This window comes from Neovison vison, chromosome 13, assembly GCF_020171115.1.
Source record: "Neovison vison isolate M4711 chromosome 13, ASM_NN_V1, whole genome shotgun sequence".
Classification (NCBI taxonomy): Eukaryota; Metazoa; Chordata; class Mammalia; order Carnivora; family Mustelidae; genus Neogale; species Neogale vison.
In genome coordinates this window covers 77,268,954-77,413,132 of record NC_058103.1, presented here as the reverse complement: position 1 = coordinate 77,413,132, position 144,179 = coordinate 77,268,954, and the positions used below count along the sequence as shown (strand labels likewise).

At 39.1% G+C, this 144,179-nt stretch overlaps 1 protein-coding gene, 1 non-coding gene and 1 pseudogene across 3 annotated transcripts; 1 reads left to right on the top strand and 2 right to left on the bottom strand.

Annotated features, from left to right (window-relative positions):
* Positions 1 to 11,577: 11,577 nt before the first annotated feature.
* LOC122894807 lies at positions 11,578 to 11,712 on the bottom strand. The gene has a single exon (XR_006381852.1). It is a non-coding gene; the product is annotated as a U4 spliceosomal RNA (small nuclear RNA).
* Positions 11,713 to 50,987: 39,275 nt separating this feature from the next.
* On the bottom strand, positions 50,988 to 52,677 carry LOC122894570 (annotated as a pseudogene).
* An 8,419-nt stretch (positions 52,678 to 61,096) lies between these two features.
* On the top strand, positions 61,097 to 121,302 carry AP4E1 (adaptor related protein complex 4 subunit epsilon 1). Of its 2 annotated transcripts, XM_044229680.1 has the most exons (21): positions 61,100 to 61,306; positions 63,537 to 63,608; positions 66,256 to 66,379; positions 70,199 to 70,272; positions 71,151 to 71,272; positions 74,556 to 74,715; positions 76,358 to 76,524; positions 79,459 to 79,532; positions 86,597 to 86,719; positions 87,233 to 87,342; positions 90,252 to 90,391; positions 91,316 to 91,428; positions 91,540 to 91,658; positions 96,205 to 96,507; positions 98,620 to 98,734; positions 102,347 to 102,470; positions 106,930 to 107,188; positions 111,298 to 111,855; positions 114,933 to 115,123; positions 117,059 to 117,216; positions 118,238 to 121,302. In XM_044229680.1, exons 1-21 carry the CDS (start codon positions 61,157 to 61,159, stop codon positions 118,396 to 118,398), a joined length of 3,417 nt encoding a protein of 1,138 aa, XP_044085615.1. In that variant the 5' UTR covers positions 61,100 to 61,156; the 3' UTR covers positions 118,399 to 121,302. The 2 variants fall into 2 exon arrangements, with proteins under 2 accessions (XP_044085616.1, XP_044085615.1); XM_044229681.1 differs by lacking the exon at positions 96,205 to 96,507 and having other exon boundaries at positions 61,097 to 61,306.
* Positions 121,303 to 144,179: the final 22,877 nt, after the last annotated feature.

Genomic DNA, 144,179 nt, shown 5'->3' with positions numbered 1-144,179 from the left:
AAAACAACTAAGGGGGCACCTGGGTGGCTCAGTGGGTTAAAGCCTCTCCCTTCACTCAGGTCATGGTCTCAGGGTCCTGGAATCGAGCCCCACATCGGGCTCTCTTCTCAGCAGGGAGCCTGCTTCCTCCTCTCTCCCTGCCTGCCTCTCTGACTACTTGTGGTCTCTGTCTATCAAATTAAAAAGAAAAAAATCTAAAACCAACTAAGAGTATCTAGAACATTATGTCCAACATATTACAATGCAAGCCATAGATGCCAGCCACTTAGATAACTTCAAATTTTCTTTTTTTTTTTTTAAGATTTTTTTTATTTATTTGACAGAGATCACAAGTAGGCAGAGAGGCAGGCAGAGAGAGAGAGGAGGAAGGAGGCTCCCTCCTGAGCAGAGATCCCAATGTGGGGCTCGATCCCAGGACCCCAGGATCATGACCAGGGCCGAAGGCAGAGGCTTTAACCCACTGAGCCACCCAGGCGCCCCAACTTTAAATTTTCTAATAGCCATGTTATAAAAAGTAAAAATAAACATAAAATTAATTTAACACAATATATCTAAAATATTACAACTTTAACACACAATCAATATAAAAATTAGTAATGAGATAATTTACATTGTTTTTGTATTGACTCTTGGAAATTTGGTGTGTATTTTACACTTACAGTACATGTCAATTTGGACTAGCCATACTTCATGTACCCAATAGCTCATGTCTGAATAGTTAATGGTCAATGGCTAGTAGCTACTATTTTGAAATACACAGCCCTGGAACATAAACATTACCAATGGAAATCAACAAATACAAACAAACTTAGAAAAAAATAAGGAAAGGATACAATCAAGCAGTTTACTAAAGGAGAAACTTGAAATCTTAAGAGATATTCAAACTCATTAGGAAAAAAAATTAACTTTGATCAACAAGTTACAACTTTATAGACACCAAAAAATTAGATATTACTATTTGCAGAAATGTGTAGAAATGGGAGCTCCCATAATCTGCTGATAGAAATGTGAGCTTTACAGCTATTTCTAAGAGCAATTTGGCTTTCCTGTCCCTAGAGCAACATGACATGGTGAGTGAAGAAATAACACAATGAGTTCTTCAGCAAAGCCACTTACTTACATTCAAACACACAGATGTCACAAACACACAAATGCACACAAAGCATATATTACAGGAATATATGCATGCATACGGACATATAATTAGACTGTTTGGGGTCGAGGAAGAAAATGGAATAAGGAATAAAAATGGAAAAATGTAATACTGCTCATGGTAAAAAGTTAAAGTTCTCATTCTAAATTCCCAGAACCTTTTCTACGGATTCCTTTTTTTTGGGGTGGGGGGTAGGTTCACTGTTTCTTTCTTTCTTTTTTTTTTTTTTTCACATTTTAGAGGGAGGATTGTCACTTTCTGTTCACCATTTTACATATTTTTAAGATAGCTTCATTTGACTTAAATTATCTTCTTATGCCAAATCGTCCTACAACTGTATCTCCAAACAAGTCCTCTTGGATACCCTGTTTTCTTACTTCCTACTGCACATTTTCACCATCAGCAAAACTCAACACCATGAGCATTATCTTCACCCCCACCCTAGTTACTGCTGTCTTTCCAGGTTTCCTTACATCTACCACCATCATTCCTCCAGTCTCAAGCCTCATCATTCCTCCAGTCCTCCATTCCTCTTATTTTCAACACGTACCTTTCCTGTCCTGAACATCTAGGTAGCTATTAAAACTTACTGTTTTTACTTTTAACATCATTGTTATCTTATTCTCATCGCCAGCCTCTAACCCTAGAGAACTCACTATCTGCCTTCACTTTCTTTTTTTTTTTTTTAATAAAAAGACTATTTATTAACAGCAGTTTCAGGGTCACAGCAAAATTGAGAGGAATGTATTGAGACTTCTTGTATACTCCCTGCCTCCACTCATACATAGCCTCCGACATTATCAACATCCCCAACCAGGGTCATACATTTGTTAAAACTGATGAACCTACACCAACACATCATAACCCCTCAAGGTTCATAGTTCACATTAGAGTTCACTCTTGATGGTGTGTATTCCAGAGGTTTGGATGAACGTACAATGACATGTATTCATCATTATAGTATCATGTGGAGCAGTTTCACTGCTTTAAAAATCCTCTGTGTTCCACCTATTTAGCCTCCACCCCCCATTTTTTGGTTTCCATTCCTCTAGTCCATTTGCAAATTGCCAAATCTCCCGATAGCACTATTTTCAACGCATTCCTACTTTGCTCAAAGCTGCCAATGGTGCCAGTAGTGAGATTTTATTGTCTTTATTGTCTTAATTCAGTACTCACCTTCCTCAGCAATGAGAAGTGCATGTAACCCAAGCTAAGACTTTGAAACTCTCTATCCATCTATTTGGTTTCTTTTTTTAAAGCTTTTTGTTTATTTATTAGAGAGAGACCAAGCAGGAAGGGCAGAGGGAGAGGAAGAAGCAGGCTCCCTGCCAAGCCAGGAGCCTGATGCAGGGTTCGAACCCAGGACCCTGGGATCATAACCTGAGCCAAAGGCAGCCACTTAACTGACTGAGCCACCCAGGAGCCCTCCATCCATCTATTTGAATCTTTAATAGTGTGATAAAGAGATCAAACATTATTACATATTCATTTTCTTTAACATGGCCTGCCTCGAGGCCACTCCTCTGGTTCCTGCTTTTTAGCCCTCGGAGGTTACTTTGCTTTCTAATGTTTCCAAACCTTCCCATTGATTCTGTGAGCTCTTGATATTTTTCCAGTAAACTCCTCTTTGAAGTTTGTCTGATTTGGTTTCTGATGCTTGAAAGCAGAGCCTGACTGATCCCTTCTCCATTGTACAAAGAATGAACTTCTTTCCTGGTTTCAGACCTTCTCTATCTAGTCCCAGCCTTATTTTCTCTTATTCGCCAAAGCCACAGCCAGGTCAGCCATTTCACAATTCTGGAAAATGCCACGTTAGTCTTGCTTCTATGCTTTATGACATCCTGGAATGACATACCCTGTTCCATGTATCAATACCCATTTACTGATTCCTCAGGGTTCCATTCAAGATTTATTTTGTCTATGAAAACAAACATTATGTCCTATATTGTCTTTCATTATCTTTGCAGTCTGTTGGTACTTAGTGTCTGTTATTAATTTTCTAGTTGGAATCACACAATTTTGCATTTGCAGAACATTTGATAGGCCCATCTCCCTCACCCTCCTGATTTTTTTTTAACTGAAAACCTATGCCTAATCCATTGTTGGACAATTGTAGTTAAGAAGTCTTACTTACATGGAATGGAAATTTCTCATCCTATAACCCATTAGTTTCTTCATTGGTTTCAGCTTGACATTCAAACAAACTAAGAATATCTTGAATATAGGTTTAACTAGTGAACTAGTTCTCCCATTTTTGTGTCATCAATGTCTATTTTGTTGATAAAAATGCAAAAGAAAATGGGACCAAAGACCAGCACCCTCTTGGATACATATGCCCCAATATATGGATATGATATTTAACTAGCTATGAATTACTTAATAATTTGCATTTCACATATTTTCCAAAATGATATAAGATATTTTGTGAAAAGCTTTGCTGAAATCAAGATATACTAAGTCTGCGATATTCCCCTGAGCTACTATGATAATCTAGTTAATCTACCAAAAAGAAATGCGTTATTTTGTCTTGGTTTGTTCCTAGTGAATCCATGTCAGCTGATGATCACCATATGCCCTTTTAAATGTTCACCAATTGTTTAATAATCCATTCTAGATTCTTCCTGATCAGTCTCAAGTTTTGTAGTTTGTGATTTCCAGAATGTATACTTTCCTCCTTCTTGAAAAGCAGAACTCTTGACCATTTTCAGCCTCTGCCACCACTTATCTTCTCTGCGATTCTTAAAGTTGTTGATTAAAAGGACTGTGAGAATTGGACAATTTTGGAACATGCTTTGTCTGGATACAAGCATGAGCACAACTTTAAGGCAATTACATTTTCTCTGACTCTTTACTAACCTTAGGCTGTAAAACCCCCACCACCTCTCTTTCCCCTTGATTTGCATTTCAGTATGTATTTGAAGATTATGAAAATGAAATACACTCATCACCAAACTCTTCAAATATAACAGAAATAAACAAAGAAAAAAATAAAAGTCTCCCTCTCAAAAGATCCTGTTGTTGACAGATTGGAATGTATACTTCTAGACATGGTTCATGCACTAACAAACTTATTCTTATATAAATTTTGCATACCCTACGTACTGTATTGCAACTTAGTTTTTTTACCTAACAATGTATCATTAACATCACTCTGTGTGTGTCATAAAGAACAATCTCATTTTCTCAATGGGTACATGGTACTCTTTCCTAAACTATGCAAAAATGCCTTTTTATACATGTGGCCCTCTTTCTCCACCTCTTTTTCTACATGCTCTCCCTTAAGAGTAAAGGCGACACTGCATTGTGAACTACCTAGAGAAAATAAGGGCAGACGGAACTCTGCTTTGTCCCAGGGGATCTTAAGCATAGTCATGTTGTTATTGTGACATGGCAATTTATCGTTTATGATTGTTTTCACATTTTATTTGATATTCATGAAAGTCTGTGAAATAGACCAGACAGTGAAGTCATCCCATTTTTTAAGCTCTCAGAGATATTAAAATGATCTGCCTTGTGCCTTACAACAAGTTAGGGGAAGAATGAGATTAGAATCCAAGTCTTCTGTGTCCTACCTAGTCTGCTGCTTATTGCAATGGAGACAGCTACTTCCTACTCCCATGTGGGAGGAGAATAGGGCTAACTAAAAAAACCTGTGTAGTGATTCACAGGGACCTCGGGGGTAATGGTTGTCAGGAATGTGCTGCATCAGCCAGTGGTGTCGTGCTGAGCAGTGTTGGTTTGGGTAGTTTTTTTATATGGTGAGAAACAAAGAGAATGAAAATCTCTCCATGTGCTTCTTAGGCTGATCAATGATTTCTATTTAGGCAATAGACACAGTCATAGCATGCATATGAACTTATATTCTTAAATGTAAGGCTGGGATTCTTAACTCTGTCTGCACACTGGAATCACTTGGAGAGCTTTAATAAAATAACCATCCTGGGGACTTCAAACTCCAAAGAGTCTGACTCAACTGTCTGGAAGTGGGAAGCTTCTCAGATGATTCTAATATGCAATCAGGGTTAAGAACCATGGAGTGGGAGGACAACCTGAACTGTGACATTGTAATTAAGCTTTGCTAGGTTTCTGGGAAGAACCATTTCCCCCTTTCCCTGCAAGTTTGCCACCCCCATCAGAAGGGTTTCCAACTCCTTGAATTCTTGGCATTCCTCCCAGCATAGGACCACATACATAGATGTTTGTTGATCAGCTAGCCTGACAGGTGAGAAGGTTTAGCAGGCAACAAAAGAGATAGGAAACAACAACAACAAAAAGCCTCTATTTTGGAGATGGAGGGAAAAAATAAAAAGGAAGTATCACATAGTGTAAAATCAATATTTTCTTCCTAAGGGAAATTCTATTTGATTTGATCTTTTGAGTAGACAATAGCCATTAGTGTCAGGAAGACTCAGGGAGGTTGCTGTGCAATCTTTCTAGAGAAGGGGGCACGTGTCATTTCCAGAGCCTCCACGAGTCCTATTTTACTCCATGTTCACCTTCAGGGTTAATACAGTAACTCATTCCAGTTCGGTTCCTGCTTATAGTTCTGAGGTTTTAGACTTTGGGCTCAAATCCATACTATGAATTTCAGAATAGCCCTTAGCAAGCATGGTCTCCATTTAGAGGATATTTTTTAACTAGGAGCCAACACCTTGGAGGGTGTTGAGTGGGTTGAAGTCAGTCTATATTTAGAGTAACCCTTCAAGCAAGTTTGTTATCTCATTATCAACACCAAAAAGAATTGAGAAACTTTCAGACCTTTGATTACCCTGGATGAATGGTCACTCACAGATACCAAGGACAAGAAAATACCCTGGATTTTACTTCCATAAACATTATAGATTTAAAGGAACATCTTAAAATATTACTATCTCCAGATAGGTACTGTGTATGACTTCTTCCCACACTGGAAAGAAAATACCTCTGAAGCATATAGGCACAAAATAGCAAGAAACTAAGGCAATGAATACAAATAGAAAAAAAAAAAAAACCTGACAGAAACCAATAGCCCCCGAGATAAAATCAAGATAGGGAGAAAAAAGAAAAATTAAACAGGTAGCTTAATAAAGGAGAAATAATTACTGTATTCAGGAATTTTTACAAACTAGCATGTGAATAAATAACACTTTGACTCCAAACCCATGTGTTTTGTGGGACCTCAGTTAAGGGTGCAGTGGCATGTCTCACTTCACAGGCAGACCAGCACACACTTTGTTAAAAAGTGCCCTACTCCTGCTAGGGACAAAACATTCCCCACAACAAGCAAAGAGAACCCTTGCAAACAACTGGAAAGGAGGAAAATGATGCTAAGACTTAAAAGCAGAGTATGTACAACACACACATAGGAGATATTCTCTGAAGCACCAGGCCCAGGAAAACAGGTGCCACTGCACTGCAAGGCACTATAGGACCTATCTTCATAAGCACGTTACTCTCAAGAGCAAGAGATGTAACTGACCTTCTAACACACAAAAATAGACACAGAGGGTTAGAAAAAATGAGGAGACAGATAAATATGTCCCAAATGAAAGGTCAGGACCAAACCACAACAAAAGACTTAAGCAAAAACGAATATAATGTGCCTGACAGAGAATTTAAAGTAAGGATCATGAAGGGACACCTGGGTGGCTCAGTCAGTTAACCATCCTACTCTTGGTTTTGGTACAGGTTATGATCTCGGGGTTGTGAAGTTGAGCCCCCGTGTTGAGTTCGTGCTCAGCACAAAGTCTGCTTGAGATTCCTTCTCTCCCTCTGCTCCTCCTCTCTCTCTCTCAAATAAATAAATAAAATCTTTAAAAAAAATCTTTAAAGTAATGATCATAAAGATACTCACTGGACATGAGAAATGAGTGGAGAACATCTATGAGACTTAACAAAAAGAGAAGAAAGAACCAATCAGACATCAAGAACAAAATAAATAAAATTGAAAGTACATTTGATGGAATAAAATAACAGGCTAGAGGAAGCAGAGGAATGAATTAATGACCTGGAGACAGAGTAATGGAAAGAACCAAACTGCAAATGAAAGGGAAAAAAAATTATGGAATTGAAAATAGTCTTTTCAGTGATTCCATCAAGTGGAATGCTATTCACATTATAGTGATCCCAAAAGGAGAGAGAGAAAGGGGGACAGAAAGTTTATTTGAAGAAATAATAGCTGAAAACTTCCTAATTTGGGGAAGGAAACAGATAACAAGATCCAGAAGGCACAGAGATTCCTCCCCCCAAATTCACCCCTAGAACGTCCACACCAAGACACATAAAGTATTTAAAATGGCAAAAAGTAGTAATAAAGAAAAAAATTTTAAAGCAGCAAGAGAAGACAGTTATATACAAAGGAAATCCCATAAGGACATAAGCAGATTTTTGCATCAGAAGCTTTGTAGGCCCGGCAGGAGTGGCATGTGCTGAAAGGAAAAATCTGCAGCCAAGAATACCCAGCAAGGTTATCATTCAGAATAGGAGTGTCTCATACCAACAAAAATTAAAGGAGTTCATGAGCACTAACCTAACCCTACAAGAAATATTAAAAGGGATTCTTTCCCCAGTGTTCATAGTAGAAATGTCCACAATAGCCAAACTGTGGAAAGAGCCCAACTGTCCATTGAATGTTAAAATATAACACCATATACCTAAAACATGGTGGAAGGGGAGAGGAGTAAATAACAGGGGAGGCTCAGTCAGTTAAGCATCTGCCTTTGGTTCATGCTGTGATCTCAGGGTCCGGGGATCCAGCCCCACACTGGGTTCCCTGCTCTGGAAGGAGTCTGCTTCTCCCTCTCCCCCTGCCTGCTGCTCTCCCTGCTTGTGCTCTCTCTGTCAAATAAATAAATAAAATCTTAAAAACAACATCAACCACACAATATGAAGTGGTTGTATTTCATACTGTTTCACAGTAATGAAATGACAATGAACACATTATCTGTCGGTAACTACTTTGAATGTAATGGACTAAACATTCCAATCAAAAGTCATAGGGTGATAGAGTGGATTAAAAAAAAGATGCATCTATATGCTACCTAACAAGAGACTCATTTCAGACCTAAAGACTCCTATAGATTAAAAGTGAGGGGATGGAGAAACATTTATCAAGCAAATTGATGTCAAAAGAAAGCCAGAATAGCAATATTTACAGCAGACAAAATAGACTTTAAAACAAAGACTATAACAAGAGACAAAGAAGGATCCTGTATAATAATAAAGGGGACAATCCAACAAGAGCACATAACAATTATACGTTTTTATTTTTATTTTATTTTATTTTTTTTTCAATTATACGTTTTTAAACAAACAACATGGGAGCACCCAAATACATAAAATAGTTAATAACAAACATAAAGGAACTAATTGATAGTAATATAATAACAGAGGGGACTTTAACACCCCACTTACATCAAAGGACAGATCATCCAAATAGGAAATCAATAAGCAAACAGTAGCTTTGATGGATGCACTTAACCAGATGGATTTAGCAGATATATTCAGAACATTTCCCTAAATCAGAAAACACATTCTTTTCAAGTGCACATGGAACATTCTCCAGAATAGATCACATATTAGGCCACAAAACAAGTATCAGTAAATTTAAAAAGACTGAAGTCATACCATGCATTTTTTCTGACCACAATGCTATGAAACTGGAAATCAACCACACACACATACACACAAAATCTGGAAAGACCACAAATACATGATGGTTAAATAACATGTTACTAAACAGTGAATTGGTCAACCAAGGAATCAAAGAAGAAATAAAAAATTACAGGGAAACAAATGAAAATGAAAATACAATGGTCCAAAACCCTTGGGATGCAGCAAAAGCTGTTCTAAGAGGGAAGTTTATAGCAATACAGGCCTATCTGAAGAAGCAGGAGAAATCTCAAATAAACAATCTAACTTTTCACCTAAAGGAGCGAGAAAAAGAAGAGCAAGCAAAACCAAAATCCAGGGGCGCCTCGGTAGCTCTGTGGGTTAATGCCTCTGCCTTTGGCTCAGGTCATGATTCCAGGGTCCTGGGATCGAGTCCCACATCAGGCTCTCTGCTCAGCAGGGAGCCTTCTTCCTCCTCTCTCTCTGCTTGCCTCTCGGCCAACCTATGATCTCTCTCTGTCAAATAAATAAAATCTTAAAAAAAAAAATCCAGCAGAAGGAAGGAAATAATAAAGATTAGAACAGAAATAAATTACATAGAAACAATATAATTCAGGAGCTGAATTATGTAATCAGGTCCCAGTTACTTTTACATATTTCTTCTCTGCCATCCTTAGTATGTCAGATTTGTCCTTGAATTAACTCCTTTCATGGTTTCAAGACAGCTGCTGCAGTTCCAGACATAATATTCAAAAAAGGAGGTTTCTTCTCCTTTAACTCTCATAGATAGCTTTCCAAGAAATCCAAGCCAACTTCTTATATCTCATTGTCAAGAGTTGTATATATGCCCAAACCTAAACCAATCTCAGTAAGTTACTAATCATGATTAGTTCACATCCGTGGTTCTCAAGCTTTGCTGCACATTTGGGTCACCTGAGAAATTTTTAAAAATTCTGATGTTCCAATACAATTAAATTGTAATCTCTAGGGATGGACCTCAAAATAAAATATATATGAAACAGCTTTATGGAGAAGTAATTAACATATAATTCTCCTATTTAAAGTAAATAGTTGGGGTACCTTGGTGGCTCAGTCGGTTAAGCATCTCCCTTTGGCTCAGTTCATGATCCCAGAGTCTTGGGATCAAAGTCCCAAGGGGAGTCTGTTTCTCCCACTCCGTCTGCCTCCCTTCTCTCTCTCGCTCATTCTCTCTCTCTCTAATAAACAAAATCTTTAAACAATAAAATAAAATGAAGAATAAAGTGGTTCTTAGTAGTGCAATGAGTGTAACCATCACCAAAATCAGTTTTAGAGCATTTTTATCACTGCTAAAAACCCTATTGTCATTTCCCCCTAGGGACCTCCATCCTAGGCAACTACTAATCTATTTTCCATCTCTATAGATTTTCTTATTCTGGATATATTTTTTTAAAGATTTTATTTATTTATTTGTCAGAGAGAGAGTACACACAAGCCGGCAGAGTTGCAGGCAGAGGCAGCAAGAGAAGCAGGCTCCCTGCCGAGCAAGGAGCCAGATGCGGGACTTGATCCCAGGACCCTGGGATTAGGACCTGAGCCAAAGGCAGCAGCTTTTTTATCTATTCATCAGTTAATGGACATTTTGGTTTCATCTGCTTTTTGCTTATTATATATAATGCTCCTACAAGCATTTATGTATGAGTTTCCTGTGGATATATTTTTCATTTTTTTTGAGTGTATACACAGCAAAAGAATTGGTGGGTCATGTGACAGTTCTGTGCTTGATCTTTTGAAGAACTGTCCGATTGTTTTCTGAAGTGTCTGCACCACTTTATGTTCTCATGCATAATGAATGAAGTTTGCAATTTCTCTGCATCCTCATTTATCATGTCTTTCTAAAATTATAGTCATTGTAATCATCCTTTTAAAAAAAAAGATTTTTATTCATTTATTTGAGAGAGAGAAAGAGAATGAGCGGGGAAGAGGGGCAGAGGAAGAGGAGAAGCAGACTACTCGCTGAGCAGGGAGCCCAACACAGAAATCGATCCCAGGATGCCTGATCATGACCTTAATGGAAGGCAGACAATTAACTGACTGAGCCATGCAGGTGCCCCGACAGTCATCCTACTGACTATTTTTCTTTTTTTAAGATTTATCCATCCATTTAAGGGGGGAGGGGCAGAAGGAGAGAGAAACCCCAAAAGACTGGCTAAGCACAGAGTCTTGGTTGGGTCTGGATCCCACAAGTGGGAGATCATGACCTGACCCAAGAGAGTCTGATGGCCAACCAAGGCACCCAGGCGCCCCCTAATGGCTATTTAAAAAAAAGATTCTATTTATTTATATATTTTTAAAATTTATTTATTTTTATTTCTTTTCAGCGTAACAGAATTCATTGTTTTTGCACCACACCCAGTGCTCCATGCAATACGTGCCCTACTTAATACCCACCACCTGGCTCCCCCAACCTCCCACCACCGCCCCCCACCCTTCAAAACCCTCAGATTGTTTTTCAGAGTCCATAGTCTCTCATGGTTCACTTCCCCTTCCAATTTCCCTCAACTCCATTTTCCTCTCCATCTCCCTATGTCCTCCATGTTATTTGAGAGAACAAGCCAGAGGGAGGAGCACGGGGACAAACAGATTTCTGGCCAAGCAGGGAGCCCAATGTGGGACTCAATCCCCAGGACCCCGAGATTACCATCAGAGCCCGAGATTAAATCAGAGTTTAACTAAGCCACCCAGGTGCCTCCCTAATGGCTAATATTTTGAAGTGGTATTTCACTGTGGTTTTGATTTGGATTTCCATATGCAAATTGCAATTCCACAAAGCTATAAACACAAAGCTATAAACACATCTTTTCATGTGTTTATGGATCATTTTGTCTTCTTTAGAGAAATGTTTATTAATATTATTTATACATTTTAATTAGCAATAATCACGCCTCAGATAAACCTCATTGGCTACGATACTGCCACTGCACAAAGCTTATTATTTGTCCATTTTAAAATTGGGTTTTCTTCTTATTAAGTTGTTGAAGAGTTCTTTATATATTTGACACAAGTTCCTTATCAAATACAGAATTTGCTAATACTTTCCCCCATTTTGTGGGTTGTCTTTTCAGTTTCTTGATGATATCCTTTGAGGCACAAAGGTTTATAATCTTGATGAAGCCCAATTTATTTATTTTTCTTTTTTGTCATGTGTACTTTGGTATCATATCTAGGAAATCCTGCCAAATCTGAGGTCATGGAGATTTACCCCATGTTGTCATTTTTTTTAGAGGGAGGGAGAGAGGGTCAGAGGGGCAGACACAGAGGGAAAGAGAGATTCTTAAGCAGGCTCCACAGCCAGTGTGGAATCCAACATAGGGCTCAATCTCATGACACTGAAATCAAGACCTGAGCTGAAATCAAGAGTTGGATGCCTAACTGACAGAGCCATCCAGGTGCCCCTCTATGTTTTATTCTAAGAAATTTATAATTTTAGCTCTTGTAATTGTGTCTCTGATCTATCTTAAACTAAATTTTGTGTATGGTGTGAGGAAGGGATCCAATTTACTTCTTTGCATGAGAATATCCAGTTATCCCAACACTGTTTGTTGAAGAGATTATTCTTTTCCAAGAATAGATTGGATTGTTTTGGCATCCTGGAGGAAATCAATTGACTGTGAATGTGAGGGTTTTATTGCTGGGCTTTCAGTTCTACCTCACTGATCAATATGCCTCTTCTTATATTAGCACCACACTGTCTTCGTTTCTGTCGCTTTGTAGTACATTTTGAAATCAGAGTGAGTCCTCCAACTTTATTCTCCTTTAAGCTTGTTTTGGTGATTCTGGGTTCCTTACATTTCTATATGAAATTCAGGATCAACTTGTCAATTTCTACAAAAGAGCCAGCTTGGATTTTGACAGGAAGATTGGTAAATTGGGAACCCACATTGAGGAAAGGGAGGTAGAACATTTTTTTTCATTTTTACTTTTCCTTCTCTGCCTGCTTTTTTTTTTTTTTTTCAGCTTCTCCCTCTTCTGGGTTTGGGAGGGATGAATGGATAACACGTAAATGGGCAAAGGCTGGTGTGATTTATAGTTTTCTTACATTTGTGGAAATGTCTCTCTTTTGTGGAACAGTTTTATGGATTCTTTGGCAAAACTGTGGTGGACTTCCACATACCTTTTTATGCCAAAGGCAATCTTTCCTCTGGGTAACCCTCGGTGATCTCCCCTCACCATTTCTGTCCTCTAGTTGTACATCTTTTTTTGGGATGGTGGAGATGGGGGAATAAGGGGATGAGAGGATGTGGCGGCTGTCAATCAGAGGTAGTTTCCTCAGACGAGGTTCTTTCAGAAAGTTCCTATAGCCAGGGTGGCTACCTATAGCCAGGGTGTCCATTTGGCTCAAGGAATTCATGCACTTTTGACACATCAAGTGGTTGTAGTGCAGTGCAACTAACTCTAACTCCCCTCTCCTTTGTCTTGATTTCATAGTAGTTCTAGCCAGTCTCCTGCCTTCAAACTTCTCCAGATAAGAACAGGCATTAAGTCTAAGACTTCTGGGATCCTTGTCAAGCTCTCTCAGGCCTCCCTGCTCTGCTCTGGTAGTAAGTACCCTGGGGTAGGCCTAAAAGTTTCTGTAACTCAGCCAGCTTTCAACCAAGGAATGAGATGTAGTCTCACCTGTTTCAGGCAATTTCAACATCTGTGAAGATTGTCCTGGAATTCTGTGTACTTGAGGGAGTGTGGAGGAGAAGGAAAAAGAGCAGAGCTTTTACTAGCCTATATGACTTTGTATGAGTTAGGAAAGGACCTTACTCCTCCAGATACTTTACCGCCATTTGCTGGAAAATTGTTATTACACTATATAAATCTCATGACTGTAGAGTGAATGGTGCCCCCTGTAGTTGTGCAACATACATGTAGCACAGCTGTAAAGAGTGTAAGAGGAAAAAAAATCCCAGTATCCTTTGCTTCTCTGAATCCCTTTCAAAGATCCTTTTTTTTTTTTAAAAGCAAATTGTTTTCTTATATGTAGATTATGTGTGATAAGGATTTTATCTTTTTGTTGATCCTGCAAAGATGAATCTAGTCCTTATCCTTCCAGTGTGGAAGTATTTATTGCCATGCATCTTCAACTTTGTGGCCTTAGATGAAATTCTGAGAAAACAGAGAAGTCTCACTTTACTTTTTGTTACTGCCATTTGTTGGCCAACTGTTAGGCAGAATGCAAAGGTAACTTACAGGAATCCAGAAATAACAGCCCTTTTGAAGTAGAGTGCAAAATATGTACAATAAAAAATCCCCCACCTAAGAAGTTAGCGGTAACCAAATTTACTTGGGCAAGAATGTGTCAAAAAATTTAAAAAGTCCCAGTTTATATTTTGGGGCCAAATATGTCAATAATGGATATTTGATGAATGAATGAGAAAAATGAATCAATGAATAATCAAATTAAGGCCATCTGAGAATTTTTTTTAAAATTTCATTTATTTATTTAACAGAAAGAAAGATCACAAGTAGGCAGAAAGGTTGGAAGAGAGAGAGGGGGAAGCAGGCTCCCCGTGGAGCAGAGAGCCTGATCCAGGACTCGATCCCGGAACCCTGAGATCATGACCTGAGCTGAAGGCAGAGGATTAACCCACCAAGCCACCCAGGTACCTCTGCCATCTGAGAATTTGAATCATTTCTTTGAGTTCATCAGGTTATTTCTGTGAGAATCTACCCGTATCAATTATATTAGTTTCCCAGATCTTCATAAGAAATTACCACAAATGCAGTGACTTAAAACAACAGAAATTTATTCACTCACAGTCTTGGGCCAGAAGTCCAAAATCAAAGTGTTGAGAGGGTTGCGTCCTCTTGGAGGCTCTGAAAGAGAATTCATTCCATGCCTTGCTCTTATCTTCTGGTGGCAGCTAGCAATCCTTGCCATCTTTTGGCGTAGCTGCATAACTCCAATATCTGCTTCCATTTTCACACAGCTTTCCCCCTGTGTCCCTCTTGGGTTTATACTCTTCTTCTCTTTTTTCTTATAAGAACATAGCCATTGGATTTACGGTCCATCCTAAATCTAGGGTGATCTTACCCCAGGATTCTTAATTATATCTGCAAAGACCCTGTTTCAAAAAAGGTTACATTCACAGGTACCATGGATTAAAACTTGGATATTTCATTGGAGGGTACATCATCCAACCCACTATACCCAGTGAAAATCACTCATATTGTGGTCCCTACCTTTGCAATACAAGTGAGTGATTTTTTTCCATAGTTACTTTCCAGCAGACAGTAGAATTCTATTTGGCCAGTGCAAGTATGGCTTTGACTTTCCACCAATGTCACTACCAATCATGAGGTACACACCCATCACTGCACCCACACTAACGAGGTCATATGAGGTGTCTGGACTTTGCAATAATAACAAGCTAAAGAAACTCACAAATAGAAAACTCGTCTTGTCCCTAATATTCTGAGAAGTCAGTCATCAAATTAACTGAGATGTTAAAAAAAAAAAAAAAGATAGTCTCTTTGAAGATATGGAGAAACAAGAGGCACACTAGAAGATTCCCTCTTTGTTAGCTCAGTGGTTTTCCTGATACTAAAAATTCTTGGAGTATTCCAATTTTTCAAAAGCCTCTACTACAAAAATAAAGTGAGAAAAATCTTGTTCTTCAGCAAATATGTGTAACCATAGCTTCTGAACTAGACTGAACCCACTAAAATACTTTTTTCAGATGTTATCTTTCATTGAGCAAGGAGACCTTATTTCTTCTCACTGAGCTGTGACTGAAAGTGCCTGGCCACCATGCAACTCATCTCAGGATCTCTATAGGCACCAGCTTCTTTACCATGTGCTTTCTATTCTGAACAAGGATCCTCACAGTCCAACAGGATTCCTCCATGAATAACATTCATCGTTTCTTGCCTATTCTTTTTTCCTATTGGGTTAAATCCTTCTTTCTTTTCTTTTTTAAAATATTTTATTTTTTTGACAGAGAGAGACACAACAAGAGAGGGAACACAAGCAGGGGGAGTGGGAGAGGAAGGAGCAGGCTCACCGTGGAGCAGGGAGCCCGATGTGGGGCTTGATCCCAGGACCCTGGGATCATGACCTGAGTTGAAGGCAGATACTTAATGACTGAGCCACCCAGGGGCCCCTAAATCCTTCTTTCTGAAGAATTGTGTTTGAATGAAACATTTTATCAAATATACACACATATGTAGGGAACTCTCACAAAACTATCACCAAGATTCTAGACTTAACAATAGTTTGTCAAGAGTATTATGGTTTTTTTTTTTTTTTTGGCTGAAATCTTTTAAAGAAAGCCCTAAACATCATGCCATTTTATCCCTACATATATCAGTATGCATTTCTGAAAATCAGGTACATTTTCTCACATACCACACACAATACCAGTATCATACTCAGCAATCACTCTTCAGTATCCTTGAATACCCAACTTATAGCCAAATTTTCCTGATTGTCTCAAAAATGTCTTCTTGTGGTTTGGTTTCTTCAAATCAGGATCCAAATAAGATCCATAGACTAAATCAGATTATTACATCTTTTCATTTACCTTTAGCACAGGAAATTGACACCACTGACATTCTGACATTTTGGAATAGATCATTCTTGGTATGTGGTGTTTCCTACGCATTGCAGGATGTTTAGCAGCATTTTGGCCTCTACTTCCTAGATTCCAGTAGCACTACTCACATTAAGACAATTCAAAATGTCTCCAGAAATTGTTAAATGTTCCTCCCAGGACAAAATCATCTCTGGTGAGAATACTGATCTAGTTGAGTCCTCCTTTTAAAATTTATTTATTATTATTATTTTTTCATTTTATAGAGGTGGGAGAGGGAGAAGGAGAGGGAGAGAGAGGGAATCTTAAGTAGGTTCCATGCCCAGCGCCAATCTGATGCAGGTCAGTTTTGGGGCTTGATCTCACAACACTGAGATCATGATCTAAGCCAAAATCAGGAGTCAGACACTTAACCAACTGAACCACCCAGCCCCCCACCGCTTTCTTTTTTTTTTTTTTAATGTGACATTGACTTACAGAATAAATTAGATAAATTGTCTTGTGGAATGTCCCACATTCTGAATGTGCCTATCTCCTTATGGGATCATCTAACTTATTCCTCTATCTCTTTTTCTTGTCATTGAAAACCAGGTTAAGAGGCAAAGTCAGTCTCAGGCTCAATATTTTTGACAAAAATACTTCAGAGTTGGTGTCATATTGTATCAAATCAGGAGTCTTGCATGTCTGATTGTGTCATTACTAGTGATGCTAAGATTAATCAGTAGGTTCAGTTGGTGACAGTCTGAGCTTTCCATTTTAAAGTTCTCCAACCCAATAACCATATATTTAGTGGTTTCATACTTTGATGAGCTCTACCCATATCAACTATTTCCTTAAACTGAATATTAGAGATTTTTCAATTCTGTTTTATAATTTAAAAAATTTTTAAAGTTTTTATTTAAATTCTAGTTAGTTAACACACAGAGTTTATATATACATATATATATAATAAATAAATTTTTAAAAAGATTTATTTATGAGACAGAGAGAGAGCAAGCAAGCACAAGCAGAGGGAGCAGCAGGCAGAGGGAGAAGCAGATTCCCTGCTGAGCAAGGAGCAGGATGTAGGACTGGATCCCAGGACCCTGGGATCATGACCTGAGGCACAGGTAGATGCCCAACTTACTGAGCCACCCAGCCATCCATCCCAAGTGTTATATTAGTTTCAAGTGTACATATAGTGATTCAACATTTCCATACAATACTCTGTGCTCAACACAGTGTCCTCCTTAATTCCCATCATCCATTTCACCCATTCCCCTACCCATTCCCCCACTTTGGTAACTGTCAGATTGTTCTCTATAGTTAAGAGTCTGTTTCTTGGTTTGCCCTTCTTCTTTTTTTTTCCCTTTTGCTCATTTGTTTTGTTTCTTAAATCCCACATTTGAGTGAAATCATACAGTACATGTCTTTCTCTAACTTATTTGGCTTAGTATTATACACTCTAGGTCCATCTGTGTTGTTGTTAATGTCAAGATTTCATTCTTTTTAAATGAATAATATTCCACTGTATGCTACACTTTTTTTAAAAAAAAAAGATTTTATTTACTTGTTTGACAGAGAGAATCACAAGTAGACAGAGAGGCAGGCAGCAAGAGAGAGGGAAGCAGGCTCCCCGCTGAGCAGAGAGCCTGATGCGGGACTTGATTCCAGGACCCTGAGATCATGACCTGAGCCAAAGGCAGCGGCTTAACCCACTGAGCGACCCAGGCGCCCCTATGCTACACCTTTATACATTAATTTATCAATGAAATTGGGCTGCTTCCATAACCTGGTTATTGTAGATAATGCTGCAATAAATATAAGAGTGCATATATCTTTTTGAATTAGTGTTTTTGTATCCTTTTTTCTTCAGAGAAACTTATTTATTTAAATTTTAATTCCAGTATAGTTAACATACAGTGTTATATTAGTGTGTACAAACAAATAGTGATTCAACATTCTATTCTATGGTACTCAGCGCTCATCAAGATAAATGTACTCTTAAATCCCTTCACCTCTTTCACCCATCCCCCCACCTACCTTTCTCCTCTGCTAACCATCAGTTTGTTCTCTATGGTTAAGAGTCCGTTTTTTGTCTTGTCTCTCTTTTTTTCCCTTGCTTGTTTTGTTTCTTAAATTCTACACATTTGTGAGATCACGCAGGATTTGCAATATTCCATTGTGTATATATACCACATTTCTTTATGCATTTATCCTATTGATGGACAATTGGGCTGCTTCCATAATTTGGCTATTGTAAATAATGCTGCAAAAAACATATGGGTGAATATATCTTTTTGAATTAGTGTTTTCATATTCTTGGGATAAGTACCAGTAGTGGAATTGCTGGATCATATGGTAAAATTATGTTTAAGTTTTTGAGAACTCTGCACTACTTTCCATAGTATCTGTATTGTTTGCACTTCCACCAACAGTGCACAAGAGTTCCTTTTTCTCCACATCTTCATCATTGTGTTTTTGATTTTAGCTATTCTGACAGGTATGAGGTAATATCTCATTGTGGTTTTGATCTGCATTTCTCTGATGATTAGTGATGTTGAATTTTTTTTTTATTAGACATCTGTATGTCCTCTTTGCATTAAATGTCTCTTCATGTCTTCTGCCCATTTTTTAAATTGGATTATTTGTTTTTTGGATAGTGAGTTGTAGAAGTTCTTTATATATTTTGGATACAAACCCATTATCAGATACGTCATTTGCAAATATCTCCTCTCATTCACTAGGTTGTCTTTTAGTTTTGTTGATTGCTTCCTTCACTCTGCAGAAACTTTGTGTTTTGATATAGTCCCAATGGTTTATTTTTCCCTTTTTCCCCCCTTGCCTCAAGAAATATATCTAGAAAAATGTTGTCATGGCCAACATCAGAGCAATTACTGCCTGTGCTCTCTTCTAGAAGTTTTAGGATTTCAGGTCTCATATTCAGGTCTTTAACCATTTTGAGTTTATTTTTGTGTAGGGTGTGAGAAAGTGGTCAGGTTTCATACTTTTGCATGTAGCTGTCCAGTTTTCCCAACACCATTTTTTGAAGAGACTTGTCTTTTACTCATTGAATATTCTTGCCTCCTTTGTTGAAGATTAATCGACCACATAATTGTGGGTTTATTTTGGGGCTCTCTATTCTGTTCCATGGATCTATGTGCCTATTTTTGTGCTGGTATGTAACTGCTTTGATTACTACAGTTTTGTAGTATATCTTGAAATCTTGGACTGTGATACCTTCAGTCTACTTTTCTTTTTCAAGATTGCTTTGGCTACTCAGGGTCTTTTGTGATTCTATACAAATTTTAGGATTATTTGTTCTAATTATGTGAAAAATGCTGTTGGTATTTTGTAAGGGATTGCTTTAAATCCGTGGATTGCTTTGAGTAGAACATTTTAACAATATTTGTTCTTCCAATCCATGAGCATAAAGTATCTTCCTCTTTGTGTTGTCTTCAGTTCCTTTCATCAATGTTTTATAGTTTTCAGAGTATAAGTCTTTCACCTTCTTGGTTAAGTTTATTATTTTTTTTAAGGATTTATTTATTTATTTGAGAGATTGAGAGAGAGAGAGAGCGTGCAAGCAGAAGGAGGGGCAGAGGAGAGGGAAACAAGCAGACTCCCTACTGAGTGGGGAGCTCAATGTGAGGCTCCATCCTAGGGCTCTGAGATCATGGCCAAAGCTGAAATCAAGGGTTGGATGCTAAAGGTGCCTGGGTGGCTCAGAGGGTTAAACCTCTGCCTTCTGCTCAGGTCTTGGGATCGAGCCTCACATCAGGCTCTCTGCTCAGTAGGGAGCCTTCTTCCCCCTCTCTTTCTGCCTGCTGCTCTGCCTACTTGTGCTCTCTGTCAAATAAATAAATAAATCTTAAAAAAAAAAAAGAGTTGGATACTTAACTGACACCCAAATGTCCCTTATTTTATTATTTTTGGTAAAATTGTAAATGGGACTATTAATTTCTCTTTCTGCTACTTCATTATTAGTGTATAGAAATGCAACATATTTCAATATATTGGTTTTGTATTCTGTGACCATACTGAATGAATAAAAAAACCGTTTAGACCATTTTCAATTTACAGTGGGAAGTGCAGAGAGTTTCCATGTGTTCCCTGTCCCCACACCCACAATTTCTTCTACTACTGACATCCCACACCATAGTGGTATATTTGTTATAATCTAAGAACGCTGTTATCACCCAAGGACCATAGTTTACATTAGGGTTAACTCTTGGTGTTGTACATTCTATGAGATTTGGTAAATGTATAATGACATGTGTCCACCATTGCTATATCAAACTGAATAGTTTCACTTGTCCTAAAAATCCTCTGTGCTCTGCCATTCATCTCTTCCTCTTCCCTAACCCCTGGCAACCTTGATCTTTTTACTGTCTCCATAGTTTTCCCTTTTCTATAATGTTATATAGTTGGATTATATCGTATGTAGCATTTTTAGATTGGCTTCATTCACTTTGTAATATCATTTAACGTTCTCCATGTCTTTTTGTGGCGTGATAGCTCATTTCTTTTTAATTGGTGTGTAGTACTATCTCATTGTTGTATTACTTTGCAATTAATTAATGAGATTATGTATATTAATTATGTTTAATTAATGATATTATGAAACATGACAGCATGTTTTCATATACTTACTTGACATCTGTATTTCTCCTTTGGTGAAAATAATTTATTTATTAATTTATTTATTTTTTAATTTGACAGACAGATCACAAGTTGGCAAAGAGGCAGGCGGGGGTGGGTGGGACAGGCTCCCCACTGAGCAGAGAGCCCGATGCCCGGCTCAATCCCAGAACCCTGAGATCATGACCTGAGCCAAAGGCAGAGGCTTAACCCACTGAGCCACCCAGGCGCCCCGCACTTTCTTACTATTGAGTCTTTCGTGTTCTTTGCATATTTTGGGATAGATCCCTTTATCAGATGTGTCTTTTACAAATATTGTCTTCTGGTCTATGGCTTGTTTTCTCATACTCTTGACATTGTCTTTCCTTTTTTTTTTTTTTTTAAGATTTTATTTATTTATTATTTGGCAGAGAGAGAGAGAGATCAGAAGTAAGCAGAGAGGGAGGGGGAAGCAGCCTCTCTGTTGAGCAGAGAGCCCAACGTGGGGCTCGATCCCAGGGCCCTGAGATCATGACCTGAGCTGAAGGCAGGGGCTTAACCCTCTGAGCCACCCAGGCACCCCTACTTTTTTTTTTTTTTAAACTGAATGCCAACCTCATAGTGTTTATATTTTTTCTAGATTTATTGAGATAGAATTTATAAATAACACAGTATAAGTTTAAGATATATAACATGATACATGTATATATGTATACATGTATATATTATGAAATTATTACAGTAAAGTTAGGTAACACATCCATCACCTCACATAATTATTTACATTTTTTTGGTAGTGAGAACATTTAACATCTACTATTATTCTCTTGGCAACTTTTAATTATATAATACAGTATTGTTAACTGAAGTTGCCATGCTGAATATTAGATTCCCCAGAACTTATTCATTTTATAACTGGAAGTTTACACTCCTTGATTAACATCTCCCCATTTCCCTTATCCCCATCCCCTGACAACCACGACTGTACTCTGTTTCTACTCTGTTTCTATGAGGTTGTCTTTTTTTTTTAAAGATTCCACATATAAGTGAGATCATATGTAGTATTTGTCTTGTCATGTCTGGTTTATTTTACTTAGCATAATGCCCCCAGGGTCCATTCATGTTGTCTCAAATGACAAGATTTCCTTCTTTTTATGGTTGAATAATATTCCTCTGTGTGTGTAATATTTTCTTTACCTATTCATCTGTTGATGGACACTTAGGTTGTTTCCATGTTTTGGCTTTTGTGACTAATGCTGCAATAAACATGGGGTGCAGCTATCTCCTAAGAAAGTGATATTGTCCTTCACAGAGTAGAAGTTCTTTTTTTTATTTTAATTTTTTTAAAAGGTCTTCTTTATTTATTTGATAGAGAGAGAGATAGAGATAGCAAGAGCAGCAACACAAGCAGGGGGAGTGAGAGAGGGAGAAGCAGGCTTCCAGCCAAATAGGAAGCCCTATGTTGGGGTTCTGGGGCTCAATCCCAGGACTCTGGGATCATGACCTGAGCCAAAGGCAGACGCTTAATGATTGAGCCACCCGGGCGCCCCAAGAGCAGAAGTTTTTAAATTTAATGAAGCTCAGGTTATTCAGAGTTTCTTTCCTAGATCATTCCTTGGGTGTTGCATCTAAAATGTCATTGCCGGGGGCACCTGCGTGGCTTAGTGGGTTAAAGCTTCTGCCTTCGGCTCAGGTCATGATCTCAGGGTCCTGGGATCAAGCCCCACATCGGGCTCCCTGATGGGCGAGGAGCCTGCTTCCCCCTCTCTCTCTGCCTGCCTCTCCGCCTACTTGTGATTTCTGTCTGTCAAATAAGTAAATAAAATCTTAAAAAAAAAAAGTCATTGCCATAGCGCTCCACCTATTTGTCCCTCCCTCCCATGAATCTTTTTTTATGTATGTTTCTACTTAGAGTTCTTATAATTTCAAGTAATGTGAATTTAGGCTTTAGATCCATGAGTGGCACAGGTCTGGGTTCTATTTCATGGCCCAGCTGACAGCAGGATTCATTGATACTTCTGACAAATTTCACAGTATCTAGTTGTTTACTTCAAGGGTAGTCCTTTGTGGCTCCTGGAATTATGTAGGAGATTTTGGTTTTAGCTCCCTGTCTTTTTTTCACATTATGATCTTATTTTTAAGGTCTATATTTATTTACAATTTTTTTATTTTTAAAAATATTGTAAAATACATGTACTATAAAATTTTACCATCTTAATTTTTTTTAAGATTTATTTATTTATTTTAGAAAGAGAGAGAGAGAGATTGAGAGAGAGTGAGTATGAGTGGAAAGGGCAAAGGGAGAGGGAGAAAGAATCCCAAGGTGACTCCATACTGAGTGTGGAGTCTGACTCAGTGTTGGATCTCAGGACCCAAGATCATAACCTGAGCTGAAACCAAGTTGCCCCCCATCTTTACTATTTTTACGTGTACAATTCAGTGGCATTAAGTATGTTCACATTTTTTTAAAAAGATTTTATTTGTTTATTTGACAGACAGAGATCACAAGTAGACAGAGAGGCAGGCAGAGAGAGAGGGGGAAGCAGGCTCCCTGCTGAGCAGAAAGCCCAATGTGGGACTCGATCCCAGGACCCTGAGATCATGACCTGAGCCGAAGGCAGCGGCTCAACCCACTGAGCCACCCAGGCGCCCAAGTATGTTCACATTTTTGTGCTACTATCACCACCATTCATCTCCAAAACTTTTATCTTCCCAAAGTGAAATTTCATTCCCATTAAACAAGAACTCCTCATTCTTCCTCTACCCCCCAGTCCCTGGAAACTATCATTTTACTGTTTATCTCTATAAATTTGATTATTTTAAGTATCTCATAGAAGTGGAATCAACAAGTATTGTCTTTCTGTGACTGGCTAATTTCACTTAGCATAATGTCGTTAAGATTTGTCCGTGTGTCAGAACTCTCTTCCTTTTAAAGGCTAAATAACAGTCTATTGTATGTATATACTACATTTTGTTTGTTCATTCATCTCTCCACGGACACTTGGGTTGCTTCCACCTTTTGGCTATTGAGAATAATGTTGCTATGAGCAAGGGTGTACAATCAGCCTCCTGTCTTTTGTGGACTTAAGACTTAGCGTCTTTCCTCATACATGCATTTAAACTCTATCCTTGGGGCACCTGGTTGGCTATGGTGGTTGAGCGTCTGACTCTGGACTTTGGCTCAGGTTACGATCTTGGATCATGGGATCCAGCTGCCTTGGTCTTTTGGCTTAGTGCAGAGGCTGCTTCTTTCCTTCTCCATCTGTGTTTCCTACTCTCTTATGTGCGTGCACTCTCTCTCTCAAATAAATTAAATGTATTTGAAAAAAAACCCCAACTCTATCCCTCAGCTCCTAAGACTTATTTTCAATTTCAAAACCTCTCTGAGTGTTGTAGCTTCTTCCCACTTATCAGGGCCACTGGGTACAGTTGGGCACGTTACGTCCTATACAAGGGCATTTGGACAAGGGGGTGGGACTCAGTAAGAACTCAGAATTCAGCAAGTTCTGCACCCTAAGGGTGAATCTACTCAGAGGGTGGTCTATGTTCTGATTTATGCAAAGGCACCTGACAGTTTGGCTTCCTTGCTGCTGTCTTGTTTCCTGTTATGGCTTTTAGTTTCTTTTCTTTTAAAAAAATTTTTTTTAAATTAACATATAATGTATTAATTGCCCCAGGGGTATAGGTCTATGAATCATCAGGCTTACACATTTCACAGCACTCACCATAGCACATACGATCCCCAATGTCCATAACCCAACCACCCTATCCCTTCCCCCCATCCCTGAGCAACCCTCAGTTTGTTTCATGAGATTAAGTCTTTTATGGTTTGTCTCCCTCCCGATTCCATCTCGTTTCATTTTTTCCCCTCGGCTTTTAATTTCTGCTTCTGTTCTGGAATCTAGAGACTTCTTTCTCTTGCTTTTGAACTTACCTATGTATTTAATTGTTTTGTTATTGTTGTGCTTTATCTCCATAGGTTTGGAATAGGAAGAAAAGCATTTTTATTGAATGCAAGTTATGACCTTTATTGTTACTTTAAACAATGCATTTCTTTTATATACCTTTGGTTCTTCCAAATTTCTTTTATAATAAAAGAAACAGGAAGAATTATAAACCTCTTAAGTTAAGAGCAAAAAGGTAAGAGTCAGGTAATGAAGGGTGGACATAATGCTGGGAGCACATTTTTGCTAAGGGGAGCTCCTGACAATGAAACCTACTTGCCTATTTCAAAAATCAAAGGAAATATGATGGACTGTATTTAGGGCACATTATTTGGTAATTGATATGTACACAAAATATAACTTGGTATTCTTTTAATTTTTCCATACAAACAAAAAGATAAACCTCTCTAAGCCCCATAACACGGTGGAGAACTACTTACTTGTTTTTCTGATATTTGAGTATTTCTATGTCCAAGACTGGCTCTCCTACGCTTGTGTCCCATTCCAAGAATGAGAACATTCCTGATTTATACAAAGGATCTATTCCTGCTTTCGTTTGTTATAACACCTGGCAGGTAGCTATGGGAGATGTTTTCTGCTCAGTCTCACTGGCCCTATTTGAAGTGGAAGGTGAGCATTTTGCTCTCAAGGCAAAAGATTTTAGTTTTCCCTCTGTGCTTTCCCTTACATAATGCCCTAGTAAAATGAAGTCATGAATTTTGCTTATCTTGTTTGGATGGATGTGAAGGCAGAAGCCACAGATTTAGGATTTTAAACCTATAAGTGAAGCTAGACCTCAGAAATCAACATCCTAGTTTTGAGGCCAATGGTCTAGAGTTTTTGTTTTCTCTTTTTGTTGGCCACAGGGCATAAGGAGAGAGTCTATGACTGTGAAAACTACCTAGAGGTCTGGCATCTGGGAGAGTTACTTGAACTACATGGGAAAGAAAGTCTAGTCTCCCCAGCCAACAAAAGAGACCCTCTCTTTTCACTGGCAACTTGATCAATCTGTACATAAGGCATCTACATTCAATTTTGCATAAAGTGGCTGATTTCAGGGAAGACAAAGTAGGAATGAAATTAACATGGTGAATCTCAAAACAACATTATGCAGGAAACCGATCCTTGTGCTTTCAGTGGGTAACAAAGATTACCTGAGATGAGATGCATGTGATCAGAAAAAGAAGGACAAATTAAGAAAAAAAACAACAACAACAGGTTGAGTCATGAGGTACTTTTGCAATGTGAAACAGAGATAGTTTACCTCTGTGGTTTTGTTCCCTGGAGAGTTTAGAGATACAGGATATAATTCTCCCAACCTTAGCTCACTATCCTGGTTGTGACCTCTAATATTAGTTTCTGAAATAGTCCTGTGGGGGTGGGAGACCAGGACATAATACGGTGTGCCAGTGTCTTTACCCAGGCTCAGAGAAAGGTCACTGTCTTTACCCAGGCTCACCTTACATACCACATGTCACAAGAGATTCAAGGTTGGGTAGTGATATTTCCATGGGAAACTAGGTCTGCAAATGGGCTTGTTTAGCTTCCTTTAATTAGAGATAGCCTAGATATTAGAAGTACTAGAAGTTTCCCTGCTCAAGAAACTCCACCAGAAGGAATCTAGTCCCTAATAGGATTGCTGCTCCATGTAGGCCACCCTATGCCCCCAGTGAATCCCAGTTTATGCCTTAGTGGTGATTTCTCCTCCAATTCCTTCATTCTTCCAATTCCCATACCAAGTGTCCATCTAAAACTCCTACTTCTGAGTTACTTGATTTCTTGGGGAAGGAGAGCATGCAGGTGGGAATGTGCATTCCTCTAAGTTCATCTCCCATGTTCTTTCTCTTGGATTGAGTGTAATAGCATGAGTCCCAGCCACATTTGCAGCAAATTCCTTTTCTCTCTTTTATTGGCTATAGGATAATTCTATCTGCAGTATAAATATAACAGTGATTTACATGTTCCTCCCAGCAATTGGCTGTAGGAATCAAATAGTCTCACTAAACTATTCTCACTATATCATAACTTTATCACAGTGCCTGCCTGCAATGCAACCCAATACTCCCCTTCCTGAAAAGAATTTTATTCTTGTGCTTTCTTTGCTCTTTTCTTTTTTTTTTAAGATTGTATTTATTTATTTGAGAGAGAGACAGTGAGAGAGAGAGAGAGCATGAGAGGGGCAAAGGTCTGAGTGAGAACCAGACTCCCCGTGGAGCTGGGAGCCCAACACAGGACTCCATCACGGGACTCCAGGATCATGACCTGAGCCAAAGGCAGTTGCTTCACCAACTGAGCCACCCAGGCGCCCTCTTTGCTCTTTTCTGTATAAACTCCCTTTCATATACTTTCATGTTTTATTGGAATTCTACTGTCCCTTTCCCCTCTTTTCAAAGCTAGGGAGTTATGTGAGTTCTGTCTCCTCCTTTCTACTGAATTCTTTCCCAGCTCCTTTGTTCTTCCCTCTCTGCTTTCCTGCTCTCGTCACTGGCATTCTTGTCTTCTTTTTGCTCTCTCTCCTCTCCTTTGCTCAGTCTCATAGCACCCTCTAAGAAATAGTTTTAGCAGGAAGAAGGTCTTTGTACACTGGTACTAATTTCTGTCTTGGCTGTATTTTTAGCTTTTGTGTAGTCTGAGATTTCTGCTACAACAACATCCCATGGAGAACAGACAGGTGGACACTGGGAAAGGAAAAGGAAAGCTGGGCAAAAATAAGAAGAGCAGAGGCGCCTGGGTGGCTCAGCTGGTTAAGCGGCTGCCTTCGGCTCATGTCATGATCCCAGGGTTCTGGGATGGAGCCCCACATTGGGCTCCCTGCTCAGTGGAGAGCCTGCTTTTCTCTTTCCCTCTGCCTGCTGCTCTGCTTGCTTGTGCTATCTCTCAAAAAATAAATAAATAAATAAATAAATAAGAAGAGCAGAGGAGAGGGGCCCAAGGAGACACCAAATAAGTTAACATGGTGCAATCAGGAGTAAAATCTAAAAATAGACACACTTTTACAATATTTTAGCATTTTAAAAAAGATTTATTTATTTATTTATTTATTGAGAGAGAACAAGAGACCAGGAGCAGTGGGGACAGAAGGAGAGGGAGTGTCAAGCAAACTCCCGTCTGAGCGTGGATCCCACCACCAGGCTCCATCTCAGGACCCTGAGATCATGACCTGAACCAAAATCAAGAGCCAGAATCTCAGCAGACTACACTCCCCAACGAGCTCCTATTTTAGCACTTTAAAAATGCTTTTTACATTTGTTACCTGACTTAACAGGGGCATAGGTATGTTTTTGTTTTTTTTTTTTAAGATTTTATTTATTTATTTGACAGAGAGAGATCACAAGTAGGCAGAGAGGCAGGCAGAGAGAGAGAGAGGAGGAAGCAGACTCCCTGGGAGCAGAGAGCCCGATGCAGGACTTGATCCCAGGACCCTGAGATCATGACCTGAGCCCAAGGCAGCGGCTTAACCCACTGAGCCACCCAGGGGCCCCGCATAGGTATGTGTTTTTACATTTTACAGATAAGAAAATTGGAGCTATTAAATAAGAGTAACATAAATGGTGATAATGCAGCTTGTAATTGTGGAGTTGGGATTTGAGGCTTCTGACCTCAGCTCTGTTTCTCTGTCCACCATTCCACAGTGTCAGGAAAGGCAAGGGGTTGAATTTAAGGAGACTTCAAGTCACCTTACAATAAACTGTGCTTTTCATAAATTCAAAAAACCAAAAAGTCAAAACTGAAGTTCTAGATTATCATAATTAACTTTCCTGTGGTAACTGGATAATCCAAAAAATTAGGCATGTTTGTAACAGCAACAAGGAGTGAATTACTTTCCAAATTAGGAATATCCCTTAATAGTCAAACTTAATATTCAATAGAAGAACAAGTAAAAGTGTGGAAGAGTAAATCTGCTTAAAGATAAATATAAGAGCAACTTTTAAAAATTCCTGAAACATAGATAGCATTAGATCTATTCTCCAAGTGGGCACAAAGCTTTGCTGCCACCCTGTGTGGAGGCAGGAAGATGAATGTGGAGACATTTTGAGGTGCCTTCCAGCAAGGCAGGTGAGATAAACATATCAGTGGGTCATTTTCACTTTTTGTGATCCTCAAATCTTACAGATTCTATTATCCTTTGTCCTTTCTATGCCTTTGTGAACTGCTCATTCTGCTTTAAAGGACCTCCAGGATTCAGAGGAGGAGCAAGGTGTTTATTGAATGGAAGGTCTCTAGAAAACAGACTGCTGTGTCACTGCATTTGGAAAGCAATCATTTTAAGATAGTTTTCAGGTAAACGAAAGACCAGCACAACAAAATGACAGAACTGCCTTTGCCATCTGATCTCCCACAGCCATTCTGATGAGAAGTGTATTCCTGTTAGGAATCTGAGCAGAGGCTCTGGCCAGGAGGCCTCTATTTTGCTAGAATTCTGCCCCAGTTTTAGGGTCATATTGCAGTTCTCCCAAAAAATTGCTCTGTAGTAGGTTATATTATTTAGAAAATTCCAAAAAAACACCAGAATGTTTGAGATAAGAGAGCTCTTTGTAAATTAAGGAGAAAAGTAAAGGACATCAGCATAATCCTATCTCTAAACCACATCTGGATAATGTAAAAGGACTTCCAAATAACACCATTTAACTTCTTCTTTGCCAGGAGTACAAGAATCTGCACTCTTCTCAGCAAAGCAAGTAGCAATCCCTCATGAACTTGGAAAGAAGAAAACTGTGAAAAGAAGAAAAAAAGTGGGAATAAAGATGGTAATGTGAGAAGATGACAAGGAAATGTTTCACTCTTAAACACCTGGAAAAAAAAAAGATTTGTAGTCCCAAAATTTTATTAAAGAAAGTCCTCAACCCCACTAGGACCTAGAATCCATTGACTCTGACATCTCTCATCACCCTTCACCTCCACTCGTCCTTACTTCCCTCCTTCCCCAGCTTCCATTCACGAACCTTGCATACGCCCTTAATTTCTTTGCTTCTCTTGCCTTTCATATTATTTATCTGACAAAACCCTAACTAATTACAGTAAATTCTACTGACTTTACACCTCAAAGCGCTGGAGAGAAACTCACAAGCACACTGCCTGGACTCAGTTTAAATCTGAAATTATGGACGATCTGCAGCCCTCCATGTTCCCTGGCTATTCTACTGTATCACCTGCTCCCCTAGACAGCTACTTCACACTTACTGCCCCTTTTTACTCTGCAGGTCATCTTGCTTACTATCTCTTTTTATAAATAATCAGAAGAAACGTCCATGTGCCCATTACTCCAAATCTCCAAGCCTCAGATGTGTTAAATCTGGTGGCACTCAGAAGTATCCTCACATTCCTGCTCTAGTTGTCATTTACTTAAAGGGCTGAATATTTCCTGGAAGTTAAAACAATCAGAGAGCATCACAGTAACACCGTCCTGTGCATGCTGTCTGGCAGCACTGTCCCTTTGTCTTATGTTGCTGTGTCTCTCCTATCTGAAATTTCATTTGGTGAATTCAAATCTGTGTAAACTAGGGGCCAAATGTTTGGTCCCTGCCTACATTTCTGCTGAACTACATGCAAGTCCCATGTCTCCCTGGGCCAGCTCTGGGACGATGTGAGGTATACAATCTGCTTTTGGTTCTCACCGCTGTTAATCTCATCCAGCTGCCACCCAGAGCCCTGCCCAAGGTTTGCAGATGCATGTTCTAGGGGTAGGGTTGGACCATATGGGCCAGCACCTGTTTAGGGCTGCCCACGGAGCGCTGCTTTGCTTCCTGCCACCTCCCCTCCTCACCTCCCACTTCTGTCTGCCAGAAGAAGAAGACATAGTAGGACTTAGGAAAACAATATTGGGCATATTCATAATTTAAATATTTCATAATTCATATTCATTTAACAAGTACCTCATGTGCCAAAAGGCTTACATGCATGAGCTCACTTAATTCCCACAGCCACATTCCAAGGTTGGTTTCAATGTCCTCACTTTCTAAATGTGAACACCCTGCCATCTCAAGGGCCTCAGCTTCAGGTTTGTGGATAGCACCTTCTCTGGCAAAGGATACACATTTCCCCGGGGCACAAGGCACAGGGCTGCCCTCATCCATGTAGATTTGTATGAAAAGAAAGGAGACATTGTCTCTACTTCAAAAGTGACAAAGCAGGCAGAGATAAGTCCTGGCTTAGAAGCTAACGATTGTGTTACCAATAAGAATACCTAGCTTAAGTTCTCCTCTGAGAACATCTGGTTTTAGGTTTCCTCAAAGTGCTCTCCATGACCCAGGGAGGCTACAAATTTTACTTTTTGTAAAGGGTACAGTTAGGTCATTTCACTAGAACAAAGGTGACAACAATGAATAGTCAAGTTTTACCATTTTTGAGACTAAAAAGCTCTCTAGTTTTGAAACAATAGATTTCTGAGATTCTTTAGTTGCCTGCCAATCCTTCCCCTAATCTTTTAAAAATCTTACAAGATCTGAACATCCTGTTGAAATAACCACATTTAAAGATTAGAAGTCTGAGATTCAGAGAGGCTTAATATCTTACTCAAAATCAGCCAGGACATGGGCCCAAATCTTAAGATATAAATTCTGGACACTCTCCATCATAGAACACTGAAAAAATAAGCTACTAAAAACTTACAAAGAATTGAGAGACATTCCTTAACAAGGCCCCAAGGTTCAACATGTCTGTATGTATTTTTTTTCTGTGGAAAAGAAACTAGCCCTAAATCTCCATACAATTGTAGCTAGAAAAATAAATCCTGATCTAGTTTGTTCTTATAATTCTGAATTCTAGATCTTGGAAGCTTAGAGTCATAAGAAAATTTTAAAACATTATTTAGTTCAAATCCATCATACAGTTTAAGGATAAGAAAAAACTCAGAACAGCCTTATTTTAAAAAAGAAGTGCCTTTAGATATAATGCTATTTTCACACACACATGACTGATGAATGAATCTATTGAGACAAAAATAATATTGGAATAAGATATCTTGGGGGGCGCCTGAGTGGCTCAGTTGCTTAAGCATCTGCCTTGGGCTTCAGGGTCCTGGGATTGAGCCTGCATTGACTCACTGCTCAGCTGGGGAGTCTGATCCTCCCTTTCCCTCTGCCCCTCTCCACCCCGCTCATGCTCTTTTTCTTTCTCAAATAAATAAAGAAAAGCTTTAAAAAAAAGAAGAATTAAAAAAAAAAAGAATAAGATATCTCACGCCACAACTGGTCACCTTTATGTTAAAATTACTGGTTTGGGAAATGTATACTAGGTTGAAGGTGGAAAAGCTATTTTACAAAGACTATGAAAGTACAACAGAAGTTTTGGCTTTCACACAAGGCTTGAGTTTGTTTTGTAGATTCTTCCTCATAATTAGATTTTGAGTTTAGATTATCTCATGTGACTCTCTTACAAAAACAGAAGTTTTAGCCAAGCACTGGCATGCAAAATAAAAACAAAAAACTTTTCCCTTCAGGGTCTAACCTAGCTATAGTTTTAGCTGGAAGTTCAGTAATGCATCTACACATACACAGTAATTAAAACTAGATTCTAACAAACTTGAAGTTAAATTTTAATGACCTTTTATAGCTGGTTAATAAATTGTATGTAAATGAGTCATGAATGGAGAACTTAGTTTATATAACATGTCACAAAACAGCACTGATTGATACACTGTGAAGAAAAGAGGTCTGGAGATCTGTGTTCTAAATCTAACTCTGCCACGGTAGATCAGTCCTTAGTCAAATCAGTCAGCTTCTCTGAGCCTCAGCTTCCTGGTTGGTAAAATATGATGGTTACACTTGGTAAGTGTAACCAATGGGTGTAGTGTGCTTAAGTCTCCAAAGCTCTTCTATGTGAATGGTTTAACTTAATTCTTACAATTCCATGAAGAAGGATACATACTGTTACCTGTATTATACAAATAAGCTCACAAAGGCTAAAATATATGACCAAAGTCACAGAGTTTATAAATGGTAGAGCTAGGATTCAGACACAGCCCTTTGGACACAATTCTGTGTAGGCAGACAGCCATGCCTATCACCTCTAAAAGTCCGATATAATAAAGCCGTGTTTAGTCATTACTCAATTATAACCAGACTTTTAAAGGACCTTAAATAGTATTCAACAGGTACAACATGTTCTCTAGCCTGCAGGACTGAATGCTCTCATGATTCCACTGTAGGAGGATCCAATTAAGAGCGAAGTTAATAGCCAACTTTATAGCTAAGGTAATAGAAAAGCCACATTACACTGGCTGTGTTTTGCTAGACCAGCCATTTGAACACTTGGTGCTGATTGATGTCCCTTGATAGTTGTTGGAATCTCAAGAATACTTTAAAAAAATGCATTCTCCCATTACCCTGTTACTAAAATGTGTTAAGTCACAATAGTAGCCAGAACATTCGTGGTTAAACAATGTAGAATATTCAACTAGTTTAAGAAATGATGCTGGTTATGTGTCTCCCAGCTCCTTCCTCAGGTATATGATCCCAGGCATTTGGTAAATCCTAAGAAGCCATTATTTCAGCAGCTCTTATTTTCCACTTGAAGCCAAACCAAATATTACATTTGCAAGGCATACATTTGTATTTTTCAAAGGGCTTTCACATTGGCCATTTCATTTTACCCTTACACGACGCTAAAGTATAGGATGAAGCTGTTCTCTGTGGTCTCTAAGACAGCTATTTATTTATACAGTCTCTGATTTTTTTTTTTTTTTTTACTGCTTTTAAGCCACTGGGACATTACTAACGTTAAAGAATGTATACAATAGAGGTCATAGAACTTCCATGAAGATAATAGAATGAACAGTAGAGTGTGCCAATCCCACTGAAGTTAGTAGTGCTTGGAAGCAAGGAAGCAACAATAATATAATAGAGCACTATTTTTCAAAAGTTGTAAATCAGGCTAAAAAATATGACCTATTTTCATTAAATAAATTTGCAAATTTGAAACAATAGCAAAAAATCAGTAGGCATTGGCAAAAATACCTTTGTAGCAGAAATACCAAAACTCTTAAGGATTCTGAGGGAGAATGGAATAAATTAATACTAATTGTTTTAAAAACATAAAATAGGGAATAATTGAACACAACTTTATCAAAACTCATGGATGTTCAATGTAAGAGAAGAGAACGCAGAGTAAGATGAATGGGTGTTATGGTTTAATCAATGGTCTTTTTATAATACTTTTTTTTTTTTAAGAGAGAGAATAAGAGGGGAGAAGGTCAGAGGGAGAAGCAGACTCCCCATGGAGCTGGGAGACTGAGGTGGGACTCGATCCTGGGACTCTGGGATCATGATCTAAGCCGAAGGCATGAGTGCGTGGCAGAGGGGCAAAGAGAGGGAGAGAGAGAATACCAAGCAGGCTCTGCACTTGGCTTGGATCAGGGCCCCGTCTCATGACCCTGAGATCCCAAGATTTGGACCTGAGCCAAAAATCAAGAGTCAGACTCTTAACCAAGGAAACCAACACTTAGCTGAGGAAAACCCATTTTCCTTTTTACTACAGGGGCACCTGGGTGGCTCAGTAGGTTAAGCATTTGCCTTTGGCTCAGGTAATGATTCCAGAGTCCTGGGATTGAGTCCCACATAGGGCTCCCTGCTCAGCTCCCACATAGGGCTCCCTGCTTCTCCCTCTGCTGCTCCACCTGTTTGCATTCTTTCTCTATCAAATAAATAAATAAAATATTAATTTAAAAAAAAAGAAGAAACATACGCTACTATGTACTTTGGAAAAAAATACCTGGAGACATAGACATCACTTCATTTGCAGCAATTGCCAGGGAGAGACTATTTATTAGTATGGATTTGATCTAATTTGACAAAGAAGTTTTAAAATGTTCTTGAAATACATGTAAGAGTGTTCTCTTTCATTAGACAGTAAGCTTAGTGTCCTTTAAAAATTCAAGGTGGATGGGGCGCCTGGGTGGCTCAGTGGGTTAGGCCGCTGCCTTCGGCTCAGGTCATGATCCCAGGGTCCTGGGATCGAGTCCCGCATCGGGCTCTCTGCTCAGCAGGGAGCCTGCTTCCTCCTCTCTCTCTGCCTGCCTCTCTGCCTACTTGTGATCTCTGTCTGTCAAATAAATAAATAAAATCTTAAAAAAAAAAGATTCAAGGTGGAGAGCTGCTGCTGATCCACCTGTAAACTTACTGTCCCTGAAGATATTTTAAGTCAGTGTTTTTCAACCACGAGCCCATCAAAATTTGGCTTTGTGTCTCTCATAAAAATCTAACGGATGAGGGAGAAGGAGGAGAGGAGAAAATAAGATGAGAAGTCACAAAATGGAGGATAATGTATTATGGTCATATTTTTAACTTATCCAGCAACAGAGTGAGTAGCATTTTAAGTCTAATGCCTGTCACAGTGTATTTCAGAATACTCAGGGCCTCCTAACCATTTTATATCTGGAAAGGTTCCAAGAAAAAGCCCAATTCGGTTTACTGACCCTTTGGGACCATCCTGGCTCACCAGCTGGAGTTGTTTTCCTCATCTGTTCCCTCTGGGTGCAGTTAAGGGGCCACCTAGTGACTGGACTAGGAATTGCAGCTTCCCTACAGTGGCCTTCCCTCCCTCCTCCAGGAAGCTTGTCAGTTCAGATGTGGAATGAAAGAAATTAGGTTGGCAACTTCGCCCTAAATGAGGACCACCTTAACAACCAGCTTTGCAAGTCTGTCTCCTTGTCCAGAATCCTCTTTCACGGAGCCTTAAATTCTCACATAACTTAACAGAATTACCAAGGGGATAAACTGAAATTACATAAGTAGAACACGTAAGTGTAGTTTTAAAAGTTACTGTTATTGTTTTTTGTTAGCTAAACCACTGGAATGGATCACTGAAGAGTTTTGTTATGTGTGAGTCTGTCATAGAATCGGAGGTGTTAAAGTAGGCAAGACTTGCAAAATCTGTGGTTCAAACCCTTCATTTTAAGAATGAAGAAACTGAGGAAGGTAAAAAGGAGGGACTTCTTCTGTCTGTTCTATTTCCATTCATTTATTTATTAACAGATATTGTTCACTGGATTTCTCCTCAAAGCTGGGTGCTGGGGAAGCAAAGATGGATACCGCACAAAGGGTAGTATGTCCAGAGGAGAGCCAGAATTGGAAGCAAGGGAAAATGAGTGTAGGAGTGAAGTGATGGAGTTGTGTAAAGGACCTGCTTGTGCTAGACTCATCAGAGATATATCAGACAATGTGCTTTAAAGTGCACACAGAATAGGGGCTCATGATCTCAGGGTCCTGAGATTGGTGCTCAGCGTGGAGTGTGCTTAAGATTTTCTCTCCCTCTCCCTCCGCCCCTCCCATCCACACTGTTGGCTTTCTCTCTAAAATAAATAAATCTTTTTAAAAAGCACACAGAAAAAACAAAATGTGGCATATCCATACAAAGGAATGTTTATCTTTAAGAAGGAAGGAAATTCCTTATGCTACAACATAGATAAAACTCGAGGACATTATGTTAAGTGAAATGCACCACTCAAAAAGGGACAAATAGTGTATGACTCCCCTTTTTTGAGGTAGCTAGTCAGATTCACAGAGAGTAGAATTCACAGAAACTAGAATGGTGGTTGCCAAGGGCTGAGGGAGGGGTAGATGGTGAGTTATTGTTTAATGGGAGCTGAGTTTCGGTTTGGAAAGATGAAAAAGTTCTGGAGATAGATGGTGATGATGGTTGCACAATGCTGTGAATGTACTTAATACCACTGGACTGTACACTTGCAACTGGCTAAGATGGTAAATTTTATGTTATATATGTTTTTTACCACACTAAAAAAATTACACAGGAAGCGTTAGCTTCCACAAGTCAGAATGGCTAGCATCAAAAAGACAAGAAAGGGCGCCTGGGTGGCTCAGTGGGTTAAGCCACTGCCTTCGGCTCAGGTCATGATCTCAGGGTCCTGGGATCGAGCCCCGCATCGGGCTCTCTGCTCAGCAGGGAGCCTGCTTCCTCCTCTCTCTCTCTGCCTGCCTCTCTGCCTGCTTGTGATCTCTCTCTGTCAAATAAATAAATAAAATCTTAAAAAAAAAAAAGACAAGAAAAAACAAGTGTTGACAAGCTTATGGAGAAAATAAGACTCTCATGCACTATTGGGGGAGAAGTAAATTAGAGCAGCCACTATGGAAAACAGTGTGGAGGTTCTTAAAAAAATTCCAAATAGAAATACCATATGAGCTGGTAATTCCACTTCTGAGTATTTACCCAAAGAAAATGAAAACACTAATTTGAAAAGATATATGCACCCCTATGTTTATTGCAGCAGTATTTACAATAGCCAGGATATGGAAACAACCTAAGTGCCCACTGACACATGAATGGATAAAGAAGATGTAGTGTGTATATATACACACACACACACAGATACATACATACACAATGGAATACTATGCAGCCATCAAAAGAAATGAAATCCTGCCATTTGCAACGATATGGATGGAACTAGAGGGTATTATGCTGAGCGAAATAAGTCAATCAGAGAAAGATAATTATCATATGATCTTTCTGATATGAGGAATTTGAGAGGCAGGGTGAGGAGTTTGGGGGGTAGGGAAAGAAAAAATGAGACAAGATGGGATCGGGAGGGAGACAAACCATAAGAGACTCTTAATCTCACAAAGCAAACTGAGGTTTCTGGGGAGTGGGAGGGTAGGGAGAAGGTTGTTGGGTTACGGACACTGGGGAGGGTATGTGCTATGGTGAGTGCTGTGAAGTGTGTAACCCTGATGATTCACAGGGGCAAATGATTCCCTGTGGCAAATGATACATTCATTTGTATCATTGATACATCATCAATGATGATTCCCTGGGGCAAATAATACATTATACATTAATAAAAATAATTAAAAAAAAGAAGATGTGGTATACATACACAATGGACTATTACCCAGCCATTAAAAAGAATGAAATCTTGCCATTCGCAACAACATGGATAGACCTAGAGGGTATAAAGCTAAATGAAATAAGTCAGACAGAGAAAGACAAATACTGTGTAATTTCACTTATATGTGGAATCAAAACAAGCAAACAAACAATAGAAACAGATTCATAAATACAGAGACCAAACTGGTGGCTGCCAAAGGTGGGTGGAGGGATGGATAAAATAGGTGAAGGAGATTAAGAGGTGCAAACCTCCAGTTACAAAATAAATAAATCATAAAGATGAAAAGTACAGCATAGGGAATAAAGCCAATATTATTGTACTAACTTGGTATTGTGACAGATGGTAACTACACTTATCATGGTGAGCATTTGAGTAATGTACAGAATTGCTGAATCACTATGTTGCATACTTAAACTCATATAACAGTATATGTCAACTATACTTCAATTAAAAATAATAAAAAAATTTGCAATGCACACAAAAAAGAAAACTACACAGAAAGCAATGAGAACGAACCAATTAGATTTTCACATATTATGACATGGAACTCTCACAACGTTGAGCAAAGAAAGCCAGACATAAAAGGAGGCAGACTGTCTGCTTTCTACATAATGTATATGTTAAAAGTCAGGGTGGTGGTCACCTCTAGGGGAGGTAGAAACAGGACAGCATGGGCTTCCAAGGATCCAGTAATGCTTCTGTTTCTCCATCCAGGAAGGAATGCTTACTTTGCAAAGATTAATTGCACTGTATACTTGTAATTTGTGCAGTTTTCTGTATGTATATTAAAACTCAACTTGTGGGGCGCCTGGGTGGCTCAGTGGGTTAAGCTGCTGCCTTCGGCTCAGGTCATGATCTCAGGGTCCTGGGATCGAGTCCCGCATCGGGCTCTCTGCTCAGCAGGGAGCCTGCTTCCTCCTCTCTCTCTCTCTGCCTGCCTCTCCATCTACTTGTGATTTCTCTCTGTCAAATAAATACATAAAATCTTTAAAAAAAAAAAACAAAAACTCAACTTGTGACTGTTGTTGATTTATGGGACATAGACAAACTGAAGAGGAATTGGTAGGATAGGAAAGGGACTTCCTTCATAGGAGGAAAGGCTGAATATTTTCATGATGGTCATAGAGTTTAGAGTATTCAAATACCTGAAAAGATGGCATGTGGAAGAGGAAGCTAATTTTGCTTGTTATACCCAGAGGGGTAGAACTTGCAGGTGATGGGTGGGAGGCAGAGGAAGACAGAATTCAGGTCACTATAAAGGATGCTTCAATTGCAGGGTTAGAATGGGATCTCTCAGAAGATCACAGAGTCAACTAGATTGAACACTGACTTCTGGGCCAACTGGAATTGGATAGGAGCCCTGGCTTTGCTACTTTCTCAGAACTATGTTTCTCTATCGAGTCTCACTTCCACAACTGTAAACTGGGGTTACTGCTAACTACCTTGCTGGGTTACTTTCGGGATTAGTGATAATGTATACAACACACCTAGAATAGGTCTTGGCCCATAGAAGGTACTCAATAAGTGGTAGGAATTATTTTCAGTAGAAAATTAAAGGGAAAGTAGATAATAGCTTGGTAAAGTATTAGAATATGTATTGAAGTACCGGTCCCTTTCAAACCAAGAATCTATGATCCTTTGTATCTTTCTTTGTGATTTTCTCAAGGCCACACAGCTCTTAGGAAGGCCTGCTGTTCCTGAGATGGGTCTATGCTTGTGGGCTACCTTGGGTAGGTGGGCTACCTTGGGTAGGTGGGCTACTAGCAGTAAGCCATTGTCCACCAGGGCTAATTAGATGATCACATCAGCATGAAGCCTCGAGGGATAAGAACCTGTTACCTTTCAATTATGAGTGTGTTCTGGGAAAGTTCAAAGAGGGGAAAATCTGGGAAGATTGTTCAGGTGGTAGGCTAGAAATGGGACAGGTTATAGCTTGTGGATACCATGGACCTTGGAGGGCGGAGGGTAGATGGAGAATTGTTTTTAAAAAGTGGACTAAAGAGGGGCGCCTGGTTGGCTCAGTGGGTTAAAGCCTCTGCCTTCGGCTCAGGTCATGATCCCAGAGTCCTGGGATCGAGCCCCGCATTGGGCTCTCTGCTTAGCAGGGAGCCTGCTTCCTCCTCTCTCTCTGCCTGCCTCTCTGCCTACTTGTGATCTCTCTCTGTCAAATAAATAAATAAAATCTTTTAAAAAAAAAAAGTGGACTAAAGAAAAAATGTGAAGACAAGCTTAGCCTGTCTCACCATTTTCCAGGGTCTAGTTCTTACTGGTGGTTAAATTAATAAATCACAAGGTATAAATAAGAGACGCCACTTTGAAGCAGTTGTAAGCAAAAGCAGTCTCTTCAGTTGTAAGCAAAAGCAGTGTACTCAATCTACAAAGGTAAGAAAAACCTGGGCTAGTTAGCACTTTGGGCTGAGTTTTCCCAAAGCTCCTTCTTACCCTGACTATGGGCTTCTTCCTGAAGGAAATGACTTGCAGGAGTGGTGCTTCCCAGATTTACTCAAGGCTCCCTGCTGACCTCTGTTAAATATTTCTGCCTCAGATCTACACCCTGGAAACAAGGAGAGTCCCTGAGACAAGAGACCTGAAGAAACAAACACCTAGAAAAAGTCTCTCTTTGTCTTAGGCATTACACACTCTGGACAGACTGACCCTTTGAACTTGTTTATTTTCGACAGCTGCTCAAATGTTATATCTTAAATATTCAACTTTTGTGTGAAATGAAAAATAAATAGTATGAATTTAGCTCACTATAGCTTTGGCCTTAACCAAAGGAAAGAAATACCAGCAGCTTCCTTTTGCAAGTAGCAACTTATTTTAGGATTTTCCCTCTTCAGACTAAAGCCCTTGGTAGAAACCAATGTTAGAGCTCAAGCCCACACAAAAACCTCAGATTTTAGTCATATGTCCCACAAGGATGTTACATCATTTCTTAGTTTACCAAACAGAAACAATGGCATGCTCAAAATGACTAACTTGAGGAGAGTATAATGAAAGGACTATTTACAAAGGTAAACAGGGTTTGGGGGGAAGCAACAAGGGATTGGACAGTATCCCAAGGTGAGTAGCTTCAGGCAAAGGAAAGAATACAGTAGTTAGTTACAGCAGTGGTTCTCAAATTTCGTATGCATCAGGATTTTCTGGAGAATTTGTTAAAACATAGATTGCTTGGTCTTACCCCAAAGCTTCTCTTTCAGTAGGTTTGGGGTAGGATTAGAGTAACTATATTTTTCACACATTCCCTTGTGATGACAATGCTGCTTGGTCTGGGGAAAACTGTGGAGAAGGCAGTTTTGACTTGAACTGTGCCCTCCATAGAGAGGTGTAGCGAACCTAAAGAGATCCAGGCACCTGAACCACTCTCTCTTCAATTCCCTCTGTAGTTCCTCTTCAATTAAACTCAACCGGCAGCCAACAGGCAAGGGAGCTCATTGATGTTCAGAAAGTTCAGCTTCCAGAACATGCATCAGATTGGAGAGTGGATCTGGAGGAGTAAATAGAAAATATCCAGCTCTTCCACCCCAAATATCTTCAAATACCTTATCCTCACCATTTTCTCATTATATTTTCTCTTATATTTTCTATCATACCTTTTCTCTTATATTTCCATCATACTTTCCAAGATACATATAACATTCATATACATGATGTAATGATTGTCACAGTAACCACAGAGGGTAGGTGGGAATGATACTTACGCTCATTTACAAATAAGGCAACTGAGACTCAAAATTTGTGAAGGTTGAACATCTGGGATTTCAATACAAGTTTTCCAGGTCCTAATTCGGGGCTCTTGCTACCACATCACACTTCAGACATGAGAGAATCCAGCAGAGATGCTGGTCTCCCCACTCCAGGCTCTTGGGAAGCTGTCTGTTCATCCTTCACTGCCCCACGTGCAAGGCCCTCAAGCTTTTCTGGGAGAGGTGGCCTCCCTTCCTGACTGAGGAGCTCGCCCCTTGCTCAAGGGCAAATGGTAAGTTTAGTCTCCTGCTAGAGTCATTTCTTTGGGATATTCACTGGTTTTCAAGCTTTACAGGGACAGGGCTACTCAAAGTCTTGATTTGGAGGCTTTAAAGAAGTCAATAAATGGCAGTTCTTACCCCCTTCGTGTTCAGAAGCTTTTGAGAAACAGACCACACGAATTAGGCATATTGAGAGAAAAATGTTAGCTTTGATGGAAGCGAGGCCAAAATGGAGGAGTCACATGCCAGGGCTTATGACCACACTTTCTAATACTCTACCCTAGACTTCTGGGGAGGCAGGGGTGGGTGTTCATGTGTGTGTTTGGGACTCAGGGTGGGGATGCTCTTGTCTGGTAGGCAGGCTGCTCCCAGGACAAGGTGCCACAGTCAGATAAGTCAGTCCTTCCTTGGGGAGAACTAGGGAAGGTTACTTAATAGTGGGAAGGCAAATGCTCTTCATAATTTTTAAGAAGTGGAAGTTTCTATTATATGGAGCTGGGAGAAGGAGAAAATGGCTTCTCCAAGTAATGATGCCCCTAGCACTATGTAAGAACAACTGATGCAATTAATTCTGTTATATGATCTAGGTACTGAATTTTTAAAGACTTGACTCTCATTAGTACATTAGTATGGCTTCAGGCCTCAACATAACACTCACTTCTTTGGTATGCCACTTTTATTTCCTTTTTTTTTTTTTTAAGATTTTATTTATTCATATGACAGAGAGAGAGATCACAAGTAGGCAGAGAGACATGCAGAGAGAGAGAGGAAGGGAAGCAGGCTCCCTGCTGAGCAGAGAGCCCGATGGATGATGCGGGAGCTTGATCCCAGGACCCTGAGATCATGACCTGAGCTGAAGGCAGAGGCTTTAACCCACTGAGCCACCCAGGTGCCCCACTTTTGTTTCCTTTAACTAGATTCATTTCTGATCCCTTGATCATTTTCTACAATGCTCTGGACCAGGGTCTGCTTGAATATTGAGACAGTTCCCATGGTTTCCTTCTGAGAAGATTCCTGCTTATCAAATCTAGACCCTATCTCTCTTTTTTGTCTGGGATTGGGTAGACTATTGGGAAAAGTCCTTACAGAGATTTCCTGAGAACTGGAGTTTTAAAACAAGGGTCTGTGGGAAAATATTCTCCAACTACAGAAAGAATTCTGTTTTTGCCTCTACTTATTTCTTAAGTTCTTTGGGGAAAAGAAAGTATTATAGGTCAAATCTTTTTACAAGTGCCACTGGACTGTCCAAATACGTGGTATGGATTAGAATTTTGATTCATTGACTATGACTTAAATTAGGTGAGATACAAGCTGGGCTGCGGAGGACTCTCTTAGAGGTTTTCATTACAAAGGTACTTGTAGAGGAATTTACCTGGTAAAAACCAAATCTTTTCCAGCTAATGTTTTTACCAGACTGACTCAGACTGGGGAGCAGGAGTGGGAAAACACTGTGGACACAGCCTGCTGGCTAGCGGTCAAGGCAGAGGAAAGAAAATACAGGCAAAGGTCTGTGTGAAATATGAATCTGAGTCACGGAGGGAGAGGAAGAAAATAGCATGTGTCATTCTGAAAAAGCTCCTCTTAGGGCAGTTTCTTTTGGCTACAATCGCTGCCTCTCCCCAGGAGAGAGTCACAGGGCCTCTCTTGGCTCTTCCTGCCACATTTTCAGACTTAAAAGGAAGCCACCTTCATGCATATTTCCTCTTCCTCCCAAGAAAGAAAATTTAGAGTCCTGGTCTTTAAAGAACCTGGGTCAAGTTTTCAATGAGCTCAGAAGGCCCTGCCTTGGGGGGTTGGAAATGGCTGCAGTCACTCTGGGACTTGCTCCTCTGGTGACCCCTTGAGTATGAGAGTGGAACTGTGTTCTTTAAAGTTGACTAAATCCTCACCATTGCAGTCCCCAGAACTCCACCCAGTATGTCTCCTTTTCTAGGCCTTGCCTCAGCCTGGAGAGTTTCCTGAACAATTTCTGGGCATTCCCAAGCCTTCCCTCTTGAAATTTTTCTCTGCTCACTCTCTATAGGGCCTCATTAAGGTATTAATTTTTCTAAACAGATTTCTCTTTCCATTTCTGTATGCATCCCTGGTCACTAAGTCACAGAAAGATCCTATAGCAAGACTGTCAATCAGTAATGGACAAGCATTTCTGAAATTCATTTAACAATTTTACAGTGTTATTGAAATAGTTTACATATCTTAAAAATCCACCCATTGTAAGTATACGGCTGATAGTTCTTAGTAAATTTATAGTGCTGTGCAACCACTGTTACTATCTAGACTTAGACATGTCCAAAACCCCATAAGGGCCCTTCATAAGTATTTGCAGTCTATCCTCAATTTCACCTCCAGTTTCAGACAACTATTTTTCTGATTTCTGTTTCTAAATATTTAACCTTTCTGGTCATATCATACACATGGAATCATATAATATATATATATATATTTTAAACTAGCCTCTTTCACTTGGCATACTGTTCTCAAGGTTCATCCATGTTGTAGTATGAATCAGTGCTTCATTCCTTTTTATAGCTGAAAATAGTCCATTACATGGACATATGACCTTGTTTACCCACTTGTCAATTGATGGACATTTGGGTTGTTTCCAGCTTTTGGTTATTATGAATAACCAAATTGCCGTGAATGTTTATATACAGGTCTTCTTGTGAACATACGTTTTCATTTCTCTTGGGTAAATACCTAGTAGTAGAATTTCTAGGTCATATGGCAAATTTGTTTACCTTTTAAAAAAAACTACCAAGCTGTTATACAGTGTGGCTTCTTCATTTTACATTCCTACCAGCAATATGTAAGGATTTCCCCACATGCTCTTCAACACTTGGTATTGTCTGTCCTTTTGCTTACAGCCCTGGTGGGTGTGTAATGTTATCTTATTGTGGCTTTAATTTGAATTCCCCTAGTGACTAGCAATGTTGACTATTTTTTCAAGTGCTTTTTAGCCATTTGTATATCCTCTCTGGTGAAATGTGCATTTCCTCATCTTTTAGTTGGACTGTTAGTCTTTTTCATAACTAAGTTGTAAGAGTTCTTTGTGTATTTTGAATACAACTCCTTTCCCAGATAAATAATTTGTAAATCTTTTCTTGTAGTCTATGCCTTATCTTTTGAACTTATTAAGAGTTACTTTTAAAGCCCAGAAGTTGTCACTTCAGTGAAGTATAATTTATCACTTTTTTTTTGTGGATTGCACTTTTGATGTCATATTTAAGAACTCTGAGCCCAGCTCAAGGTAATGAAGAATTTATCCTATGTTTTCTCCTATAACTTTTATAGTTATACATTTACATTTATTTTTTTTAAAGATTTTATTTATTTATTTGAGAGAGAGAGACAGTGAGAGAGAGCATGAGAGGGGAGAAGGTCAGAGAGCGAAGCAGACTCCCCATGGAGCTGGGAGCCTGATGTGGGACTCGATCCCGGGACTCCAGGATCACGCCCTGAGCCGAAGGCAGTCGTCCAACCAACTGAGCCACCCAGGTGTCCCTACATTTACATTTAGATCTAAGATCCACTTTGAGTTAATTTTTGGGTATGGTGTGAGGTAAAGGTCTAAGTTAACTTTTCTTGCATGTGGAGATCAAATTGTCCCAGCATCATTTGTTGAAGACTGTCCTTTCTCCATTGCACTGAAAATCAACTGGCTATAGGGGAGCCTGGGTGTCACAATCAGTTAAGTGTCTGACTCTTGATTTTGGTTCGGGCCATGATCTCAGGGTGGTAAGATCGACCCCATGCCAGGCTATGAGCTCAGTTTGGAGTCTGCTTAAGTTTCTTTTTCCCTCTTCCCCTCTTCCCCATGGTCTCTCCCTCTCAAATAAATAAATAAATCTTTAAAAAATCAATTGACCATAAATGTAAGAATGTATTTCTGACTCAATTCTGTTCCATTAGTACATATGTTCCATAATATATATTGTCTGTCTTTACACCAATATCACACTATCTTGATTACTGTAAGCTTAGAGTAAGTTCTGAAATTGGCTGTTATAATTCATCCAGCCTATTTTTCAAAAATAATTTTGGATAGTCTATATAAAATTTAAGATCAGCTTGCTCTTTTTGTCAACAAGGTTGCTGTAGTTTTGCATGAAATCTATATATCAGTTTCAGGAGACTTGCAGTCTTAACACTATTGATTCTTTCTAATCCATGAATATGGAATCCATTCACTTAGATCACAAAATTGAAGGGAGAAATACAGAGCCACAATAATAGTTGGACACTTCAATATTCACTTTGTGTAATGGATAGAAATCAAAGAGAAGATGAACAATGAAAGAGAGGTCTTGAACATACACCAATTAGAACTAACAGACATATATAGGACACCCTATCCAACAACAGCACAATATGCATGCAGATTAAATAGTCTCTAAGACAGAGTTTATATTAGGCCACAACACAAATCTTAATACATTTAAAAAGGCTGAAATTACACACACGCAAAGTATCTTTTCTGACCACAATGGAATGAAACTAGAAGTCAGTAACAGAAGGAAAACCAGAAATATGTAGGAAATAAAAAAATACTCTTAAACAACTGATAGGTCACAGAAGAAGTCACAAAGGAGATTAGAAAATATTTTGCGATAAATGAAGGATAAAAAAACTACAGAGGAGGAGCACGTGGCTGGCTCATGTGTGGAACATGCAACTCTGAATAACCAAATTGCAAGTTTGGGATTGTGAGTTTGAGCCCCATGTTGGGTATAGGGATTACTTAAAAAAAAAAAAAAGAATAAAGAGGGGCGCCTGGGTGGCTCAGGGTTAAGCCTCTGCCTTCAGCTCAGGTCATGATCTCAGGGTCCTGGGATCCGGCTCTCTGCTCAGCAGGGAGCCTGCTTTCCTCTCTATCTCTGCCTGCCTCTCTCCCTACTTGTGATCTCTCCCTCCGTCAAATAAATAAATAAACAATTAAAATCTTCAAAAAAATTGAAAAAAGAAAAATAGAGGAATCAACAAAACTAAAATTTATTCTTTAAAAAGATTAACAAACAAAATTGACAAATCTTTAACTGGATTAAGGAAAAAAAAAAGAGAGAAGACCTAAATAACTAAAATCAGAAATGAAAAATGGGACATTACAACTGATACCACAGAAATAAAAGGAATTACAGCAGTTCCCTCCTACCTGTGGTTTCCCTTTCTGCAGTTTCAGGTACCTGTGATTAACTGTTGTTCAGAAACAGATGATCCTTCTTCTGACATATCATCAGAAGGTCAATGGTAGCCTAATGGTACACCACAGTGTCTCGTTATTCACCTCACTTCATCTCGTCATGTAGGCATTTTATTATCTCACATCATCACAAGATGAAGAAGGGTGAGTACAGTACAACGTCTGAGAGACAGAGGGAGACAGACCATATTCATAAAACTTATATTACAGTATGTTGTTTTAATTGTCCTATTTTATTATTAGTTATTGCAGTTAATTTCTTAGTGTGGCTAATTTATAAATTAAGCTTGCCAGAGGTATAGGAAAAAACACATTATATATATATGGTTTGGTACTATCTGTGGTTTGAGGCATCCACTAGGGATTTTGGAAAGTCTCCCCCTGAGATAAGGAGGGGATTACCGTGTAAAAGAATACTATGAACAACTGTGTTCCAATGAGTTGGATACCCCAGAAGAAGTGGATATATTCCTAATAACACACAACCTACCAAAACTGAATCATGAAGAAATAGAAAATCTCAATAGATCCATAATTAGTAGGGGGGCTGAATCAGTAATCTAAGACAAAGAAAAGCTGAGGACCATATGGCTACACTGGTGAATCTACCAAACATTTAAAGAAGAATGAACACCAATCCTCTTCAAAGTCTTCTAAAAAACTGAAGAGGGAACACATCTAAATTCATTCTATGAAGCTAGCATTATCATTATACTAAAGTCAGGCAGGCACTATATGGAAACTGCAGACTAACATCCCTTATGAACATTGATGCAAAAATCTTCAACAAAATACTAACAAACAAAATATAATAACACATTAAAAGGATTATATACCATGACCAAGTGGGATTTATTTCTGGAATGTGAGGATGATTTAACATACAAAACTCTATCAATGCAACATATCACATTAACAGAATGAAGGAAATAACTCATTCAGATATATAACATAATAATGAATATAGTTGGATTCATGTCTGGCACTTTGCTATTTGTTCTCTATATATCACATCTTTTTATTTTTGGTTCTTCTGCTCTTCTTTAATTGTCTTTTGTTATGCTTAATAAGTATTTTTATCTCATTTTAATTCCTATGTTAATTTTTTACTATTTTTTTTTTTGAGTTATTTTCTAAGTGGTGTCCTGGGAATTGTAGTATGCATCTTAATTTATCAAAATCTGCTTCAGGTTAATAATAATTGGAATAATACTAATCCAGTAAAATACAGAAATTTTGCCAATATAGTTCCATTGATTGCTCCTTCGTGTTATTGTCATACATATTACATCTGTACAATGTTCTAAACTCAACTCAGTGTTATGATTTACTTTATACAATCTTTCATCTTTTTAAGGAGTTCTTACCAAAAAAAGAGAGAAATATTATAGTGTTTTGTATTTACTCTTATATTTACCATTTCCTGTGTTCTTCATTTCTTTATATAATTTGAATTAATGTCTGGTGTCATCTCCTATTAGTCTGAAGAAGTCCCCCCCCTTTTTTTAAACTTTACACCCAACGTGGGGCTTGAACTCACAAGCCCAAGATCTAGAGTCACATATTCTATCAAGTGAGCCAGCCAGGCACCCCTAAAGAAATTTCTTAAATATTTCTTCTAAGGCAAGTCTACTAACAACAAATTCTTTGATTATCTTGAAATGTCTTTATTTCACTTTCCTTCTTTTTTAAACAGGAAAAAATAAAGATTTTTTTAAAATTTAAATTGATAGCTAACATTTTTAATGAAGTTTTTTTTTTTCCTTGATAAACTGAAGTCTAGAACACAAGGTCTATATTCTATGGTAGAGCCAAGTCATGGTGGTTTCTCCTCTCTAAGGGTCTTTGCTTCCCAGTTAAAGATCTATTTAATACAAGTTTTATATAACACAGGATCCTTCATAAGGAAATGAAGACCTTCGGTTTGATTTTTATTTTTTATATTTATTTATTTATTTATTTGACAGAGATCACAAGTAGGCAGAGAGGAAGGCAGAGAGAGAGGAGGAAGCAGGCTCCCCGCTGAGCAGAGCCCGACTTGGGGCTCTATTCCAGGATCCTGAGACCATGACCCCAGCTGAAGGCAGAGGCTTTAACCCACTGAGCCACCCAGGCGCCCCTCGGTTTGATTTTTTTTTTTAAGATTTTATTTATTTATTTGACACAGAGAGAGAGAGAGATCACAAGTAGGCAGAGAGGCAGGCAGAGAGAGAGAGGGGGAAGCAGGCTCCCTGTTGAGCAGAGAGCTCGATGCAGGACTCATTCCCAGGACCCTGAGATCATGACCTGAGCCAAAGGCAGCAGCTCAACTCACTGAGCCACCCAGGTGCCCCGCCTCGGTTTGATTTTTAAAGGGCCATTTTGCTAAACACATAATTCTTGATTTTTCAGTTCTGAAAATATTTACCCCTGTTTTCTGGCTGCCATTGCTTCTGATGAGAAGTCAGCTATTAACTGAATTGGTTTTTCTCTTTTAAATGATAATTGTTTTTCTTTTGTTGTTTTGAGCATTTTTCTCTTTGTATTTTTCATCAAATGGGAGAAAATTTCAGCCGTTATTTCTTTAAATATTCTTACTACTCTACCTCCCTTTCTCTCTCTTCTTCTGGGATTTCCATTACCCTTATGTGGATATACTTGAATCCCACAGATCTCTGAGGCTGCTTCTTTTTCTTCATTTTTTTTTCCTCTCAGTTTTAAAGACTGAATAATTTCTTTGGATCTACCTTCAAGTTCACTGATTGTTCTTCTGTCATCTCAAATTTGTTGTTGAACTCCCCAAGTAAATTTTCAACTATTATACTTTTAACTTAAGAATTTTCATTTGGTTCTTCTTTTTTTTTTTTTTAAGATTTTATTTATTTGACAAAGAGAGACATAGCAAGAGAGAAAACACAAGTAGGGAGAGTGGGAAAGGGAGAAGCAGGCCTCTCGCCAAGCAAGGATCCAATGCTGGGCTCGATGTGGGGCTCGATGCGGGTTCCATCCCAGGATCCTAGGATCATGACCTGAGCTGAAGGCAGACGCTTAACGACTTAGCCACCCAGGCACCCCTGGTTCTCTTTTTAAAAATAGATTATCTGTTTACTGAGTTATAGCTATTTGTTGTCGTTGTTCTCACATATCTTTTAATTATTTAAAAACGATTTCATTGAGTTCTTTGAACATATTTATAATAACTGCTTTGAAATCTTTTCTAAATCCAATACAAGGGCCCACTCAGAAATAGTTTCTATCAACTGCTTTTTTCCCTTAGTATACACATCATATTTTCCTGCTTCCTTGAAACTCCCATAATTTTGTTGTTGAAAGCTGGACATTCTATTTAAAAAATTTAAAAAAGTTTTTATTTAAATTCCAGTTAGTTAATGTACAGTGTAGTATTAGTTTTAGGTATACAATTTACTGATTCAGCACTTCCATACATCACCTGGTGCTCATCACGACAATTGCTCTCCTTAATTGTCTTCACCTATGTCACCCATCCCCCGACCCACTCTCCTCTGGTAACTGTCAGTTTGTTCTTTATAGTTTAGAGTCTGTTTCTTGGTTTGCCTCTCACTTTTTCTTGCTCTTTTTTCCCCCCGATGGTGATTTTTTTTGTTTCTTAAATTTCTCATATGAGTGAAATCACATGTATTTGTCTTTTTCTGACTTATTTCACTTAGCATTATACTCACTAGCTCCAACCATGTCATTGCAAATGGCAAGATTTCATACTTTTTTATGGCTGAGTAATATTCAATTGTATGTAAATACCACATCTTCTTTGTCCACTCATCAGTTGGTGGACATTTAGGCTGTTTCCATATTTGGGCTATTATAGATGTGCTGCTATAAACATAGGGGTGAATGTATCCCTTTGTATTAGTATTTTTGTTTTATTTCACTAAATACCTAGTGGTGCAATTGCTGGGTCACAGGGTAGTTCTACTCTTAACTTTGTGAGGAAACTCCATACTGTTTTCCAGAATGGCTGCACCAGTCTGTATTCTCACTAACAGTGTAGGAGAGTTCCCCTTTCTTCACATCCTTGCCAACACCTGTTGTTTGTTTTTCTTTCATTCCTTTTTTTTCTATTTGAAAGTAGTCATTTATTATCTGACCACAGTACAAAAATAATCATGGTAGATACCTTAGTTCATCCTTCTAATAAGGCTATTGATCTGGTCTTCCCTGTCACCAGCATCTCCATCTTCTACGAAATGGGTGGTCTTTTTCTTCATTCCCCCTCACGGAGAAGATAATTTGAAGAGCCAAAAAAGTTGTTTGATTCTTTGAAACATGCTCCAACAGTATAGATTTCGTGCATCAGATCCTCCATGCAGATGATGCCATATTTACCAGTTAATGTGTTTATCTGTCAGGGCAATTCATTTCTTGTTGTTTTTGCCATCATCACGCTTGTAGATCAATTCATTTACAGACTTCAGGTCATGCTATATATGGTTCTACAATCCTTAGCATGTTAATGGAAGCCTTGTTGAGCTTAACAAAGGTGTCATTGAAGATCTGGCAAAGGTGAAGAAGCTGCAACACCTTTCAAATCTTTGGGCTTACACCACTGATACCTCTGATACTGATGACAAATGACAATTTGGTTTCTGCAGGTATGTTAGAAGTTGCCGGTCTGTCTGTCTGTCTTTCTTTCTTTTTTTTAGCACCATCCTGGCCATTTAAATCTCTGTTCTGTAGAACATCTACCTATCTGCCTGTATTCCTTGTGGTACTTCTTAGCTTTTTCAAAGATAAGCTTCCTCCTTGCATTTCTTTTGGGCAAACTTCTTTCTCAAGGGTTTCTGGCAAATAGGAACCTTTTTTCCTTCTCTTCTGCACACTCCATGGTCCCAGCAGGAAAAGAGGCCTGTTGTTTTTTTGTGTTGTTGATTTTAGCCATTCTGACAGGTGTGAGGTGGTATCTCATTGTAGTATGGATTTGTTATTTCCCTGTTGATTAGTAATATTGAGCATATTTTCCTGTGTCTGTTGTATATCTGTATGTCTTCTTTGGAAAAATGTCTACTCTTGTCTTCAGTTCATTTTTTAATGGGATTATTCATTTTTTGGATGTTCAGTTTTATAAGTTCTTTATATATTTTAGATATTAACTCTTTATTACATATGTCATTTGCAAATACCTTCTATTCCAAAAACTGTCTTTTAGTTTTATTATTTCCTTCATTGTGCAGAAGCTTTTTATTTTGATGAAGTCCCAACAGTTTGTTTTTGCTATTGTTTCCCTTGCCTCAGGACAGATATCTCATAAGAAGCTGCTATGGCAGATAACAAGGAGGTTGTTACCTGTATTCTCACTAGGATTTTAATGGTTTCGTGTCTCACATTTAGGTCTTGATTTAATCCATTTTGAATTTATTTTTGTGTAAGGTGTAAGAAAGTGGTCCAATTTGATTATTTTGCATGTTGCTGTCCAGTTTTTCTAACACTATTTGTTAAGACTTTCTCCCATTGCATATTCTTTTTTATTTTGTTAAAGATTAACTAACCATGTACTTGTAAGTTCACCTCTAGGTTTTCTATTCTGTCCATTGATCAATATGCCTATTTTTGTGCCAGTACCAAACTCTTTTGATCACTACAGCTTTATAACTTGAAGTCCAAAATCATGATGCCTCCGGGAAAGCTGGACATTTTAGATAAAATTCTGTAGCAAATCTGGTTTCTGATTTCTAGCCCCAGTGAGAGTTGTTGCTGTTTTCCCCTTTGCTTGTCTTTTTAAATTTGCCTAGACTCAAACTGTCACTGTCTCCCTTACACCGTGTGCTTACTGACGTCTCTGGTCTTTTCAGAGTCATCCTGTACCTGCATAGCTTAGTGGTTAGCCCAGGATTCATCAGAGGTTGTGCTCAAACACCCAGAGCCAGGAGGACTTCCATTTTCTGCTATTATATATGTGTGGTTTGGAGAGAACTTTCACATTTTAGGCAGTTTTCACATGTGCCTAACTTTTGCTCCAACAGGATCTGTGTGTCTCCTCTGTGTGCATGCAGCCTCTGGTCGGCCAGGGATGGATGGAGAGCTACTATCTATGCCTATTTCCTGATCTCTGTTTTATATTACTGGCTAATCCATTGTTTACCCCAGTCAGGACTGCAACCCCAGCCAAACAACGTAACTGGATTTTTCACATTTGTCTCCAGATTAAACAAGATTTTCATGACTTGCTCCACTTTGATAGATTACACCACCAATCAAATTTATAGAGCAGTTGGGCATGGAGGAGAAGCCTCTGGGAAAAATGACATAGATTTGATTTTTACCTGATGTGTGGTAATTTTTAATGAACTGACACTTCTCAATTTGTTGTGTGCATTTGATTGATTTCTAGAGCACTGCAATGGATATATTTTATAATTTTGCTTTATGCTTGTTTCCCATAGAAAGGATTTGCTTATTTCCTTTCTTCATCAATGTGAGAAGTCTTGCTCTGAAATCCATTTTTGTGATAAAATTTTATTTATCAAGCAGTTGCTTATGAGATATTAGCTTGTTGTTTGGTAAAAAAACCTGTTTCATACATTATAAACATTTGGGACATATTGAGTTAAACAAAATTAAACAGGGTTCTTTATCACAGGAATTCACAGGGTCATGAATATGCTAAGATACATGGCACATCTCTAAGAGCAGGGCTGGGAGTAGAAAAGAAGTATGCAGCATTTTCTAATTAATTTGGCCACAGAATACCTTTTACAATAAATATCTGTTTACAAGTTAAGAAGCACTGTAAATGCTAGGACAAATGAACTGCTTAGACTTTAGGACAAATTTAGGGATTAGTTATAGTGGAGATGGTCATCAATGGGTACTTCTTTATATTCCCACAGATTATTGCCAGTAGTGGGGAACAAATAACCAGATGTTCTCCTAGTGTGTCTTTTTTCTTGTAATTCTTTCTGTGATTCTGCTTTAATCCCTGACATTCTCACTTTCACAAGTCCCATTTCTGAGGCAGACCCACTTAATCTACCTTGACAGAGAAGGTAGAGTTGAGACCTGGATGGACCTCTGAGTTCCTAGTTCCTTGCTTCCTTCCTAAAATGGTTTTAATTTTCCTTATGATTATAAAATTAATAGATTATCATTTTAAAAATTCAATAAATATCAAAAAGTATAAAAAAAAAGCATAGAGAGTAAACATAATTCCACCATCCTAGGCAATGACCTTTAGCATTTGGGTATCTATGTGTCCAAATATTTTTCTATGTACACCCTTTAAGGAATGTAAAATGAGTGCTTATTAAGTGTCAGGAATTGTGCCAGGTGCTAGGCAAATGGTGTTAAACACTTGATCCTTGTCTTCAAGTTACAATTTAGTCTAGTAGGGAGAAAGACATTAAATAAATCCAGCAAATAATTTTATACTTAAAAATTGTGATAGGTGTGAGATTGCCAAGTATTTTGGCAAAGACAGACTCAAACCATACATATGTTTGTTTGTTTGTTTGTTTGTTTTTAAGAGAGAGATGGGGGAGGGACCAAAGGAGAGGGAGAGAGAGAATCCCAAGCAGGCTCCATGCAGGGCTGGATCTCACAATCCTGAGATCATGACCTGAGCTGAAATCAAGGGTCAGATGTTGAAACAACTGAGCTACCCAGGCACGTCCATTCATACATATGTTATATAACCTGTTTTCTTCACTTACATCAATTTATCATGAATATTTTCCCATAACAATAAATATAGATTCTGTGCTAGAATTGAGAATTAGAAAAACATGCTCTTACCCCTGAGGGTTTAGTTTTAACAGGGGAGAGAGACATATAAATACATCATTTCAATCCAGTTTTCGTAGGGGTTGTATAAGGTACAAACATGGGGCAGGGAAGGCTTCATGGGGAAGTGACTGCCTGATTTCTGTTTAAAGGATAAATAGAAATTTTTTAGTTAAGAATGGAAGAATATGCCAGACAGTCAGCATGTGCAAAAACATGAGAGTTAAAAGCATGGCACAGGCATACTTAGAGAACTGTTGGCAGCTTGATATTGCTAAAACAAAAAATCCTAACCTAAGCCTAGTAGAAGAGAATGCTAGAGAGGCAGGCAATGGGAAAGTTATCAAGGCCTATGTTTCCCTGGTAAGGAGTTTGCATTTATCCACCAGACTATTTTGAACTGAGAATAACATGATCAGATTTCCGAGATAGAAAATGCTCTTTGAAGGGCTGACTGAAAAGAGAAGAAACTGGTGATAGTGGGTGACTACTTAGAAGATTTTTGTAATAATCCAGCACAGAGATGGTGGCAGGTGAAACAAGGCAATTGGAGGTATGTTAACCATCATGTTGTTAGGGGGTAAAGGGAAGCAAATTAGCTGGAGTGGGAGTCAGAATTACTGGTGAGAGCTGACAAGAGCTTTGCAGGGAAAACATGGTCAAATGGTAAACTCAAGAGCAAAGGGATGATGAAAGCTAACTGGAGTTTAGAAGTTGAGGGACTTAGGAATAGGAATAGCATCAGCTCCCTTGAGCCCTAGGGGAGAGTTTGGCTGAGGACACAGGTGAGATCTGGAGTCATGGATATTTATATGTCCTTGGAACTCCCCCTTCATGTGGCTGCCAGACACATTCCTGGGACAGCATGACAACCTTGCAGTAAGTGAGCATGAACAACTGTTTTCTGTCTTTAATAGTCCCATCAAATGAAGGCAAAAATTTTGGGGAAAATGTTCTATGAGGGAATGAGTCCCTAGAGATAGATCTTGGAAAGAAGTAGGCTGAATTCTCTGTGGTCACACGATAGAATGTAAGACTTTTGGAGTGAAAGCTAACATTTATGTATTATATATTTCTGAAGAAATAGATTGTAGCAGTTTCTAGGGAAGGGAAGTGGACAGCTTCCTGTGGAAGAGAGGAAGATTTTTCTCAGCATAACCTTTTGTACATTTTGAGATTTGAATGAAGGGAATTTGACATCTATTCAGAATAAAAGTTTTTAGAAAGGAAGCTGAGGAAGTGCAGAAGAAAAACATTACCCTTTCACACATCTGTATATATTTCCAAGGAGACACTCCTGCTTGGAAAGTGGTGGGGCTGCTGATATTCTCATGAGGAATAAGATAGCTGGCCCCACTGTAGTCTTAGGACCACCATACTTTCTTAAAATGTGCTGAGTCATTTCTCTGTCCTATTTTCAGCTCAATGAGAGCCACCTTCTTCCCTGACTATAAGAAGAGAGGAAATCCACTTCTAGAGGGTTTAATTTAATAGGTTCAATCCCTGTCATTCTGAGTGAAATTACCTGGGATAAAGGTGGAGATGGGAAAAAGAGAAAGGAGAGCCCATATTTACAGAAAAAACGGACAGTCTAAAATTACAAGCTTCAAAGAAAACATCTATATCCCTTTCATTTCATGGCAGGACTTGGAGCCAGAGTCTCAGAATAAGAAGCCACAGGCAACCTCTTCATTGTCCATCCATGAAAGTATGGGGAAAATGCTCCAAACTCAAAGTCTAGATTTAGGGCTGCAATTTCAGTTCTACCTCTAAGGTTGTGTAACCTTGGTCAAGTGGCTTCTACAGCCTACGTATCAGTATCCTTTTCTGCAACATTAGGTGACTGGATGTGTCGATAACATCCAAATTTCTTCCAATTTCCACATCCTATAATTCTAAATCTTAGCAAGTCTTGCTATGTAACTCTGTAGTTTTTCCTACCAGGAATTTTACTTCTGGGCTTTTGACATTTGTTTCTTACCTCTGTTATCAACTTCTAGCTTTGAAAGATGGAATCTAGAGGAGAAATGGTAGAAATTGGTGGGGCTTCAACAATCTTTGTGCCTGGGTCACACACTGGGTAAAAAGCTCTGGGAGTTGTTCCACCAACTTCTTCACAGTCGGGTCAGTTGGAGATAGTTTTGTCTTTTCCCAAATTTCTCTCTTTTCTAAGAACTCTTCTGTATTCTTCTCTTGCAACCATTCATTTTACCCCTAAAGTCTTTTGCTGTTCATTGGCCTATACTCATGTATCAATTGATGTGACTGAATAATGCATATACTTATTTCAATAAATAATTGAGTACCTACTATGTACTAGATAGTTTTCAAACTTTTCGGTCTTAGGACCCCCTCAGCATGTTTGAAAGTTATCAGGGACCTCCAAAACCTTTTGTTTATATGAGTTATATGTATATAGATTTACTAAATTAAAAAGTAAAACTGAGGAAATTTAAGGTATTAACTAATTGGTAAAATAGCAAAAAACAGACCCATCATATGTTAATAACATTAAAAAGATGACAAACAGTTATATATTCAGAACAAAAAAAATTAGTGAGAGGAATGGCACTGTTTCACAATTTTGCAAATCTCTTTACTGTCAGCCTTAACATAAAACAGCTGGATTCTCATGCCTGGTTATTTATTTTATCTGTTGTCTTGGGGATTGTATTAGCTTCCTGGGGTGCTATAACAAATTACCAAAACTTGGCTGCTCAAAATGACAGAAATTTGTTCTTTTGCGGTTCTGGGGCCAGAAGTTCAAGTTTCAGTGGGCCAAAATCAAGGTGTGGGCAGGGAAGTGCTCCCTCTGGAGGCGCCAGGAGAAACTTCTCTCCTTGACCCTTCCCGATTCTGGACGGCTAACATTCCTTCATTTGCGGCTACCTCCTTCCCATCTCTTCCTATCTCTGCATCAACTGTTCTTGTGTGTGTGTGTTGGCTAATTTCCTGGTGCTTCTTTTTTTATAAGGACATTTGTGATGGCTTGTAGGCTTCACTTGGATAATACAGGATAATCTCTTTACCTCAAGATCATGAACTCAATCCCATCAGCACAAGTTTCACTATTCACAGGTTTCAAGGCTTACAGTGCGGATATATACTTGGGAGCCATTATCAGCCGACAACAGGTTATTTTGTTTGATGTTTATGAAGAAAATCTAGTCTCACACAGATATGCAGTTTGGGACAAAAGCGAGTAGTTTTATAGCCTTTTCAAATAATTGTGGATATTCTTCTTTAGTACAACACCAATACTCAACAAGAAGTAGTTTCTTAAAGGTTTGTTAAAACGTGGAATTTGAAAACATATCTGTGAACTTTTCTCACTGGGTTACATTAAAATCATTGGGCTAGAAAGCACTTTAAATGGATCTTTCATCCACTCCCTAATTTTATAAAATCATGCACTGATCATTTGGAAGATTTTGGTTCACTGAGTTATTTAGGTCTTCCTAATGTTGACACATTTAATTATATATGATCAAAAAATAACATTCTATTAATATCACATCCAATCTTATCAAAACAGTTCCTACATATTGGGAAATTATCAAACTCCTGGTGGTAGAAACACATTCTTCAAAATTGTAATTTACACAAAAAAGCTTAAATTTTATCAGTGACAACAAATTCAATTATTTTCCTTAAAGCGACAGACTTGCTGTTCACTTTCAAGAAAGGCTCTGTTTTTAATAAATGAAGAAAAGTGGCTGGTTCAGCTTTCAAGTCAAACAAGTCCTCAAGTCCTTTTTCTTGAAGAACCCTGGTTGTGCATCAGAACTGCTTGATGTGTACTTCCCATTTTGCCACACCCAGCACTTAAAAGGCATATACTGAAAGGTCGAGATTTAATAAAATTAAGAATTCTTACTGCTTTATCAAAGATATTCTAAGGTAAACTGTCTTTTTTCCTCTCCCAGTGCGAGTGTATGGTAGTGAAGAATACAATTTGCAGCCTCTGCCTTGATTTGTGCCAAGGTGCCGGCACTTTTGCCCAGTATTGCTTTTATTCTGTTAGTGCAAATATTAGCACAATTGTTCCAGGATAAACTTACTTTAAAAAATTGGTCATTTCTTCTGCCTTCCATCTTCCACCTCTTTCTGTCTGTCTGGCCTGACACTACCTGTCATTCACCGAAGCAAGCAAACACTGACTCCCTTAGAGTGTGTGGGTAGAAGGAGTCAATAGGTCATCATCACTCAGGATGATGTCAACACTCTTTTTATTATTTAACTTATATATTCAGGAGAACCGTCTGATTGAGAGAGAGGAAATATAGGATGCCTGACAGCATGAGTTCTGAAGCCAGATAACCAGGTTTGAATTGCGGCTCTATACTGGGTAGCTGTGTGACTTTGGGTCAAGTTACTTCACCCTATACCTCCATTTCCTCATTCATAAAGTGCAAATAAGATCTCCTACCTCATAGAGTATGGTGAGGATCAAATGAGTTAATACACTGAAAGTGCTTATAACAATGACTGGCGTATATAAAGTGCTCAATAAATATTGCTCTTAGTGCCCCCCCCAAAATTGGTCATTGCTCTATTTCAGCACTACCTGTGTTTATTGCCAAGCATTTATATAAGAGATCTTCAAGTATTAGTACTGACACTGGATAGATACAAGCAAAGCAACAAGCCTAGCTTACATCTATGTTTATATAATTTTTCAGTCCATCTTCAAGGCAATATAATTCTGCAGATCAGATGTTATCTCAGTCTTTACAATTGCAATTAAATTTCTAATTTGGTGAGCTACTGCATCCTTGGAAAGTACCTTGGCTACTTTCTTTCCAAAGATGATTTCTTTGATTTTTTTTTTTTTTAATCCAGCAGGCATTTCCTGAGAAACACACAAGCTGTATTAGTCTCTCAGTTATCATTTGCCCTTTTGCAGCCAGTGCAACACAATAATTTCACCTGTAAGATGCTTCAGTGGGTTTTTCATTTCTATTTCAAAGAGTGGTAACAAAAATGCTCTTTTAAAGGCCCTACCATGTTTAAAATATTCAATTCCCTTTCCTTTCTTATGTACGGTTTCACCCAGACTCTCCCCTTTACCTGAGTCAGAGAATCCTCTGATACTAAGGTCAATGTCGTATTTTTCAGCATCTTTAGCTGTTGGAAGATTGAGAAAGCAAGTCTTCTAATCTCCCTTTCATAAGCCAATGAAAGAACCTAAAGTTAAAAAAGGGTAGAAACCAAATTTTACTTTGAATAAAATATTAAATTCTATAAGAATAACAATTTAAAATAATATTTAAACATTTAGATACTTTTTCAATAAAAACTATTCTTGCAAAGCAAGTCCACAAAATGAACTTTTTTCTTGTGTTTCTTCAAGGGTGCAAGGACAGTTTAGGGATTTCAAAAAACCCATTTATTGGGGGAGTGGTGGGGTTCCAGAGACCAGGTATAAGGGAGGATAGCTTGTGAGAACACACTAGTAGTAGTAAGGAAAAACTAAGTTAATCTCTGAAAGCGCACATGTTTATACACTAACCCTTGGAACATTCTAGAAAACAGAGGGGTACTCAAGCACACATTCCACCACTAACAAAGCTCTTAAGTCAACTATCCTCTTGAAAACTTCTCTGTATACTCCCAAAAGGATGAGAGTGAAAACAGCAAACATTTTAGTATTGGGCATCGAGTTTGGACTTCGTGGATCCGCTGGAAGGGTCGCAGAGAGCCTCAGAAGTCACCAGACCGCATTCTGAGAACCACTGTACCAGATTCTGTTCTAGGTGGAAGCTGGGGTACCGGCAACCGGTAAACTATCCCCTCCGCAGGGAGATGAGGTATTTACGCAGGGGTCACTGTGATCAGCTCTGAAGGGAGAAAGAAAGGCGCTCTGGGAGCGGGTAGGGCACAACACCCACCCTCGTCTGCCGGGCCGGGTGGGCTGCTTCGGGAGCGTGACCTCGAAACCGCCGCCGCAGAGCAAGAGTCGGCCAGGGTGTGGGGGTGGGGAGGGCTTCGCGACCACTTCCCACCCTTTCCTGACTGCGTCCCCAATTCCCGGAGAACAGGGGCGGTTAGGAAGCGGCAGTGGTTGCGACACCCCTGCGTGAGGAAGCCGCAGGACAGCGCGCTCTCCTTCGGCAGCGTCCCCAGCTCCCTCAGGGCCGGGGCCGCCGCCCTCGGGCTGTGGGGGAGGAAGGTGGGCGGAGGGCCCGCAGTCCCGCAGCCTGGGAACTAGGCCTAATGGGGCCAGGAACATGCGCCTCCAGATACGGTCTCGCGCGGCGCGGAGGCTGCTAAAAGGAAAGGGAAACCCCGGAGTTGCCATCGAAACCGGACCATCAGGTCCCTCTCAATTCCTCCCTACGAAGTCAACCTCCGCGCGCCAGCTGGGGTAGCCTCTTCCCTGCGCGGCCTCTCACGCCCTCCGGCGGCCTCTCTTGAGAACGACACTGTCCTTGTCCACGCCGGACGCGAATAAAGATTTCTTCTTCAAACAAACAGGAAGTGTCTACGGAGGCCGGGCCGGCGGCTAGGCAGGGGCCGGGCATGAAGCCGGGCGGCGACCGGATCGCGGGCGGTGGCGGCGGCGGCGGCGATGAGCGACATAGTGGAGAAGACGCTGACGGCGCTGCCGGGACTCTTTTTGCAGAACCAGTCGGTTGGCGGGCCGGCGGGCGTCAAGGCGTCTTTCTCTTCGCGGCTGGGCGGCCTCGTCCGCGGCATCACCGCGCTGACTTCCAAGCACGTAAGTGCTCGCCGGACCTGGAGGTCAGGGGCGCCGGCGAAAGGCCCCAGCGCTGGGAGGCCCGAGTCCGGCGGCGAGCCTCGGGGCCGGCCCTCCCGCGGGGTTCAGGGACTCCGTGTGTGTCAGTGCGTCCCCGCGTCTGTCTGGAAGCGTCACTTTCCTTCCCGGACTGACAGATAGGAGGCCGAATTTCCACAGTTGGCCGTGACACTGAGTCATTATCATCTGCGGCTGGTCTGTCTAATCCTTGAGTCTCTGTGTATTTCTGGACGTTGAAGTGGAAAAGTACCAAAACATACTCCATAGGTTGTTTCGAGGATTAGATGAGCCATCGAGCGAGTGAAAATACCTAGTGCCGTGGAAGTGTCAGCATTGCTTACCTTCTACAAAGTTTCTGTACAGGTTCTCTCTCACCAGTTCTTTCACACACCGGAACAGAGCCTGCCATCTGAACCTGTTGTTCAACGTCTTTGAGGAGCTTGAGGTTCTTAGGTTGTGACAACCTGGCGGGGGCGGGGGGGAGACAAAGAAAAAGCGTTAATTCTCCCCAGATAAAAAGTTTGTTGTCTCAGCCTCAGATGGGCTTTGAAAATGACTAGTTAGAATAGAAGGTATTAAGTTTCCACAGACTTTGGTAGTTGAACCAAGATTCAACAACCTATAAGATTATTTTGTTATGGGGCGCCTGGGTGGCTCAGTTGGTTGAGCGACTGCCTTCAGCTCAGGTCATGATCCCGGAGCCCCTCGGGCTCCCGGCTCCTTGGGGAGTCTGCTTCTCCCTCCGACCTTCTCCTCTCTCATGCTCTCTCTCACTCATTCTCTCTCAAATAAATAAAATCTTAAAAAAAATGATTATTTTGTTATGTCATAATTTGTTCAAAAGTTAATTTATGAAGGAGGTTATTATGTGTTAGGCATGGAGGAAAAAGAGTGAACCAAATTTTCTTTTCCCCAAGGAATTGGTCCTTCATCTTGGACTTAAGACAGGTATAAGCAATATACAATGATTTATAAAACATTTTTTTAAAGATTTTATTTATTTATTTGACAGAGGGAGATCACAAGTAGGCAGAGAGGCAGGGAGATAGAGAGAAGTAGAAGCAGACTCCCTGCTGAGCAGACTCAATCCCAGGACCCTGGAATCATGACCCAAGCTGAAGGCAGAGGCTTTAACCCACTGAGCCACCCAGGCGCCCCTAAAACATTCTTTTTAAGTTGAAATAAGATGATGCTCTACTGGATGCTGTATTTCTCCTTCACATTCAGAAATCATTACTTATGGACATAATATTGTTTGTCTTAATATTTTGTCCTTTGCTCATTTCTGTGAGATTCTGAGTGAAATTTAAAAAAATATTTTTGGTCTTAAATTGTAGTTTGGAACTGTACATAGGTATCTAAATGTGGCAGTACCTCAGGAGCAGTACTTGAGTAAGCTACCTACTGGACATCTGCTGATTGAATGTGTAATTTAATGATAATTTAAATGTGTAATTTAATGTGTAATTTAAAATGGGGCCAATATTCAAGTGTGCTAAGGAGATGAAATACAATGGAGGCAGCAGAAGTGATCACATTGATGTACTTGTTGTGTATATGAGAGAGAGAGAGATGGGACTTGAGGGAAAGGATGTGAGGAATAGTGAGAAAAGAGGGAAGAGTATAGCTTAAAGGGAAAAAGACCTATTTCTGTTTCTTCCTTCATATCCTATTTCTCTATTCTATGAAGACTTTTTACTTTACTTACTAAGATTTTTTAAATTCTTAAGTTATCTCTGTACCTATTGTGGGGCTCAAACTCAGAACCCCAAGATGAAGAGTTGGATGCTCCACTAACTGAGCCAGCCGGGGTGCCCCAGGACTTTTTATTCTTAAAGGGAAAGTGTGAGACCCTTATCCTGGACCAGTACATGAAAAATTTCTTCTTTCTCTCCACCTTGAATTCAAAATAAAGGAAACAAAACAAAACGTTTTCTGCTAATCTTTCCTTGAGAGGACAATAGTTAAGTGAAGGAAAAAGGAACGGTGGATTATTCTTTACAGGAATGATTGGGAGGGTTTGGAGAAACGCTTTTAGGCTAATCTTAAGCATGTAATTTTTATAACTGTCCTTTAAAATAACGTTTACTTTTTGTTGAAAGCATTATAAATTATATTTTTCCTTTTAAGAACTACTGCTACAGTTTGAAAAGACCATTATTCGTGCATTTAAATACTTTCATTTTTTTAGGAGGAAGAGAAACTAATCCAGCAGGAACTGAGTAGTCTGAAAGCAACTGTTTCTGCTCCTACAACAACACTGGTGAGTTTGCATAGTCAGTGCCAGCACATTTAATATTTGAAATCAGGTCCACTATGGAGTCTGTAGTGGCTTCTAATTGATCAGTTGCTAAAATCTAATTTATCATAGTCAGAATTAGTTATGGATGGTCGCAGGTCAGACACGAGCTTAAGCTTTTTTGTTTTGTTTTGTTTTGTTTACAGGCATACAGTTGTTAATTTTAGCATTGTTAGTTAGCTTTTTATTATTTACTGGCTGCACTAGAGCAAGGCTTGCTTGACTGATGCCAATTCAGTGCCAGCATGATGATAATTACATAAATGTGGCAATACTCATGGGACCCCAGTGCTGATCTTATTGTTTTAATGTTGTGTACTGGGAAAATGTTATGCTATATCATTTATTTAAAGTAATATTTTCAGTCCTGAATTGGTATATTACAGATCTCTCATTTTGCTATTCTACCTCTTGGAATATAGGTGAATGAGGTAGAAAATGGTTTTCTTGCTGTAAAACACTGTATTGCACAACAGTGAAATCAAGTTCCAGTTATTTTAGAACTTGAGTCATATAACTTGATTTCTCAAAAAGCCTTTTTAGCAGCTATTTAATGAGTAGCCACTGTGCAGGCCACTGTCCCTACATAGTTTCATTAAGATCTAAGGTTTTTTTTTCCTTTCAATTTTCATGTGGTTTCATATAATGAGATTTTGCCAAGCAACATTATTCAGCAAATATTTAGTGAGTATTCTCCCTCTTCTAATAAGAATATTAGGGTGAGTATTTTGCATGAACACACGATCATGTACATGAATAACATTTTTATAGCTTAAGAGAATGTATATATTTCCTTTTATGATCATAGTAATATTTGGAAAAATGAACCTCAAAGCATAGTTAATCTGATATATTTATGTTGTGTATATATGTATATGTATGTGTATAGTTAGGTATATGTGTGTAAAATCATTGTGTATTTATTCGTGATACTTGATAGAAATGTTTTTTTTTTTTCCAATTTATTTATTTTCAGAAAAACAGTATTCATTATTTTTTCACCACACCCAGTGCTCCATGCAAGCTGTGCCCTCTATAATACCCACCACCTGGTACCCCAACCTCCCACCCCCCCGCCACTTCAAACCCCTCAGACTGTTTTTCAGAGTCCATAGTCTCTCAATGTTAAGCAGAAATGGTTTCTTTCCTTTTACTTTGTTTGATTTCCATTTTTTTTAAAGATTTCATTTATTTATTTGACAGAGAGAGATCACAAGTAGGCAGAGAGGCAGGCAGAGAGAGAGAGAGGAAGCAGGTTCCCTGCTGAGCAGAGAGCCCGATGCGGGACTCGATCCCAGGACCCTGGGATCATGACCTGAGCTGAAGGCAGAGGCTTTAACCCACTGAGCCACCCAGGCGCCCCATGACCTAGTTAATTTTTAGATATTAAAATGGGCTGTGGCCTTATATTAAAGCACGTTTTATTTATATTTTTAATTTATGATTAAAATTTGCTATAAATGTTGAAAATGCAAATATTATTATACTAATAAAACAAATTATGGAATCTCCTAAAACAACTTATTAGCTTCTGTTAGAAATACTGAAAGACCCAGTTAAAAAATTAAATGTTGGAATAGCTATAGCATTAATGATATCATGCCTTCTGTTCCTAATAACTGAGAGTTATTTAAAAAGAATGCCAGTAAAACAAACTATTGAATATTATGTACAGTAAAATAATTCTGAAGAAAGTCTGGGTGTAGTTTGGTTTTTAAATGTAAACATTTTCTTTACAAATTATTACTAACTTATGGGAATTTTATGGAATTTTTCATTTAGCAAAGAATATTAAAATTATGTGCTCCAATCTAGAAGCCAAGTCATAATACCATGGGTGAAATTTTGCCTGAAGATCATGTGTCTCATATTATAACCACAGGGACACCTAGAATTAGGAAGAACTATAGTTCGGGTGCCTGGATGGCTCAATCAGTTGAGTGTCCAACTTTTGTTTTTGGTTCAGTCATGATCTGGGGGTTGTGAGATCAAGCCTGGTGTCGGACTCCGTGCTGAGTGTAGAGCTTGCTTAAGAGTCTCTTGCTCGCGGGGTGCCTGGGTGGCTCAGCGGTTAAGTGTCTGCCTTTGGCTCAGGTCATGATCTCAGGGTCCTGGGATTGAGCCCTTCTTCGGGCTCTCTGCTCAGCAGGGAGCCTGCTCCCCATCTCTCTCTGCCTGCTTCTCTGCCTGCTTGTGATCTCTCTCTGTCAAATAAATAAATAAATAAATAATCCTTAAAAAATTATTAAAAAAAAAAAGTCTCTTGCTCCCTCTCCCTCTGCCACTCATCCTGCTTGTGCACGTGTGTGCTCTCTCAAATAAATAAATAAGTCTTCAAAATAAAAAAAGAAAAAGCTATGGTTGATTCATTTTATAATGTTGCCACTAATAAAATGTTAAAATAATTTTTACTTAAACTGTTGGTAAGCTAAGTTTTGGAGCAACTTCTATTTATAAAGTTTGACTTCAGATTATGAATTTATAATATGTATATATTTTATTTCTTCAGTGCCAGGATTAAGAGATCTCCCTGTGAAATGCAACATAATTTAAGACTTAAAATCAAAGTATTCTATTTATTTATTCAGTTACTGGATATTTTGTTTTACAGAAAATGATGAAGGAATGTATGGTGAGACTTATATATTGTGAAATGCTTGGATATGATGCTTCCTTTGGCTACATACATGCAATCAAGTTGGCACAACAAGGAAACCTTTTAGAAAAAAGAGTAGGTATGTATGTGTGTAAGGTTTTTGTACTTAATGTTGCACTTAAAGTGCCAGGAACTAGGTAAAATCAATGATGGTGAGTATATAGGGTGTTTTTAGAAAAATGCCTTGTAATTTCCAAAGCTTTAAAAGAGAACACTTCAAAAACTCAAATCTGTAAGTGAAATTACTCTTACTGATCCATAGCATTATGTGGTTATGGAGATTAAAAATTACCTATTTTTGTGATTGTTGGATGACTATCTGTATTTGTCAAAGCTCATTAAGGCATACACTTAAAAATGAGTGCATTTTCTTGTGTGTAAATTATATCTCAGCAAAGCTGTTTTTAAATTCTGCCTGACCTCATCAATTCAATGATCAAAAAAGTTTCCTTATAGAATAAAAACTGAAATTGACTTGAATAATTTAAAATATACTCTTCTTAGTTTCATAAATGTTAGCTGTGAGGATTAGAGGTATCTCTTAAAAAGTTTTGTCTTTTTAATATTAGGGCTATTAGGAAATATTCTTTTAAATAAGGGCTTAAATCTTTTGCTCATGTAGGTTCAGCTGTGTATCAGAATCCAAGAAGGAAACACGTGAGAGTATTATAGGAGTACAAAATGTTCTTTATTCAAAACAGTTGATAGTGTCATGTTTTCAAGGACCAGCGTTCTTCACAAATTATATTCACCTCTGTCAGATGATGGGGTGGAGGAGAGAGAGATTTTGGGGAAGATTCTACGACCAGGTGCACCCAGTATTCTATTTATTGAAACTCACTCCACTCTTTGAGATTTGTTGTATTCTTCCCTCCAAGGGGAATGTCTTCTGGCATGCTGTCTGTCCCTCGTTGTATTCCAAATCAAGTTTTACTCTCTTGTAATCACCTGGGTGGCTTTTACCATCTGTTATCTTATGATGTCGCCTTTTCATGTATTAATGTTTTATTAATGTTTTTAGCTCTCAAACTAATTCTAAGATCCCTAAAGGCAGGGAAATTTTGAAAACAATAGGCAGTCAATATGAAATGCTTGGTGCTGTGATTTTGTATAGCTGTTGCTATGTTGTGCTTCTTAGATGGTCATACAATTTTTTTCATTTTCTACTTAATTGTATTTTAAAAATTGTTCAAAAGTTAGGACCTTATAAAAAGGTATAATCAGGGACGCCTGGGTGGCGCAGTTGGTTGGGCGACTGCCTTCGGCTCAGGGCGTGATCCTGGAGTCCCGGGATCGAGTCCCACATCAGGCTCCCAGCTCCATGGGGAGTCTGCTTCACTCTCTGACCTTCTCCTCGCTCATGCTCTTTCTCATTGTCTCTCTCTCAAATAAATAAATAAAATCTTTAAAAAAAAATAAATAAAAAGGTATAATCAAAGAAGTCTGACTTTTATCTCTGACCTCTCTTACCCAGTTTGTTCCTTAACAACTATAGGTAACATTTTCATTAGTTTCTGATTAATCTTTCCATTGTTTCTTTTTGTAAAACAAGCAAATGCACTGGTATACTCAAACACTTTCCCTTATGTGAAAGATAACATGGCTATCTATATTATTCTACACCTTGTTTTGAAATCTTCATACTTTTATACAGTTGCATCATTTTCATTGGATGGATGGATAGGCTATAGTTTTTTCCATCAGGTCTCTGTGGGTAGATATATAGGATATTTTTTATTTTTTGCTCTTGTAAATAATGTTGCAGTGAATAAGCTTGTACAGGTGTTATGCATAATTATGAAAACTTATTTTAACAGAGACCTCAGAGTCATTTTTATTGAGGTTTATGGTCTTAGGGAAATATTTTATTGCCATGTGGAAAGACATTTATCTATAGGTATTGACATTTTTTATGTGTGCTAATGAGTAGAAATTTTTTTTAAGATAACTTTATTTATTTGTTTAAAAGTTTTTATTTATTTGAGAGAGACAGTGAGGGCGAGCATTAGAGGGAGAATGTCAGAGGGAGAAGCAGACTCCCTGTGGAGCTGGGAGCACAATGTGAGTCTCCATCCTTTAACTCCCAGATCATGACCTAAGCTGAAGGCATTGCTTAACCAACTGAGCCACCCAGGCACCCCTAAGATAGCATTTAAACCTTCTATATGTCTTCACTCTGGTGCTATTGCCTCTTCAGCTTCCCTGAGATGTATAAGACTAGTTTTGTTGCTTTCTCTGATGGAGACACCTTCTTATTTTTTTTTTAGAAATATAATTGAATAAAATACATTTTGGTACATTAAATCAGACATGATGTTAGGTGCTTTATCTTGGGAGATAGGACAAAACTGAGGCTTAGAAAGGTTAAGTTACTTGTCTAAGGTCATATAGGTAATAAAGGGTGGATCCTGAATGTAAATCCAAGTATGTATGAGTCAAAGCTTGTATTCTTATTCTATGTTACACTTTTATATCAAACATATTCCATAATCACAGTCATTGTTCTTCTCTTCTGGAAACTTTTCATCTTTTGAGTCACCAAATATTCTCTCCCCTATTTCCTGAGAGTCAAAATAGTTAAGGATATTCTTTGTAACAGATAAAATTAAGGTTTTCTTGAGATGGTCTTTGAATTTGTTCATCTTCTCATACCTTGATATTGGTGACTTGGGTGTGGGTGATATCTTGGCTGATCACATGAGTTCTCAGCATTCTGTAAGACCTAATCTCTTTAAATGCTCCCTAAGGTTTTTCTCATCTCTTTTTTGCCCCTGGTTATAGTCTTTTTTCTTTGTCATGGTGCTACTTCTTGGTTGTGAGAATAGGTGGTTTCTAACAGCTTTCCCATGATTCCCAGCAGACACACACACAGTGTGTGGATAATGGTGAGGACAGTTAGACTCCCTAATGAGAGGACTGAAGGAATTGAGAAGAATGGAAAACAGTGAGGATGGAAGTCAGGGAATAGGACCTCAGTGTAGACTGTGTGGAGAGACAGGACAGCATAGGGATTAAAACACAAGTTAACTCCTACTGACTGGGTTTGAGTGCTGGCTCCACCATGTACTAGCCATAGACTTTGTGCAGTTACCCTTTATGGGCCTCATATTCTTTTGGGGGATAATAAGACTTCATAGAGTGGTAAGGATTGAATGAGGTGAGGCTTGTAATATACTGATCCATAGTAACTGTCTAACAAATGTTTATCAGTATGAAGGATGACAAGAAAGTGACATGGAGTATCTAGAGTCCATGTACATGCATGGACATTAATTTATGTCCTCAATCGTAAGATGTCCTTTTTAATATTGAAATAAAAATGCTTACTTAAATCAATGATTCCATTTAATGTGCTAGACAGTGTTTCTTTCCTCTACAACTGTTATTCCTTCAATAGTGTATCTTCATATTGAGAAAATAAGGTATTGTTTATGGCTTAATATATGATTTACATCATATGCGATGGTAGTGGGTGGCTCATTCAATAATAACAAATAGCCAGTAACTCCCTAGTAACTACAGTAGCTTTTAGTTTTTCAACAGTCGTATGTTTGATTGCAAGATAGAAAATATTTTGATTGGTTGTGTAGAGATATGCACAGAAGATAGAAGATGTATTTCTTACATCATTTATAGGACTTCAAGTTAGTACAGAGAACCTCTTTTCTGTTTCAGGTATATCCTGTGATTCTTAATTATGAAAGACTTCAGGATAAAGAACATCTGAAATCTTCCTGAAGTTTTTGAACCTCATATTTTGCAATCTGTCTTTATAGTTAACCTGTAGCTGTTATTTTTGACACTTAAATTTTTTAATATATTATTGCTTTGTTTAATTTCTTGGGAAAAGTTCATTTTTATAAGGTAATAATGAGACTTTCCCCCTCAAATTTTATAGGTTATTTGGCTGTTTCTTTATTCCTACATGAAAATCATGAACTGCTGCTTCTCCTTGTGAATACAGTTGTAAAGGTACTGTATTATATGTTGGTAAATATGAAGTCTTAAATTAGTTTTCCAGGTATCTGACATTTTATCTCAATCATATTGAATTAGATATTTTTAGAAGAAGCCAGGCTTACAGAATGGGCTTAGAAAGATCTTTATTTTAAAAATTTAATTATTAATTTATTTTTATAAGATTTTATTTATTTATTTGACAGACAGAGTTCACAAGTAGGCAGAGAGGCAGGCAGAGAGTGAGGGGGAAGCAGGCTCCCTGCTGAGCAGAGAGCCTGATGCAGGGCTCAATCCCAGGACCCTGAGATCATGACCTGAGCCCAAGGCAGGTGGTTTAACCCACTGAGCCACCTAGGCACCCCTCTTTTAGATCAGTTTCTGAGTTTGTAAAATGAGGCTAATAGTAGACCTTAACCCAGTTGTAGGGGTTAAGTGAAACATTCTTCTACTGCTGTTATTATGGTTTCATTTGAAAGCAAATCTCTAGACTTACTGTTTTTATTTTTATTTTTTTAAAGACTTTATTTAATTAGACAGAGATCACAAGTAGGCAGACAGGCAGGCAGAGAGAGAGAGTGGAGGAAGCAGGCTCCTGGCTGAGCAGAGAGCCCGATGCAGGGCTCGATCCCAGGACCCTGATATCATGATCTGAGCCGAAGGCAGAGGCTTAACCCACTGAGCCACCTAGGCGCCCCACAAATCTCTAGACTTTTAGTCAGATGCACTTTTCTGGCTGTTGTCTTTTTCTCTAGGATCTGTTCTGAATGTACAAATTAATTATAAAGTTAGTAGAAAGCTATATACATGTAGGACCATTGCAATGTTGAACTCACTAACCCTAAATTTCAATATTTGCACTGAATGTTTTGTTTGCTTAATCATTACATCAGGACTTGCAGAGCACTAACCTGGTAGAAGTATGTATGGCTCTTACTATCGTCAGCCAGATTTTCCCTCGAGAAATGATTCCAGCTGTTCTTCCATTAATTGAAGATAAACTTCAGCATTCTAAGTAAGTAAATTATTTTGGGGTACCTTTCTATACTATATATTTCAAAACAAAAATTTATACTATAAATTTTATTATAACTTAATGCTGTCAGGGTGGAAGATATCCTTTGATTGCCAGATAAAATGCAAAAATCCCTAATAGCATTGTCCTTCATTTTATGTGGGTTTGAGAAAATGCCAGGTAGCTTTCTAAATTTAAACTGAGAGGCAGTGAGGTTTAGTGTCAGGAATCCATGGCTTTTCTCCCAGTTCTACCACTAATCAGCAGTGGTCCTCTTTTTCCTTTGGCTATATGGGGTTGGTTGAAGCATGTTAATTTTCACAGAGTTGTTTTGAGGATAAAGTGACATAATGGAAAAAATCTGGTAGTGGTTCAAGTGCTATGAATGCAGACCTTCAGTGTGTTGAGGTTGCTTTCATAGAAAAATTGTAGTGTTCAAATTCTATTTTATAGCAGAATGTATCCAGATAAACCTTAACTTATAGTATTTTGCTAATCCTATCTTATAAGATTCCTTAACTGTCCTTATCAGTTTGACTTACTTTTTCACAAGTTATTATTTTTTTTAAAGATTTTATTTATCTAAGAGAGAGTGAGAGTGAGAGCAAGAGAGCACAAGCAGGGAGAGGGAAAAGCAGGCTGTCTGATGAGCGGGGATCCTGATGTGGGACTCGATCCTGGCACTCTAGGATCATGACCTGAGCCGCAGGCAGATGCTTAACTGACTGAGCCACCCAGGCGCCCCTTTTTGTTTTGTTATTTCATTTTTGTTCTCTTCTTGACAAAGTTCCGTAACTTCATAACCTTTAGAGCTAGGAAAAAGTTTGCAATCACTTTTTCCTTTTTTTTTTTTGGTGATTACAATATTTTAGTTATACGTACATTCTTAATATTTTTTGTTAACGTTTTATTTATGTCAGATGTGTGTTCAGAACAAATGATGGCTATAGACAATTAATTACCGGAAATAGAATACAGTTTTTCTTAGATAATTACTGGTTGATCTGATCATAGCAGAGCATTATTTTTATGTAAATTTCTCTTATCCCCACTGTTTTGTGATAATTAAATACCTAGCCTTTGTTTGAAATCCTTCTGAGAACTGAAATTTTTCCTTATTGCTTCTCATGTACTCTAATTTCAAATCCTGGCCTCTCCTGTATTTCACCAATTAGACTTTTTGAAACTCTGCTTCTGCCATTATGGCTATACCTAACTCCATGCAGAAGAACATGGGTCAGAGCTATAGGTAGGCCAGTGGATGTCACAAAGATGATGGTTGGCCTTGACTTTTGAATTTCACCATGCCAGACCTATGGCCTCAATCCAGGTCTCCTGGTGTCTTTTGTTAGTACCACCACAAAGGGCCAGGCCTGCAGATTCCTGAGCCTGTTGAGTGTTTGCATTTCATCATCTTGTTTATCTATTCTTTCTCAGAACTGATATTTGTTAACCCTTAATAGCAATACATATACTGAGATGTAGTTTATAGGCACCATAATATTAATAATATTAAGGGCAAATCTGTTGTTAATCTGCTTTTGCTTTCTCTGGAAAAAGAATTTTCCGTCCTGGCATAGTTTGCCTAGGAAGGTAGTGAGTTGCTTGTTAATGGAAATTAAAAGAAACTAAATTTGACATTTGTTAGGAATATTCTAAAAGATATTTTTGAGTGGAACATATTGGATTGCATTGAATAATCTCAATTTTGAGATTCTATGATTTTAGGTAACAGAAATACTTATTAAGGAACCCTAAAAGTAAATACTTCACTTTTGTGACACTTGTTGCTGTTATGAGCACTGCCAGCATAGCCTGCAAATATGCTATATATATATTTTTTTTAAAAAGATTTTATTTATTTATTTGACAGAGAGAGATCATAGTAGACAGAGAGAGAAGGAGAGAGGGAGAGAGGCTCCCTGCTGAGCAGAGAGCCAGATGCGGGACTCGATCCCAGGACCCTGAGATCATGACCTGAGCCGAAGGCAGAGGCTTAACCCACTGAGCCACCCAGGTGCCCCGCAAATATGCTATATTTAGAAGGAGGCATGGGTGAGCATAACAAGGGTATACTTCCTTGGAAATTACAATAGAACATAGGATAGCAACTTCCCATTTTGCTTCTTGTGTGCTAGACATTATCTGTTAAAAATTAAGTGTAGGATTAGTGTGTACTTTCCTTTTCATTTTTTTTTAAGGTTTTACTTATTTGAGAAAGAGAGTATAAGGAAGAGCAGGAAGAGGGTGGGGGGGATAGGCTCCCACTGAGCAGGGAGCCCAATCTGGGGCTTCATTCCAGGACCCCAAGATCATGACCTAAGCTGAAGGCAGACACTCAACCCACTGAGACACCCCCCAGGTGTTCCTACTTTCCTCTTCATTGTAATGACATTTTTTTTTTAAAGATTTTATTTATTTATTTGTCAGAGAGAGATCACAAGTAGGCAGAGAGGCAGGCAGAGAGAGAGAGGAGGAAGCAGGCTCCCTGCTGAGCAGAGAGCCTGATGCGGGACTCGATCCCAGGACCCTGAGATCATGACCTGAGCCGAAGGCAGTGGCTTAATCCACTGAGCCACCCAGGTGCCCTGTAATGACATTTTTGAAACATGAGTTGGGCAAGGGGAAGAGTAACATCTTTTAATGTGAGTCTCCCTTTCTATTGCCCTGCCTCCCTAAAGTATTTGGAATATGCTTGCCCATGGTACAAAAAAAGAAATAATAGAAGGTAAAATATTAATGAGATTTCCAATATTAATAAAGAGACTGTTTATTAGTAGACAGAACTACCTTTTTAAGTTAGAATTGTTGATTCTTTCCTAATTTCTAGAGAGAGGGCTTTCAAAAATAGAATTAGGGAATTAAAGAGTTTATTCATATTGGGGAGGATATGAGTTATGGTGAGTGCTGTGAAATGTGTAAGCCTGATGATTCACAGACCTGTACCCCTGGGGCAAATAATACATTATATGTTAATGAAAAAAAGTTTATTTTCCTTGTTTGTTCTGGTTTCAAAAATAATAAATGCATGCTTGTTAACAAAAATTATGTAACTACAGAAATGTATAACATGGGTGTTTAGTCTCTTGAGCTCTTACCTCCTGGAGATAACCACTTTTTATAGTTTAGTGGATTAGAATAAAGAAATGAACAAAAATGAGTAATTCTTTCTTTTTAGATTAAGGTAATAACTGCTATCTTGGAATCATTTCATCTACAATCTTTTCCAACTAAATGCCTGACAAGTCAGATGGTTTGTTTAGATTTTATTTTTTATCTTTAGGGAGATTATACGAAGAAAAGCTGTTCTGGCATTATATAAATTCTATCTCATTGCTCCTAATCAAGTACAGCATATTCACATTAAGTTTCGGAAAGCACTTTGTGACAGAGATGTTGGGGTCATGGCTGCTTCTTTGCACATATACTTTAGGATGATTAAGGTAAGTTGGAAATTTCAGGAGATACTGAGCAGTTGCTATTAGAAAAAGGAAGTTATGAAAAAAAATGTTAATTATGGAATTAAAAGGAAACTCAGATTTTTCAGTAAAATGCTGAATTAACATTTCAGGTTTTTATTACTGACTTTTTAATAGTAATTTTTGCAAGTTGTTTGATAGCATGAGTTGTAGGCACATTACAGAGTTAGTCTCTTTTTTAAATGACTAAGTTTTTTAAGTTACTAAAGACACATGGAAAAATGGTAGCTATAGGAGGTGATTGAAATATCCATATTTGTTGTTTTTCAAGCAGTGACTTTCTTTTAAATTAAATAATTTATATATCAGAGAGAGAGAGAGCACGAGCAGGGGGAGGGACAGAGGGAGAAGAAGTAGACTCCTCGCTGGGCGCGGAGCCCACTTGGGGCCTGTTGTGTGGGGCCAGATTCTTGGACTCCTAGATTGTGACCTGAACTGAAGTCAGACACTTAACCAACTGAGCCACCCAGGTGCCCGAAGCAGTCACTTTTTTTCATACAACTTCATGAGATGTATAATGAGCTTCTAGAAATAAGGAGAGCCAGTGGGGGTTGTGCAAGGTATATAGACTACAGTGTTGACTCCTTACATTGATACTGTGTCAGATGTTAAAGGAATGTTGAATGGTATGGTAAACTTTTCTAAATGGTGATATAGATTTATACTAATTCAGCCCCAGTCTATTGCCTGAAAACCTTTATATGTTTTATGTATATGTGAGAGACTCGATGACTATTATAAAACAAAATGGCATATTTATTGAATTCAGTTTACAATGACAGAATTGAAGTTGTGTTCATTTTTACGCATTGTGCTCCAAAATAGATTGGTATAAGATAGATATTTGATGTTAAATCTTATTTTCCTCTAATGTTTACTAAACGTTGAAAGAGCTATTATTTCCCTTCCAAAAAGGTGTCCTTGATAATGAGATTAAAAACTACAATGAAGAAGCTGATGTTTACTTTGAGGAATGTGTATGTAATTTCCCCAGTTCAAGAGATTAGTCAGATAGATAATCAAAGCACACTCATTCAGAAACACAGGTATGTTTAAATACTGTAGGATTAATTAATTTTTAAAAGGCAGATGCACTGATTCTGGGAGGTTTGAATGTTTAAGTAGACTTGACTGCTATGTGCTCTTCCACCCAGAACACAGATCGTTTACATGAGAAGTCTTTTGCAAACAAAGTTCAGAGACTGCAAACAGGCCTTGATCTTCATCAAAAGTAGAAATAATGCCCCTTATCAGTGTGCCTTTCATTCCCCTTTTTTATTTAATTGCTGATATTGGCTAGTAAAATTTCTATATAAGATATAATTATAAGAAATTATGAAATGTGATTAAGACTGTGTGTGGGTACAGGTAGCTATTGGTGGAAGTTTTTTGGGGAATGATTCAACTTTGGATCAGGTAGGAGCAGTTTCATCAAGGAGGAAATCTAATTAGATTAGAGTACTGTTTCATTAAATGTGCACCTGAAATTTCTAAGTGAACATATAGATATAATCTAAGTTAGATTCTGTATGGCATTTCAGCCAGGTCTATTTTATATTTGATAAGACATTAACAGAACATTTTTTGTTTTGTTTTTTGGATATAGGAGAATTCATCTGGATATAAAGACTTGACGGGGAGTTTTGTAACAATACTGAAGCAAGTAGTTGGAGGAAAGCTCCCAGTAGATTTCAATTACCACAGTGTGCCAGCACCATGGTTACAAATCCAGCTTTTGCGAATACTAGGACTTCTAGGAAAAGATGATCAAAGGTAAACTGTTCTAAGTAAACTTGATACCTTGATAGCCTGTCATCTAGAAGTTTCATAAATCAGATTCTCCCAATGTTTAATAAACCACTGTAGGAAGGACATAACAGGTTGCTAGGATAGGGTAATCCTGGCTCTCTGCTTATCTAAATCCTGCTCATAGAGAAAGGGACCTCTGAGGCTCCATATCTTTCATGAAGCCTTCTTAATCATTCTAGTTTAGGGATTGGGTAACTTTCTGGGCCAGAAAGTTTTAGACAATAGGGCCAGACAATAAATATTTTAAGCTTTGTGGGTGTATGTTGTCTCTTGCAGCCATTCAAGCCTGCTATTGTATAACTCAAAAGGACAATCCATAAATGAATGAACATTGCTGTGTTCCAAAAAAATTTATGGATGTTAAGCCTGAATTTCATATAATCTTTATGTATTGTGAAATATTCTTTTGATCTTTTTCCCCCAATCATCTAAAAATTTGAAAACCATACAAAAACAAACATCCAGCCAGGATAGGCCTGCAGACTTTAGTTTGCTGACTCTTGCTGTGGTTGGATGTGAGTGCTTCATTTTAATTCATTTGTCTAAGTTACTCTTTTTTTTTTTTAAATATAATTTTTACGGGTGTCTTTTCAATGATATATATTTTGTGTAACTTTTTATTTTGCCATAGTTTTCAAACTTACAGAAAAGTTCCAAGAACAGTACAAGAAGCTTCCTTAAACCCTTTTCCTAGAGACATCAGTTATTTGCATTTGTGTTATTATTCTTTCTCACTCTCTATATATTTGTGTGTGTGCGACATATTTTAAAATTTTTTTCCTGAACTGTTCAAGAGCAAGCCCAACTAAATTTTAGTTCCCTTGAGAGCAAGGACCATGGCTTGAGTCCTTAATGTGTTTCCTCTTAAGAAAATATTTGCAAAAATAATTTTGCTAATCGGTGTTTTGACTTTATGAGAGATGGTTCTTCTCTGTGCATTTGGGTACCTTCTAATTCTTTAGCCTGTCTTTAGGAAGGGATTGTCTTCTAGGCTCTTGCTCCTCCTAGTGCCTTGTCGGTGTCATGTCAGTTTGCATTTCCCTGGAGCTCCTAATGAGAGCCAATTGGACTGTATCACTCCTGGTATTGCTAAGTTACTTTTTCTGTGTTTCTGAATCTCAATTCCTGATGAAACCTAAGTGAAAAAACTGGAGGTGATGGGAGTAGATATGCACATTACAAATGTTTGTCCTAATTTTATTTTATATAATCCAGCCTCTCCTATTGTGTGGCTCTAGTTGGAGTTCACTGGAATTCTGTTTTAAAATCATGAATTTCATGGTAATGCAACCAGACCTTACTGGTCTAAAAAGATCTAGTGACTTTGGAGGCATTTAGTGAATTTACTAAATTCATTAACTCATTATTTTTCTTACTTCCTTTATGGATGAATTTAGGGAATATGTACAAAGTTACAAAGCATATGTACAAAGAGAGTGCTTACCTCCAGAGAGCTCAGTTGAATAGAATTAGGCTCAATGAAATGAATAAAGAGGGGAACTCTTATGATGTTGTGGAACATTAGAATATTTTCTCCTTTTTTGTCCCAACTCTGACATTTTCTGTTAACACAAATCTTGTATTTCTTAAACCATGCTTAGCTCAGTGTGGCAAGTAAAAATGTTATTTTATAACAGGATTCCAGTATATTTAATTGAAAGAGCTAATTTACTGGAAAAGTCTTTTTATATTTATATTCTTTTGTCTGTTTGAATATTTTCTTGTGTTTTATAGCATTCTTTGTCTTAGGGTATTAATGTTGCTTGATCATGTCTGCAGATGTTTCCACATTTTCATGTGGTTAATTATGACTCTTATGCCAGACATTGGCTTTTAAAATATAGAAGACTAGACTGTAATCTAGGTGTAGTATTACCAAATTTGGGATTGGGGGGAGGGTTGTAATGTCTGCTTTGTGGTTACTGTCTGGAAAAAGTGCTTACACAATAAAATGAGGGATTTTAGAATATGGTTCTGGATTCCCACTGGGTAGTTAGACTTTAGTCAAGACAGAATAAAAGCACATGCACTTCAGATTAAATTTTATAACTGTATATTTGGAAAAGAGAAATTTTCTGAAAAAGGTGTAACATACATCACAAGTTATTTGTGTCGCCTCACATTATTTTGATCTCTTTGTTTTTTTTACAGTGTAGTTTCTCTGCAAGACTACTCTGTGTATTGTATGTGATGTAGTTTTTTTTTTCTGTTATTGCTTTTTGAATCTGAAACAGAAATGCCAGTTGAGAAGCCATAGTTTCACACTGACCTCTTGCAGAAGACTTTTCTAGGTTGGGAGGCAGAGTGCTCTACAAAGCACTGCATTTTCTTATAGTATCTACCTCAGCCCAGTTACTGTAACTGTAATCAGTAACCACAAAGATACAGGAATGATAGAAACCCATTTCATAAGATGTGATCTCTTCATATTTAATGTAAATGAAAGTTGAAATTTTTTTTCCAGAGAACCTGGTGCTATTCAAAGAAAGACTAGTGTTTGAATATTTTTTAAAGACTATGTGGTTACCATCGGAATAATCTGGATGTGTGACATTTTACAGTAGTAATTTGAAACAGGTAGCATATTTTACTATAAATAAAATTATAAAGATATTCAAACAGAAGCCTGATTTATAGACTAGGTACAGGTAGAGGAAAGAGTTGATTGACTTTAGATATCTCTCCATTGACTAGTTAGCTTTGATAAAGCAGGGAATTAAACTCATGAAAAAGAACAAATGGTATCTTAAAGAAGTGAAGTTCTATTAAGTTCATAAAATGAATTTCTTTCACTTCTTTTCTGTAGATCCTCAGTTTTAAAGAGAGAGAAGTTTGAAAAACTGTTTTATTGAGTTATAATACTATAATTCTACTGCAAATAAAATATCTTTTAAACAGGACAAGTGAATTAATGTATGATGTTCTTGATGAATCCTTACGAAGAGCCGAGTTAAATCACAATGTCACATATGGTAGGTAACATATGTAAATGCTACTCTAATGATTAACAGTGTTTTCCGGGAGTGTAACAAAATGTGTGTTAGAATACTATAAATTCCAAAAGAATTGTATATGTTAATTTTTAAAATGATTCTTTGGGTTATTATTTTTCAGTGCAAGCATTAGATAACTAACAAATAATTTGAAATTATGGCATTGTTTAAAATGTTGACCTAAATTCATTATTAAAGTTATCTCTCTCTTTTCTAATTATTTCATTTTTTAAGATAAATTGTTTTTATATTGAAAGTATTCACTAAACATCTAATTGACTATAAGCATAACCCAGTAGGTCTGTTCCATACTTAGGAAGACAGTTCTCAAATAAATCAGTCAACTGGTCTTCAAATATTGCTTAAATTTCTGTTTTTTGTCAGAAAAAAAAAGTGCAAAGTGCTTAGAATACAGTTGTGAATAAAATAGTATTATCATTGACCTCACAGACCAGATGGAAAAGGACAGGTGATATAAATGTTACAAAGGAGAATTATAGGGTGCTGTAGCAGCCAGCTGTAAGTGAGAGGAGGAACAGGAAGATTTTTCTGGAAAAATGGTATTTAAGAAGTCAACTGAAGGAAGAGAAGGGTATAGACAAAGACGTATAACATATATACATATGTAATAATATTTATATATGTGTTGTATACAGTTTTATAAAGTAATCTAATAATATGAGATGAGCAATTTGGGGGTGAAGAACTTAGGAACGTAACCAAAAAACTTCCACTCTTAATAGCCAGAGGGAGGAACTTTAGTTCTTTATTGATTACTTTGAAAAAGCTCAGTAAAGAAATTGGGGTATTTGGAAGTATTCAGAAGCAAAATAAAGCAGTTTAAATTTTGCATGCTCTGGAGAAGACCAGTAAAGAGACATTGAGAGAGTAACTCAATTGAGAAGTCATTTCTTAATCTAGTAAAATCTAGTAAAATACTGTGAAGTAGGGGCGGAAGACCATTACTTGTTCTTCAAGACAGTGGTAAACTGTGGATCTTTAAAGACAATGATTGTAGAAACATAGGATTGACTAGGGGGCAGAAATTGCATTAGTTTAACTGTAAGAAAAGTGCTTGACAAAGATGGAGTAGGAATAAGGAGAAAGGATTGCAGTATAAGACTAGTACAGGGATGATAATGCACATAAGGAATTGAGATGGTAAATTTTGAAGGATAGATTTATGTTTTGCACATATAAATGGTAATTAACACAATAAAAGTGGTTTATTCATTTTTCAACCAGCATTTATTGAAGGCTTACAGAACAAAAACTTGATCTGTAAACCAGGTACAGATTGAGGAAAGAGTTGATTTATTTCTCCATGCTGAGTCTGGGAGATTAAAGGAAAAGGAGATAGATACAGTCCCCACCCTTAGGAGTGTATAGCATAATGATCAGTTGGTATTATCTAGGATCCTGCTATGTAATGAGAAGAGTCAGGCCAGAGGTAAGGATGAACCTTGCTGGCACAGGTAGTTTGGCTAGGAACTGTCAGAAGCTCTAGAAAAGTGCCAGTCTTTGCAGGCAGCCAAGTTAAAATGTTTTGCTTGAGATATAATTAGCATGTAGGGTAAGAGTTTAAAAGGATCTACTTTTCTTTTTCTTACAGAAGGCTTTTTTTTTTTTTTTTGGTAATTGACATTTCAGCTTTAATTTTATTTTCTTAAATAGGTAATATATGCACATGGTTCAAAATTCAAAAGGTACACAAAGGTATACAGTGAACAGTAAGTGTTCCTTTGACCCTTACCACTCACCACCCAATTCCCCTTTTTGGATCTAGCCATTGTTACCCATTCCTTTGGTTTGGAGAATGCTGTATACCTGAGGGAATATTTTTAAATGTTCTCCACTAGGGCACCTTTCCTTTATTAAGTTTCTGGGACCAAAACCAACAGTTTGTTTCTTTGTAGGCTGTCAGTCCAGTGTTCACCTTACCATGGAAACCTTATAGTTTCTTTTATTTATTTCCTTTATTAATCTTTCCATTGTTAGTCTCCCTCCCTTTTTGTATTGATATGGTTTATAACTTACAGTGATTTTATCAATGGTAGACTGTTCTTTAGTAGTGCTAACATAAAAATTTTTTTGCTTAAGGATGTGAATTTTAAATTATGAACTTCATAAGAGAAGAAACTGTGTCTATCCCAGGATCTGGTACTACATTAATCAATGAGTAATATATTTTATTGGATTAAAGGAGAAGAAGATTACTTTTTATCAGTTATCTGATTGAATTTTAGTCTTTATACTTTCTAAACCATATTTTTATGACAGTTCCGTTATTATAACTTACCTTACTGTTAAATTAAGATATAAGTCACATCAAAGACATTTATTGACTACTGTTATGTACCAGGCATTGTACAAAGTGATATAGAGCATATGAGGAAGTGTAAAATACAATCTTTGCCTTCAAGGAATTTACAATATAATGGAAGAAATAGCTTATTTATGAAAGCCTAATACCAGTATAAGGTAGAATGCTATGTGGTGGGGGGTGGTGCAGGGAATAACCAGAGGTGGTAGAGATCACTGTGGGCCTGAGAACACACATAAGGATTTATTGATGTAATGGGGCCCTGAAAGGTAGGTAGGATTCAGATAGCCAGAAGGGAGATTTAGGGGGTCTAGGCAGAGGGAACATGAGAGAGGGTGCAAAAGTGGGGATGTGTAAAACTGTTTCAGAGAATAAATATTGACTTACCAGCAGCCTGCATGGACAGTTCATAGTGGGAGCAGTGGAATGGCCATATTGCAGAGGTCCTCTCAGGGGAACCAGATGAGTTTGGACTTTCTACTGTATACATCCAGAGATACGGGAGTTTGGTAGGCAAGGTACTGATGAGAGTAACATTTTTAGTAAGCTATTTAGTAAATTGGGAGAATTATATAAAATGGAGTACAAGGAACAGATCATCAAAAGTAGATAGACGTGCATTTCCCTGTTTTTCCCAGTTAGTGCGTATTATTTGTAAATTTAACATATGACTCTGAAAGATGGAGAAATGAAGGTGGACTGGTTAGAGACCTTGGGATGCAAGAAACAGTACCACAGTGAGACCCTGGATTTTCTTTTTGCCTCATAGTCCCGAGACTGGGTACTGGAGAGCCAGCATCCCGGAAATTCTGACAGGCACAGACAAAAATGCCCCAATAAAAAAGCCTGCTGTCTAGCCAAAGGAAAGATAAGAAAAAGGCAAAATAGCAAGATAGAAAACTTTTAGACAGTGGCCTTGCATTCCAGCCAAGCATCACAAAGAACAAATTGTGTTATGGCAGAAAAAACTAAGTGGGAAGCCAGGAATTCCACCACACCAGGTGTAACCAGCTTCCCAACCCTCCCCTGAACTTGTGGTGGAGAAGCCTGAGAGAAGAGCCAGAATTTCATCTGTGCCAGGTGTTGCCAGGTGCAACCCTCCCTTGCATTGTCAGCGGAGATGATGTGGGGAGCCTGGATTTAGCATAGTTAGAAATAGGGGGTTAACGAAGTACCTGTCCTCTCTTTGCTGGGGTGGTGTTAGAAGAAGCCTGGTAGAGAGTTGGAGTCTTCATCACTGGTCAGGCATGCTCAGGCCACTGTCAGTGGTGGCCATGTACTTAGGAAGTAATGCCCCTTCCTTTCCCAGGCAAGATAGTATCAGCAGATGTTCCTGTCCCCCATCACCTTGTCCAGAACAAGGAACCCTTGCTTCTCCAAGTGTCAAAGGAGGCAGAGTGGAGAACCTGGGCTTTCCACCCCATTGGTGGTACCCACATCTCCCTGCCAGAGTGGGGTCAGTAGATAGAGACTTACTTCATATGAAAGTAGAGTCTAGTCTGAAGGATATGGTATCAGTGGAACTTTGAATTTTTTGCGTAATCCAGCCCAAAATAACCTATGTTTTTAAAATTAGAGTATCATAAATGTTAGAATGTTATTAATTTTTAACTTGGTAATCTTGATATTTGGTTTGGATCTGGGTTGCTCTGGAAGAGAAAACAAAACTTTGCATTGTGTTTTTATGTTTAGAAATCCTCAGAAGCACTTTTTTGAAACCACTATAGAGGGGAGCCAGGAGGGTGGCTGCTATTTCATTTTACGGACTTATACTCAGGTTTTTGTGGAGTTGTGGAATAGAGGAATTTAGCTCCAGTAGAAAAATAATCTAAAGGCCTGTTAAAATTTTTTTCAGCTCATTTATGCCTAAGTTGACTAATAAATGCAATTTTCTAACTATTAATTTTACATGTATCAGCTTTCCAGAAGTTTTATAAGCATCTAAATAAGTTTAGATTTTAGGTGAGTAATGAGAAGTTTTTGTAGAACACAATCTGATAGCAGCAGAGTTTTGAATGGCAGGAATCTGTAAAGGAAACCATGTCAGTTACAATAGAAAATGGAGCATCATTATTATTTTCAAAGATTTTTATTTACTTATTTGAGAAAGAGCGAGAGTGCTTGAGTGGAGAAAATAGGCTTTCCACTGAGCAGGGAGCCTGATGCGGGACTCAGTTCCAGGACTGAGGGATCATGACCTGACCTGAAGGCGGATGCTTAACTGACTAAGCCACCCAGGTGCACCAGCGAAGCATTATTATTATTATTATTATTATTATTGCAAAGCATTATTTTTTTAAAGATTTTATTTATTTATTTGACAGAGAGAGAGAGAGAGAGATCACAAAGGCGGAGAGGCAGGCAGAGAGAGGGGAGGCAGGCTCCCTACTGAGCAGAGAGCCTGATGCGGGGCTGAATCCCAGGACCCTGAGATCATGATCCGAGCCAAAGACAGAGGCTCAACACACTGAGTCATCTAAGCACCCCCACAAAGCATTATTTTTAATCTTACTTAGGACTGGCTGGTTAGTTCAGGGTTTGGTAAACTTTTTCTAAAAAGGGGCCAGATAGTAAATATTTTAGGCTTTGTATGTAACATAGGTTTCTGTCATAAATTCTCCTTTTTTTGTTTTTTTTTACGACTTTAATTTTTAACATTTATTTATTTATTTATTAAAAAAGATTTTATTTATTTATTTGACAGAGATCACAAGTAGGCAGAGAGGCAGGCAGAGAGAGAGAGAGAGAGAGGGAAGCAGGCTCCCTGCTGAGCAGGGAGCCCAATGCAGGACTCGATCCCAGGACCCTGAGATCATGACCTGAGCTGAAGGCAGCGGCTGAACCCACTGAGCCACCCAGGTGCCCTATTTTTATTTTTTTAAAGATTTTTGTTTTAGAGAAAGAGAATACGAGCAGGAGGGAGGAGTGAGGAGCAGAGTGGGAGGAAAGGGAGGGAGAAAGAATCTCAAGTCAACTCTCCACTTAGTGGGGAGCTCAGCGTGGGGCTCAGTCTCAAGACCCTGAGATCATGACCTGAGCCAAAACAAAGAGTCAGATGCCCAACTGACTGAGTCACAGTCAGGACTGAGCCCCTTTTTCACAATGTTTAAAAAATGTAGCTGTATACCTGAAACTAATATAAGTTATATGTTGATTGTATCTTAGTTAAAAAAAATGTGAAAATCAGTCTACAGGCTTGCAAAAGTAGGCCAGTGGCTGGGTTTAGTATTGGTTTATCCACTCCTGCCTTAGTTGGTTAGTCACTTGACCAAGCCTCTCTTTGTTTAGTTCACTAAGTCATAATGTCTACTCTTTCCATAGCACAGAGTGAGGACATTTTACAGCACAACATCTGAATATACAGAGTATCTATTTGGTTGATTTTTAAAAATTTTTAAAAAGATTTTATTTATTTTGAGAGAGCACAAGTAGACAGAGTGGCAGGCTGAGGGAGAGGGAGAAGCAGGCTCCCCGCTGAGCAGGGAGCCTGATGAGGGGCCTCAGTCCCAGGACCTGGGATCAAGAACTAAGCTGAAGGCAGCTGCTTAACTGACTGAGCCACCCACGCACCCCTCTTTTTAGGTTAAATTAACTTACTTTGTAGGTTTTCCTTTAAAGTCCTTTCCCTTCTTAAAGAGAACTTTATACTTCTGGTTTCTTTTCTCTCTTTCTTTCTCTGTAGAAGGGGTTCATATAAAGCTTTTTATGCAGAATTTAGATTTGAATCAATTGATGGGTAACTTAGCAGTATAAAACATAGCTAGTTGAATATTCAAGATCTGTCTTGTACACACAAAAAGTATCCGATTGTTTTGTTTTAGGCTTTTGGAACTAGAGAAGAAATGATGCTATCAAGGACACTTGGATATGCTTCAGCTTGTAGTAGAACTGTTGAGTTTGCTGAGTCTGTGTGTCACTTCTCATTACTGTGATTCCACAGCACATGCAGGATGTAATGATACTTCACTGCTTCTCTACTGTGGCGAACCTCCAGCTCCTTGACTTAGGCTCTTCAAAAGAGCTTGAAAAACATTTTAGTGTCTACTTTGATCATCTGTGATATTTATCAGATGTTTAACTACGTTAGAAAATCAAATTTGAACACTACCAAGATGTTCAGTTGATGGTTCGAGGTTCTTTGAGGTTGCCTTTAAAGAATTGACATGAGGATTTTTATGAAGTGGTCCTACTTTGAAGCAAATGCTAGAACATTCCAAAATAATTATATTAAAATAAACTCTATATATTGTTTCTTTGTGTGAGTGGTAGAAACTGCCTGAGAACAAATTATTTTAAAACATTGAAGGAGTGTTGGAAATATATGTTTATATAGAAACAATGAATATATTACCTATGTGTCCATTAGAATGTGAGCTCCCTAAGGGCAGGGGTGTTTGTCTTTTTTCCATGGCTGTGTCCATCCTATTACAACAATGCCTGGCACATAGGAGGTGTTCAGTAAATAATTGTTGCATGAATGAATTCATCATTTTTACCTATTAATAGGTAATTCTCTTTAGAGTGTGCTGTGGTAGCATAATCCTAATAACTGTGTAAGCCTGAAAACAACAAAGTTCCTATCTTTGAAAATTTTTTATAAGTAAGATTTTTTACTAAAACTGACCTTTTAATTCGTTTGTTTTGCTGTGAGTTCTATACAAGTATGTTCTTTTACTATGCCTTAACATGATCCCTGATATTTTATATTTTCTTTCTCTAGCTATTCTGTTTGAATGTGTACATACAGTTTATTCTATTTATCCTAAATCAGAATTACTTGAGAAGGCTGCCAAGTGCATTGGAAAATTTGTTCTGTCACCTAAAATAAATCTCAAATATTTAGGTAAGATGATTAGATAATTTTTTTATAAAAAAGGTTTTACTTATTTATTAGAGAGAGAGAATACGCACGCACACACGCATGCATCAAAGGGGAGGCGGAGGGGCACCTGGGTGGCTCAGTGGGTTAAGCCGCTGCCTTCAGCTCAGGTCATGATCTCAGGGACCTGGGATCGAGTCCCGCAATGGGCTCTCTGCTCAGCGGGGAGCCTGCTTCCTCCTCTCTCTCTGCCTGCCTCTCTGCCTACTTGTGATCTCTCTCTGTCAAATAAATAAATAAAATCTTTAAAAAAAAAGGGGGGGAGGCGGAAAGCAGAGGGAGAGAGAATCTCAAGCAGACTCCCTGCTGAGGGTAGAGCCTGACACAGGGCTTGATCTCATGACCCTAAGATCATGACTCAACCACCCAGGTGCACCAAGATGATTAAATAATTTTGACAGAAATTACAAAGAGGGCTCTTGAAATTTGTTGGGTATTTGTTTCCAGTCAATTGTATAATGTAATCTTTGTTTCTAGGACTGAAGGCTCTTACCTATGTTATCCAACAGGATCCCACTCTGGCTCTTCAGCACCAGATGACAATAATTGAGTGCTTAGACCATCCAGATCCCATTATTAAAAGAGAGGTAAACTGGTATTTGAATAGTGTATGCAAAGTGTTAGAATTTTTAAACTTTTTTTTGGTATTATGGAGAGAATAAAGTAGTGGGCAGTGTGTGTGTGTATGTTTGAGTGTGTGTGGTGTATTTTAACTTTTGAGTATATTTTATTCTAAAATTTAAGGACCTTTTCTAAAAAGTCCTTTTGTCATGACGTAGCCTCACAAATGGATTTAAACTATGAGCTGGAGGAATTAGGTCCAGTTACCTGTATGGCTTCATTAATATCTTTTTGGTCCAAAACTAAATTCTATTTCCAGATCTTTCTGTTAATATAATTTAAGGTGTAATTTATGGCTATTAATATTTTTTCATATTCTCCTTAATATCAGTAAAGTGGGCTAATGAATTCTCTATTAAATATGTAGGACTATTGAGAAAATTAATAAAGATACCCCAAAATTATTTGAACTGCTTGGAAGGAAAGGTGTATAATTTACTTAATTTGTTTCAACTTTTTCCTTTTGTAAGCTAGCTTCATTGTCCACTTAAGTGTCTGTATAAGTATTTCTGTTAATATTCATTAGAGAAATCAGTTTGTACCTTCATTTAAAATGGTTATGTGGTACCTATGAGTGTTTATTTTTATTTTTGATTTTAAAAATAATTTATTGAACATCTAAATTACTTAAGTGAGTTAAAAAAGTTTATTGAAAGAACACTATTTCATTAAGCAATGGCAATTTTAAAATACAAGATTATACATTCTGAATTTTAAAAGATGCTGTTTCTGAAAAAAATATTTCTGAGAAAATGTCATATATATATATATATATATATATTTGTTTTGAGAGAGAGAGAGCAGAGAGGGAGGGACAGAGGGAGAGGGAGAGACTCTTAAGCAGGCTCCACTCTTAGCATGGAGTCTGAGGTGAGGCTTGATCTCATGACCCTGAGATCATTACCTGAGCTGAAATCCAGAGCTGGATGCTTAAATGACTGAGCCACCCAGTTGCTCCATATTTTTTCTTTTTGAATTCATGTTTTTAATCATCTGAAAATTGTTATCTACCTCAAATGAATCTGGGAAGTTTACAGATATACTGATTTCTATGTGTAGGCATCATAGAAAAGTGATAAGGCACCAAAGGACAGTAACTAATAATTATATGGCTCTTCCACTTTGAACAGGTATAGAGCATGCATTTTCTTTGTGTGATTGGCTACTAAGTTGAGCAGAGTTGACTTAGGTACAGTTTTCTTATTGCTATATTTAATTTGGAGTCTCTTATTTAAAAATGAGAGTCCAAGGGAAAATATAATGATCATGTCTGATCTGTTTAAAATGGTCAAGTCTGATCTGTTTTTCTATTACCTGTAGTGAGAAAAGTAGTTTGAATCCTTTGGGGAAGATACTAAGTATCAGTGGTGTCCCAAGATGGTATTGCAGTACTGTCTTTGAATGCCACTGTCACATTTAACCTCTATAAGTAATTGCATACCAGGAACGTTGGTCCCTGGGTATGGAGGGACCTGTTGCTTTGGACTGGGATTCCCTTTTACTTGGTTTTATTACTTACCTTTCTTACAGGGAGAAAGAAGGAGGTAACATAAAAATATCATATCCCATGCAGTCTTGGAAATGCTAAATTGCATGGTCTTAGAGTAGGAAATAAATGGGGTGTAAATTATCTAAAAATATATAATACATAGTTTAGAATCTATAGGGAGCATGTCTGAGACAGCTAGATAAATTGAAAACTAACGATAGGGGGACCTGTGTTTTTGCAGATTTTAAATGGAGTCAAAATTTAACTGAAACAGTTATCTTTTGTACTTGAAATCCTGGCTATAAAGATTGAAAAATTGAAAAGAGCCCTAATGAACAAGTCTGACAAGTGAGATATGTAGACGTTCCCTTGCAGCTAATGTTGTTGATCCTAAAATACCAGTAAATAATACTTTCTCAGGACTGCCCTTGGTCTCATATTGATTTCTGGGAATTACAGGATTTTTAGAACCTTAATGTAGGGTCTTAGAAAGCCCAGCCAAATGGGAGCTTACTGTGGTACTGGTCTTCCATCATCTTGCTTGAAGAAGCAAGAGGTATATTCCTGAGCACTGAGATGGTGGCTATAATAAGTTTTTCCTTGCTGCCTGAGATTCTGAACATAGGCCTTGCTGAGGCTTTGAAGCACTTGAGCCACCAACCCTTGTCCATTAGAGGCCATTTGCCCTTGGCTGACAAACCTGCTCAAGGGCTGTTTTCTTTCTTTCTTTCTTTTTTTTTTTTTTTTAAAGATTTTTTCTTTATTCATTTGACAGAGAGAGATCACAAGTAGGCAGAGAGGCAGGCAGAGAGAGAGAGGAGGAAGCAGGCTTCCCGCTGAACAGAGAGCCCGATGCGGAACTCGATCCCAGGACCCTGAGATCATGACCTGAGCCCAAGGCAGCAGCCTAACCCACTGAGCCACCCAGGCGCCCAAGGGCTGTTTTCAATTGAATAGTTTGGAAAATAGTTTGCAAGACTGGATTTTTATGTTTGTTTTATGTGTGTATATATGCATGCACATACAGGCAAAAGTAATACAAGTTTAAGAAGTAAGCCTTTAAATTTTTAAAAAAATTATGTAGTAGTAGTAGCCTCTTATGTAGTAGTAGTCAGATTATACCTATTGAGATCAGTAGAAGCCTTTTAGACTTTGCAATTGATTATGATTAATTTTTTTGAGACAAAAAAATGACAATTTTTTTTCTATCTTTAAGTTCTGTTTCAGTTAAAATGTGCATTTCTTCAGCACCTACTAACCGACTGCCCAGCTGACCTGTGCAAAAGTGGGAAAATCAACTGTATTATAAACCTATATAGTGCTGTATTTATTGGAGTTATCATGCATAGTTTTGTAATACTGTTTTTATTTCTCTTTCTTAAATAGACTTTGGAACTTCTTTACAGAATTACTAATGCACAGAATGTAATAGTGATTGTCCAGAAAATGCTTGAATATTTACATCAGAGCAAAGAAGAATATATTATTGTCAATTTGGTTGGCAAAATAGCTGAGCTTGCTGAGAAATATCCTTTGTTTGGACCATGAGTCATGGATACCTTTAGAAAGGGAGAAGCAGACTCTCTGCTGAGCAGGGAGTATGTTGTGGGACTCAGTCCCAGGACCCTGGGATCATGACTTGAGCCAAAGCCAGATGCTTAACTAACTAAGCCACTCAGGAGTCCCAGTGCCTCCTTATCTTTGACTTTACTTCATACTTAGTTTCTTTTCTGGTAAAAGTTCTTGTTTTACAGAGAGGCCTTGAGAGTAGGGCTCAACATTTAAAATTTATCCTTTCCACTGTTGTTTATACTGGAAATTGTTGTGATAAGGTGTTTGGGAACTCCACATGTCACTCTTCTTCACATTTTGTTTTTAAAAGTCAGTGTAACTTTGTAGGTCACAAGGAGATTCCATTCTTTTTAAGATGTCTGCTTTTTAAATCTAAGAGTAAATGTGCAGTGTTAATCCAGGTGTCTTGGAAATTGCTTAAGTATAGTTTTTTCCTAGCCAGTGCTGTAGCTCTGGCCAGCAGAATGATAGAATTTTAGAACTGAAGCAGAACAGATTAGAGAAGATGTTAAACAGCTTGTTCTGGTAGACATGCCACATTTAGCCTCTTTGAAGTGTGTATCGTTTTCCATTATTTGTCCTTAGTCAGTTGGAACATTTCTTTAAATTATTTCACACTTATTCATTGGATATTTAGTTACATACAAGGAACAGTGCTAGATGAAGCAACATGAACTTAGTTTATTAAGCTTATTAAATAAGTTTTTACTGAGCATCTATTTTGCATTAAACTGGAGTATAGAACAATTTATTGGCAGAGGTTAGGAGCAAAAATGACAAGGTAGGATGGGTTGGGGATTATTCTTTAAAAGGTTGGTGCAAAGATAATTTTAATACATGGCACTTGGAAGTGTACTTGTTCTTAACACTGTGGACACATATGCTCCTGATAATGCATGGTTTATTCAGACAATGAATGCTGTGTTTTCAGTGGGAGGAGATGTCATGCATCCTGATATTCCCAATAACTTTATGAGACTGCTCGCAGAAGGTTAGTAAATTACTGCATTCTGTAAAATAGAGATCCAAAAATTAAATGTTTTGTTATGGAGTCCTTAGAGAATTTAGTGGAATTTAAAATGATGTATCAATTTCTTTGTAGGTTTTGATGATGAAACAGAAGATCAGCAATTAAGGCTTTATGCAGTTCAGTCTTATCTCACTTTACTAGATGTGGAAAATGTGTTTTATCCACAGAAATTTCTTCAAGTTATGAGTTGGGTGAGCAAAGTACATTAGATCATAAGTATTTATAACATTTTTTATAATACCAAATACTAACAGTTTATTTCCTTCAGAAGTCATTCAGTTCTACTCTGCTGACTCTAGCTGTCAGTTTTCTTTCCCAATGGCTAGTTTCTGTCACTTAACCATCTAGCTGTCTGTTCATTCTCCCTGCCATCTCTCTTGTCTGATCTTTTAAGTGTAGGTATTTGGTTAGCCATCTGTGTCTACAATACGTTTGTTGTGTTTTCTGTGCAAATCTGTGTTAGAATATGTGAACACTGTGTGTCTGTTATATTTGTTTTCTGTTGCTGTGTGTTCCCACAAACTTACTGCTTAAAACAGCTGGGTGTTCTGCTTAAAGACTCTCAGGGTTGCAGTCAGGGTTTTGGCTGGGGCTACTGTCTCATCTGAATCTTGACTGGTGAGGGATCCCCTCCCAAGCTCATGTGGTTGTTGGAAGAAATCAGATTCTTGCAGCTGTAGAACTGAGTATTTGAGGTTCAGATTGTTGACTGTAGGCTACTCTTAGCTCCCAGAACTGCGTTTATGTTCTTGCATGTGGACCTCCTGACGTGCCTCCTGGCTTCATCAAGGCCAGCAAAGGAGATCATCTCTTTGTAGGATGAAGGTCACATGTATATAATATAATCATAGGTAATTGCACACATACCATCACCTCTGTGTCTTTTTTGTGTGCATATGGGTGAGTTTCATTAGGGGGAGATTTGTGAAGTACAACTACTAGATCATAGGCTGTACATATTTTAATATTTTATACTTTGGCCAAATGTTAGCTTGTTAACTTAAACTTTACCCAAACCTTTATTTAAGAATTTTTTTCTCAACTGCAGGAACATTGAAAGACTACTATAATAAGTGCCTCTATACTTTTCATCTGTATTCCCAGTTAATTTTTTTTAAAGATTTTATTTATTTATTTGACAGACAGACAGAGATTTGACAGACAGGCAGAGAGGCAGGCAGAGAGAGAGAGGAGGAAACAGGCTCCCCGCTGAGCAGAGAGCCCGATGCGGGGCTCGATCCCAGGACCCTGGGATCACGACCTGAGCCGAAGGCAGAGGCTTTAACCCACTGAGCCACCCAGGCGCCCCCCAGTTAATATTTTTTAACCACCTTTGCTTTACTGTATCTCTATCTATATGTAGCTCTACCTATATACAGTTTGTTTTGCTGAGCCATTTACAATAGAGTTGCAGATATCATGACACTTCTTAAAAAATTCACTGTAAGTCTTTAAGAATGACATTGTCCTGTCATAGAACAATTATTACATTGGTAATAAGAAATATAACATTAATCCATTAATATCACTTACTGTGAAGTCCATTTTCACATTTATCCATTTGTCCAAAAAAGGTCTGTTATGATTGTTTTTCTACTACTCCCAATCCTGGATCCAGTCAGGGTTCACAAATTGCCTTTGGTTATCTTTTTGGCCTCTTTTATTTTATATTGATTCTCAGTTTCCTTTTGTTTTCATGATACTGATTTTTTTGGATGAATGCTGTTGACTTATAGACTACCCAGCATTCTGAATTTGGCTCATTATTTCTGGTTTGGTTAAACATTTTTAGCAAGAATACTACAATAACAATATTTTGTACTTTCCACTGCATCATCAGGATGTGTTTGGTATCAATTCCTCTAGTCATTAGTGATTTTAAGTTTAATTGTTTGGTTAAGATGATGACCTTTATTTAGATCTCTCCATTGTAAAGATGCCCTTTCTCTTGGTAATTTGTAATTAATCTGTAGGTGATTCTATGTGGCTGTTCATGAACATCTTTTCCTCAACTGTCTTTCACCAGTGGTTTTAGTATTGGTAATCCTTGCCTAAATGGTTATTGTATTGGCAGCTGTTTCTTTTTTTTCCTCCATGTCACTCCATATATTTATAGTGCTTTTATTTCTTTCTATAACGTACAGATTCTGTACAAATTTTGTTGGATTTATACTTAAGCATTTCACTTTCTTTAGAGCAGTAGTAAATAAGTTGTATTTTTAATTTTGGTTCCCACATGTCTGTTCCTAGTTTATTCAAGTACAATAGATTTTTGTATTTTGATCTTGTCTTTGCAATCTTTGCAACCTTGCTGAACTCACTAATCTAGGGTGTGTGTGTGTGTGTGTGTGTGTGTATAGATTTCTTGTAGATTCCTTGTTAAGAATTCTTACATCTTGGGGCACCTGAGTGGCGCAGTGGGTTAAGCCTCTGCCTTCAGCTTGGGTCATGGTCCTGGGGTCCTGGGATCGAGCCCCGCATCAGGCTCTCTGCTTGGTGGGGAACCTGCTTCCTCCTCTCTATCTGCCTGCCTCTCTGCCTACTTGTGATCTCTGTCTGTCAAATAAATAAAAAAAATCTTCAAAAATAAAAAAAAGAATTCTTACATCTCTGTTCATGAGATTTTTTTTTTTCTACTCTGTTGTTACAGTTTTGGTCTGAAGGAAGGAATGTTCTTTCCTCTTCCATGATCTGGAAAAATTGTATAGAAGAGTGTTGTTTAATTTTTAAGTGTTTGGAAAAGTTCCTGTTATTGATTTCTAGTTTGATGCCATTGTTTTCAGAGAAAATACTTGGTGAATTCGGTTGTGTTAAGTTTGTTGAGGTTTGTTTTATGGCCCAAGATATATCTTACTATATGTTCTGTGGATGCTTGAAAAGAATGGGTATTCTGCCATTGTTGGATGGCATGTCCAATAAATGTTGATTAGATTTTTTTGGTGATGGTATTGTGACACAGGTGTTGAGATCTCTACTATGTGGCCTTCACTGACATTGTGAAGGGGTTGTCTAGCTATGGCTGAGCATGGCGAAAGTCCTGACTCTCCTCTAGGCTTCTCCTGACCCTACCCTGGCAGAGGTAGGGTGGGGTCCCTCTTATACTTGGGTAGAGGTGAAGTGACTTCATATGTGGTCTTCATGGACACTGTGGAGGAGTGGGCCTCTCTACAGTTGTTGGGGATGAAAGTCCTGGTTCTCCACTGGGACTTCTCAGTCACTACCCTTGTATGGGAATGGGGGTGCCTCTTACAGCTTAGTAGGGTGGAAGTTTTGGCTCTCTACTCTGCCTGTGCTGGTGTGGGTGGGTCTGTGGTTCTTTTCTGTGTAGTGCTTGGCTGGAGTAGAAGAGTTATTGTCTTAAAGTTTTCTGGCCTCCTGGCTCTTTCGCTAGAGGGCAGGCTTTACTTCCGGCCAGTTTGTCTGCACCCATTGGTGTTTCCAGGTTGCTGGCTTGCTGGTACCCAATCTGGGGTGTATGAAGCAGCAGATAATCCACTGTACTGTCCCAGCATCCTTAGCAGTCAGCCTTCTTTTCTCCACCTATTGGTGTCTTTTTATGTGTGCTTTATACATAACATCAAGGGTTTTTAGGTATACTTATTGGGAAGAATAGGGAAAAATGCACCTACTCCATCTTCCCATTAACTTTTGAACTGGAATTTAGATTACTAGCTTTTCTAGAGCTATCTTCCATCTTATTAAACCACACAAAAAATTATCTTGCTACTTTAAAGATTGAACTTACTTAGTTCTATTTATTTTTCCTCCTGTTCATTTTACTAGCTATAAATTTTTCCTTGCCTGTCACCTTACCTCACTGTTTTGTTTTGTTTTGTTTTGTTTTTACCTGCTGATGCCAATGTTACCCAAAGACATGAAAATATTCCATAAGTAGCACTTAGGAAAGATCTCACACTCCATGAATTAGCAGTTGTTTTTTTTTAAGATTTTATTTATTTGACAGAGAAAGAGGTCACAGGTAGGCAGAGAGGCAGGCAGAGAGAGAGCAGTAAGCAGGCTCCCTGCTGAGCAGAGAGGCTGATGTGGGGCTCAGTCCTAGGACCCTGAGACCATGACCTGAGCCATGGCAGAGGCTTAACCCACTGAGATACCCAGGTGCCCTGAATTATCAGTTATTAATGATTCTTAGGTCAGTAGGATTACATCTAAATAAGTTAGATGTAAGAAAAAACATATGTAACATAGATCAGTGTTCCTCAGAGTTTCTTCTTTGGATCATCTGCATCAGAATCAGCTGATGCTGGTTCAAAATGTATATTGTAGATCCCCAAGACAGACCTATTAACTCAGAATATCTGGGGGTAGAACCTAGAAATCTGTATGTTTATGAAACACCTCAGATGACTCTCATGCATATTAGCATGTGAGAACCCCTGGTTTAAATGTTTATTGCAAAATAACTAACAGAGTGTGGACAGGCATATAAAAAGTAATAACCAAACCTGAAAATCAGAAGAAAGTGAACTTATAAAGGTGGGCTGCTTTATATATTGTTAATGATAAAGATGTGGAAAACCTTTTTGTATGGAGTTCCAATTATTACATAATTTTGAACCTAAAATGTATAGTTTTATCCTTATCCAATAATTTGCTATGACAGTATGTTTAATCTAGAATAAGTTGACTCCAGCAGTAGCTACTTTGTTCGGATTTCTGAGTACAATTTGCTGCGTAACTTGATACTTCTATATAAACATCTGTTTGTTTTACTCATAGGTCTTAGGGGAGTATTACTACCTCTTAGATAAGGACACACCAGAGGAAGTTCTAACCAAGCTCTACAAGTTACTTATAAGTGACTCAGTTTCTTCAGAAACAAAAGCCTGGTTAATTGCTGCTGTTACCAAGTTGACATCCCAAGCACATTCTTCCAACATAGTTGAGAGATTAATCCAGGAATTCACTGTATCTCTGGATACTTGTATGAGACAGCATGCATTCGAGTTAAAACATTTATGTGAGAATGTGGAACTTATGAAGACCTTGCTTCCAGTTGATAAGAGCTGTGAAGACATGGTGGTAAGGCATCTGTATTTTAGTTTTGTAAAAATCACGTTGTCTATAACAGGTTAATTCTTCCATTTGTGATATATCTGGGATCTATCAGAATATAGTTTCTGTAACATTGACGATTAAGGTCGGAGTTTTTCTCACATTAGTATGAGAGAGAATTTGAGAGCTGCAGGTCAGTAGTGATCCCGACTAGTCAGGAATAGAGGAGTATCTCTTCTGGAGAACTGCAATGAAGGCATTTATATCCTGTGACCATCTCTTTTAACATATGGTAATTCAAGAATTAAAAATTTTTAGTCTCTCTTTAATTTCTCTAATATGTCATTTAATTATTACTTTGTTTTCTTTGAGAATGTAAAAAATAGTTCTCTGTTGCATTTTGTCCCCCTGGTGTCTTAACTTCTTTCCCATCTTAGAACCTGATTATCCACCTTTCCTTTTCCCGCCTTTCAGCCAGTACTCTTTTTAACCTAATGAGCTCAGTTATTACTCACCCTGAGTGCATACCGGTCTCTCCCCCAGACTGGCATAAATTAGGAAATTTCCAAAAGGAAATCAGATTTGTACAAATTTTTATTTGTCAAATATAGTTGAGAAAGAGGATAGGAGAGGTAGCCTTCCCACTAATTCTGACTCAGATTTTCATGACTTGTATTCATTTTGAACCTTTGTCCATTGGTTCTTTCAAACAGCTCCTAAAAGCAGAGGCCTTGCTTTCATGTTTGGTAGGCATTCCAGAGACATTCATTGGAATGGTGAATAAATATGCTACATACAGTAGTAAACTAGGAAGTAACCTATTTCCTCTTTCCCTCCAGTAGAAGATGATGATGATGACATAGCTTCATTTTGTAAGAATCTTATTGAAACTAAACCTTTCTTGGGGTTCTGGGTGGCTCAGTCGTTAAGCATCTGCCTTCGGCTCAGGCCATCATGGGTCTTGGGATCGAGCCCCACATTGGGCTCCCTGCTCAATGGGAAGTCTGCTTCTCCCTCTCCCACTCCCCTTCCTTGTGTTCCTGCTCTTGCTGTCTCTCTCTGTCAAATAAATTATATCTTAAAAAAAAAAAAAAGAAAGAAACTAAACCTTTCCAGATTCAGAGTTTGATGTGCCACTTAACTGTTTGAGATTCCCCTGCTCTTCTAATTACCTGAGCTATTAGTGTATACCCGGCTAAACCAGAAGCAAACCTGTGGCTTCTGAAGCCACCACTGTCATAGCCTTTTGTGTAGATTTCACTCTTCACTCACTTTTTCTTTTCTTCTTTTCCCCTTACTCTTCTTTATCTCATTTCTTTTCACTTAATCATTCTCTCATACCTTTCTATTCCTGCTGAAATTAAGTAATTTTCCATAGATTTGTGAAAAAACATTTTCAGGTAGAAGAGAATAGGATGGTTAAATCAAAGGCACTGTGGGAGTCTGAATAGTGGCCTCCCCACAGTGTACACCCCTTAATCCCTGGAACTTTACATGGTAACAAGGACTTTGTAGATGTGATTAAGTTAAGGATTTTGTGATGAGGAGATTATCTTGAGTTGTCCAGAAGGCAATGATCACAAGACATAAAGGTGAGGAAAGAGTCAGAGAGGAGAAAGCCAACCAACAATAGAAGCAGAGATCAGAGTGATGTGGCCGCAAGCCAAGGAATAGTGGTGCCTTCAGAAACTGAAAGGGATAAGGAACTTACTCTTCCTTGGAGTCTTCAAAAGGAGCTAGCCTTGCTCACACCTTATTTTTAGCCCACAGCACAAACTAATACAGACCCTGTAGCTCCTGGTGTAGGTGTCTTCTCTAGTAGGTTACAATTCTCATGAGGGTGGGAACTGTCTTTATCTCAGTCATATGATGCTGTAACGTATTGGTTGCAGTTTATTCTGCAGGGCACTGAAATTGATCACAATTGCAGAAGACTTACATTGTTAACATTCTTAGCTAACTGATTTGAATATAGATGTTTTAGAAAGCTAGAGAGCGTGGTGGCACTTTCAGAATTGAAGTTCAGTTTTACATTTAAAAATTATTTTTAGGACACATGGATTAAAATTATGTGAGTGTACAGTGTACTGTTTAGAGTATATGTTTTTAATTTTTAATTTTTGCTTCATGCTAATACAGGTAGATGCTTCTTTATCTTTTCTGGATGGTTTTGTGGCTGAAGAACTTAGTCAGGGGGCAGCACCTTACAAACCTCACCACCAACGGCAGGAGGAAAAGTTTTCTCAAGAAAAAGGTAAGTTTTCATGGGTCTGTAACAAGCTTAATTGCAGGGACATCATTTTTTTTTTTAAAGATTTTATTTATTTATTTGACACAGAGAGAGAGAGAGATAGACCACAAGTAGGCAGAGAGGCAGGCAGAGAGAGAGGGAGAAGCAGGCTCCCCACTGAGCAGAGAACCCCATGTGGGGCTTGATTTCAGGACCCTGAGATCATGACCTGAGCTGAAGGCAGAGAGGCTTAACTCACTGAGCCACCCAGGTGCCCAAGGACATGATTTTTTTTTAATGCAATTGATATTATAGCCTTGTAATATAAATAACTGAGAATGTTTTTATCATCTCTCTTTAAATCTGCTTGTGACTTGTTTACCCTGATTAGGTATTTGGATACCCAGAAAAAAGCAGTTAGCCCAGAGATAGTCCCAAAGTCATAGGCTCCATATACATAAGTGCCTAAGGAAACCATTCCGGAATTTTGAAAGAACTCAAAGGTGGAATTATCATGTTGGGTCACTGTGCTAAAGGGAGGGCTCATAGTTATTTACGTGAGCATATCTATAGAAAAATTTGAAAAAACAAATCTGGTTACCATGGACTAGTGAGTTTCATTTTCGTTCTGAGCAGCTTATATAAACTGTTTAAGAATGCTTCCTCGAACAAAATGTCTGATCAGTGAAGTTAGAAACAGCTAAGAAAAGAAAGAATAACTTTACATTTTAGAAATATAGCCTGTCAGGGAAAGATTTCTGTCATGATTTTGGTAAAAAGGAGATTATTCAGATGTTTGGATGGTGGATGGGAAGCATGCATATAAATAACGAGAGACTGCTGAATATTATCTTTGTAGGAGTTCAGAGTGGTAATAGTGAGAAGGTGAGTGCTGAAAGCTCTTCATCTCCACCTTCATCATCTAATGATTTTGTTGAGTACTTTCCAGGCTCTGTGGTAGGCATTTGAGTACAACTAACTGGTTGATCTTAAAATGACACCAAAAAAGTATAAGTTGCAATTCAGCCATCTACTTCCTTCTTCTGACTCTTTCTGCATACTGTTATTTTCTTCTTGCTCCCCACATGCACATGAACTCTTACATGTCTAGTTAACTTTAAAAAAAATCTTATGCTCTTCTAGTCATTCACCTCTGTAATGATCTTGGTAAGGTTTTACTGAAGAATGAAAATAATGTGGCTTGAAGTTCATTCTCAGCCTCGATCCTTTCCAGGCTTTCCGTAAATGACAGTGCTTAATTCTGTTGTCTCAGGTTAGGAATTTTACCTGACTGTCTCCAGATGTTGTCCCCTTCTGTGTCTAGTTTTGTTTTTTCCTCCCCACTCTTAAACTCTACCTCTGATTTTGAATTCTTTTTGCTCAATCTTTACTTGAGCTTTGGCTTAAATTGTTTTTACTCATGCATAGGAAACATTTCTTGAGCTCTTCACTGCTATTTTGTTAATGCAGAGGCTTGATAATAGTTACGGATGCTATTAAAAAGAGGTCAAAATGGGATAGGAAGTTAAACTACATGATTGAAAAGCTTAAAATGGGAGGATTTTCTAGTTGAAAAGGACCTTGTAAGGATTTAGAGAATTGATTTCTTTTTTAAAAAATTGTGTTCAGTTAGCCAACATAGAGTACATCATTAGTGTTTGATGTAGTATTCAGTGATTCATTAGTTGTGTATAACACCCAGTGCTCATCAGCACACGTGCCCTCCTTAGTACCCATCACCCCACCCCCTGCTCCCTTCTGTATCCCTCAGGATGGTTCCTGGAGCCCAGAGTCTTGTGGTTTGTTTCCCTTTCTGACTCCTTCCCATTCAGTTTTCCGTCCCTTCCCCTGTGGTCCTCTGCACTATTCCTTATATTTCACATATGAGTGAAATGATATGATAATTGTCTATTTAGAGAAGTGATTTTGAAATATGATTATGAATCAGAATCACGGAGTTTTTAAAAAATGATACAGATTTTTGAGCCTTACTCCTGTATCTTTTGTTTCTGAACCTTGGAAAGCTTGGCTGTATGTGGGAGATTCTACAAAGTCAGCTTGATCCTGGTTATCAAATCAGCATTTGGAAACTGCTGATTTAACAAGCCCAAATCCTTCACTTTACAGACAGAGAAGTTAAGGTCTAGTTCATGTACCCAGTTAATACCTTATGTACATCAAGAACTCAGTTCTTCTGGTTATTAATTAGCCTATCATTTTTTTTTCTACTGCACGTTGATATCTCTTCTGTATCATTCTTTTAGATATAGAATTTATTTTTTCTATCCTAAACTAGTTTATTTAGTTATCTTTGGATTAGGTATTGTTTCCTTTGGAAGAGACAGTATAATAGAATACTTGAGAGTGGAGCTCTAGAACCAGGGTATCTGATTTCTTATCTGGCTCTATCATTTTTCCTATTTTTGTAATCTTTGGTAAGTTCATGGTAAATCCTGCCACAGTTTCTCTTTTGTAAAATGAAGATAACAGAGAAGTTCACATTTATATTTTATAAAGCACTTTTTATAAGATTTAAGAAGGTCCTTTGTATTATAATTCAGGTAGTCCAAAAAAGATAAAAATATGCCAGTTAGGATTAGGTATAGGTTCATAGCATATTAGAAAACAAATTAACAAAATGTGGCCTTTTACAAGACAGAGATAACTACTTTTTCCTGTTAAAGAAATTCCAGAAGTGGGCAGCCTAGGATTGATGATGGCTTCATGTATGTAAAGGAGGAAGGGAGAGAAGAAAGGCATTTTTTTCATCCAGGAGGATTCCTTCCAGAACTTGTGCACAGAATGTGTACATAATTTCATTGGCCGGAGCTCATGGCAGAGGAGTCTGGAAATGTCATTTCTTTTCTGGGGGCCATGTACTTAGCTAAGAAGTGAGGTTTCTATTACTTAAAAGAGGAGAATGGATATTGGCTTTTGCTCTACCACAATAACAATATGAATTTTTGTGGTTCTTGATTGAATTCATTTGGGTATACAGATTCACAGGAATCTGAACCTGAGTAAACTTGATTCTTTTCAGTAAGGGAAATTTCACACTGAGGGCTCCATTAGTCCATTCAGTATGGGAATGTGCCTTAGATCATTTTGCTAAGCAAAAACTTGGTTATCTCTTTATTCATAGCTCATTAAACATTTTTGTCTGGGAGCAGCAACTTTTCAGTGACCTGGTTTATCAGATATCTTTCCTAATTGCATCTTCCTTTAGCTCCTAAGGGAGATGAAAAGATAAAAGTGAAGTACCCTTTGTGTTTGATCAGATAATGGCTTACAGACTGTAATACTTCCAATAAATGATAACTTTTTTATTATTACTATAATTATTTGATTAGGTCATCTCCAAGAGTCCCTTCCAGCTTAAAAATTGTCATTGGAGGAGTGTCTGGCTGGCTCAGTTGGTGGAGCCTGCAGCTCTTCATCTCGGGGTTCTGGTTTGAGTCCATGTTAGGTATAGAGGTTACTTAAAAAAAGAAAAATAAAATAAATAAAAATTGTCATTGGATTCTAACCTTCAGTAATGAATGGTAACTTTGTTAATTTCTTCTTTCCCCTCTAACTTTTGCTTTGTTTTAAATATGAACTTGTTTTTGTTTTAAAATTATTGTTTTAAAATTCTAGTTCTCAATTTTGAACCATATGGACTCTCCTTTTCTTCATCTGGCTTCACTGGACGACAGTCTCCTGCTGGCATTTCTCTTGGTTCAGATATATCTGGGAATAGTGCAGAGACCGGGCTGAAGGAGTAAGTTCCTTTCTTATTGAAATCAAGAACATAAGAGTATTTAAATTTCTTTAAAGTAGAAGCGTCCCTGAAAGCTGAAATCTTTCAGCTCTTGTTTCAGTGGTTTCTATTTATTGTTTTCAGGGTGTTGATGTTGGACAAGAGAACTTGTAAGAGAGCTTGCTTCCTTCCAAGACAGCATAATGTACATAGAGTTTACACATGATAATGATATGTGTGTTATTACTACACATTGTGTGTATGTATGTATGTGTATGTATGTTTATGTGTGTTATACACACATTTATATATATATATACACACATGTACACATGTAGGTTTTTTAAAGAATACCTAGTTGATTATTTTAAAGAATACGTAGGTGATTATTCAGCATGTCATTCTCCATTTCTCAAAATCTTAGAGCCATTTCATTGGAAGGTTGAAAGTACAGAGATGAACATAAAATAAGATGACTGACTTCATCTAAATCAGCTGCATACTTTGCTCAAAATACTTCCAGAGCTTCTTTCCTGCTACTGTGAAAATTGGTGATATATTTGTCTAAATGTCTTATGTGGAGCTAAATCTTCGATCTTTTTAGGTAGATTTTGATTTTGGAAATACAAGTAAATTTTAGGAAATATAAGTAAATTTTTTTAAGTTAAAAAAGTGAGGTAATATATACAAATAAAATCCAGTGCATAGGAAGTGGTTGATACATGGAAGCTGCTACTATGAATATTAATTGTCATTGCCATCATTATCAATATCCAAAAGCTGAGTTAATCAAATGAAATTAGTGACCACTCTGGATAACTTTGGTTATTGATGTGACATAAAGTAATGAAAATGGCTTCCTTGTTTGTGAAGAAGCTTCTTTTTTTTTTTTTTTAATATTTTATTTATTTATTCGACAGAGAGAGAGATCACAAGTAGGTAGAGAGGCAGGCAGAGAGAGAGGGGAGAAGTAGGCTCCCCGCTGAGCGGAGAGCCCGATGCGGGGCTCGATCCCAGGACCCTGAGATCATGACCTGAGCCAAAGGCAGAGGCTTAACCCACTGAGCCACCCAGGTGCCCCTGTGAAGAAGCTTCTTAAAAGAGTTAAAACTTTTTTAACAATTTTAGTTTAATTCCAGTGTGGTTAACATGCAGTGTTACACTAGTTTCTGATATACAGTATAGTGATTCAACAATTCCATATATTATTCAGTGCTTATTAAAAAATGTTTTGAGTAATGGCAGCTTTGTTGGAATAAATGTAATAAAATCTCAAAGGTGGCAACTTTGCAAGATACATTTGAATATTGAGTCCTCATATGTTCATATTGGAGTCAGTCACTTTATTTTATGTTTATCTTTGCATTTCTTAGTCTTTTAGCATGATGGTTGGAAGAACTATTTACCAGAAGACTGACTCTAATCTATGTAGATTATGAGGAATATAAGATGATATTCTGAATGAAATTCTCTTTCTTAGACTTTTTTACTGCTCTGTTGACACCCTTTTCTTTCCCAGACATTTAATTTCGGTATTCCAAGTATGGGGAACACATACGATTTGTGAGCATTTGAATGTAGTGGTGATAGCAATTAAATGCCCCAAACAGAACACTGGGACAAGGGAAGGAGAGGACAGGAACCCTCTAAACCCAAGGAGGAAACTTAGTCTCTTACCTGCACAACAGGTGACAGCATCTATTTGATCTGGGGGATTTGATTTACTTGATCCTTGTAAATCCTATACATATACACGTACTACTCTGAGAGAAATGACATTTGGCAGAGCTGCTAACACACATGCTGTGTTACCATGAGATGGAACATGAGGCATGAATTTAACATTTATTTCCAAAGAGGACCACAGCTTACACATGATTTCAGAATTGGGAACCTATATGGTAATTGACAAGGCAAATAAGCTTTAGAGAGCAGACAACCACTCTTTTGCAATCTCTAGCAAGCTGAGAATAAAGTAGTAGCAAGCCCAGTTTAGAATGTCTTACCTTAGGCCGTCTTTGGGGGCTATCTGAAAAGGGAATTGCTAGAGCTGAATTAAAGTGTATCCCTAACCTTTTGAAGTTAGTTTGGCCAGAATTTACATCTGTTTGATTGATCTGATTAAAAACAATACAAAAGTATACCATGTAAACTCACGAATTTATCAAAACCCTAGCAAAGATGACTCATGTTTAAAAAAATTCTTTTACAGTATGTCTCATATTGTAAAGAAACATATTTTGTGTTCTTACTTTTCCTGCTTTTTAGGCTGCCAATACATAATCCATGACGGAGAATTTATATTGATAATAGGCATGTATGCAGTTGAAATATGCTAGAAAAATCTTTAAAGTATCTTGAAGCTCCTTTTAGGCTTATTTTTCCTCTCCTTTCCTATTTTGCCTGTTGTTGTGGATTGGATTCCCTGGGAAGTGCATTCTGTGATGGATTTAGCATGCAGAATGTAAAGGAGTGCCCTTGTGATCACCACCTGTGGAAAGAAGGAGAAAGAAGCAGGTTTGGGCAGAGGAAGGAGTTAAGATGCAATGCAGTCTAACAGCAGTCTCTGCTGACCCTGTGGGGAGCTCAGAAGTTAGAGTGGCCCTTCAGAGTTGTCCTGAGTTGGGTCCACATGGGTGGCCGGGACTCTACACTTCTGTTCTTCAGTCACTGGGTGTGGGCTGCCCAGGGAGGCATATGGTCTCAGGCAATGTGTCACTCTGCAGCCGAGGCAACGCCAAAGCATGCTGTACTCCCAGCGACTGGGGCAACAAGTCCTTTATTGAAGGGTCATCTGGATGGAGCATCCCAGGGTCCACCACACTTAACTTTTTTTGTTAACTGATATTTAAGTAATTTACTAGTAAAACTTGGGGAGTTTCCCCTTTTTCTTCTTAATTAAAGGATATATTTTTATAAACAGGGTTATAGAAACACTGTGGGCATTTATGAATCCCTTTGAGTTTCTGCTGTTGAGCATCCTAGAGATGCTGGGGGTCATCTTAGTGGTTCCTGTGACCACTTTTGATCTGCTCATGCAAGAAAACTGCTTTTCTTCTCACAGGTCTGATGGATAACTAATAGTTTTGTTTTTTCTAAAAAAAACTTTTTTAGAAGGCTCTTTTGGTACGTGAAAGAAAAGGAGAAATCAAGATATTTGTAAAGGAACATTCAGCAGTAAAATCCAATGAGGAGGATTAGACAGATTCCTTCTAGGCATTCTTTATTAACATTCAGATTGTCTTTCAGCTAATTTGTATTTAATAGCATTAGTTCTTCACTCATATGAGGTATAACCACCTGTCTTTGTTTCTGGCATAGTATAGAAAACCAAATTGATCATGATTCCAACAAACTGGAAGGGACTAATAACCAGTACAGATATTTCTGAGTTTTTCTGTTAGATTCATTTCACGATATATCTTGTGGTACAAATTTTACAATGCTGTTTTAGACTATGACAGGGATACTTAAATGAGCCAAGTGCAATGGACACATAGTTCTTATATATAAACAATAAAGGTAATCTTCGGCTGTTTCAGCCTGCACTTGGGATTATTCACAGCTGTAACTTTTGACAGGACAGTAGGTGAGTCCAAATTCTAATCACTACTTTTAATTCTTCAACTCAAGCATAAAGAAACATAAACTTCATGCCAAAACTCTTAATTTTTTTCTTTTATAGCTCAGACCTCATTTCATTTTAATAAAAGTACATTTATAATAGTTTAAAATGTAGCTAGTGTTCACATTAAGAAAACTTTTTGGATGGGTTAAGAATGGATTTGAATGATTTTTTTATTTTGCTTTCAACAGGATTTTATTATATAATGTCTATTCCTTCATTGGTTGATTATAGCTAAGAAACTTAAAAGTCATTTCTGATCTCTACTCATCAGCATTAGAGGTATTTTTGAAAAGTCAGTGGAAGAAAGGAACTAATTTATAGTAGTTCTGTTTTTGGATAACTTATTCAAGCTGTAAAATGAAAATTAAGTGATCTAAAATTTTTAACTAAGTCTAGAGTTCTTTTGCCTTCAATTCTTTAGCTGGGGGGTGAGGGGACATTGGCTGAAACTAAAATAAAATCTAGGTTTTACTTCCTGACATATAGAATATGAAAGCTGTATGTATTATTTATGTATGTATGTGTTTATCTATTTATGTATTTATTTATTTGACAGAGAGAGAGGAGTGAGAGAGAGAGTGTGAGCAGGGGGTGGGGGCAGAGGCAGAGGGAGAGAATCCCAAGCAGGCTCCATCCCCAGTGCAGAGCTTGATGCAAGGCTTAATCTCACAACCCCAGACTATGACTTGAGCTGAAATCAAGAGTTGTTGCCTAACCAACTGAGCCACCCGGGGGACCCGTGAAAGCTGTTTTTAAAAGACCATGGCAATGATGTGTTTTAAAAAATGCCTTGAGAAAGTAACTCTTCAGCAGTTATTTAAGTTGTTTTGATTTCATTCTTAATCTTCTTAGGACAAATAGCTTGAAGCTGGAAGGTATAAAGAAATTGTGGGGGAAAGAGGGTTATCTTCCCAAGAAGGAAGGCAAAACTGGGGATGAAACTGAAGCTCCGCCTGTTCCTCAAGAGAGTATAATAATGGAGACTGTAGACCAAAATATAACAAAAAAGGATCAGTGTCAAGTCCATACCCAGTCTAAAGAGGAGAAAGAAAAGCAGCTGCTGGCATCTTCATTATTTGTTGGGCTAGGATCAGAAAGTACAATCAATTTGGTAAGTAGTCCATTATATTCCTCTGGGAATCTGAAACTAAACTTTTTTGTCTTGTACAAAACAACTGGCTCAGCAAAAGTTCTTGGCTCTCATACACATGGTGGGAAATGGCTTTCCCAGCTCCAGAGCCACCAATAACATACTTTTTATATTCCTGAAAGAGAAATTCTAATTAGTTTAGCTTGAGTCAGGTATTTTCTGTAGTCCAGTCACCTGGGGCAAGGGTCAGGGTCCAAACAAAGTTACACATATGACCACAGGTATTACTCCTGTGGGAGTTCTCAGTGGGAACTTCACAGTTCTCAGTGGGAAGGGGGCTTGATGAAAGTATTGGCAATAACAGTAGTTCAACAATATTGATATGTCTGTGGAAAAAGTACTTCTCAAAATGGCATTTTTAAAAAATTTTTTTTATTTTTTATAAACATATATTTTTATCCCCAGGGGTACAGGTCTGTGAATCGCCAGGTTTACACACTTCACAGCACTCACCAAAGCACATACCCTCCCCAATGTCCATAACCCCACCCCCCTTCTCCCAACCCCCCTCCCCCCAGCAACCCTCAGTTTGTCAAAATGGCATTTTTAATAGCAAAAAATAGAAATCAGTTTAGATGTCTAATAGTAGGAGAATGGATACATAAATTATATTACCTCAGAATATTACTTAGCCATTAAAAATGATAAATACTGTATTGTAAAATAACAAGTACATGTAATATATTAAGCAAAAAGGCAGAATATAAAGTTTTATTTATACTTTGTTTATAACTGCTAAGAAGATAAAAGTGTATTGAGACTGAAAGGAATTACACAAAATGAAAATTATACTCAGGCATTAGGATCAAAAAACTTTTTTTTTTTAAAGATTTAATTTATTTATTTGACAGAGAGAGATCACAAGTAGGCAGAGAGGCAGGCAGAGAGAGAGAGGAGGAAGCAGGCTCCCTGCTGAGCAGAGAGCCTGATGCGGGACTCGATCCCAGGACCCTGAGATCATGACCTGAGCCGAAGGCAGCGGCTTAACTCACTGAGCCACCCAGGCGCCCTGATCAAAAAACTTTTTATGCTGATACATTATTATCATAGTAAAAGAATGAAATATCAGAGTGAAGGGCAGGTGCTATTTTTGAGCATCTCAGAATTCCATGTAATTTTCCGTTTGGTGGACTGATGGACCTACCTGGTACAGAATTGTGGTTAGAGCTACATTTTCTTCAGTTTTACATCATTCCAGTTCTTTCATCTTCCTTCTCTCTTGGTGGAATTTTCCGTCTATCCCTATACTCTTTTCCTGTTTTCTCTTTCTTTTCTAGTTGATAGACTTGATCAACTATAGACTTGATATTCCCTACTAAGGAAAAAAAAAATTCAATCTAGATGTATTAATAAGTAATGTATTGAATGCTGTCTCAGCATTTGGATTTTAGCCACAAGGTGACTTATTTTGGGTCTTTAAGGTGTTCTAGCTGACTGTGGTAAGGGTACCTGTGAATCCCCTGACACCGTTGGGGAGGTTCTCAGTGGTCACAGTGCACCTAGGCTTATGGAGCCCTCATCTGTGAATCCCATGGCTACTGTTGAAGCTCTCAACAAAGTGCAAAGCTTTCAGTTAAAGTCTTTCTCAGGAGAACATTCAGTGTGACAAATGATCCAGCTTTTTTTTTTTTTTTTTTGGTGGTGAGCTCAATATTAGAAATATAATTAGGATGTTTTTTCATTTAAGGTATACTATATCCTTTTTGGGTTAATTTTTTACATAATTCTCTGTAAGGATCAAGGCTTCCCCCCCATCTTTGCCTTCACTTTATTTTCATTTTTAGTTTTTTAAGTTTTTATTTAAATTCTAGTAGGTTAACCTGCAGTGTAATATTAGTTTCAGGTGTAGAATTTAGTGATTTAATAGAACATTTGGTGCTCATGACTACAAGTGCCCTCCTTAATCCCCATTATCTATTTAACTCACCCCCCCATGCCCCTCCCTTCTGGTAACCCTCAGATTGTTTTCCGTAGTTAAGAGTCTGTTTCTTGGTTTTCTGTTCTTTTTTACCTTCATTTTTAAAAGTTATTTTCTCTGAAGTCTAGGTTGACTGTTTCTTTTCTTTAAATATTTTAACAAATATGTCACTCTAGTGTCTTATGGCTTTTGAAGCTCCTGATTAGCAGCAGATCAGACAGTACAGAAGAAGAAAATCTTGAAGACAAAGTATTTGAAACTACCCGAAATGAAACATGGAAAAGAGAAAACAAAAAACAAATGAAAACACTCAGAGCATTAGTGACTTGAGGAGCAACACTGAACATTCTAATTCAAGTCCCACAGCTACTTGAAAGTGGAAGTCCTTTACCCACCCACTCCTTTTCATTTTTGTGTGAATAAAATTTTAGTTCTTGTTTGATGACTTCCGAATCAAAAGACAGGAGACAAACTTATCTGCTGAGAGTTGGAAGAAGTATTAGGACTTGAGGGGGTGAGAGGGTATGGAAGAGGAACTAGAATTCTGGTTAACTAGAATCTCGTGAAGGATGGCCCCGTAGCCACAAGGAGGTTGGAGGTGTGGATTTAGAGTAGTGCCAGTCTGCTACATTGATTCTAGATAGGACTTTGGAGGGTAAGAATGAACTGTGAGCCATCACGCCACTCTTTTTTTTTTTTTTTTTAAGATTTTATTTATTTATTTGACAGACAGAGGTCACAAGTAGGCTCAGAGACAGGCGGAGAGAGGCGGGGAGGCAGGCTCCCTGCTGAGCAGAGAGCCCGTTGCAGGGCTAAATCCCAGGACCCTGGGAACATGACCTGAGCTTAAGGCAGAGGCTTCAACCCACTGAGCCACCAAGGCGCCCCCATCACTCCACTCTTAATGTAGATTTGCAGACCATTTCCCAGGAGTCTTGGTTCAAGGAAGGCAGATTTGCCATTCCCATTTTCTGAGTCTGGAGGAAACATCACTAGTCACTGATAGAGTTCTTGCCTGCTGTGTGTGTCGGCTACTGCCAGTTAGTTCTTGAGATAAAAATCAGTTTTTCTTTTCTGTTTATTGACTTGTGGGGCCATGAAATCATGGTTATTGTAGACTACCAAACCAGAGTTTGAGCCATTCCTGTATTTTAAGGTATCTTCTCTTCTACAGAACAACTCTGGAAACTTAGAAAATGACTAGGTATCTCACTGTTTTTATTTTATTTTTTTAAATGTTATTGCTTTTTATTTTTACTTTTCTTATCTTTTTAAAATATTTTATTTATTTATTTGACAGAGAGAGCACAAGTGGGGTAGCGGTAGGTAAGGGAGAGGGAGAAACAGGCTCCCCACTAAGCAGGGAGACTGATCTGGGGCTTGATCTCAGGACCCTGGGATCATGACCTGAGCTGAAGCCTTAATTGACTGAGCCACCCAGGTGCCCTATTTTTATTTTTTTAGAGAGAGTGCATACAAGTAGTTAGGGAGGGATGCTGAGAGTAGGAGCGAATCTCAAGCAGACTCTGTGCTCAGTACAGAGTGAATGCGGGGCTCAATCCCATGACCCTGAGATTATGACCTGAGCCAAAATCAAGAGTCAGATGCCCAAAGAACTGAGCCACCCAGGTGCCCCTCACTGTTTTTAATTTTTTTTAAATATTTATTTATTTATTTGACAGAGACAGAGATCACAAGTAGGCAGAGAGGCAGGCAGAGGGAGAGGGGGAAGCAGGCTCCCCGCCGAGCAGAGAGCCCGATGCGGGGCTCGATCCCAGGACCCCGAGATCATGACCTAAGCCGAAGGCAGAGGCTTTAATCCACTGAGCCACCCAGGCGCCCCTGTTTTTAATTTTTGCAGTTCTCTACTCTAGCATTCCAAAACTGAGCAAATTTTCAGAATTGTTCACAAATGACTTTTTTACTTTCTTTTTTTAGTTTTATGTTTTTATGAGAAATAAGACTTAGTTAATAGTTCAAAATGAGGTAGCTGTCAGAATTTTAGGGCTTCACATTTTATTCATCTCTGATTCTTTTGTTAATCTATGCGTTCCAGATAGAATCTTAAGTTAGTAAAATGATGCTCATTTGAAATTACAGAAAAATGTTTAAAATTCATCACTGGTGGAATTATTATGTTTTATTTTTACAGCTAGGAAAAGCAGATACCGTATCTCACAAATTCAGAAGGAAATCAAAAGTCAAGGAATCCAAAAGTGAAGAAACAACCAGTGCTCATATGACCTGTTCTTACTTTGGTTCTTCGTCAGAAGCAACTTACGAAGATGATTATTATTTGGATACTTTGCAGGATAGAGGAGACAAAGAATTAAGTAAATTTTCTCTTAACTCTGAGCTTTTGGATTCTGAGTCAGTCACAGAACTGCCCTCAGTTGAGAAACTCTCCAATTGCAAGCTCTCTTCTTCACCCTCTTTGTTCACTGATAATAATATGGAAGGTTTTCACCCTTCTCAGTCCACTGCACCCTCAGTTGCTAATGAAACCTCTTTAGCTGCTTCTTTGCTGGAAGAAACTTCTGAACACGTGCATTCAGATCTTGTGGAGGTCTGTCATAATGAAACCATATCAGTGTCTTCTTACAAAATTTGGAAAGATGATTGTTTAATCATGGTCTGGTCAGTTTCTAATAAGAGTGGTTTGGAATTGAAAAGTGCTAACTTAGAAATTGCTCCAGCAGAAAATTTCAAGGTAAGACAATGAATGGTTCCTTATTTCTGCCTTAAATGGACAATGCTTACTTAGTGTTTCTAATGTTTGATCTTCTGATGGTTTATAAATTTCTTCCATATCCTTTTCTCTTTAGTATAAAACCCCAAAGGTGTGACAGGTTTTTTTCTTTATTATTTTGAGTAGGGATAAATTATTCAAAAGAGACAAGGAAACATAAAGATTTTCTACCTGTATTGGGGAAGGCCATAAAGATTAAGCAAGTATCAATAGAGCACAGTAGTTAAAAAGGTGGACTATTGACTCAGAATGCTTAGCTCTGAATCTTGCTTCTGCTACTTATTAGTTGTGTTACATGGTCAGGTTATGTAACTTTGAGTTTCCTCACATTTAAAATGAAGATATTAATAGTGTCTGCCTGTTACTGAGAGGAGAAAATGAATTAATATCTGTAAAATGCTTATAGCGGTACCTGACACATGGTATGTGTTACCATGTTATTATTTTCAGTGTGTATTTTGTGGTTTTTTACACTCTTTAAATGTCTCATTCATTCTTGTTATAAATAGTGAGACAAAGTTCTTAGATTAACAAAGCAGAACATCAAAGAGTAAGACTATTGAAGGATAAATATGTATATTGTCTGCTACTTTTTCTTTCATTGATTTATTATTCTATACTGAGTGATTGGGCACCAATTGCATTTCTTCCCTAGCTCTAAGAGATTGCCATTGTGATTTCTGGAAATACGTTTAATTACGTTATTGTATGGGTGTCCTTGGTGGAGTTATAATGAGATTTGACCAGTAGATGAGTTAGTTACTCCTCAAGTTGCACTCCCATTTCTTTTGTGGGCTAAAATGTGTTGAATGGGTTATTGCCTGAACCACTGACAAGGGCAGAAGTCCCTGACTCTAGATGGGCATTAAGTTTACCAGTGGAACTTAAAAAAAAAAGAGAGAGAGAATCCAGCCTCAAAATGGAGGTAAAATTGCTGCCCAGTCATCCCCAAGCCCCAGTCCGGCTGTTGCTGCTGCCACTGGGAGGAGGGGGCCATGATCCAAAGGAACCAGAGCAGTTGAGAAAACTGTTTTTTGGTGGTTTGAGCTTAGAAACTAACTAATGTTAATTTAACAGAACATTTTGAAAAAAATGGGGCATACTTACAGATTGTGTGGTGATGAGAGACCCCCAAACAAAAACTTTCTAGGGGTTTTGGTTTTGTGACTTACTCTCGTGTTGAAGATGCAGCAATGTGTTTCTGACTACACAAGGTCAATGGGTGTGTAGTGGAACCAAGAGAGCTGTTTCTAGAGAGGATTCTGTAAACCTGGTACCCATCTAATAGTGAAGAAAATTTTTGTTGGTGGTATTAAAGAAGATATAGAAGAATATAATTTGGGAGACTACTTTGAAAAGTATGGCAAGATTGAAACCATAGAAGTTATGGAAGACAGAGTAGAAAAAAGAGGATTTGCTTTTGTAACTTTTGATGATCATGATACAGTTGATAAAATTGTTCAGAAATATCACACCATAATGGGCCTAATTGTGAAGTGAAAAAGGCCCTTTCTAAACAAGAAGTGCAGTCATTTGGATCACAAAGAGGTCATGGAGGTGGATCTGACAACTTCATGGGTCATGGAGGAAACTTTGGAGGTGGTGCTAACTTTGGCCATGGTAGAAACTTTGGTGGAAGAGGAGGTTATGGTGATTGAGGTGGTGGCAGCAGAGGCAGTTATAGAGGAGGTGATGATGGCAACTGTGGTGGTTGTCCTGGTTATAGTAGTAAAGGAGGCTAAGGTGTTGGTGGACCAGGATATGGACACCAAAGAGGCAGAAATGGTGGTGATGATGGAGGATATGATGGTCACAATGAAGGAGGAAATTTTGGAGGTGGTAACTATGGTGGTGGTGGAAACTATAATGATTTTGGAAGTTATAGTGGACAACAGCAATCAAATTATGGACCCATGAAGGAGGGCATTTTGTTGGAAGAAGCTTGGGGACTCCTGTGGTGATGGTTATGGATCTGGTGGCAGAAGTGGTGGATTTGGTAGCAAAAGGTTCTAAAAAACAGAAGAGAGGGGCTATAGTTCTTAGCCAGGAGAGGAGAGAGGAGTTGTCAGGAAAGCTACAGGTTACTTTGGGACCGTTGTCCCAAAAGCATTAGAAGAACTGTAAAAATTTGCCACAGAAGGAATGATGATCCAAAGTCAGAAAAGTTAATAAACTTAAATAGGAAAATCTTCTTGTTCAGGACTGTCATAGCCACAGTTTGCAAAAAGTGCAATTACTGATTAATGCAATGTGGTATCAATTAGATGTACATTCCTAAGGTCTTTTATCTGTTGCAGCTTTGTCTTTGTCTTACTCTTTTCATTATATCAGGTATATTGACCTATAAATTGTGGTAATGGTACCATGAATAAAAAATTAAGGAAATTAAAACAAAACAAAATCCAATCCAGTTGCTTGAGTTCTTTCCCCATAGCTTGAGTAAGTGTGTAGATTGAGAAGATAAGACACCTGTGTGTGTGTGTGTATATATATACACATTTTTAACTCCCCTGGGATTTTAAAAAATAAATTTAATTTTTTAAAGATTTTATTTATCTGAGAGGAGAGAGAGAAAGGGAGCAGGAGCAGGGGGATGGGCAGAGAGAGAGAGAGAGAGAGAGAAGTAGACTCCCTGCTGAGCAGGGAGCCGGACCCTGGGATCATGACCCAAGCTGAAGGCAGACACTTAATTGATTGAACCTTCCAGGTGTGCCAACTCTCCTAGCTTTAAACATCTGGTGCTAGCCAGGATTGAGAACCGAAAGAGACAAGTTTAATAATTTTTATATTGTTGTTGCTATATTTTACAGAGATTTTCACTGCAATTTGTTACATATATTTTACCTATATACTATTTCTTAATTATCTGTGCTAATGAATTTTTCTCAAAGTGAAGTCAGTCATTTTCATGATGCGGTTTATTTTCAGCATCTTACAGTAGTATGTTTTTGTATCACTTCAATAAAGTAGAAAATTGGTATTCATATGATAGTCTGTATTGATCCCTTCTTCAGTACTTTTATTATTTTTATTTACAGATCACTGAGCAACCTGGATGTTGCTTGCCCCCAACAGAAGCAGGAAGCATCAAAACCTTTCAATATACCGTGCAGATGGAGGAACCTTTTACAGAAGGGAATCTTTCTGGTTTTATAAACTATCAGATGATGGATACCCCGTCTGTTCAGCTTGAATTTTCTATAAACTTATCACTATTAGATTTCATTAGGTAAATATCTTCTGGAAAGTTAATTCAAGTTATTCATTCATTCAGCAAATATTTATTAAGCCTTCTCTCTGGACAGAAACACTGTGCTAGGTGCTAGGGAGTATAATAAATATACAGTCCCTACCTTTAGGGAGTGTTCAGTCTGGGGAAGAGACATTAAACAATCACATGAATGCATATCTACTTTCGAAATGTGCTGTGAAGAGAAAGTAAATGGTATGAAGAACAATTATAATATGGGACCTGATTTAGGCTGGGGTTGATTAGTAATCTTGGAAAACCTTTGAGAGAAAGTAACATTAAAGTAATGTTTAAGCTGAAATAACTTGAGATTCTGCCTTGCTTTTTTTAAAAAAAAAGCTTTTAAAGTTTCTCTCATTTCTATTTCATTGATTTGAATAATTATTTCATAAAATCTGTTTACTAAGCTTTAGAGATCTATAAGAAAATTACTCAAGGTTATTAAACTTCTGTTAGAGATACTGTCAGTATTTAGCATTATACTAGACACTATGCAGTATTACCAGAATAATTAAAGATAACTTCTTCACTCTTCTCTTTCATTTGGTTTTATGGATATATTTTACTGTTTTCTTTTTTTTCCTTAAAGATTTTTATTTATTTGTCAGAGAGAGAGAGAGAGAGAAAGCGCACAAGTAGAGGGAGCAATAGGCAGAGGGAGGGAGAAGCAAGCTCTTCACCAAGCAAGGAGCCTCATGTGGGACTCAATTCCAGGACCCTGGGATTATGACCTGAGCCGAAGGCAGCTGCTTAACCAACTGAGCCACCCAGTCCCTATATTTTACTGTATTCAAGCATTTTTTACTTTGAAGTTGCCTGAACCAAGATTGCAGAATGCCAATGAATATCTATAAAATTTTTTTAACCTTCACCCATTCATTTGGGTTACACTGCTATAATTTTTACCTACCCTTTAAAATCTTTTGGTAAAAACATGTCTTGTCACTCTTTCAAAGAATATATTTCTGCTTATGGTGCTGTATAAGATAGAATCCAGCCTTCTAAAAACTTATATTCTCTGACTAAAGGTGTATCCCATGGTGAGCATTAGTGACCTAAAAAAGTACAATATATACAATAAACAGTTCTTCAGTGTATATTAATAAAATCCTATGTATCTTTAAAAAATATTTTTCCTAATTATAAAATAAGTGTGCAATTATTATAAAAATTGAAATGCTATAGAAAAATATAAGTAGAATTTGAAAGTTCCTTAAAATTCCACCCCCAGCGACCCAGTGTTCACTATTTGATCTTCAGTCTCATGAATCGTTTTTCGTTTTTTTTTTTAAAGATTTTATTTATTTATTTGACAGACGGAGATCACAAGTAGGCAGAGAAGCAGGCAGAGAGAGAGGAGGAAGCAGGCTCCCTGCTGAGCAGAGAGCCCGATGCAGGCTAGATCCCAGGACTCTGGGATGGTGACCTGAGCCAAAGGCAGAGGCTTTAACCACTGAGTCACCCAGGCGCCCCTCATAAACCATTTCCAAAAATACATTTATTAAAATTCTTTCCTTGGTCTAATTTACATAAGGTACTAGATCCTTGTATTCATCCTCTTGTACATGATGTTGATAGTGTCTTACTATCCCCAAATCCAAAGTATACATGAAAGTTCTATGTTTAAATGATTCATGAAATTACTTGGTAAAATTTTACTGAAATTACTAATACTTAGAGAGCTGAGTGATTTATTGAAAAGACATCTACATTTAATAACATCTTTTTTCAGTATTTTCATCAGTTTGGAGGATGATAAACATTCTAGTCCTAGTTAATTTAAAACATAAATTTTGCAGGACTCCGGTTTATAAAGATTGCGTTCTATTCTCATGAGTTATTTGATATGTATTTGTTTGTTTAGAATTATTTCATTCTTCTGGACATAAATCTAATTTTAAAAATTATTTTCAGGCCATTGAAAATCTCAACTGAAAACTTTGGCAAACTCTGGTTATCCTTCGGAAATGATGTGAAGCAAAATGTTAAAGTGTCAGAATCTCAAGCTGCTCTGCCTTCTGCCCTAAAGACCCTGCAACAGAAACTAAGACTTCATGTTGTTGAGATTATAGGTTCGTAGAGTTACAAAAAGGCAATCTTACGTTTATAGGGGCTTGTTCACAGTCAGAACACAAATCAGCTTCTATGAGTATCTGATTTTCTTTAACTGTATTTCCTGTTATGAGTACCTTTCAAATGAGTGTGTTGTTCAGACATTATTAAGTAATTTTTTGTGTGTGGTAAATTACACATGACAAAATTTTCCATTTTAATCAATTTTAAGTGTACAGTTCTTTGGCATTAAGTACATTCATGTTGTTGTACAACCATGGCCACCATCACTTCCAGAACTTCTTGCTCTTTAGCTAAAACTCTGTGCCTTTTAAACACTAACTCATCATTCCCCCTCCCTCTCTACCTCCTGGCAACCACCATTTTTATTTCTGTCTCTATGAATTCAACTATTCAAGGTGTCTCATATAAGCAGAATCATGCTTTTGTGACTGGCTTATTTCATTAACCTGTCTTCAAGGTTCATTGATGTAGCATGTGTCAAAACTTCTTTCCTTTTTAAGCCTGAACACTATTTACTATTCACTATATGAATGTACCACATTTTATTTATCCCTTCATCTGTTGATGGACACTTGGGTTGCTTCCCCCTTTTGGCTATTAGAAATAATGCTACTGTGAATGTGAGTGTGCAGATAATCTGTGTTCAAGTCCCTGCTTTCAGTTCTTTTGGTTATATAATTTTATTTAGTTTTTGAAGAAACTGCCATATCATTTTCCACAGCATCTGTACCATTTACATTACCACCAGCAGTACATAGAGGTTCCATTTTCTCCACATCCTCACCAGCGGTTGTTATACATACATACGAGTGTGTGTGTGTGTGTGTGTGTGTGTATGATATATATACTCATACATATATCTTATATATGAGTAGGAATGAGTAGGAATGCATTTCTGTACTGTTCAGTGATGAATGTCTTTTCACATGCCTGTTGGCCATTTACATACCTTCTTTGGAGAAATGTCTACTTAAGTCCCTTTGTCTTAAAGAATTTTTAATTTTTGTTTTGTTGTAGGCAATGAAGGGCTTTTGGCCTGTCAGCTGCTCCCATCCATCCCCTGCTTGCTGCATTTTCGAGTTCATGGTGACGTATTAGCCCTGTGGTTTAGATCCTCCTGCTCTCCTCTTCCTGACTATTTACTGTATCAGTGTCAGAAGGTGATGGAGGGATCCTAGCAGAAGCTCTGCTTATATTTTACTCCATCAGAATAAATGGTTTACACAGATAAACGTACTTACCAAAGTAAAAAGAACTCTTGGTACTTCTAATGAAAACGGGGCTTATTATAAGCTAATGAATCCTGATCAAGAAAGATCCCCAAGGAACTGTATCCTTAACCTTTTACTCAGGATTGTACAGTACGTTTGGGTCCCCCAAAAGTGACCTAAACTAATGTTATAAATTGCTAATGATTTATATGTCACTTAGTGTAGAGGGACTGAAAATATTTATTTTGTTATAAATAATTTTATAGCAAATTTCCTCTAGTGCTAGCTGATTTGTAGTAAAGCCAAGTCTCAGTTTTCTGCACTAATGGAGGGGAGACAGACATGGCATTGATAATCCCAAACCTAATTCATATTTGGCTTTGGAATGCAGTAAGCTTTTTGATAGGCAGGTCATTACTTTCAATTATGTTTTGCTTAAATCAGTACTGAACTAAGTTGGCACAGCACACACTGACAGTTTAGGAGATCCATGAGCATGCTGGATATTGGGGGGATTCAATCTGTGATATAGTTTTTATTGTAGATAACTCATTACACATACTTGCAGCTAATTTGGCTACAAAATTTGTTTATTTTCCCACTTGCATTTATTTTTAAAATTCAAAGTGAATCACTGTATTCTTATTTTAGAACCAGAGCCATTTACAAAATACTGTCATGTGGAAACACAACCTATAAGAGCACACAGTACTAAAACAAACAGATATAAAAGGACATTTTAGTTATGGTGAATATCTTAGTGTCCATTTAGGTCCATTTAGGTCCTTTTGACAAGCTGAATTTTGTGAGTACAAATGGGAAAGTCATCTTTACTGGCTTTACTAGTACTCAGTGGATAGAACCAAAGCAGTGACTGCTTAAGTATACCAGACAGGTTCTTCAGTAAAATATATCATTTTTTTGTTGTTAGTTGTGCCTTTATGGCCTCTCTCAGAACTATTATCAGTAAAAGAGGTTAAGCCTACTATGAATGATGGACCACAATCTTGAGATTGTACATTAAAGTTAAAAACTGAAATAGTAAGTATTTTATAAAATCTTATGGTGCTGTGGAAAATATTTATTATTTCACTTTTTCTGACACTTCACCATGGACACTATTCTGGTAATATAATTTTAAGTCTTTGTAGTTAATTCTCTGGTTAGTTGGTATTGTTTGTCACACAGGTGTGGAGTTCGGTTTAAATTATCTCACTGATCATAACTGATACAGATACTAAGGGGATTCCCCAGAGCTGATAGATTTCATTAGTTTTTTATGTCTAGTGTTTTCCTCCCTAAAAACTCAAGTGCTATTTTAAAAAATTAATATTAAAGTTATTTGTTTTTAAAAAGGTAGCACCTTGTTAATTTTATGCTTTTAAAAACATGCAGTGAAACCTTGCTGCAAGAGCAATGATAAATGACTGGAAATTCCTGTCTAGGTTTCTCCTTTTGAGTAGAAGATCAGATTCATCTTCAGGTTCCCAGCAGTGTTGTAGTGAAGGGTATGAGCTCTCTCTGGGGTGTAGTGGACACTGGGGGCTAAACTTATCAGCTTCTTTATTTCTACCTCTGTCACCAACACCCCCCTAATTCTGCTCTTACTCTGACAAAGAAATAAGATGTATCCTCTCACTTTGTAGAGGAGAGTAGTGTATGGCAAAGGAGGTGCTCTAATTTTTTTGTGTCCTTACTTCTGTGTGTTTGTGTGATCATGAAGGCTGGGTTGAGTATGGAGCAGTGGGTGTAAGGTGTCCAGCAAGCAGATGGACAACCGCCTGGGAGAGATTACAAGGAACTATAGTGCTGCTTGGCTGCAAGATTGTTCAGGGGTGGCAGCGGCAGTTGTCGTGAAAGACATGGCTTGGCCAGCAGAGCTGTCTAATGGTGAGACACGTGTAGGTTAAGGTGGGGACGTTGTTTTGGCCTGCCACGGGGAACTTCGTGCCACTTCTGTTCTTTCTGAACTCACTAAATGGAAAATAGGGTGTCAGAGTTTCCGCTGAAGTGATTAGTAGAATGTTTACAATGTTTATATTTTTATGGTTTTAAAAACAACAACAACAACAAAAGAGTAAATTGTAAAGAACTTCAGAGCAGTATATATTTTGCCTAGATTAATTCAATGTTTTAAATTCTAAATCAGGCATCACCAACCTTTTTTGCATTGCAGGAGCTGTGACTCTAAAGTAGGGAGAATGAGTTTTGTGGGTAGTCAATCTCTTTACCGTACAGTCGCAGTTTAGTCATGTGAGGGGGCAACATTTGGAGTAAGAGCTCTGGTGGGGACTCTCAGCTGTGTGAGAAGGCCGGTGACGGCAAGCGTGAACCTGGAGGTGAATACAGGGCAGACAGGCTCCCACCAGAGTAGTCCCTGTGGGGGCAAGCAGTCCCTGTGGGGGCTCAGGGGAACGTGGGCCCTGAGTGAGGGTCCTTCAGAAGATACCACAGATGGAAGCAGCACAGTCCCCACGCGCTCATGTGCCAAGCTTGCCGAGCGCAGCATGTGCCCTGCGGAGCTGCAGCGTTTTAGGCAGTGACCTGCTAGCCTCTACCAAAACAGTTGTGCTGAAAATGCAGTATTGTATTTTTTCTTCTCTTTTATTTCATGTCCGTAATATTGTACAATATTGAGCTCTTTGTCTTTTTTATGGATAAATGTGTTCTTTGTCTCACAATCGTAAGCCACTGAAAGTGCACTGAACCTATTCACATGTCTTTAAGGTGTTTTGCTGTGTAAAATTTTAGGAGCGGGAAAATGCAAGTGAGAATGACAGCCTAGCAGGCATTAATTACCTTATTTTGGAGTTGAATTCTGTAATTGCAAAAAATTTAGTTAAACGTGTAATAAATACAAAATGATCTATACTGTTCTTTGGTCTGTGTGTTTTTTATTGTCTAAGCAGCTGAGTAACCAGTAAATCCTACTCGGTGATTTGATGGGGTTGGTGAAACAGAACAGACACAACTGGAATAGGATGAAAAGAGTAATTTACTCATAATGATCCCGAAGAATGTGGTCTAATTGGTTAAAAGTAAAGATACTGCTGTTTCTGTGTGATGTTCAAAGAGAACTTTGTGGGCTTCAGACAGGTTAGAGTGTGGAATGATCCTCAGGTGCATGTCCATATCATCTGTAGCCTGACCAGAGCATTCAAAGCAGTGTTCTGTTTCTATTATTCCCTCTCCCTAAAGCCACCAGAAGATGCAAGAAACACAGTAATTCAGTTGGTGACTTAGTGACTGAAGACTCTGAGTCTCCTGGCCATTTCTGCATGTATATCCTAAAACACAAAGCTAGATAAAAAATGGCATTAAATCTCACCGATTTGTGCCTACCATTGGCTATAATGTATAGCAGACAAATTCTGAGATTTGCAGCCCCATCTTTGGGGCACAGAAGGTAAAATGCACCACACCTGCTGCAGTAGTTGAAGGGCCTTGTGAAGGGAGGGCGGGCTGTTGCCAAATGGGCCAGGATTCATGATTGTATGAAAGCTACTTGTTTATTTGTGTGCATAATGAGACTATGAACTTTTTATGATTAAGGACCATGTAAATTTTTTATGTTCCTTTTGCCTGATACGTAATAGGCACTCAGTGTTAGGGGCTCAGCTTACTGAATGAATGACTTGTCCCCTCAAAATAAGTAACCTGAGACCAGGTAATATCCAGGGATTGATTTTAGCAATCCCATGGCTCTCCGAAAAATAAAGCAAAGTGATCTGACCTAGTTTATAGATACAGGTCAGCAGAAAGGGGTTCTGGTGAAACTAGCTTGTGCCAATTTCTACCAGGTGGGAGAGAGGAAGCATGAGTGCTTGATGGGACCTTTACCTACCTGAAAGCTAAGTCCTATGAGAAGGCGCCATGCCATTTAAGAAATCTCTCTGCAAATACAGTGTGATTACAGATACTATGACTTGGAGGAGGACGTTTCTGCATTATAGCAGATATCCATGAAGCTGTACTGATCTAAAAGAACTTGTTCTAGGACAGAAAACAGTGGGCATTTGATGAGTGAAGCTTAAGATAGGTAGCTAATGAATATGATAAGGGAGATTTACCAGCTAAGTTAGCATTGCCTGTTTTTTAGAAGAGTGACCACTGTGATAATGGTGTGTGTGGGGGGCAACCATACATTAAAAAGGCCAACAGCATCAGGAAAGTTAGGAAGTACAGGTCTTCTGAATAAGCAGCAGGAAACAGGAAACAATTACTTAAAAGGAAATGTGTTACCCTATGCATCACCTGGGAAACTATGGTGGGTGCCTGGATCCAAGATAGGAACGTACCCAAAAGATGGGTCTAGAGAACCCTGAGAACTTAAAGATCGTGGCCTGGATACAGGGAAGACAGACCTGGGCAGGGGGAAAATATGAATGATGTCAAATAGCCATGAATTTCCTGGAGCATCTGTAATGCTCAAAATATAGTGAGTTCTTTTGCAGCTAGATTGTGGGCTTCTTTCCAAGAAAGGAATCAATTTTCTTTAGTTATTTTAAACTATTTTCCTAAGTGGATGAGTACTTTTCATTCTCCAGAACATACTGTTGAGGCCACTAAACAGCTGACCTTAAGAAGTTCTTCTCTGATGCAGTCTGGCAGGACATGTGCCAAATGGGCAGACTAGAGCCCAGAGATTTTTTGATATTTCAGTGAAGGAAAAGTACTTGGAAATCTGTTTGATTGCACGTCTCCATCCCTTACATTGTGTGACAAGCAGAAAAGAACAGAGGCGAGGTGTGATATATTCTTAGGGGGAGGGGTTTGGTCTGAATTGCTACTATATAATTTAATGAAGTTGAGGGCAAAACCAGTGAGTGGGACAAGCTGGTCCACACTGATAACCAAGGTATAAGACCTGATAGATCAAGGTTAAGAATTTATTTTTTCATTTTAGTTGACTAATAGTGGCTCAAGTTAAGTAGAAGAGTTATTATGAGCTATGGGAAAAATGAAATGATTTGGACCCAAATATTGGACCAGTCTTCATCTACACAGGCTTCACAAGGAGCCTTTTTTGAGCAGACCTGATTTTATGCTAATGGACTGACTTAGAGTGGCTCTGACAGAGCCTCAGGATGGCGTTGGTTATCAGAAAGACCGAAGTGAGTAGAGGGTTTCACAGGGGCAGAAGTTCCCGTGCTCAGTACCGTTTCAGGCCTTGCCCTTTGTACGTCATCATCTGGCAGTTCTTGAAATGTGGCCAGTCAGAATTGAGATGTGTTTGAAGTATAAACATTAGATTTCAAAGATGTAGTGCAAAAGTAAAACAATTTTTATATTAAGGATATTGAAATAGTATTTTAAATATATTAGACTAAAAGTATGTTATCAAAATTAATTTCAAAGGTTTCTTTTTATTTTTAATGTGGTAGTAGAAAGCTTAAACTCTGTAAGTGATTGCATTATATTTCTATTAGTGCCATCTTGGATCTAACTTTCAACCAAGATTCTGATTTACAGCCCTATAGAGGTCAAATCTAGAAAAAAACAATCAGTGATTATTCTTTCCCTTCCTTGCTCTAATCTTGATATTAAATCCATTCTTAAACTTTATTTTTTTTATTTTTTATTTTTTTAAAGATTTTTATTTATTTATTTGACAGAGATCACAAGTAGGCAGAGAGGCAGGCAGAGAGAGAGGAGAAAGCAGGCTCCCCGCTGAGCAGAGAGCCCGACTTGGGGCTCTATTCCAGGATCCTGAGACCACGACCCCAGCTGAAGGCAGAGGCTTTAACCCACTGAGCCACCCAGGCGCCCCCCATTCTTAAACTTTAAAGGCAATTCAGAGAGAATTGAAGTTTTGTTCTGGTGCAGTTAAGTTGCTTGGAATCAATTTGATCCTTCCAGCACCTGCCTTTAAGTTTTCTTAGGCTGAGTCCAGAGCAGTCTTTAGGGTTAACACTATTAAGATAACACCTTTCTGAAGATACTACCTCTGTCTCATGGGGGCACTTTGGCTGGTGGAAACAAAACTATTGCATCCCAAATTCTAGCCATCCTGGCCTCCCTGATCTCTTTGGACTTTTCCTTCCCAGTCCTGTGCCCTGATCCTGAAGCTGCTTCCAGGCAGTTAGATGGGATAACCATTTTTGTTTTTGTTTCCCTTGGTTTTTGTTTCCCTTCTTTCAGAGAAATCAAGAGTGATGCACTGGGTGTTTTCCAGTGTCTGAAGATCATGATTTCATGTAATCTCTACAGTTTCCCAGTTGTTGAAGGCAGGAGGGTAAATCTAGTTCTTTTTACTCATGGTCAGAAGAGGTAGTACCCTAATTAGGTTTTAATTTCATGAAGGACACATTCCTATCTTGGGCATTCCTGAGTCACTTGATCAAATTCAGTATAGAATTTGAAAGGAAGAGGCATATTTTACTCTGTGTGGACATAGAACTGGAACACTCCTCTGTATGTTTTAGGTTTGGCCAAGTTATTAAAAATAATGTACTGGGGCGCTTGGGTGGCTCAGTCAGTTGAGCGCCTGACTCTTGGTTTTGGCTCAGGCTATGATCTCAGGGTCATAAGAGAGAGCCCTGTATCGGGCTCCATACTCAGTGCAGAGTCTGTTTGTCCCTCTATCCCCCTCTGCCACTCCTCCCCCCCAATAAATAAAGAAGTTCTTTTTTTTTTTTTAAGATTTTATTTCTTTATTTGACAGAGACACAGTGGGAGAGGGAGCATAAGCAGTGGGAGAGGGAAGCTTCCCACCGAGCAGGGAGCCCAATGCAGGGCTCAATCCCAGGACCCTGGGTTCATGACCTGAGCCGAAGGCAGATGCTTAATGACTGCACCACCAGGCGCCCCTAAATAAAATCTTTTTTTAAAAAAAGATATTGTACCTACAATTGGGGGATGGAATTAGCATTGAAAGGAAGAGCCCCCTTATTATGGCAGTTAAGCATTGGTTAAGAAAGCAGAATGGAGTAGAAGAGGACTTCTGAAATCTTCCCATCAGTGTGAAGCCTCTAAAGACTTGTGTCCACGGACAATGCCAGACAGGCCAGAAGGGCACAAGCCTTAGTCTCTGCCTGGAGCAGCCCCAGGCTAAGAGTGCTGGGGTAGGCCAGCCTGAACCCAGCTCTCCCCAGCACTGGGAGTGGTTATCGGGAATGTTCTTTGTGGGAGAATACTATGGACTCTGAACTGCTAATTTCTCTGTGCATAATAGAAGGGTTTTTTTGGGAGGGAGGGTAGGGGAAGAGGGTTGTTGTTTCTTTTCTTTCTTTCTTTCTTTTTTTTTTTTTGAGGTTTGTTGTTTCTTAAAGTTTCCTTCCATGAACATTGAACTTATTAAGGAAAATGTCAGCTCGTGGGCTCTCCAACAGAGTTACCTTTCCCAGCCTCTTCCTTGGATTTCAAGGGCCTAAGTCAGTAAAGCAGGGTATCTCTCAGGAGTTGTCCCTGTAATGCCATGTATCTTCTTAGTACTGGCATTTTTCTTTGTTAGGGGTATGTGTGTGTGTGTGTGTGTGTGTGTATTTTTAATGAAGTGATTCTCTACTAAATTATTTCTTGGTTTAAGAAGTACTATTATTGGGGCGCCTGGGTGGCTCAGTGGGTTAGAGCCTCTGCCTTCGGCTCGGGTCATGATCCCAGGGTCCTGGGATCAAGCCCCGCATCGGGCCCTCTGCTCAGCAGGGAGCCTGCTTCCCTTCCTCTCTCTCTGCCTGCCTCTCTGCCTGCTTGTGATCTCTGTCTGTCAAATAAATAAATAAAATCTTAAAAAAAAAAAAGAAGTACTATTATTTGGGACGCCTGGGTGGCTCAGCGGGTTAAGCCACTGCCTTCGGCTCGGGTCCTGCATCGGGTTCTCTGCTCAGCGGGGAGCCTGCTTCTCTCTCTCTCTCTCTCTCTCTGCCTGCCTCTCCATCTACTTGTGATCTCTCTCTGTCAAATAAATAAATAAAATCTTAAAAAAAAAGAAGTACTATTATTTGTCTGAGTTTCTATTGAAGTTCTTTTGTCAAAGTCATTGCAGGTGGGTCCTTTGAGCACAGAAGATCAAGAGTGGCACCTGCTATCACATTTCTAAGCTCAGGATGGACGCTGCCATCTATCACATCCCTCCTGCTTCTGGACTCAAGCCTCAGCTTCAGAATCCTTCCTACCATAGCCCTTCAGTCATCCACCTCTTAAGTAGTTGGTAATCTAAGTTGCAACTCAAAATGAAGCTTATTTGTCCTGTCTTAAGTAGTATGTAATTAGTTTATAGCAGCCTCTTTCTAATTAGGGGCTTCCCAACTAGTAGACTGCAAGGAGCTCTCCGCCTTCCAGCTTCATCTGACATGATACCTCCTGTCCACAGTGACTCTCTACCCCAATCAAATCTAAAAGGCCTCCAAGGAAAAGTAATTTGCCGTCACAACAAGGTAACATTTATTGAGTGCCACTGGGTCAGAAACTGTTCCAAACACTGTTATGTGCTTAATCTGCCCAACTGATGTATTTTCCTGTTGATGAAGAAACTGAGGCTTAGGGAGCTAAAGTGACTTGCCCGAGGTCACACAGACACCTAGCAGAAGAGTTAGGACTATAGGGATTTTATATTCGTCCTTGAACGTCCTCTGCCCATTTTCTTATTTCTTTTTCTTTTCTTCTTCCCCACCTTGTGGCTTTGGTGAGAGGCAGCTGGCCCTTTGGGAGTTCTGCCAATTAGAGGGTGCCATAACTTCTGTGAGCAGACTGATGGGGGATTTTCTTTTCTGACTAGAGAGAGACATATTTTGTTTTCCTTTTCTTGGTTATTTAAAGATTTGAAGCCACTGTGAATGCTGAAAGTCCAGCTAGTCTAAAGAAAACAGAGAAATTACAGTAATTTGTTTTTATTTTAGTTTGACAGTTGGGTCAGGAAATTAATACTGTGATTATTTAAATATTTAAATAATGTGTGATTATTTAATTGAAGCAGGTAATTATAAAGCCAGGGGAAACTATTTTCAACAAGTTAACCATTGATGATTGATGATTCACCATTTTTATTGTTTTGTATTGGAAAACAATCATCACCAAAGATGAGCGATAAGCAAATTAATCCAGCATGCATATACAGATACACGTGGAGGTATATGTATAATTATTTAATGAAATAAACATGTTTGAAATTATTGACCATTTTATCTATATATGTTAAAGATCTTTTTTAAATTAATGAATTATTTCAGCCACATCTTTTGTTGTTGTTGTTAGAGAGAAAGGGCATGTGCTTCCCAGCAGTGAGGAGGAGCAGAGGGAGAGAGAGAATTGTAAGTAGGCTCCATGCCTAGTCCGGAGCCCCACTTGGGGTTTGATCTCATGGCCCTGAAATTATGACTTGAGCTCAAATCAACAGTCCAACTGAAGCACCCAGGTACCCCCCAGCACATCAACTTTTGAGGTGGTACCTCTGAGCATAGTTTCTTAGCAAGTGTGCCTGGGTCACTCCCAGCAGGATGTAGTGTAGAATCATCAGACCACCCGTTCCTGACTACAGTGCTGGGAGCAAGCCCACGTCTGCAGGGCCAGAACTCAAGGGGTGTGAGTCTGGGGCACGAGGATGAGCCAGCTGACTGAAGCCCAGTTTGAGGCATTATGGAAAAGTCCAGAAAAGTGTGGCTGCCAGTCCCAGAAGCCTAGAGAGGAGATGGGGAAAGCCCGGTCCTGATGCCAGGCTTCCCCCAGTTTTCCCCAGACCCCATGCTAGAACACAGAGGGGACTGGGTGGAGGAACAGAGCACAGAACTGACAAAAAGTGATCATTTTTCCTCTTTCCCTGATTTCTTTTCTTTCATCAGTTGAGCACCTTTCAAAGTCAGTCATGATGCTAAGTCCTGGGGAATGAGATTGGGTCCTTGCCCTTCGGGAGTTCTTCATTTGGAGGAACTATCTGGATGGCAGAGTGTGGCAAGCGTGGGGACACAGATGTCTGCAGGAGCCCCACAAGCTGTTCGGAAGGGACCTTCTCCCCAGTAAGGGTTTGAAGTGTCTTGGTTCCTCAGGCTACAAAGGAACTATTACTTATTACTCTTTTTTTTTTTTTTAAGATTTTGTTTATTTGACAGACAGAGATTACAAGTAGGCAGAGAGGCAGTGAGAGAGAGAAGGAAGCAGGCTCCCTGATGAGCAGAGAGCCCGATGTGGGGCTCGATCCCAGGATCCTGGGATCATGACCTGGGCCAAAGGCAGAGGCTTTAACCCACTGAGCCACCCAGGCGCCCCTTACTTATTACTTTTGATTATTTCTTTCTATAAATTCCACTATGGAATTTATAGTGGAAACTAAGATATTTTTGAAAGTGAATGAGAGCTTTATATAGAATTTAAAATTACAAAATTTTTTGAAATCTTCATTGATCAACAAATTGGCTTATTAGTGGATTAATAAAATAGATAAATAAAAAGCTGTTTCTAACAAATTTTTGGAAAGCATAACTATTTGCATTAAAACAGCAATTAATGTCTTTATATTGATATCATTTAAAAGATAACAAGCAGAGTTATTTTACTTGTAACATAGTCACATTTTTTTTAGCTATTTTTGTCCTCAAAACCTCAGCATCTATTCTGTCCAAAAAGCAGAGGTGTTTTTCTGAAGAATGCATTAGAAGATATATCTGACTAATTTTCTTAAAATTTTCTGCAGTCCTCTTCAGAGTTGCATTTTGTAGTTACTAAGTTTGACATTGTTGATATTATTCTGTGAAGACTGTAATATATTCCTTTGATGTTGGCCTTTTTTAATTGAGATATAATTCACATAACATAAAACCCTTCATTTTAAAGTGTACAAGTCAGTATTTTTTTGTATATTAACTATATTGTACAGTCATTATCACTATATAATTTCCATCAACCCAAAAGGAAATCCTGTGTCTATTAGGAGTTAACCCCAATTTCTCCTCTCCCCAGCTTCTGGAATCCACTAATGTTCTTTCTCCATCTATGGATTTACCACTTCTGGACATTTTTTAAAAATGGCATCATACTATACGTGGCCTTTGTGTCTCTGGCTTCTTTCACTTAGCATAATGTATTCAAGGTTTGTTCATATTGTAGCATTTAACAATACTTTGTTCTTTTTCTGGCCAGATAGTATTCCTTTGTATGGGTGTGCCACATTTTGTTTATCCTCTTCAGTTGGTGGACATTTGGGTTGTTTCCACTTTTTGGCAATTATGTTTCATTTGATTTTGATTTTGATTTTTTTGAGAGAGAGCGGGCACGAGTAGGGGATGGTGATGGGCAGAGGGAGAAGGTGAGAGAGAATCTTAAGTAGGCTCCACGCCCAACACAGAGCCCATCTCATGGCTCAATCTCATGACCTTGAGATCATGACTTGAGCCAAAATCAGGAGTTGGAGGCTTAACTGACTGAGCCACTAGGTGCCCCACATTTTGGCTGTTATGCTACTATGAACATCAGTGTGCAGACTTTTATGAGTATATGTTTTCAGTTCTCCTGGGTATATATCAAGGAATGGAATTGCTGGGTCATATGGTATCCATGTTGGAGTTTAGAGGGAACTACTACACTGTTTCCCACAGTGGTCACACCATTTTACATTCCCATCAGCATGTGTGAGAGTCAAGGCAGCCCAAGATGGGACACACTACACTCTAAGAAACCACTCTTTACCCAGACAAGGGACAGTGACTGCACCCACTTATAAGCAGCTCTGGCAACCCCCCTCCAGGGTCAGCCTCCTTTTAAACAGCCATGAAGAAATTCCCTAGAGGAAAGAATGATGTCAAACAAAGTGACTACAGTGAAGGACTCTTCCAAAGCCCTGAAAACTGCCATTACCCAAAACAGGCATCCAACATGTTCATTTATAACTTTCCATAAATACCAGCACTAGCAATATTATCTTCACAGCACTTTAGAAGGAGGTGACTTCACAGCACTTTAGAAAGTTACAACATCATAAATAATCTATGAATATGTTATTTCATCTGCTCTCATAATTTGTCTGCTCCATCAGAGTTCTGGCCAATTTTAGAAATTTTCATGTAAATATATAAATGTAATGGCAAGAAAAACATGAAAATTGAGCAAAATGAGGTCAAGTATCACATTTAATCCATAAATATTATGGTAGAGTATGAAATTGTTTTATGGGTGGCTAAAGTAAATCTGTTCGGTGGGGGAGGAGATGACATGTGTTGCCGCCAATGCAAAAAGAAAGGATGCCTAATAGGGAAGCAAGCAGCAGGCCTACCTAGAACCTCTTTTTCTCTAGTTAGTGATGTACCTCATTATAAATTGATTTGGTGCTGTCCTAAAATACTTGACCCAGTACATTTGTGTACATATAAATTTATACTGATACTCTAAGGATAACAGAGAATACTATTTTATAACACTTTATGCCCTGTGACACATCTGGAAATGTGCCATAAAAGAAAATTAATTCTGAAATGGAGTTGGTTCCCATCGATTGTCACTAAAAGTCATTCAGGTAAAAATGAACAGTTTGGGCCTGACTCTGTAAAGGTGTTAATTAAAGGCACAGTTATGGAAATGGGTTAACAATTATTGCTCACTCCAGTTTTCTTAAAAAATATGCCTAGGGTATGATCTGTGATCTTTCTTTCCTTGAGTCTGGAATCCTCTCCTGTTCTTTTCCACCTACTTCGGATTCTCTGGGAAACTTTATGGATGCCTTTGATTCCCAGATGTGCTGTGGGTTTGGCGCAGGCAGATTTCAGGTTGAGTTTCAAGCATCATACTCGGGACACACGGGGAGGGTGTGGCTGCTGTTTGAATATCCATGTTGTGGGGTAGATTGGTGCTAGAATAATAAGAAACCTCTGCCTGGTGGTTTGCTGGCAGCTCACTTCCTCCAGACTTCCTCTCAGAGGCTCCGAGTGGACTCAGTATTATTTCCAGGAAGGTATGGAAGTGGAGGCAGTAAAGGTATTGATTTGGAGGACACACAGGACTAAGGAATGCCTAGACCTGGAAAACTTGGTTCTCTCTCCTCCTGAGATTTGTGTTTATAAGAGCAGGAGATTTGGCCTTGGAGGGCAGGTACCTGCTGTGGAAGTAAGCAGCAACAAAGAGGGAATGGGAAAAAAAAAATCTGATGTTCAATTTAGCCTAAAAGAAACACACGGCATCTTGTAGTTCACCAATTCTTTAAATTTATTTATTTATTTATTTATTTGTGACACTGGAGGTTCTAGGACCACTTCGGATAGTGAATACCAGTGACAGAAGCATTTATTTATTTTTTAAAGATTTATTTATTTATTTATTTATTTTAGACAGAGTGTGTGTGCATGAGTGGAGGGAGGGACTGAGGGAGAAAGAGAATCTCAAGCAGACTCCCTGCTGAGCACAGAGCCCGATGTGGGGCTCGATCTCACAACCCTGAGATCATGACATGAACTGAAACCAAGAGTCTGACACATAACCAACTGAACCACCAAGGTGCCCCAACAAATATCTTTCAAACACCTCCTGCTGGAGAGTTTTTCTCTTGTCTTGGTTTCAGTGGAAAGTCAGCAACCTCTGGATCTTTTTATAAAGCCCAACAGGGGGCTTACAAGGAAGAGGACAGAGTTAGGGACAGTCACAAGAAGATACAGCCAACAGGTGAGGGTGGAGGGAAACACCAAATATTCAGGAAGATTTGAACACTGCAAGTGAGGCACAGTGAGCTTTTTATAGAACTTGGTGGAACTCAAGGAACCATCTCTGAGATAAACACCCTTATTCAAATGCCACAGACACACTTTCCCTAAACACAGAGACTTGAGACCTAGTGGTTTTTATCCTGCAGCAAAAGATTTGGGTCAGAACCAAAGTTTTAAAGACTTTTTATTGAAGAAGTTCAAAGATTCATTGGCCAGCAGCCAAGTGTGGTCTGATTTGTTTGCATTTCCTCTGGGAACTCTCAGGCAAGTGAGGAATTGGCCAGCCACAACTGTAAGGGTCACCCACTCCCCTGTGGGTCCTTTCTTCCTGGCATTTACAATGTAAGGCAGGAGAGTCAGGAGGAACCCAATTCCTACAAAGGCCTTGTTTCAGCAGCCCAGTCAAGCTGCAGTTCTGTCCTGGGTAAAGGGGCTGCAGTCAACCCTCACATCATCCTGGCATGAATTAGTCTGCAGATGAGATCACTATCACTCAGGGTGAGAGGCAGTGAGAGCTGAGGTGGGAAGTGAAATGCCGCCATTTCTTCCTTCCACCAGTGGTGGTCAGAGGACCTGCTGTAGGCTTGGAGGCATCACACATGCATGCTCATGGACTGGTTTTTCTTGTTCACGTTCTTTGAAAGCTTAACATCTACCAAGAATCTTTCAAGCATTCCTGTTGTTTGTGGTTAACTTAGAGGGTTTTGGGAAATTTGTCAACTGGATTTGACTTTAAAAAATGAAAAAAATTTTTTTCTGTGGTTTTGGGAATTTAAAAAGTAGGTGCTTGTGTCCCACACATGGGTATACATATACATAGAGCATGAGACCTCCTTTTCTTGGAATTTTGATCTCACCTGCTATACAACAATTGTAGTGGAATAATCTGTCTGATCTAACTATTTTAGAACACTGGAATCTATTGTATAAGACCATCTTGTAACTTCCAGAGGAAGGTTTGGATGGTTAATGTTGGTCAATTTCAGCTCTTAGTACAATAGCAGCTACCCTAAAAATTCCACACACACACCAAAAAGAACCCTCTTAGAACTTATATATGAATTCAGCAAAGAAGCAGAATACAAAGTCAATAGACAAAAGTCAGTTGCATTTCTATATGCCATCAATGAACAATCTGGAAAGGAAATTATGGAAAAAATTCCATTTACAGTAGCATCAAACATAGGAATTAACAAGGAGGTGAAAGACCATACAATGAAAACTACAATAAAGTGCTAATAAAATTATTTCCAAATGGCTCAAAGACCTAAATGTAAGACCTGAAACTATAAAATTCTTTGAAGAAACATGGGGCAAAAACTTCATGACATTGGATCTGGCAATGATATCTTGTGTATGACACCAAAGGCACAGGTAACAAAAGAAGATATAAACAACTGGACTTCATGAAAATTACAAAAAAAATTGTCTGTCAGAAGACACTATCAGCAGGGTAAAAAGGCAACCTACAGAATGGAAGAAAATATTTGAAAATCATATATCTGGTAAGAAATTAATATCCAGAATACATAGAGAATTCCTAAAAACAAAATAAACCTAATTCAAAAATGGGCAAAGGACTTGAACAGACATTTCTTCAAAGATATACAAAATGGCCAATAAGGACATGAAAGATACTCAACTTTACTAATCAGTAAGGAAATGCAAGTCAAAACCACCATGAGATACCATCTCACGCCCATTCAAATGGCTACTATAAAAATAACTGCCCCCCCGCCCAGAATAAACCAACCCAGAAAATAACAAATGTGGGTAAGGATGTGGAGAAATTGGAACACTTGTGCACTGTTGGTGGGAATGTAAAAGGTACAGCTGCTATGGAAAACATTAAAAACAGAATTGCCATATGATCCAGCAATTCCACATTGGGAATCATTGAAAGCACAACTCAAAGAGGCACTTGTACACCCATGTTCATAGCAGCATTATTCACATTAGCAGACTTGTAGAAACCACCCAAGTGCACATGGATGGATGACTATATAAGGATGATGTGGTACAAACACAATAGAATCTTCTTCAGCATTAAAAGGGAAGAACATACTTATACATGCTACAACAGGGGTGAATCTTGAGAACAGTATGCTAAGTGAAAGAAGCCACAAATAGTCAAGTACTGTATGATTCCAAGGAAGTACTCAGAGTAGTCAACATCATAGAGACAGAAAGCATGGTGGTTTGCAAGGGCCAGGGGGAGGGGGAATGGGGAGCTATTATTTAACGGGTACAGAGTTTCAGTTTTACAAGATGAAAAGGGTTCTGGAGATGGATGGTGGTGATGGTTGTGCAACAATGTGAACAGACAGAATACCACTGAGCTGTACACTCAAAACTGGTAAAGATGGAAAATTTCAAGTTCTGTATATTTTACTACAGTAAAAAAAAAAATGGGAGAACAGAGTGAATATGGCTGCCACTGTGTGGAGAAGCAAGATGGAAACTCAAAATTCCCTGCCCCTGACAAATGATGAGCAAAGGGGCCTCCATCTATGTAGAATGGAGGGAAGCCGCTCATTGATTTCAATGAAATCAGTTTCATTGATTGAACTTGGGGAATCATCAGGGTATGACTTCATAATCTGAACCATCACTTGGTTGGTCTCTCCAAAAATGAGTTGCCATTGTCAGATCAGAGGCAAGGGGTCTGGGTCAAGCCCTCACTTCTGTAGTGAGGTGGGCCTGGTGGGGTGGTACACTAGCACCTTAGTCCTGTCCTGTGCTAGTGGACCCAGAGTGAGGGGTACTTGGCTCTTTGGGGAGGCCTGTGAGCACTCACCCCTGACATGGCTGGAGCTCCCTCGTTCCTTTTTTGCTCCATTGGCTATTAAGATATCTTTCTGGGGGCGCCTGGGTGGCTCAGTTGGTTAAGCAGCTGCCTTCGGCTCAGGTCATGATCCCAGCATCCTGGGATCGAGTCCCACATCGGGCTCCTTGCTCGGCGGGGAGCCTGCTTCTCCCTCTGCCTCTGCCTGCCTCTCTGTCTGCCTGTGCTTGCTTGCTCTCTCTCCCTCTATCCCTGACAAATAAATAAATAAAATCTTAAAAAAAAAAAAAAAAGATATCTTTCTGAAAGGCAGCCTCCAGCTTTCTTCCTCTGGCAGAAAGCCAGCTCCCCTTTGCTGAAGAGAGCTAGTATAGGGACCACCAAAAGGATTTAGTAGCCCTGTTCAATTTGTAATCATGTGGGACCAAACCTCTGTGTTCCTGGGAGCCTCTTCCTGTGTCTGTGTGTGCCCTAGCTCCCTTCTTCCTTTTTGTTTGGGAGTCCTGGGGATGGCTGGTCTGAGCCCACATGGACTTTAAGATCAGAAAGGCAGGTCTTTCTGCTTCCTAGCCCTCCAGGTTCCAAAGAATTCTGCCCCTCACTGACGTTTCCAGGGGGAGCCTTGGAAAGAAAAGGGCCCGAGAAGGGCCTAGCAGAGGATGCCATCTTTAATGTGCCTCTGAGGGACTTTTATTCTTGGAGCAACTGGACCAAATTACATTTCCAGATCACCATCCCAGGTCATTTTCCTTAGAAAAAAATGTTCAGAGAGCCAATTTAGAAGGCAATTCATTAATTGAGAGACAAGAAATAGGAAAAAAAAATATGGCAAATGTGAAACTCACAGCATGGGCAGGATAGCATGGGGGCATCCTGCCACCTTCCCCACAGTTCCGCAACTCTCAGCATTGGAGAGAGTGGGTGGTGTCCACCACGGTGAAGACAGCTGTCCTTCAGGCCCTTGCAGCCTGTGATGACAGGACTTCTGATAGCCCCAGCTGACAGCGTACAAGAGAACAGCGAGAGTCTAGGGGGGCCTCGTGGACACAATGGGAGAGTGTGAGGGACTCAGACTCAAATCTGGAAGAGGCAGGAGGGAAAAACGAAGCATAGAGATGCAATGGATGACAAGTCAAGCCCTCTCTACTGGGGTCTGCAAACTCTGTCTAAATATTACCATGGAGTTTGTACATAATGCAGAGATTTGGCTCAGGTAGTTTGGGGGTGGACTGTGCATTTTCAAAGGAACCATTGCCTGTCCTCGGGAATCTTGATGCAGGTGGTTCAGGGTCCACACATTGAGGCCCCCTGCCCCACATGAGACCTGAGCTCCTTCTCTGGCACCCCCAGCATGGCCATTGACTTGGGGTCCAGTGCTGGAGCAGCAAAAGGATGAGGGAGCTGCCAACTGCAGGTGTCTGGTCAGCCTGCCATCCTCACACTTAGCCGGATCCAGCTCCCCACAGAAGCTGCCCATCAGGATGCCATGAGGTTGTTCTCACAGAACAGCACAGATGCTGCTTGAGGCTCAACTTAGACTTCCGATATTGAGAAGTTTATTATTGTGCTATTGGGCAGGGGAAGAGCAACTTCTGTATTGCTGGTGAGGCCCAAGTGGGGGAGGAAGGCAGTAGCTAGAGGAACAGGCGTCCTTCTGAGGTGGTGAAAGTGTTCTGAAATTGTGTACTTGTGGTTGCACACATCTGTGGATATACCCCAGTCCACTGAATTGTGCACTTTAAATGGGTGAATAGTATGTTTTACGAATTATATCTTGATAAAGGTATCTAAAGAAAAGTTCATTACACCAGAGTGCATGAAGTACACTCTCTACAGACACATGTTGAGGGTGTTTCAAAGCATGCCATTTGTATGTACAAATAGTTAGTTCAGTGACGTAATATGTTTACCCCATAGAGGGAAATCAGAGTTTTACCATTCAAGGGAAAAAAAGATCCGAGAACTCCATAAAAATCTTGTTTGTTGGGGGAATGGCTCTGTTAATACACTTAAAAATAATTCTGATCATTTCCTATGATATTTGATTCACACCAGTAATGACTTATTTACAACTGTGCTGTTTATGCTGTTATCTCTACAGAGATACATTACTGAGGATGACACTTCTCAGTTTGAAATGTATGTCTCAGTAGATGGTTGGTCCTGACATTGAATCCCAGGGGGCCCCAGCTAAGCGGCGGACTGACTGGCTTTCTACCTCAGCTCACATTGTTCCCTTCTCTGGTCCTCATGGAGTCCTAATTTTTTTTTTAAAAAAGATTTTATTTATTTATTAGAGAGAGAGTACAAGCAGGAGGAGCAGAGGGAGAAGAAGAGAGAGAACCTCAAGCAGACTCCATGCTGAATGCAGAACCCGGCACGGGCCGGATCCAGGACCCTGAGATCATGACCTGAGCCAAAACCAAGGGTCAGACACCTAACTGACTGTGCCACCCAGGTGCCCCTGGAGTCCTAATTTTACCTTGCATTTCCTAGCTTAAAGCTTTTCCCCCTCTAAAATCATGAACTTGTATCAAAAGTCCTGAAGGGGATCATCAAGGAGTCATTTCTCAGTCTATTTGGAAGCTATTGCTTCATTTAACGAATGAATAGTTTCCCTTTTAAGAACCACACAGGGAAAAAAATTGCCCAGAACTTCTCTCCCACGATGCTCAGAACACAGAACTACGGAAGGAGAAGGGTTCTTAGTGATCTAGGGCAGCTCTGTTTTCACAGCCTGAGGGAGGTGAAGCAAGGTCACCAGGTAGCAGGTGAGCTGAGACTAAACCTTCTGGCTCATGGCTTGTCCCATGTCCTACGTTTTGCACTGCATATGAAAGCCACAAAACCCCAAACCTCCAAATACCTGTCTCCCCCAAGCCAAACCCACCATCCAGTTCTAAAATCAAGTTGTCACTGTTATTGTACCACAAAGCAGGGGCTGCCCCATCCTACCATTGAAGGAGTAAGACCCCTAGGGAAACGCAGCTCTGGGAGGTGGAAGGAGCCCAGTCACACAGAGGGAACCAGCCCACGGGCTCCTCCTTCCCAAGTGACAGAGCCTGGAAGAGTGCTTTTCTCCTTCCACAACATAACGAATTGCTGCTCCCCGGCTAGCCTCCAGCCTTCGCTCTGTGCCAAGCTCTGGCTTCCATCCAGCTTCTCCTTGGGAGCCAAACCCCAGACTCTCTTGTCCTAGGAACTGGTCCAGAAGGGCTTTGGCAGTCGGCAAGGGGGAGCTTTATACCACGGCCTGGGGGGCCCGGCTGCCCAAGCTCTGGCTGCCTGGGTGGGTGGCCGAGACCCCTACTCTGCAGAGCCCTGCCCCGCACTGCAAAAGAAGGACAAGGAAGGGAAATAACAGGTTAGTAGCACACTGAGGGGCTGTTGGGGACGGGGAGTGAGGATGGCTTACTCTGGCTGGTTCTTCCTTCTTCTGGGTGCAGAGGAATCTGATGACACCAGAGCCTGGGTCCCAAGGTGCCTTCTTAAATTCAGCCAAAGAATTAGCTCCTGGGATCCCAGAACCACACACACTCTTCACGCCTGGGATTCTGCACTCTAGTAAAGCTGGCATTGAAACAGAGTGTGAGTGGGTACAGGCAACTTCTCTCTGTAAGGTTTTTCCTCTGTTCCCTTCCTTGGAGGGAACAGTGCTTGTAATCACTAGTGATGGCTTCTCTTGTACCTCTGAGTTTCTTTAGGATGGCCAGGATGGGTTGGCCTCAGACCCTGAGCTTGATGGCATCCTACAGCTATGAAGTCTCCTCCCCACAAGATTCAGAAGGTACTTACATTGATGTTATTTGAAAAAAAAAAAAAAGTTGCCAGCATGAAACAAAAATCTCAAATTCCCTTTAGAACTCATGGCCTCTTCCCTCTCCCCTGCTACCACGCCTTCTTTCCCCCCTGCGCCCCTACCAGAATTCTCGGGAACTCCGAGATGCTATTTTGAGGAATGTATTGTAGGAGAGTCTTCCCTCTCACAACAAAAAACTTCCGTCTAAGGAAAGAGCAGGAGGTGGGTCTGGTCTGTGGCCCCACACAATTCGGAGTTGGGAGGGCCTTGGGGTGCCCTCTCTTTCAAGGCTATCTGATTCACGACTCTGTTGTCAATGTCCCTGTTCGTTATTGGACAGCCCCTGCTAATCCAGTGTGCACACAGCCCAAGTTAGCTGACCTAGAATTTTCACTGACTGGTTTTGCTCTTGATACCTGAGACCGTGTTGAATTATAAAACAAAACAGCCCCCAAAGATAATGGGGCAGAGGGCACGCAGGCCTCTTTTTTTTTTTTTTTTTTTTTTTAAAGATTTTATCTATTTGAGAGAGAGAGAAAACACAAGCAGGGGTAGAGGGAGGACAGAGGGAGAAGCAAAGTCCCCACTGAGCAGGGAGCCCAACATAGGGCTCCATCCCAGGACCCCGAGATCATGACCGGAGCCAAAGCCAGACACTCAACTGACTGAGCCACCCAGGCGCCCTGAGCTCTTTTTTTCAAAGTATAAATGGATGTAAGAAGTTCATTGAGTTGCCAGTGAATGTGCTGATTTGCTTCTGAAGAATGTACAGATGGGGGAGATGGGAGTTTGGAGGAGAAGCACAGATGGAGAAGTCTTTTCATTTTGATTTGTCACTGAGCAGAGACCTGGAGTTGCTGAGGGTGTCAAGACTCAACAGATGCAAACCCAGGGAGGAAGGGCGACACAGACACACGGCAGGCACAGTCGGCAGGGAATGTGTTTCTGCAGGGCTCAGATGCCAGAGGAAGGGCACACAACCAGGGCTGGGGGGCTGGGGGATATTTCGGCCCAAGTCCGTGGTCCTTCCAGGGGACAGACCTGGGTGCTCACAGATGGCTGAAGACCTAGGGATGTTCCCCGAGGACGGAGGCAGACTGATCCTGCCATCCCCACTCTTAAAGACTGCGTGCTGTCGGCACCCTTGCCTGCTGAGCCCCGCATTGCTCTCTGAAGGGCACGTGGCCTGCTCAGCGTCATGATTTTGTCCCGCTGCTTCTCTTGAAATCTATGTTCTTTTTGGTGCCACCTGAATGCAGATATTCTAACTTTGCTTTTGTGGGTTCTCATTATTGAAAATTTTGTAGAGTTCTGAGCACAAATGCACATCTACAGAGTCCTGTTTTAGAAAGCATCTGTGGGTCTCTGACGTGTGTGTGTGTGTGTGTGTGTGTGTATGTGTTTATTTTCCCCAGCCAAAACAGGCTTTCAGGGCCACAGAGTGATGTGGGTAGAGTCCTTAGGATAAACCAATAATGTGATTCTTTTTTTGGTTCACTAGATTGTTACATAAAGTGTCTGAAATTTGTAAGCTTTTCAGCTGGTTGATGACACTTGATAATCACTTGAGTTTATATGCCAATGGTTATGTTTAAATTGTACACATGGGATTGGCCTGGGCTATTTTTGGAGGCATGTGGGTTACTTGTGCCTGAATATCCCGGATCCCCCTGGCTGCTGTTGACAAGCTTGAGCTATACCCAACTGGCCACGCACTTAGAGCGCCCCTTTGCTGCCTCAGTGTGGGGCGGCGGGGGTGGGGGGGTGTCTAAGGAAGCAGAACAGATTTTGGTCTATGCTCCGCTTTTGCACTCCCTGAGACATGCTGGTGGAAGTGGTGGTCCTTCTCAGATGAGAATAAGGAGGACCCAGTTTCCTTAGAGACTCCCAGACTGTCAGAAACTGATGTGTGCGGTGGCCTCTGGAGTGGCCACCTACTTCCCTGCTATGTCTCAGATGGGGCAGAAGATAGTTCCACCCAGTCCTGGTGGGTCTGATTTCCCTGGCTAGGTGCTTAGTGAAAAAGGACCTGCTGCTTCTAGAACCATCTCTAAAACTAGGAAGGAGTTCTTTTTTTTTTTTTTAAACATTTTTTTTTTTTAAGATTTTATTTATTTATTTGACAGAGAGAGATCACAAGCAGGCACAGGCAGAGAGAGGAGGAAGCAGGCTCCCTGCTGAGCAGAGAGCCCGATGCGGGCCTCGATCCCAGGACCCTGAGATCATGACCTGAGCTGAAGGCAGTGGCTTAACCCACTGAGCCACCCAGGTGCCCATAGGAAGGAGTTCTTAATTAAACGAGTACACCGAGGCAGGCATTGAAGACTCCATGTGAAAATTCAGCTGTTGCTGGTCTGCTTGCTGCCTGGTGGGTGACTGGGAAGGAAGGCACCTGCCACCTGCAGCTTCCATTGCCGAACCGCATCCCCAGCCCAATGTTCAGTCCTCAGGTCTGTGAGGGGGTGCTAGGGGCTGACTTACCTGGTCCCTATTCCCTCCTGGTCATCCTTCCTATGAATTAGTTTTTATTTTATTTTTAAATATTTAGTTGAGAGTGAGCGGGCGAAAGTGAGCATGAGGGGGGAGGAGCAGAGGGAGAAGCAGACTCCTGCTGAGCAGGAAGCCCAACATGAGGCTCCATCCCAAGACCCTGAGTTCATGACCTGAGCTGAAGGCAGATGCTTAACAGACTGAGCCCCCCAGGCGCCCCTCCTATGAACTACTACACACTCACTTTCAAGTGCTGGTAGTGGAAGAACTTAACTGATGGTGTGCACTGATGCTGACACAACTGATGGTGTGCACTGATGCTGACACAAGGCAACATGGCCACTGAAGCTCATAGGATGTCACTTCACAGCCTCCCACAAGCCGTCTTCTGATGGGCTGAGCCAGCGGCTGAGCTAATGTGGTATTTTGATATAATCATCAGGTACCAGAAGCAGAGTGGGATGGGAGATGATGCAGGGAGAGCAAGTCTCCTTAACGTAGTGTCCTGCAGACAGGAGAAGGCGGCAAATAACCCTGTCCTGATGTTGGTTAAGAGTTGAGAAAAATATGTTAGAAGCCACACTGTGAAAGCGAGGCTGGGAGCGGGTCAGAGAAGGTGGCCACATGTCTGTGAGCGAGCTTCCCCGGGGCCCCGTTTGTGCCCGCCCTCCCAGTGTGCCCTAGGGTCTGAGTGCACAGCTCCTGCCCAGCACTGTCTGCCTTTCAATCCCATTGTTCTTAACCTATTCTAATCTAACTCCAAGGTATTTTATTTTGGAATCACAACTCCAAAACCTCTTGTTTGAAGGGTTGTTTCAATTTATTGATGAACCAAAGAAACTAGCACAATGGGATGTGAAAGGCCAGGAGAGGTGGATAGGGGTTCCTTCTGCCCGGCTCCCACATTGCCAGGATGAGCCCTCCCACACCTCACCTCATGGGCGTTGCCCCTCCGAGGGGGAGGCCTAGCCTGCAGGGAGCACAGTTCTCTGTCCCCTGTGTCAGGAGTAGGAAAATCTCCACATCCCCACCCCACTGGAAAGATTCCCTCTGCAGGATCATAAACCTGCATCTGGGACCTAAAAACACAGCTCTTGGAAAACATTTTTCCAGTCTGCTGCTATGCTTTTTCATACCTTTGTATTCATTTGTGTCTGAAACAGCACATCTAGAGACAGACAGTCTCTGTTAGATACTAGATACTATTATTCTTTTCTTCTCTGCAGCTTAGTAGTCTAAATCCAGGTGGATCCCTCTCACACTCCAGAGAGAAAATAATAAGACCTTACATTAGAGTTTTCAAAAGTGTGGACATATGTTGCCTCATTTGAACCTCCCAGCAGCCCCGGGAGGTGGGCAGGTGGGCATCGTGGTCCTAGGATCCTGAGGATAGCTGTCCCAGTGAAGCCAGGAACCAAACCTGTGTCCTCCAGCTCCTGGTCCAGGGCTCCTTCCGCTCCCCAAGATGAAACGAGCTCACCTCGATGAGCACAGCAGCCTTCGCTGAGAAGAGACAAAATGTCCTTTGGGCTGGCTGACCAAGGTGACTGGAAGTACAGAGCTCATCAGTGGGCTCAGGGGAGAAACACACCTGAGTGAAATCTGGCATCAACGGCAGACGGGGAACTAGGGTAGGACATGGGCATCTCGGACAAGGGTTTCCTGTTTTCTTGATTTGAACCTGGACCACACTGGTGCTGCAACCAGGACTCAGCAAAGTCTGGGAGGAGAGAAGGCATTCAGAGGACTTTCTCATCTAGCAACTTATTGATTCCTTCACACATTCTCTTGAGGTTGGGTCGACAGTCTCCGTCCAGACTATAAAGGGTGGAGAGGAACTCCACATCAGCAAAGTGGTTGAAGACATGGTTGATGCGCCCGTGGGTCCGGGGCGTCAGGTGTCGCTGCACCAGTTCATGCACCAGGTCCTTGCACTCGTGCAGGAGCTTGGAGAGCACGTTCCTGTCAAACGTGTATTCCACCTCATAGAAGCTGACGATGGTCATGGCGGTCTGGTTCAGCTTCTTCCTGAGCTTCTCCACGACAACCACCTCCTCCTGGCTGAACTGGTTGTGTCGGTAGAGGATTCCGATTTTGATTGCCACCTTGATCAAGTCTTTCATGATCTTGTGGGCTTCCTTCTTGTTGTGGGTGTGCTCTTTGGTGACTTTGTAGAGCTCATCGAAGATCTCGCTGCTGGTGTCATCGATCAACATATTCGCCATAGTTTTGCTGGCGATTTTGCTCAGGATCTTTTTCTGGGCTTGAAGGGCAAGGTTCTTTGAACTAAAAACATCGGGACCTAGTGTGAGGAAAGAGAGAAAAGTTAGAGAAATATGAGAGCTGTTTATTATGATTCCACAAGTGAAAGACACTAATTTGAATTTCCGTTCCTAGAGCAAAAACAAGCCTTTCTATCCCACTGCTCCCTCACCAAACTCCACCCAAGCCTGGGATTGCTACATTGTCCTCTCCACATACCATGCTTGTTTATCCTCTTGAATCTTCTAATCACCCTCTTCCTTCTCTGGAAGTGGCCTCCTCTTCTCTAGGCCGAATCTCACCTTTTTAGACCTACTTCATGCACAGTGCTTTCCTGACCCTCTTAGCTCACAGAGAACTCCACTATCCAGTTGTGCAAATTACTGCAACAAGCACATCGCACCGACGCCAACGCCATTCCCTGGATGGACATGGATGCCTGATCATGGCAGTCTTCTTGACTGAGTCTCAGAATCCATATTTTGAGTCTAAGGTGTATTTTTTTTTTCATGTTCCCTATCTAGGAAATTGTTGTGTGTCTTACAGTCACTGTTGCCAGGGACACATGCACTGTGGTCAGGAGCCAGAGATTGGGGAGAAAAGTCAAGAGCACTCAGATGCCCTCAGTTGGCAGAGACAACTGAAGGGCACTGTGTGCAAAACACACACACTAACACCTCCAAGTCAATCAGGTTCTCTTCTTTTCCACTTTATGAATGAACAAGAGTAAAAGATGTTAAAAAAAACAAAAACAAAAACCCGATGTCTAAGCAAGTCCAAAAGGACCTTTCAA

Bases quoted from the DNA above. Each gene is read 5' to 3' on its own strand.
- AP4E1 (XM_044229680.1), top strand. From the start codon at position 61,157: ATGAGCGACATAGTGGAGAAGACGCTGACGGCGCTGCCGGGACTCTTT. The intron at 61,307-63,536 runs GTAAGTGCTCGC...TCATTTTTTTAG, and splicing joins CCGCGCTGACTTCCAAGCAC to GAGGAAGAGAAACTAATCCA. The intron at 76,525-79,458 runs GTAAACTGTTCT...TCTTTTAAACAG, and splicing joins CTAGGAAAAGATGATCAAAG to GACAAGTGAATTAATGTATG.